Source organism: Daphnia pulicaria, chromosome 6 (assembly GCF_021234035.1).
Source record: "Daphnia pulicaria isolate SC F1-1A chromosome 6, SC_F0-13Bv2, whole genome shotgun sequence".
Taxonomy (NCBI): Eukaryota; Metazoa; Arthropoda; class Branchiopoda; order Diplostraca; family Daphniidae; genus Daphnia; species Daphnia pulicaria.
This window is the reverse complement of record NC_060918.1, coordinates 20,520,237-20,632,744: the sequence shown is the minus strand read 5'-3', so window position 1 is coordinate 20,632,744 and position 112,508 is coordinate 20,520,237. Positions and strand designations below refer to the sequence as shown.

General features: G+C 41.1%; 4 protein-coding genes across 6 annotated transcripts; 1 reads left to right on the top strand and 3 right to left on the bottom strand.

The window, feature by feature from the left end:
- Positions 1–17,854: 17,854 nt before the first annotated feature.
- Positions 17,855–18,481, top strand: LOC124342184. The gene is made up of 3 exons (XM_046795148.1): positions 17,855–17,964; positions 18,064–18,188; positions 18,330–18,481. The coding sequence occupies exons 1-3, from the start codon at positions 17,855–17,857 to the stop codon at positions 18,407–18,409; spliced, it is 315 nt and encodes a 104-aa protein (XP_046651104.1). The 3' UTR covers positions 18,410–18,481.
- Positions 18,482–19,115: 634 nt separating this feature from the next.
- On the bottom strand, positions 19,116–26,334 carry LOC124344591 (guanylate cyclase 32E-like). Its single transcript, XM_046798188.1, has 18 exons — positions 26,214–26,334; positions 24,660–25,025; positions 24,396–24,569; positions 24,183–24,334; positions 23,888–24,070; positions 23,691–23,808; positions 23,360–23,615; positions 23,031–23,271; positions 22,776–22,952; positions 22,485–22,669; positions 21,812–22,364; positions 21,618–21,738; positions 21,350–21,550; positions 21,088–21,271; positions 20,878–21,018; positions 20,431–20,798; positions 20,147–20,337; positions 19,116–20,059 (listed from the first exon to the last, which is right to left on the bottom strand). The coding sequence occupies exons 2-18, from the start codon at positions 24,970–24,972 to the stop codon at positions 19,781–19,783; spliced, it is 3,837 nt and encodes a 1,278-aa protein (XP_046654144.1). The 5' UTR covers positions 24,973–25,025; positions 26,214–26,334; the 3' UTR covers positions 19,116–19,780.
- A 4,542-nt stretch (positions 26,335–30,876) lies between these two features.
- On the bottom strand, positions 30,877–37,967 carry LOC124341833 (endoribonuclease Dicer-like). 2 transcript variants are annotated; one of them, XM_046794784.1, is made up of 21 exons: positions 37,779–37,967; positions 37,573–37,688; positions 37,355–37,504; positions 36,996–37,274; positions 36,868–36,927; positions 36,592–36,803; positions 36,392–36,524; positions 36,204–36,326; positions 36,054–36,135; positions 35,722–35,950; positions 35,353–35,650; positions 34,171–35,286; positions 33,782–34,020; positions 33,591–33,714; positions 33,280–33,522; positions 32,905–33,190; positions 32,204–32,618; positions 31,877–32,100; positions 31,599–31,764; positions 31,435–31,510; positions 30,877–31,348 (listed from the first exon to the last, which is right to left on the bottom strand). In XM_046794784.1, exons 1-21 carry the CDS (start codon positions 37,827–37,829, stop codon positions 31,204–31,206), a joined length of 4,767 nt encoding a protein of 1,588 aa, XP_046650740.1. In that variant the 5' UTR covers positions 37,830–37,967; the 3' UTR covers positions 30,877–31,203. The 2 variants fall into 2 exon arrangements, with proteins under 2 accessions (XP_046650740.1, XP_046650741.1); XM_046794785.1 differs by having other exon boundaries at positions 32,204–32,615.
- A 1,483-nt stretch (positions 37,968–39,450) lies between these two features.
- On the bottom strand, positions 39,451–80,694 carry LOC124341792 (nephrin-like). Of its 2 annotated transcripts, XM_046794734.1 has the most exons (18): positions 80,340–80,694; positions 74,011–75,102; positions 72,582–72,620; positions 71,453–71,588; positions 68,262–68,524; positions 66,305–66,415; positions 64,855–65,070; positions 53,544–53,601; positions 53,270–53,363; positions 49,561–49,714; positions 46,472–46,602; positions 45,846–46,005; positions 42,145–42,447; positions 40,819–41,286; positions 40,395–40,739; positions 40,169–40,326; positions 39,727–40,072; positions 39,451–39,657 (listed from the first exon to the last, which is right to left on the bottom strand). In XM_046794734.1, exons 2-16 carry the CDS (start codon positions 74,480–74,482, stop codon positions 40,247–40,249), a joined length of 3,030 nt encoding a protein of 1,009 aa, XP_046650690.1. In that variant the 5' UTR covers positions 74,483–75,102; positions 80,340–80,694; the 3' UTR covers positions 39,451–39,657; positions 39,727–40,072; positions 40,169–40,246. The 2 variants fall into 2 exon arrangements, with proteins under 2 accessions (XP_046650690.1, XP_046650691.1); XM_046794735.1 differs by lacking the exon at positions 72,582–72,620.
- Positions 80,695–112,508: the final 31,814 nt, after the last annotated feature.

Genomic DNA, 112,508 nt, shown 5'->3' with positions numbered 1-112,508 from the left:
AATCAGTCCTACAGCTTTCAAGACCATAGGAACCAGCCAGCCCGTCCAACATCCCAACCGAAAAGTCGGCCATCGAGCCCGTATCCGGGAAACGGGCAAGCCGGGCCAATGGGGCAGGTCCGGCCATAGGAACAGTAGAAGGCCCCAATTGCTCAATTCGTCCGGCAGTAATCAACGTAGAGGTAGAGAATATTGGAGAGAAGGTGAGCGCCTTGGTCGATCCCGGCGCCACTGTTAATGCCATCCGGCGATCGTTGGTCTCTCACCTCAAGATCGAAGCAACTCAAACACCTCCTCTTCGATTGGCAGATGGAACGGCGTCCAAAGCCCTTGCCGGTGAAATCGTGTTAAATCTCTGCTGGGAAGGGATAAGTGAGACAGTAAAGTTTCTCGTGTTGGAAGACCCGTCTCATCCGATCATCTTGGGGACAAACTGGATGGCTCGAGTTGGAGTGGTTGTCTCCCTATCCGAAGCCGGAGTCATGGAAGCCAAGAAAGGTGGCCTGAAATTGTCAGACCTCAAGAAAAATGCCTTGGAATCAGAGACGACCGATTGGTTGGCGGCTTATATGATGCCGGAAGGAGAAGAATCCTTAGCGAACCAACTGACAGTGAGGAAGGTGACCTTTGTACCCGCCAAGTCTCTGGCATTTATCCAGACGGAGATGAAGACACCGGAAAGAAAGACAATCGGACAAGAAGGCTCGTTTATCGTCAATCGCACGTATTCAGCCCGGCCAGGAAGAGAGTGGATAATCCCCAGCAGCCTGATCACTGAGCAGGAAGCTGGCCTTTTTGTCCCTATTCTAAATCTGGCGTCAAAAGACATCCGGTTCTATGCGGGAGAAGAGCTCGTGGAAACCGAAACAGCGATCGAACTAAAGATGCCGGAATCAACGGAAGAGTCCCTATGCAGTATCACTCAACAAACGAAAAGGAAGCATGGTTCATCAGAGTTCGTCTCCAAACTCGTTGGTGAGATGCCAGAGTAATACGGGCCCATATGGAACAGCTACTCAACAGTTAAGAACATCTCTTTTATCACGAGTCGTCGGGACCACTACGCAGCACCCCGCACTTTGAACATCACATTGACACCGGCGATTCGCGTCCCATCCGATCCGCGCCATACCGAGTCTCCTTGGTGGAAAGAGAATTTATTCAAAATCAAGTGACAGAAATGTTGGAAAACGACGTCATCGTGCCATCTTCGAGCCCGTGGGCGTCCCCGGTTGTAATGATCCCCAAAAAGAACGGCAAAATCCGGTTCTGCATTGACTATAGACGGTTGAACGCCACTACCGTTCGTGACGTCTACCCGCTACCTCGCATTGATGACTTTTTGGATCGTCTTGGCGGAGCGAAAGTGTTTTCAAGTCTCGATCTAAAAAGTGGATATTGGCAAGTTCCAATGAGTTCTGACAGTCGAAAGAAAACCGCGTTTATTACACCTGATGGTTTGTTCGAATGTAAACGGCTTCCTTTTGGCCTCTGCAATGCGCCCGCCACATTCCAAAGAATGATGGACCAAGTCCTATCTGGATTGAAGTGGACTATGTGCCTAGTCTATCTGGACGATTTAGTAATTTATGGAAGCACCTTTGAAGAACATTACGAGCGGCTGGAAGCTGTTCTAATGGCTCTTGACAAGCAGGGTTGTCTCTGAATCCTGAAAAATGTGTATTTGCCGTTAAAGAAATAGCCTGTTTGGGACATCAAGTGACGCCGGAAGGTATTCGTCCGGACCCAAGTAAAATCGCTGCAATCTTAGAATTTTCATCTCCAGCAACCTGCCTACCTCATCTTCGTTTGACAACGCTCCGCAGTTTCCTTGGCATAGTTTCATACTACCGTCGATTCGTGGAACACTTCGCATCGATCGCCACACCGCTTTATCGACTTCTTAAAAAGAAAACTCAGTGGATCTGGGGAAAAGAAGAGGAAACGGCCTTCCAGCAGTTGAAGTCTGTTCTAGTGTCGGCTCCATTGCTAGCCCATCACGAAGCGGGAGGAGATTTAGAATTACACACTGACGCCAGTGGATACGGCCTTGGAGCCGTTTTAATGCAAAAAGTGACGACCGAGTTCCACCCAATTGCGTACCTCAGCCGACGTTTATTTCCTGCTGAAGCAAACTACCATTCGAACGAGCTAGAGTGTCTAGCTTTGGTTTGGGCCTTATCGAAGCTTCGTTACTATCTCTACGGAAGACCATTTCGGGTGAAAACCGACAACAATGTCGTGCGCTGGCTTTGCCAAAAGAAAGAAATCAAAGGGAAGTTTGCTCGTTGGGTGATTGAGATGCAAGAATTCGATTTCTCTATTGAGCATCTGAAAGGAGTCGATAACCGAGTAGCCGACGCCCTGTCACGTCATCCCATAACGGAATCCAACCTCAACACGGAGCCACCCAGTATTTGCAGTCTACGTATGCCCGGCTACTCATCACAAGAAATAGCGCTATGGCAGCAGGGGGATGCATCGATCAAGGACCAAGTCATTCGACTTCAAGGTCTCTTGTCAACCAACCCGGAAACTTCGATCAAAAGTCGATTTCGTCTTAGCAGTGGAATTCTGTATCGAAGGAATACAAAAGAAAACGGAAAAAAGTATCAGCTCGTCGTCCCATCAATTCTTCGCCGAGAGATCCTTCAATCATGTCACGCATCAGCCACAAGTGGAAACTTTGGAGTTCACAAAACGCTAGCCAGGATCACGGAAAGATTTTGGGGGCCAAACATGGTAGTCGATGTCCGAACGTTTGTGGCATCGTGTTACTTTTGCCAAACACACAAACATCCACCAGGAGGAATAATAGGAGAACTACAACCAATTCCGATACCAAAGAAGCCATTCTCATTAATGGGAATCGATCACGTCGGCCCTTTCAAGTTAACCATAAGAGGAAACAGACATATTCTAGTAGCCGTCGACTACTTCAGTAAATGGGTTGTAGCAAAACCAGTTCCCGACACGTCAGCCATTTTCATTCGTGATTTCATCCACCAGGAAATAATCGGTCACCACGGATATCCCGACAGAATCATAAGTGACCGCGGATCCTCCTTAGCCTCTGCTTATTTGGAAGAAGAATTTGCCAACTGGAATATTCGCCATTCTTTCGCCTCAGCGCAGCATCCTCAGTCAAACGGCCAAGTCGAAAAAACGAATGGTACCCTCGTTATGGCCTTTAAGGCCTTCGTCAACACAACACACACCTATTGGGACGAAAAGATAGTAGATGCCGTTATAGCCATCAATACCGCCAAACAAGAAGCCACTGAGGTTACACCATTCGAAGTCGTCTACGGCCGTTCCGCGGAATTGCCTCACGAACGACTGTTTCCCTGGCCCGAATGGGAGATAGAACGCCATCAAGATTTCCTGAAGAGATTTGCTGATTTTCGTACCACAATTCACACAAGATTACAGGAGAAGCAGGTTAAACTGAAAAACAGAACGGACAAAAAGAGACGAAAGCAGCGACTTTATCAACCAGGTGACTTGTTTTTGGTTGCACGGAACATTCGAAAAACTAAACTCACGAAGAAACTCCTACCACGATACAGAGGGCCGTATCAAGTTGTCAAAAAAGTCAGTACTCTGACGTACTTAGTGGAAGAAATTCCAGCCTCAAGAAGAAAACGAATTTGGCGGCGATTTCCAGCTCACGTAAGCCAGCTGAAACCTTTCTTTACTCCGCAAGACCTCATTCGTGACGGTACTAATAGAACACGCGAGAAGGAGACGGCCGTCATCACCCGAAGTGGAAGGCGATCAATCCCACCCGCTAGATTCGTCCCGGGCACCAGTTAAAAATTTATCCCCTATCCTATCAATTTTTGCCCTGTCGCTAATTTGACCTCATTTGCTTGTGTCTTTCCGTTCAATTTTGTCGCCAATGTATCTTCTTTCGGTTTGTGGTTACAAACTCGAGTCAGGAAAGGCCGAGTGTTATGATGCGCAATTCCTGAACGTCCGTAAAAGGCGTAACTCTGGAACGTCAGTAGCTTCAATAATATAAGGTCTTCCTTGTGGTCCATTAGATAGTTCTGTTACAGTCTGGTATTGAGACTGGGTATTCTCTGTTACAGTCTGGTATTGAGACTGGGTATTCTCTGCTACAGTCTGGTATTGAGACTGGGTTTTGGTCTCTCATAAGGGTACGTTTTGTGTCGTCTTATTGTTTAAACTTGTCTTTCTCGTCTTTTGTCCCTGTCTTTTTAAATACAGTTAGTTAAGTTGTGTCGAATAATTCCCCCTTTTAGTTATTTCTCTCCGTTCCGTAACAATACCAGGTGACAGGGTTGAACATTAATTTTTTTTCTGGAACTTTATCCATTTCTTTGGGGGGATTCTGCCAAGGAAAGCCAGCCGAGACCCGCTTACCCTCCCTTAGCTTTATTACATCTTTTCATCAATTTTCTTCAGTTTGATTTCAATTTCGGCATTATGTTGATCCATAAGACGGATATAAGTATAACGCTTTTCATCAGTCAATTTCTGTTTTGATAAATATAAAAAAGATTGAATTATGCCAAATACAAATAGAAACAAATATTTTTCACTAACAGCCCAGCGTTTTATGGCTTCATCCTCCATTTCCTTTGTGAGAATCTTGCCAATATATGATTTATTTGAAACCCACGCTGAAAAACTTCTAAATAAATTGTGATTGCATCTTTTTTTTTGTTCAATAACACGTTTCGTTCAGCTAACAATAAAAGCTAATGGGCGAATTGGTTGGAGTGGGTGTTAAAATTGGTGGTTTTTTTTTAAATACTATTTGAGAAAGAATACATAATTGACAATTAATGAAGCATGTCGAAAATTGTTGATTTAAAAATAAAACTACAATTACTTGTCCACAAGCTCTGGATGATATTTACCCAAATGTGTCTTTAATGACTGTATATGTCCACTAGCTATTTCTTTACTCTGGAATTTTTGAAAACACAGTTTGCAAATAGCACATCCTTTGTTGGGAATGTCAGATTGACCATCAATCGGCACAAAACCAAAATATCGCCACAAAACACTTCTGGGATTTGGATGATCAATAATATGTTTTTTTGTTGCACCTTTGGATAATGCCATTGTTCTATTTGTTAAAGGCAAGGCGAATCGGAAAGCCGCACAGAGAACTAGTGACTCGACACATGCCACAGAACTGCCACAGAACTGCCATGAGAGCAATGAATCTAGCTCCAGGCTATATTGGTGGGCGGAATTGGGATTGATCACACTGCATCCGCCATGTTGTTTGCAAGCATGAGTCGCGCGCGTGTTTTTTTGTCGCCAAAACAACAAGACAAATATTTACCTTTAGTCCGAATTTTGGAGAAATAGGATGAATGTAGTAAAATGAAAAATATGTATGTTGTCTCATACAAACATTTTAGACATTTTGATTTATTGTAGAACATTAGAAATAAAAAATATAACGTAGAATAAAAATCGGCAACTTAGTTCTTAGTTTCTCACACTACTTCAATGGCCTCTCTCCTTTGTTCACCAGTGTGCTTCGGTCGTGCGACAAGTGTACAACGTTCGTTCGTCTAAGGAATTTCGTTCTTTTCTCAAAAACAATATAAACTAAAATAGTGTTTACCGTTAGTCACATGTTATTAAATGTCACCTTCTTGCGAAACGGTAAATCATCAAATTTAAGTGTTTCGATGTGCTGATGTGGAAGAAGTGACGACGTGCGACACTCCATTTCAGCACGTGTGGAAGATCCTCGGTAATGACTGCGGTTAATTTTTAGTTTTTTGCCAAGTGAATATAAAACTGTTGTAAATGGAATGCACAATGGACATGGGATAACATTTTTCATTGCAATTTCTGCGTCTAGTCATTTACGTTCTACAATTCATATCACACGTTTCGGATCATCGACGTAATGTGACTCCCCAAGCCATTGGTGTATCCATTAAAAAGAAAGGAAAAAAAAGATGATTTCGCTTGATGCTGGCATCAATGTTCTGTTTGAAGGAACGTTCTGCTTTGATGTTGTGCGGTAGCTCTCTGTTTATAATTGAAATTTCATGACCTGGGCTACGAAACCACCGGTCAGTATAAAACAGATCGATCGTTATCGACAAAAGACGTTGACGAGAAAAGAAGTTCGACGCTTCGTCGAAATGTCTACGACAACCGTCGCAACTGCCCTCCCCCCCCCCCCGCTCCATATAAATTACGTCGTGATAAAAAAAAGAGGTCCGTATCTGATGGGAACGGTTGTCTAATAGCTCATTGGCGGGTGGATATTGATGAAAATTTCAACGCGTCGAATTTCCCATTTCTCATTTCTTTATTTTTATTTTCTACTATCGTAAGTTATTTGTGAAGAAAAATCAAATCAAATGATAAAAGAAGAAAATATTTACCCCTATCTCTCTTGTTGAGATGAATGATTGAGGTTGCAACTGGTTTGTATCGAAAGTGATGAGAGCGAATTTATACCAACCGCGGGAAAATTTGAAAAATCAAAAAATTCGTTTGGGGATTAGTACAAGCCACCATTAGGCATACTACGATGCGCGTACACTGACGCGTATTAAGCGGGCCCGTGATAACAAAAAGGTGCGCCACCAAAATTAAATTAAAGTCCGTTTAAATTTTTTTGAATGACTTTTGGTGTTTGTGTGTTTATGTTTTCTTTTATGGCTGGGCAACTGGTGATGAAAAGAAATCTATTATATGCGCCAGCTTGATTACAATCTATTATTTTTGTTTATAGGAAATGACAGAACATTTATTGCAAGAAGGACTTATTTGGCGGCAAATCAATGGATTGCCTAATGACTGTTTGACAACTATTATCAATACGAGAAAATGAAACGGTACTGGAAAAGAAATGATTTTTGCTCAACGGATAGTCGTCTACAAAATGTAATTTTCATTTGTAAATCATTAAGTTACTTCAAATGTAAATTAATTAATTAAAATTCTATTACTTAACTAGCTTTGGAATATACAGTCGCGGCTGCAAGTTTGTATACCTTGTGCTCAAATACCCGCCTTTTTACTCTGTATTGGCGGATAGTCTTAGCCTATCGCAAAAAAAAGGGGGTGTTATTTGTTCAAATTTTTCTTTTATTACCCAAACCCCTCTTCCCCTTTTTACTTATCCCTTCCTCTTATAGCATCCATCACTATTTTACCGCGATGCTGAAAATGGTTAAGCAACCTTTTTTAACTTAAATGGCAATCAGGTCACCATTCATCAGTATAAACTGAGAAGTAGTAGCTATCGACATGAATAATAACGTCATTCAGACCCCGCGCTTGAGTGAAGCTGAGAAAGGAATGATAATCGGATATAATTTAAGTGGCTACACCGTTCGCGAAATTTCTCAAATTCTTCGTTGGACGAAAGCAACCGTTTACAAGTGGGTTACTAGATTTAGAAATGAGGGAAATGCTGGCTTGAAAGTGAGGAATCGTAGTGGAAGAATTGTTGCGGCTGGTAATGGAACCACATTTTTTTATTTTGTTTGTTCACTTGATTTGAATTTTCCTTTTTATTAGCTATCATAAGTCCCTTTGACACGACAGAAGAGATAAAAGAAACGGCGGAAGCATTTAATATTTCCATCCGTACTGTGAGAAGCCGTTTAATAGAGGCCGGCCTTCGAGCGAGAACTCCAAGTGTAAAAATTTTTTTGAAGGAAACGCATCGAACAAATCGCTTAAAATTTTTAAGAGAACACATTCATTATAACTTGGATTTTTGGCGTAAAGTAATTTGGTCCGACGAAAAAACGTTCGTGTCTTCCGACCGCCCCCCGCAATACGTAAGAAGAATGGATGGAACTCGGAATGATTCCGCTAATCTTGCGCGCAACCTATGGTCAACCAGAAAATCGGTTAATGTATGGGGCTGTGTAACGTACGACGGCCCAGGAGTGCTACATCGGATTGATGGTAAACTGGAAAGTAGGCAATATCTTGAAATACTAAAAACAAAAATGCGACCGTTCGCCGTCCAAAACTTTCCGCTTCCAGCCGTAGCCGACGATGTTCACGAATTCCGATTTTTCCAGCATGATGGGTAATAAGAAAAGGGTTAAAAAGGAACAAATAATTATAACACTAATACAAAAAATATTTTTTTTCATGTCCCAGTCACAAAGCAAGGATAGTTCAAGACTGGCTAAGAGGAGAGGCTCTAGAGGAGCATCGGATCAAGACTCTTTGGTGGCCGGCGTACAGCCCAGATTTAAATCCTATCGAAAACTTCTGGGGCTTTGTGGTTCGCAATATGGGCCAGATGGAAGTCAACAATGCTGAAGACGTGTATGATTTTTCAATTTTGGGAAGTAATGGAAAACAATCAAGCTTATTGACAAAGTTTGATTGAATCAATGCCAACCAGATTAGCTAGAGTTATTGAGTTAAATGGCGACATGACTGAATATTGAATAAATTCAATGTGAAACGAATGCATACCTTGAAATTTCTTTATTTTGTATGGGGACCTGGACGTAAAGAATGAGTAAGGTTCCTTAACCATTTTCAGCATCGCGGTAAAATAGTAATGGATGCTATATAAGAGGAAGGGATAAGTAAAAAGGGGTAGAGGGGTTTGGGTAATAAAAGAAAAATTTGAACAAATAACACCCCCTTTTCTTTGCAATAGGCTAAGACTATCCGCCAATACAGAGTAAAAGGGCGGGTATTTGGGCACAAGGTATACAAACTTGCAGCCGCGACTGTATGTGAACAACAAATTTAAATTAAACCAAGTAGTTAAGAAAAATCCAGATTTGAGCTATCTGATTCCGAAGTTGACTTTTAGCGTAAAGGAGTATGATTCGATAACTGCATACATGGCGAAAGGCAATGACAATTTTCAAGCCAATGAGCTAAGCAATGTGTCTCCTAATATAAATTGGGGACCAAATTTCAAACATAAGGAAGACTACAACAAACCAAATAACTTTTATAACCTTACTATCAGAAAAAACTAGAAATCATTGAATTTTTCGATTATTCGCGGAATACGAGTGATGAAGTATTGGAACAAATTGCTCTTGGTATGACGAATGAAAAATTAAATTTTGTTGCCAAAGTTGATTTTTTAACATTTTTTCTATTTTCTAGATCTTCTACATTTAACTAGTGACAATGACGATGCAGTCGATCAAGTAATGGAGCTTTCTGAGATACCTTGTAAGGGGACAATGGCCTACAAGTGCTTAAAGGGACAAAACAGCAATGGAATTTGCGAGATGTGTCGGTTTATCTGGAAGAAATGTCATAATTCCATGTTGGGACAAATACTCTTCAGGGAAGAAATTAAGCATTCAACGCAATACCTAGTTGAAACACTTATATGGTAAACATTTCAATTTTTTTAATACTATTTAGATAATCTTAATAAACCAATTGTTACCTCACAGGACAGTACTACCGGAAGTAGGACTAAAAATAATTCTACAATCTGAAGATGCGTTACCACCAATGATTTTGCCAACAGTTGTTGGTCCCATCTGCAAGAAATGCGAAAGAAAAACCTCAAGATTATGGGAAAGCGAAACGGAATGGTCTCAAAGCTGTTATGAAAGGTGCCAGTTGTTGAATTCAGTGAATCCGACAGCAAAATATTTGTATTTTGGTCAAGAACAGAAGAGAGAAAGTTTGACGTTAGTCTTCACTTGCACACGACATTCTACTGAACTACGCCGTCTCTTATCCGAAGCAGATGTTTTCAAAAATCTGGAAGAGTCATTCATAGAGTCACAAAGGTATGAACATTTTTGATTGATGGCGGTGAGAGAGAGAGCGTTCAGATGGTCGCGAGGTATGACGAGTTGGGTACTGGGGATGGGTTGCAGGATATTATAAAAATCTAAAAAATGTTTGGATCGAAAGAAAGAATTCGAGAAAGAGTTCTTCTTCTTTGGGACGTTTGCGCTTTGTGTGTGTTTTCTCTCTTCTCGAAATCATAGACGTATACAAAACTGAAAGGAATAACACACACATCTTATTTACCGATGATGACGGGGTAGCTCTTTTAGTTGTGACTCTGTCGACTCGGCGGAACAGGGGGGGGGAGGGAACGCGCATCACGAATCCAAAACAATAAGAGGGTTGGAAAAGGTTTAAATACCCCAAAATGCACATCTAACCTCCACTCAAAATAGTTTAGAATGGTTGAGGATGAGACGCGGTCCTATCACATAACACACGGTAAGATGTAGACAAGAGAGAGCGCCGCTTCAGAGAGAAAGAGAGTTCGACTCTCTCACACGCCCAGTATGAGACTGTGAGAGATAACCGGTTGGGAATAGTTTTTTGAGCGAAAAAGTTACGATAAAAGATGCGAGTGCCTTTTAGATTTTTCACACAAACCCCCTAAGATTTCTTCTTCTTTTTGAGTTTTTTTTCTTTTATTTGAATCAAAAATTTTTTTGGTTTGTTTAGAAGTGATGGCCCATTTGGTAAAGTAAATCGTCCTGGATATCCAACAAAAATTAAATTTGTAGGAAGATTTAGTGCACAAAGAGCTTGCGCAATGTCTCCAATATCGGAAATGACATCGGTGCCCCCTAATTGTGATATAAAACCACTTAGTTCCTTGCCTGATTACATCATTGGTAACTACTACCCGGGTGATAATGCTGTGATTCTTGTTTCTCAACCTACAAGCTTAACTATCTCCCCTGAATATATGGTAAAATATTACGTCTTGTAAAATTAAAAAGTGATATTAAAGTTGGCATTTGATGCTTTTTTCTTCTTTAGGCAACCTTTTTGAACGGAGTATTTTTGCGTGGCATTCCGGATGAAAGCTTCTACATTTTCTGTCACGGATTACGATCCATGAACAACGTCACACCTAGGTATGAAACTGTCGTCTCTTGTTGTGAGCTGCTAACCGCAATTAAAAGCAACATCACGCCCTGTGCCCTGTGGGCTACGTCCTCAAGTTAACGCATATATTTACGAAATGTTAAAAGGTAATATGGGTTTTTAAAAGTAATTTTCAATTTCATTAAAGTGAATAAATTTTTCCCGTGATTAAAAGGGGTAGAGGAGCGTAATAACCGGCCAACAGCAGGACGAAATATGTCAGATTTGTCAAAGGAAATTATTCCTCACTCACAAGAAAACCGAAAGGTAAGTGTCACGCTGACAATTAATTTGGCTCAATTACTTTAATTTAAAAAAAATTAATTTCAGAAAGATGAGATGGATAACTTTAGAGACGAATTCTGTTCCTTGTTTAGTTGCAAAACCAATCTTGGAACAACATTTGCCTTGAGCTGTGTAACATGCCACCAATGGTACCATGGAAGTTGCGCTGATGTGACGCGCGAAATTGCATATGCAATGGAATTAGAAGGTTTAGAGTGGTCCTGCAATGTATGTTTAGAAATATTAGGATCACCCGTTTAAAAAAAATGACCTTTAACTAAATAACTTGATCCCATGATTTTTCCCCTACAAAGACGGAGTATTAGGGATCACGGATGAGAAAAACTTTCATTAGACACATCTTTTTTCATATCAAATAAGTCTAATCGGCCAGATGTTGTAACAAACACAAAAATATTCCATTTTCCTTGTTATTTGGCAAACCACAGAAATGTTTTTTTTTTTCCCTTTTCGGCCAGATGTAGTAACAAACACAGAAGTATTACATTTTACTTATTATTTGGCAAAGCACAGAAATGTTACTTTTCTTTTTTACTATCAAATTATTCTTTTTTTTAAGTATTTTTTCGCTCCTCCACAGCCCTCATCACCCAGCGATTGGCCCAGGTGCTATTGTGTGTGAATCTACTCTACTAGGCTCTGGACGTAAATGTCTAAGAAGAAAATGTTTAACAACAACAAAAAGGACGTCAGGGTCGAGAGCAGAGCACTCCAGAAACTCCATTAATAAAACGTTTAAGATCTTTTTTTAGTATACATTTTTTTTTGTGTTGCTGATGGAAAGAATTTTCCCTTGGCCGCCCTCAACAACCGACCACCAAAAGTGTTTCGTTCTCTTTCACATGTCGTCGACAATTGAAATGGACTCAGCCAACAAAGTAGTTCATCATCGAGGGAGAAGGAAAGACGGACAGGCGAGAGGGCTCAGACTTGTTTGTATCTATTTTGATTAAGGATTACCACCGAGGATTAACCGATAGCCCGAAAAGTAAAAAGAATGTCCAGAAAAATTCCAGAGCTGTGGAGAACAAGTCCCTTACAACACTCGCGTCTCTTTCAAATGTGTGTGGGGGATATCGGGGTCACGCGATGGCGACTACGTGACTGGCCACGATTGAATCAAAACGGTTCGTACTGATGGGCCTTTATGGACGGAAGTGATATGTTGGTTGTAGAGATGATGATGATGGGCCCGGATGGGGGAGGACAAACATTTAACAAAGACATCACGCTTGATTTTTTCAAATCCCCAAAGTTTCTCGTCAAAACTCAAATAACTCACGCGGACCTGTTTCATATCGACATTCGAATGTGTATAGAGTCTGATAGAGTCCCACCTCCACCACCACCACTAGACAGATGATGGAATAGACGGTGGGGAGAGAGACAGAGAGACGGAATGCTGCCACTCTGTCCAGATTAAAATTGGGGGCCCTGCTGGATGTGTCGACTGTAGAGTCAACCAGAGTGGCAATGGTGGTGGGGGGAGAGAGACGGGCACACAACATCATTCCGTCCTGTCCAGATAGAGAAACGCGTGTGTGTACAATAAAGGTCTCTATAGAGTGTGTAGACTCTCCTTCTCGCTCGACTTGGTGTAGTTACTCTTTTACTACACACAACAACTGTACACGTATAATATATAACCCCCGAGTTTTTCCCAGAGAAAATGAAGAGAGAGAGAGCGGAGGCCCTTGTCTGGCTAATGTCATCGGGGCGGCGGCTGCGGCCACGGACCGGAGGCGCGACCAGAGATGGACGTGATCTTCATCTTGTTCTTATTCTTTCTCTCCCTCGGCTCTCAAGTGGATAGTGGCGGGGTCATCCCTGCCGGCCCCCAAACAATCCACAATAAGCAACATTGAAACAGTCCAACCACTTTTTCAAGTTCTTTTTTTACTCGAGGGAGCAGAGAGAGAGAGTCTATCGAGAAATATAAAAATATAAAATTTGAATGAAAAATAAAAACTTCAAAATGAATTCCAGAGTAAGAAAAAAAATTTCTTTAGAAAAAAGGGCTGATATGTTTAATACTATAAAATGCACAAGCAATAAGGGGCGCGGTGGTTGAAAAACCATCGGCCAGAGTTTGGATTTGATTCCTCTCTTTTTTTGTGGGTGTCGAATTCCCACCAGTTTAACCGACGAGCTCTTCCTTCTTCAAGCCTTGCACGTCCGACTCTATACATCTACATAAAAGAGAGACTTTGAAATGAGGCAAGGGAGAGAGGCAAGAAGTGAGTGAAAGCCGTCCGGTCTACCGGTATTTATGTGTACCAGTATTTACGAGGGGTTGTCAACTCTAATTTTTCTAGAAAATTGTTATTACCACGCACAGTGAAGTAACCAAAAAAGCGCGGTATTCTTGAAAATTTACGTACTGTTCCCTCTCTAACCTTTGTCCACAAATTTCCAATTTCTCTATGTCCATTTCTTATTCTACCCCTGTTCTTACCTTTTTCCCCTTTTCCATTAGAAAAATTGGAAAATTTGGAAAAACTGGAAATATTACAAGATAATACCCCACTTTTTACCACATTTTCTTTCCTTACTCCCTCATTTTTTCGTCGAAAACGTTGTCAGATTTCACTATCAATGTCCGCGCGAAATTTGAATATGGCTACTTTTGTGTTGCCTGAAGATCTTGCATGGAAACTGGGACAGCCGCTAGGTGGCTCTTACGAGTATCCTGTGTAGAACCCCTAGCGGCTGTCCAAGTTTCCATGCAGATACTACTTGCGCTAGTTTTGCTACTGACTCTTTCTTGGTTTTTACCCCTGATCCGCCCCTTTTTCCAGTTTTTCTAATAGAAAAATTGCAAATGTTCCGTGGGTTTTCCAAATATCTCCCCTTTCCTTATTTTTTTTACCTTTCCTAACTTTCCTGCCATTTCTTTTCTCCCAAGTCAAATAATGGCCCTACCCTTTTAACCTTTTTTCAAGTTTTCCTTGGTTTCCAACGTTGGAAACATCCCTCAAAACTATCCAAAAATCCGAGGGGTATTAGAGTTGACAACCCCTTGAGTATTTATGTGTATTTCTTGGTCAAAGATTCCTGCTCATTCAGAAAAGATACGAGTCAAATCTAATCTCCCAGCGTCCACCCACATGCCAAAGTTCAAATAAATCTTACTCAGGGACTCCTGTCCAGTCAAAAAATCATTGATGGACTGCGCCCTTGCTGCTACTGCCATACTGGACTCTCTCTTATCCGCTATATATTTTATGTATCGGCCAAAATGTCAAACGGTCATCATCAAATACTGCGCGTGAGAATGACTCGGGGCGTCGTGGGCGTCCGTTCCGGTTCTTATTTTCATCTTCCGGAAGAAAAGAAAACACAACCCGTTTGGGGGGGGGGGGGGGGTTGTGTGCGGTTTGTGTCGTTTTACTCTGGTCTCCTTCTTTTTTTGGCACTTAATGTCTGCCATATCTCCCGACGGCCAGTTGTGTCATGTGGGTAAGTTGCGGACACCCCCGGCCTTTTCTTCCTTGCTGTAAGTTTGGGCTTCTCTCTCTATATTCTCAGTCACTTGTTTTCACGACAACAGCAGAATATTATAAAACAAAAAACACAATAACTATCGCTGGAGTGGTGTGGGCGAGCACTTTTGACAGTTGATCGAGTCCAGGAGATGTTTCCATTTTGTACAGTCGACATCTTGGGCTGCAGACCCGAATTCTTTGTTGCGAATAACGAAGAAAAGGGCGATGGGTACAGAATGTGAGGATCAAACGACTTGCCGGCTCACCATTCTAGCAGTTTCGACACCGTCGCTTTTTCAATCTCATAAACGTAATAGCAACCGTAGGAAACTGGGAATTTCGTTGAAAAAAAAATTAGACGGAACGAAATTCTTTAGCTTATGCTACGTAAGTGTGTATTGCAGTCTATATGGTCCTCCGCGGGATATCGAACCTACAGTCATGCCTGCAAGTTTCTTTAGCAGGCAAACTGCTCTATATGGTTTTATTTGAAGTTGACGGAAGGTAGGGGAGACTGGAGTAAAACGGGACACCGGGTCAAAAGGGACAGTGGGGGGAAAAATAGTAGATGTTAATAAAACTTTAAAAATTTTTTGTATGTTATGTAAATCTGTATAATCTACTTTGGCATGAAATTTGGTTGATTTTTGTCAATAACTGCATGAGTTATTGACAAAACTAAAAAAACAGTTTTTTTTAAATAAATTTTTGTCTCCGCCATTTTATGTTTATAGAAAGAAATAAACGCTAATGGCATGTAAATTAATAAGTAGCTGATTCATTTCTTGATCGTTTAAAAACAAAAATTAGAATTTTAGATCAATTCATTTAGACAGTATGAACTTTTTAAAAAAAGAGTCGTAATCGGGAAATCGGGACAGCTGTTTTTGCCTAAAATGGGACAGTTACGGACCAATCATCGTACAGCATTTTTAAGAGGCTCGATTTCCTGACCTAGCAACGCAGGATGTCCTACTGCTCCATAAGGGTTTTTGTATATATAAGAAAAAAGGTTCATTAACACAATAATTTAATTGAAACATTTATAAACTCAAAGAGTCTATGCAGATTGCAGTGGAACACTTTTTAAATTTTTTTAAATTTTATTAATGAATTTTAAGGCGAAAAACGGAGGACGTCCCTTACCACCCACCCCAGTGTCCTCACTTACCCCAAAAAATCCTCCCATAAATCTGAGTAAACTTTAAAGGTCTTTTATGGGGAAATGGTTTATTATAAAATTATAAAAAAAATATGGGGGGTACATTACAATAGGGAATACATAAAAAAAATTTTTTAAAGAAATTAAATGATTAGTTGGGGAGATATAGGGGGCAAACGAAAACCGTCCCGTTTTACTCCAGTCTCCCCTATAGCTTAGGAAGCTTACTGTACCTCTCATTTTCGTCAATCTGGTGGGAAAGTTGAAAGACCGAAAGAAAGAGAAGAAGAGAATGGAAAAGCGCAAAATAAATCCAAAGAGGAGGAAAGGTGTGCTTCTTAGTATACCTTCCGCCAACTTAAAATAAACCATATAGAGCAGTTTGCCTGCTAAAGAATCTTGCAGGCATGACTGTATTTACTGTATAGAACGAAAGTTCAAACCCATTTTATAGCCGGCAAAACCTAGAGAACGCATATACAGTTGAGAGTCAAGTTCAAACAGACGCAAATAGATTTATTAACGGCGGCTGACAGTATCCATTCGATCCCATCTCGCAACCGTATTTATTATTTATCATCTCTCTCTCAGATTTCTTCCCAATGTCAGAATCGTATAGGAAAAAGAATCCCCCAACCACCCGATTTCAGATGAATTGATTTAAATTTTTTAAATTGGCGATGTTGTTGTTTGCAGGTTCTGATAACGAAATTGCGTTCGGCCAATTCGGTCGAGACGCAACAATACCGCAAAGGCAGCAAGGCCCTTCTGGTGCTGATCCCGCTCCTTGGACTCACTTACGTCCTGGTCATCGCCGGCCCGACGGAAGGACTCATCGCCATTTATTTCTCACACATTCGAGCTGTCCTACTTTCCACACAGGTATTATACACACACACGTCATATGTCAATTATTTTAACTGTTTACTCTTCCGTGCAATTGTCCCCTCCGGTAAACTTGTGTCGCTGTAACTTTGCCAGCAATATCGAAAGGCACATTCGTTAGTTCGAGCAAATGAGACGGATCATGAATTTCCATAAACGAAAATTTCGTTTTGAAATTTAAATTGCCGGATTGCGTTACTGTTCGGCGGGGGGTATGTGTATGAGCTCAACTGCTGAATGGGAGTTTACCTCCAATTACTCTCTCAAATCTGGAAGTGTTTATTGCTGGTTTCGGCTAAGCTATAAATATGTAAGAAGTCTGCTGTCTTATATTAATAGAGTCGGATAAGAATTTCTATAGTAGCCTAATTCGACCTAAACTTTCTCATTATGCTGTATGTGCAACTCTATTTTTCGGAGATTAGGGGAGCAGCACATTCGATTAAGAGTTGAAAGCGTGCATAAATAAGTTAGCAAACTTATGAAATAATCAACGGATTACTTAGGATTCTTCTGCGCTTTGGGTGGTGTAAGGTACTCTTGGAACTAATCAGCGCTCCTATTTTTACCTGCTTTTGGCTATTCCATCAGTAGCTCACGTCAATCATTTTCAACTTGCTCCTTCTTAATAAATTCTTAATAAATAACTCACTGGTTTAAGTATCGATCGATTGAACCCTCCGCTGCTGCATTACATTTAGATGAGCAAGTCGAAAGTTTGCTTTAATGACAAGCTGCTACTTTCTCCATCGCTTTAAAGTTTCCCATGCGCAAATAGAAAGTGAATCATTAGAATATTTCAGATCTCATTACGTACGTACTTATGAGTCAAGTCGCGCCGCACTCTGCTGTAATCATAGAACTCTCATCTAGTCTTACTTCCGCTGTCACATTTCACTCGATTAATCTGACCAAGTTCATCAATAATAATGATTTGCTCCCGCATAATTTTCAATTCATCTTTGATTGAAAAAATTGACTCGACTAGACTTTTCGTGAGATCCGATCAATAATGTTATTATTGATGTTTCTCAGACTCCAAAATTATTCGCTATACTTATGTTTTCTGATTTAGGGATTCCTGGTGACCCTTTTCTTCTGCTTCCTCAACACGGAAGTGCGCAACAAATTGAGACACAACTGGGCCAGGTGGAAGATGACCAGTCGCTGGCTCGAACATTTCCAGAATCACGGCAGTCGAAGAAATGGCACGGCGACAGACAGCAAGCGCAACTCCAAGGACGGATCTCGAGCTCCATGTAGCAGGTGAGAACAATTCAACAAACCACTTCTATCATCTTAATTTATAGTGACAACAGTCAATTACCTGTCAAAATCTAATTTTGTTTTGCTAATTTAATTTAGGCTTTACAGCTATCCGGATCACAGCAGCAAGCGTGATTCAGCCTTCAGTGAAGTGACGATGGTTGCGCCATTCACTCCCATTTCAGTCCTTCATCTGAACACCTTTGGACCAAGCAGCAGCAGTGGTAAGACTTAAAATACCATCACGGATAAATTGTGGTTATATGCGGAATTCATGTTATAATAAAGCCCGTTCTGTGTCTGTATACCTTGATGTTATGAATTCACGTGAAATCCCTGACAATATTTTTCTAATCTAACGACAGTTGAGGACGAGATTGAGACCCGAACTGAGCGTTATTCATCGTCCAATATTGCCAAAGAATCGAGAAATTCAGTTTGTTAATCGTCAGATGTCTAATATGAGGAAACTTTCGCCAACTATACGGACGGACCGGTTACGTCATCAGGGCGAAAACTTTTTTTTTCTCGCGTAAGTCATAATTCATCATTTATGCCGGTATTACATTTCTAAGTTAACTGAAAAGAAAATAATTTTAAAATAATTAATAATCGAAATCCGTAGGTAAGATTGAAGACGTAATCTGGGTCATCATCAGTACGACCCACCTGGTGGGCGAAATTTCAAACTTATCAACACCTTAATGTATGCCACTCATTACGGACCACGTCAGATGAATGTTTTGAATTGAGGCCCGAATTGAGGAGCAGCCCTCATCCGCAATTTTCATCCCGCCGTTATCACGAAATGGCCCAGTGCTGCAGATCTCTCAAGAAACTCACAAGCGTGATCTTTAGTCGAGCCTCCCAATTTCAACGGCGTTATATATTCGACGCCACTTGACGACTTTCAGCTCGTCAGCAAGCGCCGCTCACGTATCCACTAGATTGCGCAATAAGAGACGTGCAATGTTTATATTTTTCTCTGCATACTATCGACATGGACATCTCTTCGCTTGAAGAGCAATTCCACCCGAGCACGAAACAAACGGCTCTGTCTCTGTGTTTCCCAGCATCCGGTGTTACATAATCCACTTACCAAATTCAATGAACAACTCGAATGTCTATCCTTGTAAAAAATGTTACATAAATTTGCAATAAATTGTGTGTATATTTTGCAAAGAAAGTTATATATAAAGGCTTCAAAAAAATCTCTTTTCCAAGTCCTGCATATGTAGCCTATACTATACGATCGAGCATTATTGATATAATATAAGCTTGGGAGTAATTTATTATTATCCAATGAAATATGTCGCATTGTGAGAAATTGTTGACGACTGACACCACCGAATTTACCAGTTTCCTCATCGTAATTCTTTCGCTCTACATTCTTTCGACATATCCTCTATATATATACTTATTGCTAAAATTCTAAAAAGAAAGGAAATACAAAACTGTCACCGGCAATACAATAAAAGGAGAAACCAAATATTACACCAACAAAAAATTGCACGCACACAAATCGCCACACGCGCTAATATCACAGACTTCCGATTACTGCACATTGGACCCAGCGTATACGGAAAGATGAGAATATCTATCATTTTAATAGCATTAGAATTGTCTGTCCTCTTTAGTCGTGACTAGAATCAAACCTATACATAATTTCCTGCGGCAGTTAATTAGAGAAAATGTCAAACGAGTCAAAAATTTCAACAATAATGCGAACATTGAGGGAGAATTACAAAATTTTATGCAAAAGACGCGCGAATTTTCTGCGTTCTTGCATTTAAAATACCAAAAAACCATTAGAGTATTAATGCCTGCCATCGACGCTAATGTGGACATCATTATTTAGCTCCTGATGGCTCATCACTGTTAGCGATTCGTCAATAGGGTTCAATTCAGAGAGCGTGTGGACTTTGTCCGACAGGTAATGTGGAACTTCATGAGCCGCTGATTGATGGGCGTCGATTGTTGACTGGAGAGTAGACGGCGGCGGTACGTCCATTTCAACTGTAGAAAGACGCCTGGTACGTCTAGTACGCCCCGCCTCTTCACCAACCAGCCAATACGTCATCATTTCACCTTTGCCCTTTAGTAGTTGAAAGAAAAAAAAAAAAAGATATTATTTGATTTGATTAACATTTGCAATTCAGTTGAAGTCGCGAGTGCAACTTACTCGAATGGACGTCATTCCACGCTCTTCAGTGATGAAACCGCCTAACCGATCTAAAAGCTCTTTGGTGGCTCTAGAAATGTGAATGCGGAGAGCTTGACCGGTTGATTCCATCCTGGACGCAGTGTTGACCGTGTCGCCAAAAAGACAATACCTGGGCATTTTTAAGCCGACCACACCGGCAACGCACGGACCTGATCATGCAACCACAATCAATATTTTCGTATTACTTATAATTCGTAAATATACTTGGATTTCACAGCGGGCAGCACCGCTATTATACATACCTGAATGAATTCCAATGCGCAGTTTGAGCGTTTCTCCGGGTCTGTGCCGGATGTGAAAATTGCGGATCTCGGAGAGAAGGTGGAGGGCCAGCGAGGCGATTTCGGCTGCGTGGTGGTCTCGGTTGCGGATGGGCAAACCGCTGGCCACCATGTAAGCGTCGCCGACCGTTTCCACTTTGTAGGCGTCGTAATTCTCCAGGATGGAGTCGAACAAAGTGTAGAGCTCGTTGAGCAGACCGACGACCTGGAGCGGAGTGCTGGCCGCCGACAGCGACGTGAATCCCACGATGTCGCTAAAGTAGATCGTGACCGAATCGAAACTCTCCGCCTTGACAGGCTCTCCTCTTTTCAGCGATTCAACTACCGATCTGATTAATTGCAAAAGATTTAAAAAAAAAATTAATAAATTTAAACTGGCGGAAATTGGTCACGACAAAAAATAATTACTTTGGCAAGACCCGGTGTAAAAGTGCTTCCGTCTTCTTCTTCTCCTCGACAAGTTGATCCGTCCGTTCCTGGACGAGACCTTCCAGGTTATGCGTATACTTCTCGTTCATGGTCATGAAGCTGTCGAAAATGTTGGGCTTCCTGTACAAAAAAAAACATACGAATTGATTATTTGAATTTCCTTTTGGTTTTTATAATAGAGAAACTTACAATCCGGCTTCCATTTCCTTAAGACGGCCACGAATGGATTTGAAATTGGGACGCAATTCTGGCGTTTCTTGCCAGCAGTCCTCCATGCAGCGAATGATGTACTCTTTGCAATCCAACTGCGAAACGGACGGCCTAAAGAATTTGTAGAAAAACCATTCCGGATGGGCGACTCTTTCTATGATTCCTGTCCAGCCAATATGGAATAACTTGGATCAGCAAACTGTTGTTGGAGTCAAAGTAAAATTGTATTTTTTTAAAATACCTTTAGTCGACATGGTGTCCAACAAATCTCCCCAAGGTCCTTGACGGCCAAAGATTTCGTAGAGGATGATGCCAAATGAGAAGACGTCACCTTTCTGGGTTCCTCTAGGCAATGAGTTTGGGTTGCGCAACAGTTCCGGAGCTCTCCACAAAAGCCGTCTATTGTCACACGTCGTTTTCGTTCGAGCTTCGTGACTGGAGGCTGCAATTAAACAAAAATATATTAGTTCCAATTATTACAAATTCTTAATTATCTCAAAATAATTTACCTTTGAGTTCATGCAGACCGAAATCGGTGATTTGCAAAACCCAGCGCGAATCGACCAAACAGTTGGACGATTTCAGATTGCCGTGCGAAACGATTTCACTGTCGTGCAGGAAGGTCATCCCCTGCGAATATAATCAAATAATTTGCAATCATTAGATTAAACAAACGATAATTGAGCTACGACGACGGACATACCTTGATCAAGTCAGTGACAAGAGAGGCGATGAAGAAAGTGTCCAACTTGAAATCCAATTTCAGGACGTCCTCCAAGCTCCCGCGGGCGCAATAGGCCGTCAAGATGGACACGCTCCCGTAGTCGACGGACACTCCCATGAATGAGACGACATTCTCGTGGCGGATGGAAGTCATCTGCTTCAATTCCTTGCACATGTTCTTTGTGAAATTGACGTTCTTCGTCGACGAGATGGCCTTGATGGCCACGACGTTGCCCTTGTAGCTTCCCGTTCGGATGTACAAACGTTTCACGCCCAGGTCGACAGATGGCGAATCTTCCTTGACTCCCCCGGAAGACGACGATCCGGGACCGGCACTGCTGCTGTTGCGCCTGCTGCTTTGCCCACAAAATGCAATGATAGGCCCTCGAGCTCCGTGAGGATCCGAGGTCACCGCCGCCAACGAAGAGGACTGCGGGCAATCGTTGATAATATCCTTGGAATTGGTGATGATGAATTCGCGAATGTCCACCTTCCAGAGCAAGCACGCCAGCTTGTATTCGTAACAGTAGTGTCTATCGTTTGTGGAAGGGACAGCCAAAAAAACCAGAAGGTTATAAGATCAATTAAATTTATTTTATGGGAATCGATAAAATCACTGGGTGTAAAATTTGGATAGAAATCAGGATCCGAACCTGGAAGCGAAGCCGATAGTTGCAATGAGAACAACGCCGGATAAGGTGCAAATGATGAAACTCCGCCAGTCGGGCGTCGCAACTCGGAAACATTTTTCAGACATGAAACCGCAGGGAGATTCGGGAACGGGTGGACCGGATCCGATCCAGTCGACTGGTCGACTTGAGTTCAAATAAAGAAAAACCTATACAGAAAAGCAACGGTATAAAACCATTTAAAAATAAAAATCCAGAATCAAAATAGCTACAAAGTCTCCAAGAAAGAAAAGAAAAAACCCGTGAAAAACTCACGAGGGAATCGTTGGGTGAATGACGAGCGCTGCTGATGTTGTGCTGGAAATACCCAACGGGCTGCATGACGTAGGTGGGCCGTGTTCCTTCATCCGATTTGAAATGGTTTTCCCGGAAAGGCAACATGGATAGAACCGTGTAATTACCCTCAGCATCGCCGTTCGAGTCGATAAACACCTTGCGGGTATAAAAGAAACAAACAGTGTATAAGAAATATGCTGATGGTTAATATAGAAATCTAAATATTTGACTCACGTCGTAACCAAGAACCGATCGATAGCGCCGATTGCGGATGCGTTCCATGACGCTGGTCCCATTGCGCGGATCGAAGCCGTCCGCCAGTGATTCCGTCAACGCCTGGGCGTAGATCGTCACAGCGTCGAAAGCGTGATAAGCGTGCATTGGAACGACGACGTCGTTGGAGATCACTGGACGCCATTTAGCCAAGCAGAAAGGTGGCTGGGACGAGTACTTCATCATTTTGGCCGTCACTTTCCTGTGTGGTGGTGCGTTCAAAATTCCAGAAATGTTTTAAACAACTGGGACGTGTCATGAATATGAAACTGTTTGGAATATGAACTGACTTGAAATCCGGATTGCGCGGATAGGACTCGGTCACTTTTAAAACCGAGCGGAAGGCCTGGATGGCGTCGTCTTCCTTCATGGCCGACAGGTAAGGATCCGGAGCGCTGGTGTACTTGTGGGCGTTATTGCCCTCGGCGTCCAATATGAAATCGTCGATGGAAATGACCATGTAATCGCCGCTTTGCAGCTCTTTGACTCGGTAAAGAGCTTTGACGAAGTGGACCAGGGCCACATGCTGGCCGATAAACAGGTAAACTGTGTAGAAAGCAATAATAAGTCCAATGAGCATCGAGGGCTGCAAATGCCATCGCCGTCAGCAATCCAACTTACTCCGCGTCTGTTGGTAAGAATTTCGAGCGATTTCCTTGATCGCTGTCACTTGAGCGGGCGCGTAATCGTCCAGATAAATGACATCGGTGACGTCAATGTTCTTCTCTCTGGCCGAATTCTTTTGTAAATCATTAAGCGAAATGTTAGCCGTCGAAAAATAAAAAAAAAAAAAAATAGATGATGATATAAATGAATACCTGGATGGCGTCCTTGATTTGAATCCATTCCGTTCTCCTCCCGACGATGATAATGATCTTGTTCCAGCCGAAATTGCCAAGCAGAGCCAAGACTGATTTGGAGATTTTCGAAGAGGGTGGCATTGTGCGAGCGAAAGTGAAATAAGTCTGCGGCATTTCCGACAGTTTCGTTTCTGAGCATTTCTGTGCGAAATCGGCAAGAGGAAAAATAATTCCAAAATAAGCGTTCGGAAATCAGAAGGGAGGAAAACGTTTGATAAAGATTTTAAGATCTAGATTTTTTACACATACGTACATGTGTTATCATGGGCAGATTCCAAGCGGCCGCCACCAACGCTTCGTCAGCACAGTACTGTCCGTCGGGCCCGATGAAGGCGACAGTTGAATTGTTATCCCTCATTTTGGTCATTCGGCGGATCGCCAGGGCCGTTAGTCCGTCGTTCCCAACTTGAATATTGATGATTGTTAATTAACATCTGGTATTAATATGAACAATAATCTCATATACTCGGATTGCCGATGTCGGCCACTACAAATTGAAGTTTCCGTCCCGGTAAAAGATTGGGGTCGTTGTTCACTTCCTCGACGGCCAGCGGGATGGCCCCGAGCGTCATCCTGCTACTCGTATAAGAGCTTAGAAAGCCGATGGTCAACGGCACTTTCGGATCCTTGGCTAAATGGTCTTTTAAATGTTACGATCCGAATAAGGAAGCCAATAAGAATCGAGGTAAACATTTGATGACGAATTCATTCCAACAATCGAAAAACTCACCTGAGGAAATGAGGTAGTTAGACTGGCTGTATCTCTGCGGAGCTGCGAGTGCTGATTTATCGCCAACCGCACTTTTTGATGGGTCGGGCAATCTCAGATCGGTGAGACCGAAGATGCCATCTTCGTTGTTGTTGCAAGAGTCGACTAATTCATTGTTGGGCTTTTCGGGAACAACAATTAAGGGCGAAAATTGGTTTTCGCTGCTGCTGTTGAATTGCAAAGAGGTCGAGGTAGTTTGGCTGTAACTCGTCAACAAGCCAAAGCACGACAAGAAGGCGTTGATCAACATTTGAATCTTTGATGAGAGCACCATCTTCAGTCTCTGATCATTTCCTTTTGGCCAGAGTCTAGATAGTTCAATTGGACCTGTAACAAGTTAGATACAAATAATTGATAGTACTAATCGCTTTCCTTTCCACAAGAACTATGATGGCGAAGAGTGTTTCACTTTTCAGCCAATTCTATAGTCTGATGCCATTTGTAACAATTATGAGCAAGGAAAACGTCCAACCGGTTCTGGGCTAAAAGAGAGGCTTCGCAGCATACCCATTGACCACACGACCAGCTGTCGCTTTTTTCAAAGTGTTAGCTTTTGGCTATACTTCGCATAGATTCCCAGTTTTCCTCTACTATCGACGGCTGGGAAATATCACAAAGTGTGACTTCAGATGTGTGTATAAAAATACTCCAAGTATTAGATGGACCAATGCTCACTCTACACACACACACATTTCGAAACGATTTGGACGAAGACTTTTTCTAAAAGGAAGAAACTCCCTGCTGATCTGCTACTTATTTTTTGCTCGCAATTTATTTTTTCTCACGGTTGATGCTTTCTTTTTTTTTATCAAGTGATGTATAGTTAGTTCCTTGGGTTTTTTTGCGCTTTTATCTGGCTATTGGCAAATTTTTACTCAGAGTTTGATAGTGAGAAAATCTAAAAATAGTCGAATCAAAATAGTTTCCGTTTTCCGTTGGTTATTTTAAATCTAATCCGATCAACAGGCCAACAGCATTTGTTTAATGTGTTTCGCGTTAAACAGAAAAGAAAATCAAAACTTTTCGCAGAAATATATAAAGGCACAAGTTTCTTTTAAAAAAAATTCTTGAAACTGTGACGCAACTTCAGGCACTATTACCAAATAAAGGATAAAAAGGCCCAGCCTAAAAATGCTTCTTCACGCTGAAATTAACTGGCCGTAACGCAAACGTAGCCCTGAAGCAGTTGCTAGGGGGAATGTTGGCCATTACCTGGCGTCTAGAAGGTATCTAGAAGCACAAATAGTCACGTACACTACCTCAACGTTAGCAATGTAATCCTCCGGTGTAAAAACCGTTTTCGAAACACAATGGACAATAGTTCATTGGATATAATCCAAGGTAAACTCGGGTAAACTTAGAGACCCTCAACTGTCTTGCCACAGCAAAGTTTTTGACATTGGCATTCTGTACAATACTTATTGCTATGCGTAACAATTAAAAAATAAATGGTGAAGTATAGATTTCTAATTAAAAAAAAAAGAAAATTAACTAAATTAGTTTATTTTTAATTACCGTAATTTGTTCGTTGTTATATAGTGGGCCGGGCACAGGAGGGCTGGGGGCTGGTCTGAAGATGGGGGAGGATATACGATGGAGACAAGTTTATTTAGTGCGCGACTCGGTAGCGATCCGGTGAGCGTTTGAGAGCCAAGTCTGCCCAACGGCTCGTTATATCTAGCGCTAAAACCGTTTGACTCGCACAGGCTACTGCTACCTATCGTCTCTTTATATCGTTTTTATCATTTGTCTATTTCTTCGTTTTCCGTCCTCTGCCTTCCGTTTACAGTCAAAAGAAGTTCTTAGATATTAAATAGTGGTTATGGTGAGATTGTGGTGGTGTGAGGGGAGAGAAGAAAACAAATGAAGAGGGGACGAATTTAATGACGTCACTAATAACCACTAGTAATACCTTGTCTGCATCCAGTGGCTTTTGTAATCATTAATACTAATTTCCACGGTCTTATCCGTGAATCCACTGCTGTAGCACAAGCAATTTAGCAGCGAATTGAAGGAGACAGAGTTTCCCATGGAAAAGGTCTATAACTCGATATGCCTATCCCAACAGTCCCTTGATGCTTTGCTTTCGTTTGAGCAGTGAATTCATCTTTCCCTTGATTTGAAATGAATTTGTAGATATAACTCCAAGGACGGAAAACCGTTGCGGTTTCCAATAAGGCAATCTTTGCGTTTTCCAGACTAATACAATTGAATTGGTAAATGATGAAACTCTAGAGATAATAATAAAACATTGCGATTGCGAAAGAAATGGCAATGGACTTGGCGTTCAAGACCAGGGTGATCGTTACATTAGTTGCCACTAAAAAAAAAAACCCAGACAGTTGTCAACTGCTGGTACATCGTGTGAAAAAAAATAAGAGCAATTTTTCTACGACTGGACTGTGAACTTCCTTAATCAATGCGAAATAAACAAAGTATTAAAAAACTGCCAAACCACTTGGAACTTTCAGTTTTTCGGTGTAAAACTGCGAATCTCGTTGTACCATTGGTCATTCTTATTAGACAAAGTCAACCGTCAACGAAAAAAAATATTGGCGAATTGCGGTGCGTGGGAGAATGGATAAACTTCGCTACACCGCCCCTTTTCGTTTGTTTCACACGCCAGTAATTGAACCGAAGAGGGGAAAACACAGACGACACAACACGCAAAATGTTGTCTTTTCCCCGGCAGCAATCATTGCAAAAAGGTAAATTAAAAAAAAAAAAAAATCAACCAAAAGAAGACTCGGTAAATGAAATGCAATGCGGAATTTCCTATAGCATTTAATTTTTTTTAAACGTATTATTATTGGAAAATTTATAACTATGGGGGGGGGGGGGGCAGAGCCAAAATAACATCACAGGTGCTTTAAAATAATGGAACAATAAGCGAGTTACTCGAATCTATAACGCCAGCTGCTATCCTAACTGTTTGATTAGCCTATAGGACTCGATAAACAGCTGCTGTAGCGTTACATCGGTTACGATATCGTCCTCAGGAGTAGCAGTTCAAATGGGTCCCACCCACCGCGTGCTGGTGCATATAGTCTGAAGGAAATGACAAATCATAAAAATAAAAAAATAAAACCCACCATGTAATACAAAACAAAAGAAATTTTTTTAAAAATTGAAGTGAACCGTCTCTAGTCTAGACGATTATGGGCGTGTGGATGTCGAATTTTCCAATTAAATACTGAACAGGAACAAGAGCGGTGGACGGCGGTGGATTATTATGATTGCGGAAAAAGCGTGAATCTGCGGATGGCGCGTTGTCATGTAGGATTTCGTCCTTGGGTGCATTACTTGAACTTCAAAAGAAAATGAAAAAGAATAGATAAAAATGTCTGGGGTGTTTCCCCTCGTCCCCATCCCGGCAGATCAATGACAGAGTAATGCCGTGGTCCGTGGAAAGAATAAGCGCTGTGCGCTATACACAACACAATCACGCACGGTCCATAATACCCGAAGCACCGGCTATATATACAGAGCACGAAAGAGAAAAAGGAACCGCGTGGTTGAAGCAAATAAGCACAGCTGGATGGATGCGGATGGCATCAACCGTGAAAGTAAAATGAGGAAAAAACAAAATTGCCATCAGCAGGCTATTACTTAGGAAATTGAAGGCGTTCGAAATACTACAAGGTTCTTAGTCATTCCGAAACTTATTACGGCTGTTTTTTACATATCCGCTGACCTCTCATTTTCAGTGGATGCACATCTATTTTAACAACAACCTATACGGATAGTTGTTGTTGCGCAGTGGGAATTTTGAGAAACCCAAAAGTTTAAAAGTTTCGAGGATCCCGCCTTTTCAATCTACTGGTCATGATGATGTTCATCACGATTCATGGCTATGTATACCGCAACAAAGCGATAACATAGTTATTTGGACTTTTAATGTCCATAATTAATGTGACTACTGAAACTCGTCTGTCTGTCGAGAATTTTTATCGTTTCCAACCGATCGGTCGGTTCAGACATCAACTCTGACGTAATCATCGTTTGTTGAGAATGACACTATTTTATAGATTCAAATGTAAAGCCTAGCTAAAATTTTTCAAGCACTTATGACCAACTGGCAACGTGCGGAGCAGATAATTCATGCGGAACAAAATTTTGTTGTTCAACATTTTTTTCGTTCTTTTATTGTTCCACTTTTGAACGATTGGCGTCGTCGTGAATAGCGCATTTAGGTACAATTTCCTCTTTGCACCACCCCAAATGCGGAAATTTCCTGGAAGAGCTGGAATATATTTATGTACACAACAAAGCGATGAATTACACGATATGTTGTACGTAGAACATCCCGGCCTGTTTTCTATTCGATTTCTGGTTCATTCCAGTTGTATCCAGTTTTTTTTTTTACTTCTCACCCATCAACATTTTTATAAGTCTGGGTTTCTTTTTGTGAGGTAGGTTCTTCCTCTTTCATGGCGGGGAGTTGTCTGGAAAAGGTGAGACTGTCTCAGTGACTATAGTGCGGTTAAGAGTAATAAGTACTTCTTTTGCCTAGCAACCAGAACTGAACTAAAAATCATTTATAAAGAAAAAGATAAGAAAACAAAAATTCGCGCACTCAATAGAACATGAGTAAAAATGGACTTAAATAAAAATAAATTCGTTTCTATAAAAAACCGCTGTCTTGTTATTTCTATTTTCTTTTCTTTTTATAAATCCACTGTATATAGTCTTTTGAGATACGTACGCATTTCGTTTAAACGTTGCTAGCGGTGAAGTGATAATAATAGTCTCTATTGCGATGTTCCCTCCTTTCGTGTCAGTCGCACCTTCGTTAATATTAAGAGTTTTCACATGTACATCGCAAACCCCAAAGCAAGAATAATTACAGCTATTTTCAAAGTGAACTATTCTCGTCTTTTAATTGGTTCACTACTTATAGCATCAAATGAGCAAAAAAAAACTATTACAACTTGAACAGAAAATTGGCAAAATAGATTTTTTTAAAGAGAAAAGAATGCTGTTGCGTCATCAGAGTGGAATGAACTGTTCCGCCTTGATAAATCTAAAGCCCAGTTGGTATAAAGAAAGCTCGTCAAAATGAAAATTGAATTAAATTGTCAACAATGATGACTAAATTTGTTCGGATAATTATTATTTTAATAAATTTTATATGAATTTCGACTCTCTTAAATTCTTATTAGGCTTAACAGTTCAGTCACATATATACATCATGATAAAAACCCTAAGTGAATCAATTCATTCGTCGATTATTTATTCATGATTTAATATATGCCGAACAATAAAAATAAATAAATACAAAAATCCGACCCCAAACGTTTTTGGTAATTGTTTACGTACATCATACACCTTACGGATTCAAGGTTATATGAGGAAAATTTGGTTTTGATTAGCACGATAAATTGGAGCTTTCAAAGCAAAAAGCAATAAAAAGTCTTTCCGTTTTCCTCCTGCTGTCTTTTCTTTATTCTTGTGACTTCAACGAAAAGTTTGTCTTATTCTTCTTCTATACTGTATTAGCAACTGCAGGTGTTGCTTTAGATTTTTTTTCCGGGACTGGACTGTGAATATAATGAGGGTTATTGAAAACTCGACATACCATGTTCAACTTGGTACAACTGGTATCATTAATATATGTCTTATCACTCGCACTTTCCCTCTTTTATAAAGCAAACAATAAGTGTGGGACACTTTTTCCAGCTATTCCTGACATTTTCTGGCTATTTCTGACATTTTCCAGTTATAGCCAGAAATTGTCGCTGGTTGCCTTGGCTTTCTCTTGGTTCTAAAATAATAATTCCGTTTCGGAACAATGAATATCTCCAAGTACGGGTGGATTGGATTAAAATTTAAAAAATGTAGACAGGTGTCTGATTGTGATTGTGATGTTATTTCGTTTGTGAATGTATATTCCCTCCTTGCTGTCGCGCAAGCGCTCAACGATTTGCTGTTGACAAGCTGGACAAAAACTGGTTAACTAAATACCCGCATATATACTAGTTTCCTTTTTTTTAAAATTCCCATGCTGTTTATGGTTGTGTGCAGACAATTTCAAATTTTTGTTTCACCGTCGTATATATTTAATAGTTGGTGCGCAGTTCTCATTTTATTTATTGTGTGCCGTTTTTTTTTTGTACCTTTAGCTTTTTTAAATATACCCACGTCGAAAGTGTAGATTAGAACATGAAAGTGTGTCGATCTGATCAGTGTATTGCGAAGAATTTTCTGTGACGCACACGATACAGAAGATTGGGTTTATGGGCTCATTTCTACTGGAACTCGGAGGGAATTGCGCTGGGCAAGGGCCGGAAATACCGTTCCCGGTAACACGGTACAGGTAGGCTATATAGGCAATGTATACGACGGTAGTTCAACATTCACTATGTATATATATGAAACAATGCTGTGTAATAATGATAATGTTTTTTCGTGCAAGGTGCAACAATAATTAAATTTGGGTCGATACAAACACCTAAAAAATTATTCGACGTGAACTGTTTAAACGACCACTGGCAAAAGACGAGTTTCAAATGCCGAGTTGACTAAGCGCATACTTGGCCGCGGTGTTTTTAGCTATTCGCGAATTCTTTCCGACTCCTTTGTACAATCGACCGTTATTCAGAACCTCAACAGCTATGCAAATACGCCCGTCTGGAAGGCTCTCCAGGGTCCTATATAAGGACACACACACAAAATAAAACGAATAAATTACCTGACATATATTCTTTGTATGTAAATGACTAGATAGATAGCATACTTGAACTGGACCTTCCCCGGATATTTTTCGTAAATCGTTCTAATTGGAGACTTGGGAACTACTCGCGTGCAAGCTTCTACAGAAATAGAAAATTGAGTTCAATCGCATATAGTTTGATATGAACATGTAGGGTAACCGCGGCAGCTGATAATAAATTGTCTTACCGATTTCTTCCCGGATGAGCGGATAGAAAACTCGCCAAACCGCGTCCAGCGACATGTCCGAATCGAGAAACACAGCTCCGACCAGCGATTCAAAAATATCGCCCAGGACTTTGGGAACTTCGACAGCTTCGGCCATCGGGTCATCGTGAGTTCCAATCAGGAAAAACTAGATCGTTCGAAGCGACATCATCCATATAGAAATTGGTCAGCGTTAAAATAAGCTATTAGGTTCTAAATAATAAGACGACACGTCTAGTGAGTTAGACGATTCAACGAACCTCATCGGGCGTTGCGTGATCGCACATTTCCTGTTGCTGAACGAATCGATCGATGGCTTGGTGGACGTCGGGGACCAGGTGTTTCAGATAGCGATGGAATCCATTGCGGACGGCCAGCACGGCGAAGGTGACGTTGTTGACCAGCGCCGATCTCATGTCACTCAGCGCGCCGGGAGTCAATTGAAACAGCCGGCAGTCGTACAGGTATTTAGTAATCAGATAGTCTGCGACGAAACATCAAATGCTCAACATCAAACGGACAATTTAAAGGAAAAATAAAATAAAATAAAATCGCGTAATAATTCAAGGACGCGCTGTCCAACTCACCAAAGACGGCATCGCCCAGAAACTCGAGCCGCTGATAGCAACTTGTCATCCGATTGGGATGATACGAAGCGTGACTGAAGGCTTGCAGCAGATAAAAGCGATTGCCAAAGCGAAAGTTGAGGCTACTCTCCAGGGTCTCGAAGCCGGCGAGATGGTCGTCCAGAAGATGTTGAGCCTGCGGCGAATCGAGCAACAAAGGCTCCGGTGGAGTGCCACCGAAAGAAGAAGAAGAAGAGGAGGAACCTTCGTCGCCACTCGGATCCGGAACGTTGACTCCCATCCAGCGCATCACTTTGAGAGCGCCTTTGATTCCGTGGAGCGTCAGGTACAAGCCGAATAGAGCTTCCACCGAATCCGCTACAGATTTCTTGGATATTCTCTGCCACAGTTTAGCATTCGGTTTTTCGTCGGTCTCCTAAAGTAATTTCAACCGAGAATATTTTATTTTATTAAATAAAATTTAAATGAATTATTTTTTATAATTCAAATAAATAAAAAAAAAATTTAAATAATTTTTTACATAAAAATAATTTTTTTAAATTAAAATAATTTTGTTTAATTTAAATAAATTTGTTTAATAAATCCAATTTAACTATTTTCAAAATTCAATATGATTTTTTGCGATTTCAAATAAATTTTTTTCAAATTTCATTCAAAATTCAAATTAATTTCTTTTACAATCAATTAAATAGAATAGTAACCAATGCCATGCAGTCATCTTCAGTGTTGTTCGGAAAGTAGCAGGGTGGCAACCAATTCTCTTTGGCCACGAATTTGGTGGCCACGACGAATCGCGGAATCGATTTGATTTTGCCCAGTTTGAAAAGATTTCGATTGCACACTTGAAGCATCCGCAGGTGGGTCATCTTGCCCTCGTGAAAGTGGCTGGGCGAGTCGCAATAAACGCGAATGCTGGCCGCCAATTTCAGGAACGAATCGCCGATCACTTCTAAACGTTCCAAATCGTAGCCGGCGTTGGCTACTGACCTATAAACCAAAATCGACAACAATAATTGTCGTTGATGGATTATATTACTTTGTTTGATGTGTGGAGTGGTAAATCAATTATGTCGTACGTGGTTAAGGCTTGCAAAACTTCACCCGGAGAAGGACCCTTTGGGCAATTGTCCATTGGCCCGTCGTCAAAACGAAAGTTATCCGCAAAAGCGGCTGAAGAGTTTTGAGTTGACATTTGCTTTTTATTAAATTTCAGTCCGGCCGATTTCACCGGCGAATTAATTTGGTTAACTTCTGGAATAAATAAATCCACGTTCCAAATGGAAATTTTCAAATCCACATCGTCGTCTTCTCTATTTAACCTGCAATGATATTCAACAGAGGAAATGTCGATCGAAATTGAATTGTAGTTTATGTCATATATCTTTACGTCATATCAGTTTGCATCAGATCGCCTTCATCCATATCATTCTGCTCACTTTTCTCAACAATTTGTGACGGTAGCTGCTGGCATTTGCCATTGGTTTTCATCTGTAGAGGTTCCCATTGAAGATCTAAATAGAAAATTTGATCATATAGAATAGGAGTATTGGCCAAAATACAACTTGGTATTGCACATACTCGGAGGTAAAACAGATAGCCCGAGGCCGGTTTTGGCTTGAATTTCCATCCTCAGCTCGTCGGCCAATAGCAACGAGTTCAAACGATAAAAGATGGACGGAATCCACAGCGCCTGTCTCCACATGGAAGCCGGAAAACGGTGAACTTCACAGAATTCCGGCACGAAGTAGATGCTCCCCTTTGGGAGTGATTTTATTTCGCCGTCGCCGTCGTCCGCCGCTTCTTTGCGGTTAACGTACCTGTGAGAAATGAGAAACAAAAAAATGATCGCGGGAACGGCGGATTGAAACGAGCCGATAAATTGCGTTGCTATACGGAGTATACGCTAGCGGAACATAATATAATAGACAAACTAGTTATTGATACTGAAAGCGATTTTATCTTTTTACTTTGGCGTGAGAAAATTGAACGTTTTGAACGATTCCTTTCTGACTTCCAGGAGCGGCTGGCTCTGATTTGCGATGATTGCGTTATGGCGATGGTGGAAATAGTTGGCGTACGTGGTGTAAGCCGGATTGGGGAACCGGGAAAGTGGAGTCACTTCCGGACGAACGGCATTCACGTAGTAGCAGGAAGATTTCCCTTTGGTTTGGTCGTGGTGAGCGGTGACCACCGCGTCGCCGTACACTTTGAAATAGTCAACGACTTGGCTGCTGCTGGACGACGATGATGGCGGGTGTGGCTGCCAATCGGGGACGGTTGAATCGAGGTGCTCATTCATGAAAGCCACGTCGATTCGATTGTTTGTGATGGGGACGACCAAGTAACTGCCCCGCGACGGATTGTACTGCTCCTCGCCCGGCAGTTGTAGAATCTTTTCGAAGAGAAACTGCTGGAAACGGTGGCAGAGTTTGACGTCGTCGAGAGTCAACCTCAAGAAGCTGTCGACTTCCAGAAATCCGACGTTGATCTGGCCAGCCGGCGAGTACAATCCGAACGGATTGATCGCTGGCAATTTCTGGCTGGACAGGAAACCCATCCGGCGCTGGGCGCGATTGGGGTCGAACTGGTTTTCTGGCTGGGCCGAATCCTTGACCACTTCGTAGGTGAACAAGTAAAGGTAAAAGGGCGAGGCGATTACGCCATCCAAGAGCCGGGCAACTCCTCTGAGGTAGAAGTCGCTTCCTTGTGAATTTTCCAATTGACAATCGAAATCGAAGTCGACATTTTCGTCCGTCTCCAGCACCACACTTTTACTGAGCGGCATCAAATGCTGGTCGTCCAATTCGCCCAGCTGGTGGAGGCGAATGCAGGCCTGCAGAGACACTTCCTGTTTGGCCAGCCGTTTGGAAGGCATGACTCGACCGATCAATTCGTCTCTCAACGGGCAATTGAGCGGCAGCAGTAAAGTGCATCGAAAGTGATCCTGGATGGTCGATCCTAGCCTTCTAAGGTGATTGGTGTGATCCCTGTCCATTTCAGCTAGTCTTCTAGCGCTGATTCGGTTGACCACGTAATAAGGAGCAAGTGGCGCCGATCCATCCGACGGCAAAGTAGCGCAATACCTAAATATTTTACATCAAATTAAATTAAATGAGAGTTATAATCAACATTTTCTGGCTGATTGTTACCAATTTAGTAACGAAATGGAACTCAAAAGAGTGACGCGAGGTCCGTCCGGATAGGGACAATAAGGCGGTATGATTGTTTGCCAGAGTTGTTCCAGTTGTGGATCGCTCGGTTCGTCGTCCGTCACGCTGGACATCATCAGAGATGAAGGGTCCATCAGAGACTGTTCTATAAAGTGGAAGCCGGCCAGCGTGTCGAGAAAAGGGCTCAGCGTCTCTGTCGGCACCATCAAAATGTAAAAAGCGTTGGGCGAACGAGCTCGTCCCTTGGACTGGACGTAGTCGCAAAATGTTTTAATGCCTAGAAATCAATCAGAACGTTATTACTAGATGTAACCCACTATAAATATGATTGATTTTGATTTAACATACCGTCGAAACGGATGACTAGATTGCACGCTCGGACGTCCACACCTTCCTCCAGGACGGAAGTGGCCACTAAAAGATTGCAGGTGCCATCTCGGAATTGGCGAATGATTTTACTCTGGCTCTGATTGAGGTGGTGGTTTTCTTTCATTTTCCCTTTGGGATTTCCCGAAGCCTGGCCCATCGTGAATAGCGGATTCAGATAGGAAAGACCAGGATCACATTGACTAGCCTCCTAAAATAAAATATAAAAATGGTATTTCCCAATTTTTGTTTGACGTCAAGATATTTTAGCTCTCTCACGGATCTACTTAAAATGTTCAAAATTGGTTTTATACTCGAAGTATGTGGTAAAGGACGTTGGCAGAAGACCGGCGTTCGACGAACACAATGCTGCACAGCGGGGTGAATTTTGCCACCCTGAATTAAAGAAATTTCAAATAATGTAACAAACACGCATTAATACTTTGTTTTGGGTATAAACAAACGTGTCAATTTCTCCGGGACTGAACTGACGCAAAATATCCATCAGGCGTGTCACGTGCGGAGTGGTAAAAAGGCGGAGGCGATCGAGTGGACTCAATTGGCCGAAAATAAATCCACAGATTTTCCTAAAATGAAAACGCAAGTTATATTACAGTAGTCAAACGGAAATATCTTTTAACAATTAATTTACCGGATTTCCTCCAACATCACATCCACTATTTTGAAAAATCTGTTGACGAGCTCAGAGTTATTCACGGATTGAAATCCCAGTCGCCGGATCTCTTTGCTAAAGATGGATACGGTGTGATTAGTACCGTACGGACCTTATTACATCAAACAAAATGTAGGTAATAATACAAATTGAGCCCTTGTTCAATGATTATAACTTACCAAATATACTAGTCAAAATTTTGATTTCTCGTAGGATATCAGTCAGTTCACCAGGACAGGGGGAATCGCAATCGAGGTCTCCACGAAGTTCCATCAAACAAGTGTCCAATAATTCTTGAATATGCGATGAGAGCCAGGCCGTCTCACTGTTTCCGGTATTCTCCTGCCAACTGGAATACTCGCAGATGATTTCAATCGGTTTCGTCGAATATCTGTACGGTATCCATTTGATTATAAGAACACAACATATTTCACAAAAACAATTATTGAATTTACCCAGCGATTTTGTGCGGATGTGCAGTGCGAATGATGGAGTTCATGGAGGTCTTTAGCTTGCTAAAATGTTTGTTCAAATTTAAAAAAAAATTAAATATACTGTAGGATGTGGGTGATTGATTGATTACCTGATATTTTTCGTCACGTCTTTGGGTTTGCATTTCTCCAGGAAAAGGGCGGCCGTCAGTCCCAGAACGCGCGGGACACTGCCGGCCCCGTGGCGCTGGCAAAATTCATTCAAAACGATCAGCGAGTGTTTCATGGGCGACTCTTTGACGGCCCTGTGGCATTCGTCGATGACCAAGAGTGCGACCTGGCCGACCGTGATGAAACCGTGATTGACTGCGTTGACGAAGAGCTGGGCCGTCATAACCAAGACATTGTTCTTCTCCAATTCCTTGGCCCATCTGGAATAGGATTCAAATCGTCTGCTGTGTTGCATTTGGCTTTTTAATTGTAAGTTTCGGGGTCTTTGAAATATCCGAACCTGTCGCCCTTCCACAAGTCGACGCCGAGCTCTCCGTAATATTCGCCCACTTCCAGACAGGTGTGCCGGCGGATGTAGGCGGCCTGCTGCTTGGCCAGAATGACGGTGGGCACCAGAAAAACAACACGGCGTCCATCTTGCGCCAACGGCCTGAAACACTTGATCTGTGCAGCAACTTAATCGCATATACAGTAATTGGAAAGATAATACAAACTCACTTGTTGACTTGGGCCGCATAGTCGCGGATAAGTAGGACGGCGATCATTGTTTTGCCCGATCCCGTCGGCAGGTACACGATCGTGTTCTCTCGTCTGGCGTGCTCGTACAGTTCCAGCTACAGATTTGATACACATCAAATGAGCAATTCAAATATCAAAGCTAGATTATATTGTCAACTTGAAAATTATTTGTTTTAGTTTTTTACTTGGTAATTTCTGGGAATCGAATTTTCCTTTGGTTCTTCAATCGGCGACATTTTTCGAATAACCTGTCGACTATATAAGACGTCTGGGTTTTGTGACTGCGAGACTGGACTGCCAGTAATTTCTTCGAGATTTTGCAATTGTTCAACCGACACCCAAGTCAGTCAATAACTGAATAGTTATAGCCGGGTCGAGTAATGTGACTCGGGACTCAAAATGCAATGCATTCTTTTTTTTCCTTTTCGTTTTATCTACAACTTCGCTATCGGATTACTCATCTTGTCCAATACACACCGTATATTTGTGTTTGCTCGCAGCAGAACTGATATGGGTATATTTGATCAACCTCGTATCGTTGTTTATTTTACAATTTACGACATATTATTCTGAGAATATTCTCTCCTTATCGCCATTCTAATTAGTTGAACATAAAAGCCGAGGGTAAGTAAATTGCGCTAATTCTATTCTCACGACTCACGAGATTTTAATCAATTATTTTTAAAAAGAAAAATGAGGTAATGCACGCTGAGGCTAAGGAGTATAAATATTTGCTCGAAAATAATTCATAGAGCACTTTTTGACCAGTCAAAAAAAAGTCACCCGGAACCCGTCACTTACCGTGCACCAGCTGTTCAATTTTATAAATCACGAATCACATTATATTCGTACCCTAATATTATAATGCAATGTAGCGTCGATTCAAGAGGTGAGAATATTAAATTTTACAGTTCTTCTTGTGTCATTGATTTGAAAACATTAACAGGAGGTCTTTGAGTTCAATGTAAAAATTTTTATGTGCGATTCATAGAAGATAATTTTGTATTTTACAGAAATCACAAAAGGGAGTCGGCAGACAAGGAATTGTATCTCTCGCTACACTCTCGGACCCAATATCATACGACCAGCAATCAATCTCTCTGAGACTTGATGAGCATGAACAATTAAAAACTTTTATTATTATTAGGTCATAATTTTATAGGAAACATTTAGTATAGCACGACCAAATTTAAAAATTAAGGTGATTCGTACATAATAACATATTAATATAATTATATAATATAGGATACTCCCACAAATGAATATAATCGAGAAATAATCAAAGAAACAGATAAGATTTTTTTTTTGAAATTATTATTGGCTTGGGGGATTGGTCCTATGCATCACAGATCCTGACGAGTAAGTGACATGAGTGTATATAATACCACGCATGGCAATCATCGGAAATAACGGGGGAAATCTCCAAGAGAGTATTACAACAAATCATAGAGGATCGCTCTTTATAGTACAAGGTATGTATACAGTATACAGTGGGAAAAATCCTCAGCAGCATAACAGGAGCCTCAGTTGCGTTATTATAAGACTATATTCGCTCCCATAAATTGCTCGTACATTAAAAATTGCGCAACTTTAGGCTTGGAGAAGCACAAAAGCCACGATGATCCGATTCAATTGCCTTAATCAAAAGTTAAAAGTTGTTGGGCATGTGTACAGCGTGTTTGTTTTTGCTTCCACGATTTGTGTGTTTATTAGTTAATTGATGTGATAAATCAATCAATAGTCGACCCCCTCCGGGCCCCGGGGATAGGATCTGTAATTTCTAGCTATAGATTTCAGCGCTGCTTTTTGTTAGTTTTCTGTTTTGTTATTTTGCTAAAAGATTGGAAAATGACCAAATAAAAATTACCCGACCGTTTATTGTGGCCTTTGATCTTCAATTTGAAAAAACTCCGTGTGAAAGATGGAATAAACGAGGATTTTCATAAAATGCTACAGCATAACCCCAAAGAAGAAACATCGTTGTCAATGTCATTTTCCGAGACAGATTGGCGTATTACATATTCTTCTAAATGTTGGATGTTGAGCGATTTCATCAGCTGAAAGCTAAAAGGAAAAAAAGGAAAATTAGTATAGGTAAATAAATAATAACGATCAAATGATAAATTCATTCACCTTCACCGACTCAGTGGTTCGCTTGATTATGCCGCAAATGATTTGAATATCTTTTGATTGTTTGTCTGGTTTTCTCGCCAGGTATATTTTAGAGGAGAGATCATTCCTTTTATATTGGCTTGATTTTGAGCTATTGAAAATGTCGCTCGTCGGGCCATTGTTAAGGCTTGTAGGGCACCAGGCTCTTGTCGCTGTTTATTTGTATCAGCCGACGTGAAACATTTTTTGTCGTCCATCAACACTTTTCTTTTGTTCCTTGCACCGGCACATAGTTTCAAACAGCTGGGCTGCGTAGTAGACATCAATTTGCAACCAAAATAAAATTGTTTGAACGATGAACTCTTTCCTGTGTATCAATTAACGAACAAAAAAATTGGATTAAATGATTATGTAAGTTTAATAATTTTAAAAAGAGATAAACTGCAGCATTTCTACTATATACCTGAGTTGATCAAAGAGCGGAAGAACTCGGATCGGGTCTCGCACGCATACAGGATATTATATAAGAGTTGATTGCGCGCTAGATGGATGACGTCTGACTGTTGATCATCAAGTCCAGCGGGTTTGGGGTGACGTGAGGTATCGATATCATCGCCATTCCTTCAAAATAATAATTAGAAATGATGTAACAAATCCAGTTAGTAGTATATCACTTTTAATAAATATACCTTGCGCCTCCTTGGCGATAACGTCGGGATCTTTGGTGCCCAGTTCGATGTATTCCTCGCGCTGGCCGCTGTAGCTGTTCCTGTCGCGATCCTTATTGTCGTCGTTGACGGCCACCTCAGACGGCTGTCCGTTCTGATTGGTGGCCGGTTTCTTCTTGCAGAGTCGAAAGCGCCAGGTGACGATCAGTCCGACAGTCACCAAGACTCCGGCGGTGGCCATCCCAATCAGGAGGCCGACGGTGGACGTCATCTGGAAATTGGAGAAGCTGCCGGCCTGCCTCTCGGCCGGCAGTAATCCCACGACGGCCTTCTGAGTGGCTTCAATCAACACGGTTTCGCTGACGCCTATCAACAGTTGATTCAACAAATGAATTATTAGATAGGCATTATATAAGAGTCTCACTCAATGTCTATTTGGTTTTACCGTGGGCGTTGACGGCCGTCACCTGAAGGAGCGTGCCGACCGGCGGGATGACGGCCGTCCCTCCAACGCTGGCGACGTGATGGCTGCTGTGTCGCCTGGTTGTCTTGTTATTGTTGTTGCTGTTGTTGTAATCAACAGCGACGCTGTTGGCGCTGCTGCCGTTGTTCGACGAGGCCTTCCAGCTGTGCGTCTTGGGAGTCTCGCCCAGCCCGCTGGCAGCCACACTGCTGCTGCCCAGCGACGGCCAGTGAGACACTGACGACGACGACGAGGAGCCGGAACCCAAGTGGAGAGCGAATCTCGGCGAAGAGGAGGTCAAGTTGGCCAGCAGGGTCCGCGTTTTGATGTCGAAGACGTGCATCTTGAAATGCTGCGGGATTCCGCCGTCGTAGCCCTCGGCGCAATCGATCTCGAACGACGACAAGGTCTGATTGGAGATGGAGCAGTTCTTGGGCGGATCGGGAACACCTGCCAAATCATCACCGAAAGACATCAAGAATTATTCATTTAAAAAACATACATCGTGAATATTATAATCTAAATTTTTAGACGGTTCAATCGGGATTCAAACTTTTTTTAAAATTTGATGTTAGGTAGACGTGAGCAGAGATAGATGGAGTTAGTATATGAAGCCAGCGGCCAACTTCTTTTTTTGTCAAAAATGAATATTTAATCATAATAAATAATAACATTGCCATGCTGTTGCCCTCGGAATAAGTTTCCGCTTTTCCGCCAGACACTGTCGTCGCTCACGATTTCGTGCCAAGTGCAAACTGTAGGATAACTAATGTACGTATTATATTATATAAGCTCATTACAGTTTACATATTGTAGTACACGGCACAGCACATCTATAACTAAGTCTCCCCCCTCAACCCACACACGTTTGTTTTCCACCGCCCCAGCAGCAGCAGCGCGGGGGTTTTGACTCGTATTACCGTTATGACGTATACACATTTCCGGTGCGGATGATACATATAAATATAAAAGTAGATATAGATTTACAGGGCCAGTGACACACTTGACTGCTGCCCCACTAACATATCAGCTGATTGCTAGTCACTATAGAATAAACATATCGTTTCTGCTGTATTGGCAAAAACCGGAAATAAAAGAAATAAAAATAAAAAAAGGAAACGATCGACGTCACATCCGCTTGACATTTCGTCGCAATTGGACGGCCGGTTAAACATATGGACGCCCTCGCACGTGGAAGTGCAGCCGGACAGTGCTGGGGCTCTCTTATATATATAGGGAGAATAATCTATAAGAATCTATACTATTCTATAATATCTAATAATCAAATGATTAGTGTAGATACTGTACCGGCTGCATAAAAGTGGAAGACGCACGGCTGCGACTGGGTGCCCAGCGGGTTGGTGGCCCAGCAGAGTAGAGTGCCGAAATCCAGGTGGTTGCGCGGTGTGTAGCGCAAAATGGAGGTGGACCCGTCCTTGGTCCCGCCGGCCCGCTGTCCCGGCGTCAAGTCCAGCAGCTCTCCGGAGCCGTTGAAGGCCCAGCGGAAGCTGGTGGCCGACGGTTTCGACTCGACATGGCATTCCACTTCGCTCGTCAGTCCCTTGGCTCCGCCGTAGGACATTTTCTGCCCCGCCCGGCACACTGGCTTGTCTACATAATTGAATAGAAAACATCTTTCATGATTTACTATGCAACTACTGCGACGTATATATCCAGCTGCGTCGTCCAGCTGCCACGTACACCTTTCTGCCGATGAATCAATGGAATATTTCACCGCAAATAAGCTGTCCATATAGAAACAGACTTGTTTCTGTTTGTTTTACGAAATATACTACATCATTCTGTCACGTAATAACACCAAATGTTAGATGGCCAGCAGCATAAAAGAAGAATAGGCCTGATATACTATTGCTGGTCGGAACAAACAAGAACATTTACCGAATTGATTGTATCGGGCAGATTCAATTTTCACTTGGAACACTAATACAACTACATAGATCGAAGAGTGGAGTGCTTTCTGCATTCCTTTATTTATCAAATCTAATACGTTGTTGATTATGTTTTGAAAAAGCCAGCCGAGTTATTCGTGTGTTGTCCGCCAGGTCCCACATCTAAGAAAAGACCCGCGACCGACATTTCTCACGGGAGAAATCCTTGGGGATGGTCTGGAAAATCTTAAATGTACATGTACTGTTATAAAATATTTCGCCAAAAAACAAAAGTTATAAAAATAAAAGGAAACTGAAGAAACAATGTTCGTTTTAGATATTTTGGGTCACAGGTGCTGTTGACCTGTCCGCTCGGCTAACTCCAACTCGGCAACTGTCGAGTTACATATCGGTTTAATGTCAACAATTCGCCTGGACTGTTTGTTGTCCAACTGGCGCGTTAAATGTATGTACTATAGGAAATGGGGTAAACTTGAGTGACAGCCACCAATACGGAGAGACGGCCAAGCCGGCCAGAATAATGTTCTATATATAAAGTTGAATCCTGAGAGAGAAAGACGAGGCAGAGATAATAGAAGTTGTAAAGAGTTATATACAGGGAAAGGCGACCCAATTTGAGACGAGAGGCGAAGGTTTTATATAGTTTCGCCAATACACACAAAGAGCGGGCGCGGTTGGAGCGCATAGTCAAGACTCCAGACGAGCTCCAGAGAGACGGAGAAGAAAACCAGGAGAGGGACGAGAAGAGAGAGCAAACGATTGTCAAGCACGACACGCGGGACCTGACTGGAGTGCATAGACGAAGAGACGGCGCTGCACGGCGGCCCCATAAAGTCTCTTACATACAAATAAAGCCGTAATAAGAGCGTGACTGGACTCGAGATGAAACAACAGCCATCGCCAAAAATTTTTGCTTCGTTTCGTCCCCTTTCAAAAATGTCTTATTTATTTCTTTCCTATTATTTTCTTATTATTTTTTTTTTTTTTTAAGTTAAGGATGACATTATAAGCAAAAATTATCTTTGGAAATGATTATTTTTTAAGAAATTCTATAATCGTCGCAAAATAAAATCTCAGTTCTTATACCGGTACCCTCTGCTGCGCACAAAGAATAGTGAAAAATAAAAAAAGTGAATCAATAATAGAATCTGTATGGATATACAGCACACTACCGGAATACTCAAAAGAGAAATAATTTAAGTGAAAGTGTGGACGTGGAATAAAAAGATATGTATAGATGCGAGAAAGAAAGAAAAAGAGAGAGAGAACGATATACGCCTACACATGTACTATATAAAACGAGATTGCGGAGGTCGGCGAAAAACAGGTCACGTCAATGAAGCCCGGCTCTATAATATACAACCATAACCACAAAAGAAAAACAAAAAAACAAAAGAACGACGCTTCCGCGCCCACATCATCACTTCTTTATATTTATAGAAAGTAAAAAAAAAAGCGGTTGCAACGATTTGGCAACAGCCACACTATTAGCGAAAATAAAAGAACAAGCGCGGGACTTATATAATAATAAGTCTAGCGTGCTGCGTGCCATATATGGAAGCGTATTAGCGCCTAATAAGTATATGGAGCAAATATATAAAAAGATGCAGCTAGGTATGCAGAAATGGGATTCCACTTTCGCCTAAAACGCGTCGAAACTCTACAGCTGGTTTCGCAGAGGTTGGACGAATCAACAGCGCGCCAGTTTGAATTATGAAAGCATCCAATTAGTAGTTGTTACGCGTGGAAGAAGAGAGCGCTAGATTCAGTCAGTAATTCAAGCACAAAAAAAAACAATTCTGGGGAGGTGATCGAGGTTGATGAACATCACAAGAATTCTTCAGTTGTTCTGTCTGAGAAATATAGAGTACGATAGAGCGGGGTCAAAGAGAACAATTCCAATGAAATTAACAGCGCCGCTGCACTTGCTGGTTTATGTATAATCCACGTTGCTGAGCGTGGAGACCTTATCAAGTAGCTACTCTATAGCCCCGGCCGCGATTGAGTAATGTCGTCGAAAACATGAAAACCAGTTGACAAACGAGAGGACGCATATAGAGGGGCACTAAAGAAAACCTCGTCCCAATGACAATGATGCGCGTGACCCAACTCTTCACTCAACCGAAACAAGTCGATCTCGCATTTCATTCGCCTTTTCCACATATCGACTCCAACAGCGGCCTACATTTCGACGTCGGACTCTCGAGATTGTATTCTAAATGAATCAAATACAAATGATGAAACAAGAGAGAGAGAGCTCCATCTATTGACGTTACTGTATAAGCTGAAAAAAACGTTTGGGGTTTATTAAAGAGCTTCTAATTTTCAAAACGTCGTTATTATTCCCATGTCGATTTCCCGTGAATAGATTAGTTCAGGCATCGTATTATAGTCTTCGCGACAGCATCGGCAAGTTGATGGATTATATATAGAAAAGGGCTGCTGATTAAACGACGAAGATAAGTTCAGCAAGGAAAGATTTTCAACTTTCTACATTTCACGTCATTTAATAGTCAAATTCGTATATCGAAAAAAGAGAAAAAATCAGCCCGCCATAAAGAAGTCACGACGCAATGAACCCAACGATCTTCCATCGAACAATGTCGTCGTCGGCGGACGCAAATCCGACATTTTCATTTTTGAGTGGTTGCTGGGGTTACAAAGTCTCTATTTACCGTTCTCTTCCGTGACATTTTCTATATAGTGATGACTGTACTGTGATGACAACCGAGCAAAATTTAAAATAGATAATCTCCAATCACATGTATATATCAGAGTTCACCGTTATCGATGTTACATATATAGTTACAGCCTCTCTCCCGATCCTCCCAAATGTCACCAGCGTGAAAATTTAAAAAACCCAACTGCGTCGTTTCGATTTCCTAGGTGTCTATAGACTTCTATATACTTGTTATTATGTTTGCGATCATAACGGGGGGAGAAAAAAATAAGAATCGGCTGCCGATGTGTGACGCACAGGTCTCTGGCGCCCAGCGCATTTAATATAGACACGGAAGCGCTGAAAGCGCACATCTATTAAGCAACAGCAGCTGGAAGAAAACAGGTAAATATATATAAGAGAGAGAGAGAAAGACTTACGTGCGACGTTCAGGTGAAATGGCGCACTGGATCCTTCGCCCTCGGCGTTGATGGCGTGACACGTGTAACGACCGGTGGCGCTCCTGGCCACCCGCTGGAGAACCAGACTCGTCTCGCTGATGATGACGCCCGCGCTGACGTTGTGATGTAAAACTTTCGACTGTCGGTGTGAGAGACAGAGAGAGCGAAAAAAAATTAGCAAAACAAGTAAACTTATCGATGTTATATAAGAACAGAAAGCGAAAGTGATGATGCTGGGAATCAATTAGTTATTAGCCCCTCCAAAAGTTATAGCTAATGCACGTGTCGCGATATCATTAGCGGCCAACTTGACTAGCGCTAATTATAAAGAACAGAGAAACAACAGAAAATGCGAGATATTATATAAAATATAATATACGATTTTCACACCAATATTATATAGTTTCCGGTAGTCCTATACTGCCTACAGGGAAGTTTCAATCATTTGATAATGACGTCAATATTTCAATTCGTAGAAATTCAGAAAAATCATGAAATAAAAATCATGAAATAAAATGAAGATGTTGATGGTACATTAGTTATAGTCTACTATATAACGTGTGCAGTGCCAATAACGAATAAGAGGGAAATGTGAAAAGACGGACCTGATGTTTCCAAACGAGGCGGACTCCAGCTGGGCGGGCCGTGACGTGACAGTTGAAGTAGACATCAATCCCCTCGCGGATGTGGTCGCCTTGCAGATTCCGGCCCAGTTCCAGTCGAACGTGAGGGACATCTGTGAGTCAACATCGATCGCCGAACACATACGCCACACACGCCAGCACACCAAAACACAAGAGGACAGCAGCAGCAAGAAAGAAAGAAATACATAAATGAGAACAATGAGAAATACAACAGCGTAGGACGCGCGGTCTATATATAAATAAGTATTCATTCCATCCGATCAAATATCATCATCAACAGTCTGCATTTCGTTTTCAGTTCAATTTTTTTTGGTTTTGTTTGTTTGTTTTTGTTATGGGTATGAGGGGGGACAGCAGCAGATGGCCGAGGTCATAATAAAAAAACAAAAAACAACAACATTGAAATGTAAAAAAAGGATGACAACCAAAGGATGAAACCCCTTAGAGCACGGATGTTGTTCGTAGCCTAATATTATGCTCTATATAACCTCTTTATATATAGCTTTATATATACACCTTGATGCGTTTTCTTTTTGCGAGATCGTGACTCTCGGAGAGGTGAAACAACGTGAATAGTCTTCTTTATAGAGTTTCCCACAGTCTAGACAGTTATTTGGAACCCACATATTTACCGATTGAATTCATGTGGGAAAATATTTGTCGAGAGATATTGTCGATCCTTTTTCAAATTCCCCGCCAGTGCAGCAGCTTATGAAACGCGCTTTCCGCCTTTTTCTTATGTAACCAAGAGAGCGCAATATCCCAGAAACACAACGGGAGTCAATTGGGGGCTCGTGAATCGTTGGGCAACACGCACGCTGTCCCAGCCATATAAATGCGCCATCGTTTACTACATGTACATTCTTTTTTAGCAGGTCTTCAATAAATTGAGCGTTTCAATTTGAATCTTTCGATATCGAATCCTTGATCGAATCACCGAACAATAGTTGCAGGACTTCTTGACGTCTCACACACTTTCAACAGCCAACCACAGCGAGTGAAAAATAATTCCAAGATATTTAAAAAAAAAAAAAAAAAAATAAAATAAAATATTCGCAATCTTCTATGTGATCATAGAAAAAAAAAATTCCCATTTGGCTGTCAAACTTGTGTGTATGTTACCGATCGGTTGAAAGGAGTCGAGAAAATGACATCGCTTCTCAATAGGTATTATTATTATATATAATACTGTATAGTCTAGACCTTTAATCAAGTTGTTCCTTATTATTTCTTCTTTCTTTCGGCCGTTGATGTGTATTTCATCGACTGATGGGCGGCGGCCCTTTTATATATATCTAGAGAAGTGGAGTGCTGAGGAATTGTGACGTTGAGAGTCTGCTGAGACGCGCAAAAGAAATTCCGCTGCTATACACATCAACAAATAGAAAAAAAAGGAGAAACGCGGGAGATTGAAGGACTCAACCTGACAGCAGCAGCCAGCAGCAGCAGCAGCCAACCAAGAGCTAAGCTATATAATAGCACAGGAACAGGGTGGATGCGATGAAAAGCTTTTTACGACGCTCTGTGCAATATCCATTAGTTGAGTTGTTGTTTTTTTTTGCACGTCCGAGAGTTTCTCTCTTCTATACACAGCACGCACACGCAGCCGAATGCTGGGGCTGTATATGCCAGCAGGTGAAACTCCGGCGCAGAGATATCCAACAAGACAACGCAACAACAAGTGAATTAGCTTTGTACTATATTTGGCGTGCTGGGCGAAAGCAGCAGCAACATCTTGTTTTGGCTAAACAAAACCAACAATCGTATAATAAAGAATAGACGGGGAAGGATATATGTTGTATAACAATATATGTTTGGTTTTTTTTCCCCACGTCTCTATTCTTTTCTCCTTTTCTGTCAAAGTTGATTACGGTATATATACGCGTATATATCTCAGCTGGCCAGCGACGAAAACTTTCCGCAGAGAAAAATAAACCCAAAATATAAGGCAAGTCGCATTATACCGGCACTCGTCCAGCGCTGATGTAATATTAATCCTTATTGCTGGTCTATAATATTATATTCGCTTATACCAAGTGAAAATCTCGACGGCATTTATGTCTTATGCAAGACGCATACACCCACATCACAGCATAGGCCTATAGGAAATAGTTTCAGTCGGAAATCTAATGTAACTTGTTGGGAATATCTCCCAAAGTTGCCGATAGCGCACACCGCGACTGAGATAATAATATAAATAAAACCGCTGATGCGGCTTATTCATTTATTATGTACCGAATAAGCCACAGATCGCTTCTAAGTCGACAACATCGCCAGTTGAAAAATAACGGAGTTGTCTTGTTGCTTATAAATTGTATATAAGCGATACGCCGTGGATGTGTGTCTAAATGTCGGCAGTTGAACAGAGCACGCCCAATTATAAGCGTGAAACTTATTACAACAACCATCTAGTATAGATAGTATACGCTGGCGTTGAATTCAATTTAAATTTGCCGCTTGTTTATATAGATGTGTCTGGCGCTCTATAATAAGCTCATTAGTAAATCAATTAGATGGGTCTAATCAACTGAAAACAGATGTTTTGTTTCTAATGGGATTTCAAACGAAAGGAGTGGGGGTGATGATGTAACAACTTTGTGTATTTGGAAATCCATAAGTCCACGCCTGTTTGCTTCTAAATATCTGTTGTACCCTATTTATATTTCGTCCGCGCCCATGAAGAATATATATAACAGAAAGATTGTTTCCTCCCCTTTAAAGTCTTACTAAATCAAAGGCTTAGAGACTGCTGTTCTTTAAGACTTAACTGTCGCGCCCCATCCCAAAAGCCTTCTAACCTCAGGCCTTGAATATTTTTTAAAAAATGTTTCTTTTTTTTTCTTTTGAAAAACAAAAAACAAACAAATTTGTAAATCTTTTTGATCTTTTTTGACGCATACCAACAGCAAATGTGTGCCATCGTGTGGACAAACGGGACTTGAGATAATATAAATACCCCGCCAGCACACAAAACCGGCTTTTTGAACTTTATGACGAATATAAGAATATAAGAATAAGTCGAAAAAAAAGGAAATGAATTGATCACTCACAGTAGACGTCGAGAAGCCAAGTGTCTTCAATTGCAGTGGCAGAGGCCAGACCCAGGGCGGAATTCTCGGCGCGGCAGACAAGTTTTTTACCATCATCCTCGGGGGTCAGTTGGACGGTTAATTGGCTTAGCGTTACATTGCCGCCGTCATATTGCTGCTCCCAAAAACAGAGAAAAATAAGGAAAAAGCAAAAAGCAAACAAATTAGAGTGATATAGTAATATAATAATCCCAGCTCCGTTCAGCTTCAGCATCAATGTGCTATTTCACAATCCCGTACCAAAAAGGATTATTACAATCTCCCCAATTAAGAATTAGACAGCGAGCTCATATCATCTAATAAAGTCATAATCTATCCGTATAATATAAAAAAGGACATTTGTTTCCCGTATTATATAGTATTATTATTATATAGCTTCACATTCCAAAATCTGACTCTTGTATAACTCTTATAATTGACCAGGATCTTCATTTGTACAATACGTCCCGCGCAATTCATTTTCTTCTCTTGATTGTAAATACCTTCCTATAGTCTATATACGCCCAGCCATGTCACTTCGTCGGCTTCATATTAGGCCATCGATCGACTTATATATCCGCGGATTTTCTCCGGAGTCCCACCATTATTAAGAGCTCCTGGAAACCTTATATAGTACATACTATAGCTATTTGTTTCTCTATATCTACACCTACACACTCGCCCACATGATTGATACGATGGCATATAGTCGACGTCTATTACATAATGTGGCGCCAAATAAATACAAAACCCGTTTTAATTTTGCTAACTATCCAGCGATCTTTCTTCGAAAACGCCAATGACGTACATACATGTAATGAAGAGCTTATAGCACAAGCCCTCGTGCAATGTTCGTTATATCGTCTATGGCATTATAGACGTGCGTGACGTTTTATTTAAATCGTTTGGCCATTATTATCATCACCCAATTGAGGGTTGAAAGATGAGCTCTTTCGTGTGACGAATACTTTACACGTATATACATAATAATAATTTCGTGAGGGCAAGTCCACAGAAACTGCGGTTTCAGATCTAGTCAATCATATAGAATGTAGTTGGAAAGCAAAGAAAACGGTAGCGTGTGCTTTTTTAGATATCAAAAGTGCATTCGATGCTGCATGGCACCCAATGATTTTACGTGGACTCATCTGCAAAGATTGTCCAATGTACCTTGTAAAGCTAATTGAGGCTTTCCTTCTTGATCGCACCGCCACTATCTCGTCCGGTGATGAAGAACTTTATACCACTCTCGAAGTAGGTTGCCCCCAAGGGAGCATTTTGTCACCATTCCTTTGGAACATCCTTCTCGAATCTCTATTCCTACTCTCCTTCAATTTTGACTTCATAATCATTGCATATGCCGACGACATTTTGCTATGTGCCACCAGTGTCTTAGCTCACCTAGCAGTCAGCAACCTCCAATTAATGTGCAACTCTGTGGTTGATTGGGGTCTAAACTCTAAACTCTCCTTTAATGCACTCAAAACTGTGTTTATGGTTTTCTCTCGTAAACAATTTGATCGATCTGCTTTCTGCCTTGTCATAAACAACGTTAGCATCCCTCACTCTAGAGAATGTCGCTATATAGGTCTCATAATAGATGAGAAACTGAACTGGCGGGCCCACATTGCTAAAATTTGTACGGAGGCAACCAAAACCTTCAATACTATCAAAAGATGCTTCCGGCTATCCTGGGGCCTCTCACGCTCCAAACTTCTCCTCCTCTACAATGCGGTAATCATTCCAAAAATCTCGTATTGCTGTCCGTGTTGGGTTTCCGCAACCAAATTCTCCTGGTGCAGGAAGAAGTTGCGCAGTTTTCAGCGACCAATTGCTACGAGCATCTGTCGAGCCTTCAAAAGCACGTCTGGTCAGGCGGGCTTCGTTCTGGCTTCGACAACTCCATTAGACCTTAAACTTATTGAAATCACTTGTAATAGGTTCTTGGCGGGTGCTCCAATTCCAGTCTCTTCATCGTCGGTGATCGCAATCCTAGTGGAAAAAGCGAGATCGGCAATGGTCATCGCTAGTCGTCCAGATCCTCCCTCCCTTTCAACAATAAAAGCCACCACAAGAAGATTAATCTTAAATCAATGGAACGAAGAATGGTCCATCTGTACTTCCGGCTGTCTCACTAGAGAATTCTTCCCATCTATCCAATCCGCTCTTACATTGAACAAACTCAACCCCTCTTTTGAAGTTATGCAAGTGCTATCTGGACACTCCTTTCTTTATAAATTTCTACACCAGATCAAAGTTCAATCTTCTCCACTCTGCTCTTGTAACCAGGACGATGAAACAACTCAACATTTCCTTTTCTCATGCATTAAATTTTCACAGCAGCGCGCTGCTCTGATCAAGGCCGTCAACATAACTTCCTTACACTGGCCACCCAATCTAAATGAATTTGTATGCAACACCATACTTTGGAAGGCCTTCGTGACCTTTATCACCCAAACTAAAAGATTGGTCAAGCCATCCAGATAAAAAACTCAGTTCTTTTTATCCCATTTGCAAATTCTTTTCGGCCGTGTCTACTCGTCACAATCTCTGGTACCTCGACCGGGGCTTGCTACTTTGCAGTACCCAGCCTCAGGACGAGAGGTACCAGTAAGATGTTACAGTTCTTAGTCGTTTGAGGCCTTTATTTTTTTTTTCCACTTTTTGCTAATTCTTTTTCTTTTTTCGGCCGTGTCTACTCCACATAATCTCTGGTGCCTCGACCGGGGCTAGACGTACGTTACAGTACTCAGCCTCAGGACGAGAGGTACCAGTCAGATGTTTTTTAGTCGCTCGAGGCCTTTCTACATCTTTATACCCCCTTTCACAGCATTCTATCTTCTCTCTCTTCCTTTATCTTCATAAATCGCCATACATTACCACCCGTCCATTTCGTGCGTTTATTTCATATTCCCTTTCCCATCTCTAGTCCAGTGTTGTATTCGTTATTTTTATACTTTTGACTGTAATATACGGGTAACACTCGCCTTAAGACGAGTAACACACCCTCTAATAATAATAATAATACATAATAATAATGATATAGCCCCTACTCTGTATAAATCTAATCAGAATCTGCTCCCATGTCCAAGTCTCCCATCAAAACAAGAATATATAGAAGCCATATGTAAACTGACGGCTTTACATTTCGCCGGCGAAACTTTATTGGCACGCACACACCACTGCGCTTATAATATTACATGTATAATACGCACGGCCCCCGCAAAACCTAACCCAAAACACTAGACACATATACATGCTGCTGCTGCTGCTGCTTGGCTCGTTCAGCAGCAGCGCAATCCTTTAGATATCCGGACGAGTTGGAAGCGAACATGTCGCACGCTCAATAGCTGTGCATAATGACCGAATAGACGCACGTGCTGTGGCTGGGACGCCACAGCGGAGCGCTCTTATAGTACCTATCGATTTTGGGCGAGGCCAATCGAAAACGGCGCCCCTAATGCGCCCATCTACGGCTGCACTGGTGATGTGCTGTGGCGTAGAGTTCAATACTACTATAGAGACTAGGCTATAGACTCCTGTAGTAAACAGACGATAGATGTATAGACGGCGCGCCCTTCGACTGAGTGAACCCTCAAGTGCGGCGTACAAGATAAGTTGCTTGTAATCTCTTAATAAATGACGCGGGCGCCCCCCTTTTTTCTTATTTTTGCTTTTTATCTTTTTTTACCGTCTCTTGGGAGTGCTTTAGCAGATGGCCGTTTTTCCACCACGTCACCTTAGGAAAAGGCCGCGATCCGGTTGTCTGACAGGTCAACTCGTACCTATATTATCCAGCAATTCAAACATTTGGTTAGTTTTCTTTAGATTTACAGCACAGCAAGGTATAAAAAAGCTTAAGTATATAATAGCCTTTACAGTGGCTTATGAAATGAAAATGTACTAGATAGAAGCTGTTTCTGTACTTTATGTATACTTGATGTAACAAATGAAGATGTTTATACTTTTTGCCCGATGATAGTGGCTGGCGACTGCTCAGTATCCGGACGTCCAGCGGTTTGACTGGCATGAAACGAGACAAATTCAGAATAATTAATAAATTAGTGCGGTTGAAAAAATAAGAGATGGACTATTATATACCAGAATTTCTTGTCTTATTGCATACACCTTCAAATCCGTTTTTATTCTACTATAATATATTACGCCCGGACACACGTCTAATATTTATTTCTTAAAGAAGACTTTATAAATATCACAGGTCGTCTGCTGTTAATGGTTAAACGTCTAAAGTGGACGAAGGGGGATTGCGCACGACATGATCGATGAAATTGTCCAAAGTTGTGTTGAATTGTGTTTTTTTTTTTTAACCGCGTGTATGTAGCTACATACAGCATACGATACATTTTTATGAAATGTTCAAAGGTATTATATTACCCATCGCCTTTTATTATTTTCCCCCGTCCTTATATGCATGTCCCCAAGTATTATTTGCCTTTGACCGAGGCGATTGTAATATATTGCTGTGCGCAGCATGTTATTTTAGACTGAAATATGTCTCCACCTCTCCCAGCACCACCCCCCTCATCCCCCCTTCCAAAATTTCAGTATACAGCAGCACAGCTAGCAGTTAAACATTCAATTAAGAAGGACCTCATTTCGGTCTTGGAATGTCGACTTGGAAATTGTTTGTCCTCTTTTAATCAGGTAAATGGCGCAGCTCGTCCGTGAATATTCAACGGTCATATACACGGTCTGTGCGTTTACACGGACATTGTCGCCCCATATAACATCCTCCGCGTTCCGGTTTTATAAACGTGTATATGCATCCTATAACCGGTATAGCGTACTACTAAATAGTAGATCTCTTATCGTCCTTTCACTCGCTGAATCTTGAAATTTAATAATAATGTACATTTGCGCTTCCTTGTGTCGTGTATTATAGCTGGGAATGCACAAGTATAGCGACAAACAGACAGACGAGCGCGGGAATAAAGAGGAGACAAATTCCAAAATAGAAAAAAATAGAGCAAATAGCCAAATAGATCTAAATATAAGAGCGCATCCATCGTATATTATACATATACGTCTCCGTGAGTGGCGTGAAAGGTATATCGTTTTTTTTTTTTTTTTTTCTTTATTGCAACGTGCCCCGCCCTTTTGATGCATATTGCATTTGCCGCATCGTTTTGATATGGCGCGGGACAGTAATGTTTTAAACACAGCACAACTCTTTTTTATTTTTCTGCGCAGTTCAATTTCTTCGAGGCTAATTCAAATTTGGACTTTTTTTTGTTGTTGTTGTTTTGTTTTTAAAAATTGAGTCACTGAGGATGAAATCAAAACAGGACGCATTTTTGTTCCTGTTTGTCTTTTCTCTTCCACGGCTTCGCAGATTTCCTCAGCGACGTTTAAGGAATGAACTGAACTCCACGTATATTTGATTTCTAAGGTTTCTGCAGCACAAACGTTCAGCTGGATATTGTAAAGAGCTTATAACATACAGAAAATTCCTGGAAAAAATACAAACCCCCCCCCCCCCCCAAAAAAACACAATTTCAAAAAATCCCGCCGGTATTTTTCCGGTTGAATTTGTTGATGGCGATGGGTGCACGTCAAAGGCGAGACGGCAGCCAAGATGTGATTATAATGCATACGACTCTGTACACCCGGACAAAAATGAATCTATTCTATTAACCCGTCCTGTCTTTGCTGTTGAGTACGATGATGAGTGTGTCTCAGGTCGGACGGTCCGCTACAACATCTATGTTATACGTATATCTCCGACAGCATGGCGCGTATAATAGGCTATAACGCACTCTGTTCCCTTTTGTCCGTGTACATGGCGTGCTGGGAAAGCCTTAATAAATGACTGTAGATATATAAAGCGGATAGTCGAGACTATATACATGTACAGTGTTTCAGCGATAGACTTTCATTTCTCTATAATATTCGACAGGAAATTGGATCCATTCTTTTCATCCCTCGGCTTATATATTTATCGATGTTTTCTTTCTCTTTCGAAAAAAGCGCGGTCGATCTAATTATCCTTTTCGCCTGCCAGGATTATTGCATCAGTGTTTATGTGTTTTAAATTTGTTTTGTTTTGTTTTTTGTTTTTTTACCGCGCATTATTTTTTGAAATTTTACAGTACTACACTTACTTTTACCGCTTGATAATGTAATTTATTATTTGATATGGCCCGGGGTGGATAGCAACAAACAACAAACGCGTCGATAGAAAAAGAAAACATACATAGATTTGATCAAGAACATATAGAGAGTGGGAAGCTTTTTTCATTCAAATTTCATATCGTGATTGAATGCTGCCGAGCGCGCGCGTACGCTGGCGCTTTCATGTTGACATTTCCTGTGCGTTTCCGGACACACGACAAAGGAACACGTGGTTTTGGGCGAAAAGAAAAAAAAGGGAGGGAATTTCAAACTCTATTTTTTTCGTATACCGAAAGGTCGAGAACCAATCTATAGGACACCCAATCCAAATTGACAAGGCAGAAAAAAAAAATATTCTAAAATGAAAAGATGATGAAGAAAATGACAAACATTTCAATCGGCGTTTTTTTTTCCTGGCCGTCAGGCAGCAGCAATCTGAGACATGTATAACTTATAATAATAATATGATACTACACAGCATCCGCTTGTGCTATAGATCTAATAAAAAGAAGAGAGACTTAAAATATGTCGTTTCAATTTTTTACAGGGCTCAGCAGTGATGACAGATGGAAAGATAAATCAGAAACACACCGACAGCGCCATATCAACGGCTTATATTTCGATAACAACAGCTATAGGAAGTCATCTATAATAATAGGAAAAAAAGCTTATAATAAATATTAAAGAAATCACGGGTCAATCAGACAGCAGAGAGTCTCGGCAGTCAATATATTGGCTGTCAGAGAGATATCTGTTCCTTATGTTTCCATCGAAGGCGACGTATATACGAGACGGCAGTCAAAAGGAAATGAAGTGCCGCAGACATTAGAGACGCGCGGCGGCGTTATATCACACGAGATCAACTTCCTTCCGCTTCTTTGATGACATTTCCTTTTTCGCATCCTGTTTGCACACACACAGACACACAGACACGCGCGCACCTCTTTATAGATCTGTTGGTTATCCTACGACGAAGTCGTATCAAGAAAAGGATTTAAAAAATGAAAAGTTTCGAGACAGAAAATTCAATATCGTTGCGCTCTGTCTGATATTCCAGAGATCGGCTGTTGATTTCAACAACAACTTAACATAACATTCACTTTGTCCGGATTCTCTGCTGCTGCTGCTGCAAGTTATTTTTCCAAGTAACGGTGGAATTTTTCATTATTTCTCGCTTACATAGGAGAAAAGCTCAGACATATTTAATTATGTTGCGCAGCGCTATTATAGGCCTATTCTTCCGGATGACGCATTTGTCAGATCTATAGTATGTATCGTCGTTTCCCCCCCCCCCATCAATTTTGTTTTCTCTTCCGTATATGATCTTGTCTATATTGCATTCACGAAAGAAGAGGTAAGTTGCCTATGTAACCACTCTGCGCCGCGCTTGGATCGGCTTTTGAATAATGCGCGAAAACTTTCAGCTCGCAAATGGATGCTGCTGCTGATGGCGCTGTGTCGTCTACTCATTATCGAACCAGTTGGCAGGTCCTCTCGTTCTCCAGCAGCACCCGAGTGACGAGCATTTGGCGGATGGCGGCCTTGTCAAGATTCAGCACAGCACAATGAGATGTGCACGCGCGCGGATGAGAAGAGAAGATCGGCCAACTTGGCCCCACGCTCTTTCCGTTTGGATATTCTCCACTCGCTCGTGATGTCGTCGACGTCGTCGTCTCTTCGATCGACTTTGAATTTCGCATCAGCGGATTCACCAATAGCACGGCGGAGGACCAACAAAGTTTTCAAAACTTTGACCAGCATCGATCAGCGTGCACCAGCGCAGCATGTTTTGTACCGGTACTATACATAATAAAATGACTGCCGAATTGTTGGCTTTTATGCCATGAAGCTATAGCGACCGCTGTGTTGTGTTTTCCATTCTCAAACAATGTAGTACTACTATACTACTACTACTACGCGGCATATATTGACTTACGCAATCTTCTTTCCATATTTTGGTTTGTTTTTTGTTTGCCGGCCCATTTTATTTACTACGAACAGTCTAAAGATATATAGCCCCCGCAGCAATATGCGGTAGGCTACATATCTATAAAGATAAAGGAAAAGATGTATATAGAACTAGCACAAAATCTAATCAATAATATCGATCGTTTTTATACCGCGTACGGTTTTCTCTCTCTCCTTTTTATTTTATCAAATAATATGCGCAACTTGACTTTTTGTTTAGCTATTTTTTTTCTATATTTATTCCTTCCTTCTCTTATCTGGTTTTCTTTCTTCCTTTAACACTCAAAGAGTTGCGTTCTCTCCAGCAAGAGCTTCAATTGATCAAACAACAATTCTTGGAATCTCTTCGTCTCCCTCCCAAGAAGCCGCCGATGACGACTGGAAACTTGTTGGTGGTCTTCCCTGACGTGATGAAGGAATATGCATTCAAAAAATGAACTTCAAGATTTGCAAATGGCCATGGCCGAAGCGCAATCGCTGATGGGCTGATGGCCGCTCGATATTGTCTGACCGACGCGAAAGAAAATTGAGGCAATTTGGAAAATTCGATCAAATGATTTACAGAAATGTTCAAGTATAGACATCCTTATATAGACCGAAACCAATTCGAGAGGGTACTGGTGTTGCTGCCGCACCCGCTGGCATAATAATTGGGCACTGGGCTTTTCCTGAAATGCGATAGACATCGTGATGTGCCTATCTACAGACGACTATATTACAGGAGTATACATCATGTAACTACACTACTTCAAATGACTACAAAACAGCTCATCGAGTTATATAATAATAAAGTTGAAAAGTTGGCCTAGTGACCGTGCTGCTGCTGCTGTGCTCTGCGAACTGCATCACACTCAAATTTGTTCTATATACTAACCAAAGTTTGGAATTCATTTTTATTCAGTTTGTTTCGCATTTGCAACAAAAAAAAAAAAAGGAAAGAGAATAAGATCATCCGACAAGGGAATAAGATAATAGCTCCTGTGTGCTATTATACGGAGACACTTTTTCTTTTTTCCTGCGCTCCTTTTTATTCTTTTGTATTTTTTCTAACTCTAGAAGAATCTACACACGTACTATAGACTGGCGATAACAATATTTTAAAAGCAACTTTTTCCTGTACATAGCTGCTCCGAGCTGCTCGACATTGTATTAGATTTGCGATATATAGGCACGCCGAGAGAGAGAGAGAGATAGAGCATCATCGATCGCGGTGAGCCACCCTAAACAGAATCCCCCGCATACTAGATTCTATTATTTTAAAAAAGAAAAAAGAAAGGCGAAAATTGAATTTCTTTCAGTTTTTTTCATATACATAGTCGCCAGCACCACAACATCCAACGGATTTTAATCTTTACGATGCTATGCTATGCGCTCCCCAATCGGTTTCCAGTCGGACGACTGCTGTGCGCGTTGTATAGTAATATTAAACTTTTTCTTTACAGTCAAGATGAAAGATAGAAACTTTTTTGTATTTTTTGACAAGTGTCGTTTAGCCCTTCAGACGGCCTATGGGCAATTCAACGTATAATCGCGCGACACTGTGTAGGCTAACAATTGAAATTGTGTTCAAGATATGCTCGAGATATATACACCCTCTATTTTTTTGGCAAACTTGTTGTTGATATGATGACAATGTTGTAATATCCGTTGGGCATGTACAGTATATAGGCAGTGAGCCAGTGAAGCCCAAACTCATTCAAAAGCAGACAGCAAATATTTGAAAAAAGCGCGCGTCAAAATCTTGTGATTTGAATTGACAACCAGAGTTTCAGTTATTTATATTATTCTTTTTCTTCGGCTTTTTTTTTTCTTATGATCTCATCTCCTCGTCGTCGTCATGGTTCCCGCCCTTATAACATCTACCGCGCCCGTTTTCGTCGCTCATCGCCAGCGTTGACATGTTATCCTTTATATACCCAGCACACACGGTCGATTTTCTCTGTCAACAACCTTCGCTGCAGCGCTTGATGGTTTTGCATGTTCTGTGTGTGTATATAGTTAAGTACTCGCGCGGGAGAGTTGCGGGCGACGCTCTTCTCATCCCGCGGGACGACGTGACCCGTTACGTTTTCGGTACGATCGAATTTCACAGCAGGAATTTCAAGAAGAAGAAGAAGACAAAATTGAGATTGAACTGGTTTGTCGTGTATGTATGCCATTAGCCTATTCCAAATTGAACCCCAAAAGTAAATAGGAATAAGAGAAAACAAAAAATAGGCGAAACAATAATCGCACCCACGTAAGAGAGAGCGAGAGAGAGCGTGAATATAAGTTGTGTATGTGTGTACAGCAGCCAGCACAGCTCCGGGAAATGTGTGTGTAAAGCTTCCCAAGTTGGAAAGTCAGCTTCCATGGTGATTTGATTAGTGCAACGAACCCGCGACGAATCAAATCTCAGCTATACACACAGCACAGAGCAAAGCAGTTGCATCTCTCGTTATTGTCTGCGTTGATTGATCACACACGATATAGAATCTCCACTATATATATGTAGGCTACTACTCCGGTTTCCCCTCACCACCCATTTCTACCTTTTTGGCTCAGACAAGTTTGGCTTTGCTTAGATGCCATTAAAAAAGAACGTGTTGTGTGCTGGTATAGTCATATAGTCCCGAACTTTATATGTTTGCCATATTCTGAGAGTCGGCATGGTGCTGGTGACAAGTTCACCGAGTAGGAGGAGAGAGAGAGTGGCCCTTGATTGCAATTCCGTGAAAAATCAAACGTCAATTGGTATATAATATAAACCTCAACCCAAAGGGAGGAATTTATTTTTTCTTTGGTGGTGGATAAAGTAGATGGAAAGGTGATTTTGGCTCCCGTGGATAAACTTTTCTTCAAAGACCCTCAGCAGCAGCAGCTGCGGTTGGAGGGGGGAAAAATAGACTCGGGGGGATTTATATTATCGGCTGGGTGAAAAGTTATTAGTTATTAGCCAGCCAATTTATATATAGGCGCGGAATCAATCAAAATTCAAATCAAGAATTCCTGCGCGTTATAGAGCAGTCGAGTGTGTGTCGATTTGCATTTCGAATGTCGACGAGTTTGGCGTCTCAACGAGTCGACGAAAGAAATTGACAGAAGGATATGACGACTCTATTTCCAGTTTCTGCATAACAATGAGACTATATAAGAGAGCCGAGCTCTTTCTTTTTATTCTCATAGCTCGTTGATCTTTTTTGGCGACGAAGAAAACCCCCCGGGCAGCAAAAAGTTGATGAGATAGTCGTGAGAACTCCCATAACTTTCTTCAACAGTCTTACGTATACATTAGACTGTATATTAGCTGCTTCCGTCTAATAAAAAGTTAATCTCTTCTGAGATCAAGCTATATCTACAAATCTATAGAAATGAATAATACAGTTTAGTGTTGTTTGCCTGCCTACAGAGACAACACGTACTACGCCAACGCATATAAATATAGGTCAACGGGGTCTTCCCCCCTCCGTCGTCTTTGGAAGATGCTGTGCAGCACGAATGCAAATTCCACCTTTTCCCGAAACCGAAACAAACTGAATTGATAATGTATTGTGCGGGAGAGATGTCGTCAGCTGCCGATAACTATTATAGAGACCGAGCTGTGTGTATATAGGTATATACGAATGGCACTCTACCTATACACCTATAGGCCTACAGGGGATCAAATATTTCTTTTCTATACTCCATGACTCACGACTTTTCATCGATTTCATTTTGAAGTATTTAAAAAATAGTGTCTCTTTCGCGGTTATTTGGTTATACCTACACACCATTGGTGCCTCGGTCGAATTCACGGAAATTTCATATTATATAACTCATGAACCGCCATATAATTTGGTTTTTCTCCTCCGCCTCCTTATTAAATTAAATTAAATTTTCCTGATTGCCAATCATTTTTTTTTCGGAAACTGTTTCGGCATTGATTGTATAGTCAGTCAAGAGTTCACACGCTTGTATATATTCCGTACCTGCAGAACGGAATAACAGATGGAGTGGGCGCAGTCCCGAGCCTGTATCCTAGTGATAATGTTCTATATATATATGCTCATTTTTTTTAATGATTATATCATGTCATCGGTTGCTGGTCTTTTTTGTGTGTGCGATGAGCCTCTTGCGCTTCGCTCCCAGCATTGTGCCGTGTAATGTGGTGAGTTCTTATTATATAAGGAGAGAGCCGAGCCGAGCCGTCGTATATAGAACTGTTTATGACATTGTGCGCTGTGTGTGTTTATTATATATGTGTGGGTGGGCGTTGACGAGTGGCGTTAATGGGAGAGGCAACGATAATTACGAAACGAAGAGAGAGAGACCACGGAGACGCTTGATTGGCTTCACGGCAGCCCAGCCAACGCACACATCTCCCGCTGTATTATCAATCGCTCAATAGATTACATACAGTCGCTCTTTTTTTTATTATTTTTCCCTCTGCGGCCTGTGGAGAGGTCCCAGGACGAGCAGGAGCACAGATGAAAGAAGACGCAACAACTCTAATGAGACTAGACAGCAGCATCTTTGGCTTTTCTCTTCATTCCACTCGTCGTCGCCGTCATTGCTGCTGCTGTTGATGGCCTCCAGTTATTAGTGAACCAGTAAGTCTATACTAGATCTAGTATTAGAGCTCTGTCTGGATTTGTTTTTGTTTAAGACATTTTGATGGAGGCGATCAATGAGCGCAAAAAGAATAAAAGAGAAAGAAAGAAAAACGAAGGCGTCGTATAAAACAAACGCCCTCGTCCGTCGCTTTTGGCCTTTCACTTGAAGAGAAGAGCTTAATCCCGGGCCGAGCTGTTGTTGCTGTTGTTGTTGCCGTTGTTGCGTCTATCTCCCAAGAAATTACGAGCGCCACTCTCATCTATACAAATCCCCTGCCCACAGCAGCAGCAGCCTGAACAGTTAATTCTCTTATAGTCTGCTACGTTATAACCTTATCAGCCTCTTTTTGTTTTGTTTTGTTTTGTTTTGTTATATTATTAGATATAGTATAATCGCCATTACTTTTAGCGGGTTAGCCGAGAAGAGTTCATCGATAATTTGCCGACTTTGGGGGTTGTCCGCTGGGTCTGCTGGATATATGCCTTGCGGCCAAAGTGAAAAAAACTTTATCCTCTATAGACTCCCAGAGGAGCCATCGTCTATAACTGACTTGATAATAATGTCCGCCCAGAGAATTCTACATCAGACTGTATATGGTCCCCACTTGCGTTTTTGCGCCATTAATTTATCCCCATTTTGAGAGCCCGGCGGCCCCAATATATACCGTATAAGATCATACGACGACCGGCTGGAAAATATCTAACAACAACACAGACCCCAAAAAGTATATGATATAAAAACGCACTCAAAGATCTCGATCATTTCCCGCAAGAATTGAAAGCCATTTTCCTGTACATATAAATTCTATATCCGTATTCCCGCGTTGGGCGCCAACCGGACGTACTAACATGTACCGGGTTGATTACATGTCGGTGTATTATATACCTCATCGCTTTGCTTTCTTTTGTTTTCTTCTTATATTCTTTCTCACGTTTAGATATCATCCAGGAGGGAAATAACCCGGGGCAGTTGTTCCGGTTGTATTTTTGCTATGGCGGACGACGATGATGTGTGCCCACTTCATCAACATTATTACACAAGACGATGTACACCAAATTTATCTGTACAATAACGGTAGAGAGCTGGATCTAGAATTTCTTTTCTATGTTTGTAGAGCTTTTATTATATGTTTCGACGTCTTACATATTCGTCCCGTTGAGCCTTTCATGTTTGGCTCTCCGTATATGTACATTCACCTATTATATACAGGACATTATATGGATTGAAATTCGGACTCTACGACCATCGGAGCCCATTTCAACTAACAAAGTTGCCTTCAATACCGAAAAGCTTTCCAGCGTATATACGTTGGATGATCAATGACAAAAGTTGGCAGAGTTTCTCTCTTGCCAAAAGGTATTTTTTTTCCTCCCTTTTTTGATTGTGTGTAACGTTTGATCTTCCGGCGCTGGAGTGCTGGTCTGCAAAACTTATACGGAATAAAAAAAAGCCTAGAAAATGTTGGAGCTCATCTTATACAGTCGTGGCTGAAAGTTTGTATACCTTGTGCTCAAATATACGCCTTTTTACTCTGTATTGGCGGGTAGTGTGAGCCTATCACAAGAGAAAGGGGTTGTTATTTGTGCGCATTTTTCCTTGTTAACCCAATCCCCTTTACCCCCTCTTTACTTAACTCTACCTCTTAACATCACTAACTATTTTACCGTGATGCGGCAGACGGTTAAGCAACCCTTTTACCTGGCGCAAAATGAATAGAGAATAAGGCTGATAGACAAATTCTATTAATTGCCACTATTCTGTCACCCCACCGTTTAATTCTAGAACTCTTGCTAATCAAGCGTTCGTAAATTTCATTTTGCGTTCCGTAAAAGGGTTGCTTAACCGTCTCCCGTTTCGCGCTAAAATAGTTAGTGATGTTAAAGGGTAGAGTTAAGAAAAGAGGGGGGTAGAGGGGTTTGGGTTAACAAGGAAAAATGCGCACAAATAACAACCCCTTTCTCTTGTGATAGGCTCACACTACCCGCCAATACAGAGTAAAAAGGCGTATATTTGAGCACAAGGTATACAAACTTTCAGCCACGACTGTATATATCTTATTGTCCTTTTATTATTTTATTTTTTTCTCCGGCAAAGTATTATGTCATTGTCATGGGCCCAAAAAATAAAATAAAAATAAAATATTAAAGCTGGAAAACATTTTCCTGAGCACGGAGTATTTAGAGCGCAGCAAGGAAAAGAGTAGTACGCTACATTTTCCCTGGGGCTTGTCGACTGCAGTTTGAATTGAAAAGGATAAATCTCAAGACGGGCCCGCGAAATCGTGTTTGCAAAAGACTCGACGTCACTGGAGGAGAAAAGCCGCGCCACTTCTTTGATCTTTCTTTCGCCCTTTTTAGCCTTTTCATCTTCGCTTGAAACGATCGGGTTTATATATACATACATATTACACATGTAGTATAGGGCGGAGTGAATTAGAAACAAAAGGCACACGTGTACACCGCACAAAGCCCAGCCGAGTTTAGATCTATCCATCTTTTGAACTATACAATTCAAATTTTCCCGCCGAAAAAAGAAATTCGAATTTGAAAGATTTTGCTGATAGAAATATAGATGATTTTGATTAGATAATAAATAACTACTCACGATTGAGTTCGATTTCGACGGTTTTGGTCAGCGGCTGCTGGGTGAAGAGACTGTTGGAGGCCTGACAGGAGACCTTTGAGCGCAAGTCGTTGCGACTGAGCCGCTCCAGCTGGAGGACGTTGCTGGCCACACCTTGATCCGAATACTGGCGCACTTCGACGTGACGGTCGATCATTCTCCCCTCTTGCCACCACGTCACTTCCGGCATCGGGTTACCTAACAGAAGTCAAACAAAAAGAGACAAAATAGAATCAACTCCTTTTTCTTATTCCTTCATTCGTTTTGTTAGCCCTTCACCCCGCAGGGCTTGTATAAGTAAATTATGTCCCAGTGGCACAAGTGATGTGCGTGCTGCTCAATAGGCTTAGCGGGAGGAGATTGAGGATCGTATGAGCTGCTGGCCTTGTTGGATGGCCACAATCGACTGAAATCGATATGCACAGCTCACTGTGTCGACTTGGCGTAATTTGTTTCTCGACAAAAAGTGGTGGGGTGCAGCAATCGAGAGATCACGCAAATGATCCTATAATCGATGGCCATCGCCAGATTACAATCATTGGTCATTGGATAGGAAAAAAGTAACTGCAGGCCCCCCCCTGACAACGCTGTGTGTATAACGGTTGCTTCGCATTTCTTATCTGGAATAATCAAAGAGAATCGGTTGCTGTCGAAGAGGTTGGTTGAATCTCTCCACGACGTCGATCGTTGAATATCTGTGACCGGCAACGACGTCCAAATACTTACGATAGTCCTTCTGTGTGTTGCTGTTGTCTCGAACAAGCTTACAATAATAAAGTAAGGTCGGGAGCAAAGCCTATTTCCTTATATGTTTGACAAGGTTTCTCTTATTCTATATTTATTTTTTTCCATCTCTCTCTTATTCTTTATATATAGCCCATAGCCTATACACATGTCCCATCGCTATTTTCTTTTTCTTTTTGTGTGTGCATATCAATTTGATTCGATTTCGTTCGCCAGAATGAAACAGCCAGCCAGGCATAGCAAAGAGTTCTAGTGCCTGATGGGCCTGTATTTTTAGAGAGTATAGTATAGATCCATCCCGCACGAGTCTGTATCTATATATATATATAGAATAAGTAAATATATATAAAGCCCCCACTGATGTGTATCTCTATTTTGTTGGGCTAGATGAAGAGACGGATATTATAACCAAGCCGGGCAGTGAGGCATATGCTGGAAAGCATCAACAACTTTAAAAGGTTTTTCTTAGACTTCTTCTTCTTCAGAGATTGGATCAAATTCTTTTAAAAGACTTGGCTGGAGGGATGTACACTTTATATATTATTCTTTTCAGTTTCTCGATATAATAATTTAGGGACGAACCGGAGTTTTATTATCTAAATAAAATCTATTCACTTTGGGGTGTTGTTGAAACAACTTGGAAAAACAATCTAATTAAATTCTGTGAATTGTTTTTGTTTTTTTTTACCTCCGGTGACAATGCAGACAAGAATCAGCGTCGCTCCTTCGTCGAACGGACCGATAACGTCGCCCACCTCCATGCCTTTTTCGTTTGTGATTTTCATCTGCTTCGGTGGCACTATAATATATACATAACATGTTTAAAAAGAAATAAATAATCAAACAATTTATAAAAGGAGTAACAATTCAGTCAAACGAGTGAAATAAAGATTATAGACTTTGAGAAAGACCCGCAAAAGAAAATTGAAAAAAGAAAGAAATGACGCAGCATATAGACAGAAATAAAGAAACATAATCAGAGAAATCAAAGTTATAGAGTTGCCATGGCGAACGAATAAAGTGCTGAGCTGATAACGAGACCCCTTGGCATTTACTACAGCGTCGTGTGTATATATAGATGTGAGAGAGAGACATGTAGTTGTCACTTTGGAAAGTTCAGATTGGGGTCAAGCCTAATACAGTCGGAGCAGGTGAATCAGCACGTCAGCAGTGTCAATATAATACCAAGAAAAAAGAAAATGCGCAAATGTCTGGATGGGACTTTATTATGTAATGCCGGGAATGTATAGCGACAGTCGGTGTTGTATTAGCTGCTGCTGCTTGAAACGTTCTTGTATTTCGATTAGCTGAAGGCATATAAGATTATAATAGAAGAAAGCGGATGATAACGAGTGCCATTGTTGACCGGCAGCAGCAGCAGAAGATTTTTTGATTGCTCGAGGCCAGCGTCAGTATATTGAGGCTGATAATCAAATTGGATTTCTTGTTTCTTCTTATACTATTATTCTGCTGACGTATTTATATAAGACTGTCCGGCGATTGTTCACCTATTTTATCTTTGCCTGCTGGATCCGGCCGCTCCCATCTTCACTTTGCCCGTTTTATATGTCCATCTGGTCGATATAGTTGCGGACAGACTGACATTTCATTGAGATCAATAATTAGATACGTGAACGGGTGCTATATACATTGCCCGGGGAGAGATATATCTGCACCGGGGCCAAGACAAGACTTAATCACGAATTCCTCGGAATAGGAATATAATGGCAATACGAACAGTCGGTATATGTAGTACAATAAAGCACGTTCATCAGCAATAGACGTGATGCAATTGCAAGGTCCAAATGAGAGAGCCTTGCTGTTGGCTGCTGCTTTCGGCTGTCTATATCCGGCGCACAATATATAACCCGCATCATCTCGAGTGAATTTACTAATACATGGCAGCCTCACAGCGATAGATAGATCTGGCGATTGATTATTTGATTGATATTGTTGGACGTGATTCGATCGATCCCGCATACACAGGAATGTCGAATCTCTCGTATAACGTACAATACTGATTTATACTTTTTTCCCCCTCTATCCCTGCTACTGTTGGCACAATAGTCGATCAGCCATCTCCGACTGCACGTGGATCATCAGATTTCATCGACCTGTGTGTTTAGGTCTATATAATACTGCCTTAAATCTGATGTCATCGAATATTCAATTGGGCCGGTGTTGCATAAGTTATATAGCTCAGCGTATCAAAACTTGTCGAAATAAATTTGGCCATTTTCCCGTCTACATATTATAGATATACATCCGGGGTTGTAATATTATTTGTTGGCTGCCCATTGTACACATATAATAGCAGTCGGATAAATCAGACTTTTATCTACAGCGTATCTTATGTGCTTGATCGATCCATCACCGCTCGTGACCGGCAACAAGACCTTGTAGACATTTGAACGCAACTGATGTCCGACCGCAAAGTGTGAAAGAAAAAGAGATGGGCATCATAGACTCTGCGATTGTCTTTCAAAGACTGGCCATCATCCGCACGCGTCGGTAATAATCTGATGGATCGACCGAGACTTCCGAAAAGTACATAGGAGCCCCCCAGCAAAAAACACAATGGGAATATATAAAAGATAAGACATGTAAGAAATATAAAACATAAGACATAAGACGTCATCGCTCACCGACGACGGTGAGATTGACGCGGCTGTTGCGGGTCGGCGATCGCTTGAAATCGACGCGGCATCGGTAGAGTCCGGCGTCGGCTTCGTGGACGTTGTCGATCGTCAAGCCTCCGCCTCCTACGCCTCCTCCGCCTCCGGTCAAAGACGATCTGTTATTTGGCTGCTGATGAGGCAGCAGTTTGCTGAAGAAGGCCCGCTTGCCCAGCACGTTCTCGTCCGACCAGTGGCGGGGCCTTTGGGCGTACTTATCTCGGGCGTCGTACCTGCCAAACGGATGAATATATCAAACAATGCGCATATATCCATCAATTTCATTCTTAATATCTTCTTGGCCAACCACAGAAAGAATATAAAACCGCGCGAAAATTTGAAAAAAAAAACTTATTTGATAAATTATTTGATTGGCTTCGTCGGATGGACAAAAAAGGACGAAAGTCCGAAGCACTGCTGGAAAAACATAAGCAGCATAAAGGTATATAGAAACTGCAACTATACATATAACAACGGAGAAACACAAAACACTGAGCTCTGCGCAGCTGGTGGAGGTCGGACAAAAAAGTTGGAGCGATCACGCGATCCGATCATTTTCTGTGGAAAACACAGAGAGAGAGAAAGGGAAACCTATGGAGAATTCATGGTCAAACAGACGACAAATCACGATTGAAGCTAAAAGGAAAATATATAAAGGACACACACACACACAGCACACACCGAACACAAAGGACTTGAAATCATCTTCCCTTTATATAGAGCATCAGGATATATCTCGCCGGTAACCTGTGTTTTCGGTCTAGCAATGTACCGTACTGCGTCGCACACTTTCGATCGACATCGAAAATATAAAGATATAACAGCCCAGCACACAAGGGAAAAAAGGTATAGCTCTCCTATAGAGCTGCTGCTGTGGACGCCAAAGTTTCATTCCGCCAGCTCTCCCATTCTATATACATGGGAAGTCTTGATTGATCGGTTGGTATACATCTACGAGTGGTACGCACAGCACAGCAGCAGCAATGGTGGAATGAATAACAGATCAGCTCAGCTAGCGCCAGTCCGTCAAGGGAGAATCTAACGGGTTGTAGTTTGACATAAGATGCTTTTGGCAATGAGATTTTCTAGGATTCCGTTGATATATGTAGTATGTACATGTGCTGGGATATATCGCCGCGGAGAATGTCGGTCAATCGCTTGTCGTGGAATTGACTAAGTAGACGCGCAATCAGACTGTACATCAGGAATAACGCGCGCGGACATACCAGAACAGCACCATGTGCTGGGACGCCGAATGCTGATGCTGGCCCAGCACAGTTCCCTGCTGCATGCATTATATTATTTGCCCGCGCTATTATTTGCCGCCATTGGGTACGCGCGTGTTATTCAATTCGGCTACCAATTGCTGGGCGATGGCTTATAACACAACAAGGAAATCAGAGCTTGTATTGTCTAATCATTAGAGATAGGGTATAGACCCAATGCCCTATTGTCGTTCCAGTCAGCCAGATGAAGACTATCTGTAGCGTTGGGTATAAATTTGTGTGCGCTGGTGTCGACCCTTTTGTTCTGGCCAGTCTGGCGGAGGGGGAAAAATAAAAAGAAAAGAACGGCGCGTGAACGTGAGCGAGCGCAGGAGATTGTGAATGACAGAGAGAAACCAAAACCAACACAAAAGAGCTCTTCTTTGATTATTCGACGTGTACCTCAAGCCCTCGAGGTAAAAAACAAAAAAAGAGCAAAACGTGAAAATGAAGGGGGTCCGCGCGGGGTTGCCGGGCTAATATACGTCGAAAATATGACACAAAAGAATCACGACCCAGATAATATATTAATACAAAGACAGCAGGAGAAACTTTTTTTTCTTCTTTGGGTTTTTAAAAATTTCTTTGAACTTCATCTCACATTTTCCAAACTGCTGCCGGCTCTATTTATAATATAATAGACTCTGCCTTTGGAAATCTACCTTTTATTGCTAGGTTTGAATGGCGAAGAATGTACAACGCAGCAGCAGAGAGTTAAAAAATAAAACAAAATAAAATAAACGACGGAAAACTTTTATATAGAACTGGTGGAATGATATCCGCTCCGTTCGCCAAAAGTGGTTAATAGTCATTTTTATGTGCTAACAAACTTTTCCGGTAACATACTATATACTAGAACATATATATATCCCCTGAAGTATAGAACTATACTCTATCTCTCTCTTCTCTCTCTCAAGTATGTGTACAGTGTAATGTGTGCTCATCGTTCGTTGCACTATACATCTACTTAAAACGAGGCCAGAGCCGGCCAGAGCTGCCGGCTCGAGCATCTTTTATCGTTAAAAGTCTCTCTCTACACTAAATAGCTATACTGCTGCTGTGTGTTTCTTGGCCTTCTAATAAAACCAACCGCGCAAATCTTTCGTCCTCTCGGAAACTAAATTTTTTTTCGCTTGTTGGCTTCTGGTAAAAAAAAATTAAAAAAATAAATGGTTTCAGTCTGTTGGCCGGCAGTGTGTGTAGAACACGGAACGCTGCCAACGGTGCAGTTGACCCCTATATGCATATATATACATCTCGTTATGTTATGTATAGCATGTACTTCTATTACTCTCTAGTTATTTTTTTTGTAGGAAATGTATAATATGGGGCAGCTAGACGCGGGACACGAATACAAGTGTATAAGGGGTCTAATGCATCAGGAGAGAGTACGGAACGGTGTGTGCGATGTGCAGGATAAATAACAGCCGACCGGTCCAATTACACGTACAAACAAGAAAAGGTGCACATTCAGCCAACAATAGACAGGCTATACTATGATGATATGATGATGATGGTGATGGCGCTCGGTCGTTACAAATAGCATCAAAACAGCCAGCGGATTTCTCAGCTGGCGATGAGTCGTGAGAGAAGTCGTGACGATAATAACTATGCAGCAGGAAATATAGTATATTAGTATGGTATTGGGGCGGGGATAAATACGCTAGACGGACGCGCGGGATATTTCGCCCGGCACTCGTGCTGGCAGGGCAGCACATATCGATCCTATTATACACGTATACTACACTAAATAACAAAGCCATTGTTGACATAGCAACAAATATGCGGAGCGTCAAAAAGCAGCGCACGTTGAACCGGAACAAAATATGAAATGCATTCAATTTCATCAGCAATGATGATGAACTTTAAAAAAATAATAATAATTTGGCGACTTACGTGTAAATGGACTGACTGGATCCGTCCTTGTAGAATAGGACGAGACTGGCCTGGTCATCCTCGTCGTCTGTCGGCGTGACGTCGCACGGGAGATTCGTTTTCCCCTTGACGACGCTAACGACGTGTTGCAGTGGTCCTGTGTACATCAGCAGCGGACAAGAAAAAGAAAAAAAGAAAATGAGAAGCAATTTTTTTGTTTGAGGGACGAATCAATGTCATCCCCATTGTGTAACACGAACTTGAACAATAATCAAAAGAACGACGACAGATAGACGTACTATATACTGTGAAACATCAATACAAATAAATGAAACAAACCAAAATCAATTTGAAAAAAAATGCGACCCGAAATGTTTTGTTTTTTAATTTTGTGTAATGGCCATCGCGTTTCTTCGCTTTGGGTCCCGCGGTCGACCTTATATTCCCTTCAATTGCGTCGAAAAGAAAAGTCAACGCCCCATTGAAAAATATGCCTCTCCCTCCCCACTTTGCAACATGTACAGACCTCCCAGTAGCAGTCCCGCCATCGATAGTCAGGTATAGGTATATAATAATCAGCAAGCACGAAATAGAAATGATAACGCAGCTGCGCATAATTCAAGAATGCCAGCGCAACAGTGATGGCTTTGATAGGAAACGCCATACATTCCCCCAGACATGGACACACAATCAAACTATAGGCAATCAACGGATATCCCATCTATATTATGTATTAGCGTCTACACACGGCGAGTGATAGACCCAACTGACTTGGATTACCCTGTGGGCGTTCGAAAATATCTTACATCATTCTTTGAATAGCCTATAACAGAAAAAGAAAGAAAAACACATTCGTGAGAGATAAGCGTGTGCACATTCAACAAAAGGAAATGATGATATGCGACATATAACAGATTCGAATGCGCATGCTGGAACATCGCAGTTTCTTGTGTTGCTTGTTGACACATTTGGTCGTGCGTGGTGTATAAGGCAGGTAGGGCTGTATAGTATCTAATAATAATACGTGCGCGGATCGTGCTCTTGATTGGATTGGATTCGTCGATCCGTCTCTAATAATATTATTTACGGAAACCAGCATCAGCAGCATCCATGGTCTTATAATATATCTAACAATCATCAGTCGCCTTACCTGGCGGTTGAACGCTGTCTGCGCCGTGGGCTCCGTTCCCTTTGATATACGTATTTGATATACAACATATTATAAATCCCGCGCGTTTGTTTGTTTGTTTTTTTAAAAAAAAAAAGTTAGTGATTTGCGTTAACAAAGGCGCAGCATGATTGGAAAAGACGTAGTATATATAGTAGACATGATCAGCGAAATGTAGATATAGAATAGATATTATTTATATACTATACAATAAAAGACGGCAGAGCAGCAGCAGACGGCACGAGAATTGACTTTCTTATCTCTTTTTGGGGGGGCTCGTCGGTACTTGAGACGCGCATGTATTTGAAACCTTTTTGTACAGTGAGCACACAAGGAGAGTTGTTTTTTTCTCCTTCTCTCTGCTGGGGTGTGTTATACTTGGACGTATAAAAGGTAATAGAGAAACTCAGACCCCCCATATGCCAGCCCGCTGTGCTGCTGTGTGTTAGGTTTGACGTGAATGCAACGAAGCAAGCCGAGTCACTCTGTAGATGACGTCATTTCCAAAAGCCCATTGTTAAAGACAGCATTAAGGTAAGTTAAAACTTCAAAGGAAAAGAAGAGGAGGGGGGGACAACAGAGAGAAGAAAAAGAGCCGAGCTCCTAGCGCAGCAGCACAGCACACACGGCCATTTTATCAATGCGATTTCCATCTTGGGTATTTTTATTTTTCTTGTTTTTCTAAAGAGACGATGAGAATCCTGAGATGTCTGATAAGATAAGCCCCACGAGCTTTCTAATTGATAACTGTCGATAGCTGTTGAATGACTCGGTAGATTTATATCGCGGGAAGAATGGATAAAACGAAATAAAACAAAAGTTTCAAAAATTTAAATTTGGCGCTCTTTTTTCCCCGATCGATTTGAAAACGAAATGCGACAAAGAAATAGGGTGGGGGAGACAATTTGAGGATTTCATCCGGTTACCAGGCCGTTGTGTGCGCGGCGTTGAAAATGTGTCGACCACCGAAATAAAATTTCCGTGTCTACCCGTCGCCCCCGCATAATTCTTTCTGGAAATTGCATTTCTGATTCAGTTAACTATTCTAGAAAATTTGAATTTCTGTGTGGCAGGCAGATAGAGAGGAGGGGGGGGGGGAGAATAAGGATCTATCCTATCTATACGCATATAAATGGACCTTCGTTTTAGCCCATTTCCATGATTCGAATTTTACGCAACTTTTGGAAGGCAAAAGGGGAAAAAAGTGAGAGAAAAGATTAAGACGTAATAATTATTAGGCGGAAGATGAATAATTGAACGTGAGTTGCCGCCGTCGTTTGATTCGAACCGACTAAAATAAAACGCGAGAAATACACGGACACAGCAGAGTTTTATTTAGAGTCTGCTGGAGATGAGAGAAACCTAATACATCTATTCCCTTTCTTATAAAATGTTAAAAATAGAAACTTACCATCTTCATCGTCCGTGTCGGAAAGCTCACGATCGTGAGCGTGACACGGTCGACAGGCCGCCAGCGCCAAGAGCAAAAGGGTCAGGACGTTGTGAAGGATCTGCCGTCGCCGTCGTCGCGGCTTGGCTGTTCCTGCTGCTGTTGCTGGCGGGCACCACCCGACGTCGTTGCTGATTCTTCTCCTTCCCGCATCACTTTCGGCTTCTGTTTCTCCGGTCCTGGCTCTTGTCGACTGCCTTGTTGCCCCAGGCCTTGATCCTCCCATCCTGCTGGCGGCGACGGCACTCGTCCCGCGGGAGTAGTTGCAGCGACGGCAGGCCGAGAAGACACAGGCGACGTCACGGGCGACGACGACGACGCCGTTACGTCCCACTCGGCTCTGCCCGTCCGACATCAGCATCTTTTCGACTCTTGAGCTCCTGCTGCTGCTGCTGCTGCCATTAACGACGGCCGTCGTCATGGGGATTTCCATCGCTCTCGCTCACAACTTCTCAGCTATACACCCCCTCTATACTGCTGTATATATCCGTCCGTCTAGTATTCCTCTTGTGACGGGATCGGCTTTGTCCTCTTGCGTGTCACTGTCGCTCCCCTTTTCCGTCGTCCCTTCACGGGCCTCTTCCGCCGGCCGGCGGTTGCCAAAGTAACCCAACTCTCCGCGCCCAAAGAGGAGAACCCAACAGAGTCTATATGTTATTATAGGACCACACAGCACAGCAGCCGAACACTCACGGTCACTTCACTTGCTGGTGGACAGAGAATAAATGCAATAGGCTTAATAGATGCTGCTGTGTGGCGGAGCAACTTTCACAAAAGGTTTTTCTTTTTCTTTCTTTTCTTTCAAGGGTTCACTGGTTTTTTTATTTATTTATTTTCTCGGAGCCGGAAGTCCGCACACGCTCGGCTCCTTGGTTCATGCACGCACGCTCCCGTCTACAAGAGGTGGGTCGCGCTTATCCGGCCCGCTTCTATTCCATCAGTAGAGACGGACGACGAGCGGCGACAGATCGATGGAATTGACATCCGGGCCAGTTTGATGTCGCGATACTCTTCTTCTCTATACTGTTGATGGTTCTCGCTGGTGGGAGGATTCTAAATAACAAATGAAAGAGGATTTGTAATAAAATGCGATAGATATAAAAGTCAATATCATCGAGCGGAAACTATCGTCCCGTATAGATTGATGGACTCTATATTATGCGTCTCTATATTATAATATTCATAACAGGCTCTGCGCAAAAAGAAATTGAGCGACGTGACAATCGACACGCTCGCGTCATATCTTGTCGAGCAGAGCCAGTGCGTGACTTGATTGAAATTGGGCGAAAGGAGGAGAGAGGTCCACCTTTTTTACTTCCCCCGTCGCCTATAGAGTATAGTAATACAGCTGGCGCCCGACACCCATCCGCACATCAGCCTATCGACATTGTGTCAAATGTGCGCATTCCCGCAAAAAAGAAAAGAAGGAAAACAAAAAACAAAAAAGGCCTCGAAAGGGATCGACATTGTGTGTTGAAAGATTGATGAAGGGCCGTGAGAGTGAAAGGCAACTACACGAAACGTCTATAGGGAGAAATCGACTAGATACGCAGGGCTGTAGATGCCTATATAACAGCGCACAAACGTCTATAGGGAGAAATCGACTAGATACGCAGGGCTGTAGATGCCTATATAACAGCGCACAAGGAGCTATAGGAGCAACGAGGTTATACGGGCCGTTATCCATAATGGATCCGTTTGCTGACATGCAAGGAAAAAGGGAAACCGCAACGCCATCAGCAGCGACCGACCCTCATCCCCCCGTGACAATCGACAGCCGACCGAGCGAAAGGCGAAAGGGCGACCTATTGAATTATCCACGATAGCGACTGGCGGTTGGCCGAAAAGCCCAAAGATATATGTGATGTGTTGTCCGTGAATGACAAGAGTCCGCAGATCTCTCGACTACGCGTCAAAGAACGGCCGGGCAACAGTTCCAGCAGTCGAGTAATAAATAAGGGTTCGTCATTCACACAAATGACGTGAATAACATCTTTTCAAAACAAAATACAAGGTCCATTTCTGCTGAGCTTTGGAAATGTGCAATTCATTTTGCGTATAGTTTTTCCTAGAAATTGACATTGGCCGCCCAAGTTGTAAACCGTATATAGTGACCCACGGGCCACGGTATAGATATAAGCCCCCCCGCTATTTATTATGTAAGAAAAGGACGACAGGTCGGCTGGGAGCCATTGTGTGTGTATAGGTATATAAACAATATCTATGACTTCATATAGATTATGGACAATGACGCGCGTCTACACAAAAAAGAGAAGAAGAAGAAGCCACCCATCAAAATCAAAAGACACAATATTACCGTACAATACGACATTTCCGCCGAGATATATCGCCATGACGATGAACCGAAAGATTACGTGTGTCTACCATTTATACAGCACACTGGAGCGAATAGTTCTATACACGAAGACAAACTGTCTGTGCTGCTGCTTGGTGATGGGCTTGCGGATGGAACAAGCTGACTGCATATAGCAGCGGGACTGAGGCGCCACACACAGCACAACTGCCAGCTGTCGCGCCGCCCACCCGGGCCAACTTTATTACCCGAAGCGTCTATATAATGCCACACAGTCTGTCTAAATACCCGAGCTTTCTCTCTCTCTCTCTTCTTTCCGAGCTATGTAATACGCAAAAGTGTAGATAAATCTTTAAGACACTCCTTTTGGCATTCGCCCTGCGTCACAATAACAGCTATATATACAGCGCACACTTCTCAACGTATGTGTAGAGGGAATAAAATCGCGCCGAGAGCCAATCGGATCTCGATTGACGACTTGTACAAAAGCCGAAGCCGCCGTGCGCGCTCCTTCATGCATTGCCAGGTCATCAGGGCCAAAGAGTGCTCGGCGCGGAATATCAACTTGGCGGTGAATAGCGCATGAAGTGCAAGAACTTTTTCCACCCTATACACACACACACACTCAGATGGACGGCAATGCGATAGACTTGTTATAATATTATACAGCTCTCGTACGAAATAAATGATAGACTATTCCAGCGAACAAAAAAGACTGATGATGTACAAGGATTTTCTCATCATCTCCTCTTGCCATTTAATGAAATGGTTTTTTGATATACCAGTCCCGCAAAAAAAAAACGAGATGATGTGGTCGCCATCAGTTTTTGACGACATTTGTGACGTGCCTGGTCGCGCTAATATTGTCGTAAAAGAAAGAAAGAAAGAAAAAAAGGCTATAAAAGGAAGGAAACATATAAATGCCAGGAACCAACAGCAGTGTCTGAAACGAGCTGTAGCTATAAAGCATTGACATCGTCCACTTCCAGCTGAAGAAATATAAAAGAGAGAGAATAAGGCCAACACTTAATCTAATATTAACCGGCTGCAACAGCGAAAACATAAGACACACGCAGGAGCGATACATTTAGGCTAGATAGAGATGTGACTATATAGACCACGACTTCTAGGCCTATAATCAATACCGCACGATGGACTTTGGGGGTGATCCTGACGAGACTAAGACGTAAAAAAAAAAAAACGATTTGTAGACTGTATAGATATCGTCGGGATTTTCAGGGGTGCGCCGTTCATATCGACCACATGCATTGGCTAAAATATACTTATTAAATTATCCCGCCCAATCGGTTGATTGAACTAAGTTTCGCTTATCATTTTCAAAATGACGATGGTATATTAAAAAATTTGAAAAATCCAGAAAATATAAGAATGAAATGTTCGGAAATGTTGTAGATCTGATTGGCTATTTGGTTTTTCCCATCTATTGTGCAGTGAAACGGCTTCGTCATTGAAGCAATCAACACGCTGGTTCACGCCGCCGTTAACTTTATACATAAATATATAGTGTACACCAACTCCCGAACGAACCCGCCAAGACAATAGCCTTTAGACACACAAACAATGCTATGCCACAACGCCCCTCCCAGTTATACACTTCACCCCGCCGTGTTACAAATAAAAGAATAACAACAACACCCAAGGACCACCCGCGTCGTATCCCACCTCGGAATCGATCTGATGTGCATGTAGAGAGAGAATAAATAAACACTGCTGGAGATTCTCGTTAACTTATGTATGTATACTCGACTGTGATGACCGTTAAGGACTTGATGGTCTGCACAGATTTCGTCATCTGCTTGCACTGTCGATATATAGGTGCTGGTGGAGTGCGTTATATAGTCATAGGTGATATAGTAATGCGCAATATCTTTTCGGAACAGAAGAAGAAGAATTATAAGAGACGACTGACTGTAACGATATCGCTCGTCGATTTCTAATGGAGCAGCTGCGTGACCGACTCGACGCGATCGACATTTTCTGGGGTTTCCTGCGCTCCTTTGCATACGTACACATTATACAGCATAGCATATATATATATGCGAAGATCGTGCTCGTTCCTCATTTTTAAGTGGGTCGTATTGATTTAAATAATTGGCTCCCTTCACCACTCGACCGAAATGAAAGAAAATCCCAGGCAACGCGCGCGCGACTAATACACAAATGCGCTTGCCAGAAAAAATTCAGATTTTCTTTTCTTTTCCCGATAAAAACTGACAAACTTAATTTACGAGTTACGACCGGAAAAAAAAAATCGTCGCTCTCTCGACTGCCGCTTTAATTAAATTGTGCGGAGCACAAAGACTCGGCGATAAAAATGGCAACAAAAATTCAACTTCGACTGTGTCGGTAATAATCCAAGTTTGGTGTGGGCCGCAAAACTCTCCAATTCAAATTTATACCAAGGTGATATAAGAATTGGGACCGACCCTTCATCACTATACCACGCAAACACGTTCCGCGAACACAGCAGAGAGGGAATGATATAGCCTATACATACTATATATAATATGCCGGAGCAGCACGAACCTAGCACGAATTGAAAACCCATTATTGCTTTATTTGAAATATCCTTGTATGGCAAATCAAATCACGACCGGGAGTTCCAGCACGTTATTATATGCTAGACGTAAATGCATATCTCGTATAGATAATATAACTCGCTGGCAAACGATACGCACCTCCCCCGTTTTGCACACGGGAGATGATGATGAGAAAGGCGGATTATATATGCGTGAGGATGTAGTATATATACATAGACCAGCGATCCGGCGAACAGGTATATATATACGTATATTAGCCTGTATAGATATAGACAGGGGCGTTTGAAAAAAAGTGCTGGGTCTCTCGACTTGCGAGGAAGATATGACGAACATTTTTGCACGTCTTGTTATATATTTATTTTCTGCGTCTTAATTCTGTCTACATTGTATATACTCGGAAAACTCTCATCTCTCAAATGGAGTACCTATATGGAGTCCCCTTCTCTGCAAATTATAATATGTAGGCGTGGAACAGAATGGATGATTGTCGTTAACAAGGCAGCTTTTTCTTTTTAAATGCTGGCGACTAGGGACGGGATGTCTAACAAACTTTCAAACAGCACGGTAGAGTAACGATGATGACGTATTGTAGTCGTTCCAGAGAAAAATTGTGCAACATCTTCAATTTGATTGAGCCGAAATAGACTAAATCCTCTTTCCTTGTCCTTATTTTCTTGTTTGGCTTTCACGCGTGCTCTTCAGAGTCAAACGTTGTCGAATGGATTTTAAAATAAAAAGTCAAGGACTTGGTTCTAGGTACCCCCCAAATGAAAAGAGCTAATGGAATAGTCGGAACAAGAAAGATCAATGTCATGTCAAAATACATATAACGTTGAAATAGGAAAACGTCCGCCGGCCCTTGCCGCTCTGTTTCTCCTATTAGTATATTTACAAGTAAGTTTGTGCTCCATACAGCTCATTCTAAGAAATAAGACTCAATATTAACTGTGGGCTTCAGCTACATGTATGCAGTTAAATTACAACTGAGGAGAAACTCGGCCTAACGTTCTGAACGTTGAACATTCTCATTGTCATCTCGGCATAAGTCATTTACTCATTTGGTACATACTCTCTGGACAGTGCGCAAAAGCGCTTCTCTATTTGTGTTGCAAAAGCCATGGATGTACTAGTTATTCTAGTTGATAAAATGATATTTTTTTTTGGCTGTTGCGGCAATTAGCCACCTTGTAAATAGGCCTAGTATAGCACTTAATGGTTAAACTATAGCTCGGACTTTCGACAGGAATAGAACGACAATTAAGGGAGCTTTGAACAACCGCGCTGAGAGGAGTTCTTGAATCTTTGATGTCTCCAATTTCGGTATTAAAAAAACGGAAAAGTCGCGGACATGCACGTAGACACAGCCTCCCCAGAGTACTGCATATCAACTCGCAAGGAAAAGATCGACCACTTACCTAACCGACGCTCGCTGGCTGGTTGGTATTCAACAAAACGAAACACTCGACAACCTGCACAACCAAACCGCAATACGTTGCGCTGTTCCAGATCGGATTTCTCTCCTCTCCTCGACGACGTTGATGGTTTGGCGCTACTGCCTTTTGGTTGCGTGCTAAATGTCAGAAATCGACACCACTGAAATCCAATAGGAAACACGATTGTCTTCGCTAAAAATGCGCCCCAACGTCTAACGTTTCTACAGCAGTACGGCAGCGTGAAGGTTAGTGTACAATAGTATAGACCTACGGGTAACAAGACGGAAGCGCTTGACTCGACTCGACGGAAGTCTGCGCGGCACTGAGACTTTTACACGAGGATTCGTTGACTTGGCCCTTCCTCTTTTCCCGCTCGACATCCTCAGGTGTGTCGACGACGCAACGTGCACGGCCAGGCGGCGGACAGACGAACTATTTCGACGTATTTCCATCACGAAGATTGTCTTCATCGTGAAAGGTTTATCTACTATAATTGCCCAAAAAATAGACCCCTATTTATAACACGAAGTTTGGACTTTGGAGTTGATCTGGAACAATTCTCCACAGTTAAGACGATTATATTTTTCATTTGTTTAAGTTTAATTGACTTGTGGATAAGATATTTGTAACCAGTTTGAATGAATATTAGTCTCTCTTCAAGTTCTGATCATTAAAAAAATCAGGGTTTTTTTCTTCTTTTATCCAGCATTGGCGTCACCTGCTGGAGAGTCTTCGTCTTCTTGGCTCACCTATCTCGCTCCATCGACACTTGAGAGAGAAGAGAAAAGAATACAAATGCGGGTGTCTACAGTTTAGTATATGGGGGTCTGCGAGATGAGACTGATAGTGCGTGAATGCTAAGCAGAAAAAGGCAACAAAGACGTGACCAAATAAAGAAGAATTTCATATAGTACCAATGGTCTGCCTCTTTTGTACATAGGTTTTCATTCAAAGGACGCAATGTTGGGAGCATAAAACAGGAACAAATCAAGCTGACATTACATTCCATCTGATTTGGAATCAATAGAGAAATAGCGAGAAATAGATTGATTTACGGTGACGTTAGGCTATAGGTTCGTCTCTTTTGTAGGCTATCCCTCGGTTGCGAATCCGGTGGGTATACTATTTTAATGTGATACATTATGTAGCTGTGTAGAAAGGAATATCAATGAACGTGTAGACTGTCTAAAAATCGGATAAAAAAGGCTCAAAAACTTTTAGTTTTACTCAGGAACTTCATATGAATCTTTTCCGCTCCCTCAAGCTCCTTGTGAATGATAGCCGAAGTTGATGATTTTCCATTGGAGCAATAAGTAAGGAACTCTTGGCTATATAAAACCCCTTGGCGACTTCGATATTTGTATTTCATTGTAAGTCATATCAGTGTAACGTAGGCCGTAGGGTAAATTTGTAAGTTTTGGAGACTGGAGTAACGCGGGACAGTTTTCTTTTTTCTATAATTTCTCCCAATTTAATCACCATATTTTTTTTTTACATTTTTATATATTTCACATTTAATGGTAGCCCCCATTTTTTTATTTAGGGGACAGTGGGGTGATCTGGCGTTCGGGTCGGTAGGCTCAATTGATTTCTTGATGGGTTAGAATTGCAATAAAATATTCAAAAAATCAGGAGAAGTAGATGTTAGTAATGCGCATCTTAAAACCAAATTTCATGGTAGTACGACGAACGGTTGAGGAATGAAAAATAAAAAGAATTTGTCGTCTTAAAATTGGGTCGCCCTACTTTGACTTTCGAATCAAGGGTTTGGCTTTCCCGATTACTTTAAAATTATAAAAAAATATGGAAAATACTCTACGTTATCTCCTCTTTAAGCCTGTTTAGTTTGCTTTATATTTACAATAGTTTAAATAAGAGATATTCAATAATATACTAGGACCCCTATGTTGGGGGCGCATCGGCCACACAGTGTCTGGGCTTTTTGGCTTAGGCTACATAAAATTAAATATACATAAAATATGATACCAGAAAAATCATTTGTGTTCGACTTTTTCCGTGTTTTTAGTCAAATACCATACTTTTTTAAGCTTTTTAATTGGTATTCCGTTGGTGGGTTTCATTATTGGGTTTTTTTTTTTAAACTTTAAGTTTCTACTGTCAGTCAACGGTTTTTCCGTAAGAAATACAGGGGCCGAGACACCCCGGCGTTGTGAGCAAGTGACCCCGTATCTGGGGCGGGTTTGCTCTTTTTTTTTTTTTTTTTTTTTTTAAATCGGCAATAACCTAGTCTTAATTTATTTAGATCAGATTGAAAAAATCACCATTTAAAGCAGGAAGGATTCTCTTTCTTTTAAGATTTTAAGAATGGGATCTAAAAAAAAAAGTGAGCCAGTCGCCCCACTCTCCCCTAATTTTAGAGTAAACCGTTTACCCGTAGGAGACGGCTAAAGTGCCCGTCTCAACTGTAGTAAAATTTGCTGTCCCAAATTTCTCAAAACCTATTTTTTTTAAATGTCCATATTTCCTAAAATAATGGATCTAAAATTCCAATTTTATTTGTAAACGATAAAGAAATGAATAAAGTTTCTATCCATGTAAATATAGTATGCATTTTTTTTGTATTTTCCCCATAAAACCTTATATGGCGGCGAACAATTACACAAGCGAAAAGCCGTTTTTTATTTTTCAAAAACTCCTACAGTTATTGACAAAAACACTCCAAAGTTCAACCCCCATTAGATAACATGTTTTTACAGGTTACACTAAAAAAAATTTTAAATTAAATAATATTTTCTATTTTTCCCCTCACTGTCCCTCTGTTTCCCGGTGTCCCGGCATACTCCAGTCTCCCCTACGGTTACTTTTGATGAGTTGATTTTTCAAAAGAATCTATCGTTCCTTCAATATTTTCCTGCTTTTCTCTGTATAACGTGTGGCATCATCTATTATAGTTTCGCGAGGATTCTCGGGGAGGATTCTCGATCAAAGGATTTCCTCCCCCTTTGCCACCCCCATATCCTAAGGCGATGCCGTGAGTAGGGACAGGCCATGCGACATATTTTTAGGGTGATCCAATATTTCAAAACGATGAATTTACTTATTACTTATTATAAATTATTATTATTACTTTTTGGAAATTAAAAATTAGAAAAATGAAGACTACTTTTTTATCTTTCTGATTAAAAAAAAAACCTCGTACGAGCGATCTATTTATTTTCTAAAAACTCGCGCGAGATAGGCCTAACGGTGTCTCGCGCGGGTTAAAACTCCTTTTTTGGACCGGGGTGATCCAATACCTGGCGTGGGTACTGTAACTCTAATTACAAAGTAAGAGCTAAAAAAAATAAAAATTTAATATACGCGCCAGTAATTTTTTGTTTCGAAAAACGCCATTTTTGGCCTTTTTTCGTGAATAACTTTTTTTTTCTCTTCTGATTTTTATTTTAAGCGTATCTAGTGTCAAGGGAGAGGTTCTTTTAGAAGAAGAAACAGTTGCCACCCGTTTCGGCACTTGTTTTGGCACTTTGATATTTGGTGGTTTCGGCACCAATTTTTTCCGTTTCGGCACTGCGATTGTCTTTTTCAGCACCGCCACCAGAGGTGGTTCTAAGTATTGGTATTTCGGTGGATGTTTTCTTAGCCACTTTTGTCCGTTTCGGCACTATTTTTGTCTGTTTCTGCACCGTCCCCAAAATTCGTAAACAATAAATTCTACTAGGTGTCCTGTATATCGATGTGTGTATCGTGTATGTCGATATATTGTGAAATTTTGCCCACTTTGTTCTTAGACGCTTTATTATCAAGTGCTATATACATTTCTCACACCTTAGATTATTTATTCATAAAGTTTATTTGCTCATTATCATGGACAGACCCACTAGATTGAGGAAACAAGCCGGTTTGCAGATTTGAGGTTATTTGTGATTCTGGGCGGGTTTTGCGAGGCAGAAGTAGACGTGGTGGATTTGATGGAGGAGTTGATGTTGAGGTTAGTGGTGATTCTGGGCGGGTTGTGCGAGGCAGAGGTAGACGTGGTGGACGTGGGCTGGCTGTTCATAATCAACCGATTCGGCCAAATGCATTGGCAATTCAAGATCAAACAAGTAATAGAATTGAGTTACATTCTTGATTCGTTTTGTTAAAATCAAATTTGGCTTAGGTCCATTAACTTTAAATGAACTGACACCAGGCTCTCTTTGAGTTAGAGACAGAATAGAAATTAAGTAAATTAAGGGTTCCAAAAAAAGAAATACAAAGAGAACACTGTGTTCACCAAAAAATATTCAACATTTCACCAAACCCAAAATGAATGCAAAAAATAAACAATTCAATATTTAAATACTATTGCTAAAAAAATTGAGCGATAACACTCTAAAAAAAATCCCGGTGCCACCCGGGAGTAACACTAAGAAAAAACAGTTGAGTGATAACACTCTCCAAAAAAAACTCCCGGTGCCACCCGGGAGTAACAACAATAAAAAAAAAATTTAGTGATAACACTCTCTCAGTAACAAACCACAAAACAAAATGATGATGAGGATGTAAATTTATTCTAAACACACACAAAGTTCCACCGGAATCGACACACACACACACACATTTGACAAAAAAAAATCCGCCGGCAGCTTACACCAACACACACACACAAAATTCCACCGGAATCGACACACACACACACACATTTAACGAAAAAAAAAATCCGCTGGCAGCTTACACTTACTAAGCTTACTTACAAAGATTTTTTAATAAACGAGGAGATTTTAAATACAAATCGTCAATTCTTTAGAGAATTAGTGATAACGAAATTGCATCTTCTCTACGCCTTCGTTAATCCTAAAATTTGGGTCAGGGTAAGTCTGAGTGAAGTTAAGTGTTTTTCTCTATAAAAAGATGAGATTCGTTATATTTGTCGTTTGATTATCGCTTGAGTGTCGGTGAGTGTATTCAATTATTCAAACGCGGGATCATTAATACACACATTTTGCTCTGGTTTGGCGGAATCCTGTTTCGGATGTAAACTGCATCGGCAGCAGCTTCTGCCCAGAGACAGAGTGGGGCTTTGTTGGAATACATCGTACATCTTGCCATCTCCATAATTGTCCGATTAGACCTTTATGCCTTGCCATTTTGTTCTGGTGTACACATACAGCTGGTTTCATGTCGTATATTTATTTCAAGAATCCATTTTTTTTCGTCTGAAATTTTAAATTGAGTTCACTATCAGTTTTTAAATTCTGAGCGGGATAGCAAGTTTGGTTCTTGACGAATGCGTAGAGTCTTGATGTGATTGAGAACCTCTGTCTTTGTTTTCATGAAATAAACAATGATCCAGCCAATTGCTTCGTCTTTGAAAAGCAGCCTGTATCTCACATCTCCAAGGGAAGTAAAAGGCATTGGTTCGCGTACGTCACCGCAGACTCTTCCACCAATACGGTCAGATCTTGGTGATGCAGACAGTTTAAACGGTGTTCTGTGCATCTTTCCTCTTGCACCGTCGCCAGAGACGCAGAAGCTAGGTGTGTGGACCGGTCCCCAAGTTTAGACCTTCGGCGAGTTTCATTGTAAACATTCTTTTGATGTACTAGTCTTCGTTGCCATGTTTTAAGTGTGATCACCTTTTGAGCTACGTTGGCAAAATCTTCCACAACTTGCGATCTTGTATTCAGGTAATACATGGTTTTGGAAACTCTTTCTTCAGTTAGTATCAGTCAAGTCTTTTTTACCTCTGTAATGATTGGAACGGTTTCTCTGCCATGAAAAGACAAGTTCATTCCTCCAATTCCAGATACTGATCAAGTTCCTGGTTTAATAGCTTCATAATAAATAAGGAGTTGCCCTTAATTGATTGGCCATACTTCTGACGGCAAAGCGTTGGGAGGCAGCGAAAACTTCACCCATCTAATCTTCTTGATCTCCATCCTGTTCCTCTCTGTCTTTTGCATTAAAGGCAGTATACGACGATGATGAATTACACACTCTTGAAGTGTTGATTAGCTAGTTTTATGGCCTTCACCAATTTTCTACATTCTCTTGCTTCGTGTGTGTTGACTTCCCAATAGACGCATTTACATGTTTTCATGTTGTTATCAGTATTGGCACCGAAGTAGGAACATGAGGATTGGTGTTCTCTTTGGTCACTCACTCTGCCATTCTTCACACCTCTTATGCTCTGATATCCTCCAACTCTGTGCCCAGTTTTTCTTGGTCGTTGTGAAATTCATTTTTGTTGTGTTTGGAAGATAAAGAAAGTTACAGGTAAAGTTGTTTATACATAATGGTTGCCACCTGTTTCGGCACTTTTTTTCGGCACTTCGATTTCGTCGTTTTCGGCACTGTTTTTGTCGTTTTCGGCACTGTGTTTGTCAATTTCGGCACCGCCGCCACATTTAGTTCCAGGCGTCATGTTTTTGGGAGGGTTGCCAGGCGTGTGCGTTTTTCCGTTTCGGCACTATATTTTTCCGTTTCGGCACTATGTTTTTCCGTTTCGGCACCATGTTTTTCCGTTTCGGCACTATTGTATTTATTGTATTTATTATTAGATTTATTTATTGAATTTTAATAAAATTTTGTCAAAATTTTAACACCCCAAATTGGAGTGCTGATGCTTTAAACCACTCAACTAACTAGTTATTTCAATCTGATAAAGTTGGTTAGACTAGCGATGACTCCGGGATGTTAGTTTTCGGATTCTGTTCCAGTTTTAGTTTCCGTTTCGGCATCGTCGCAAAATTTGTATTCCACCAGGTGTCGTGTAAACACAAATAAACACACACCGTGCCAACCTTACACCAACGCCTACTGAAATAACTGCCCATCAGCTCGCTATCTCCCTGTTGCCGAATGGTTCCCAGCCCCTACCCCTTCCCATCCCCGACTTTTCATAGGAAAAGTTCCACATTCCATGGAAAAGTTCCACATTCCATGGTATACCATGGAATGTGGAACTTTCTGAAGGAACTTACGACCCTCTGGCTATGAAAAGTAGGGGATGGGAAGGGGTAGGGGCTGGGAACCATTCGGCAACAGGGAGATAGCGAGCTGTTGGGCCGTTATTTCAGTAGGCCATGCCTTACACACACCACATTAAAAAAAAAATAAGAAAGCAGAACGGCACACCCTAGAAGGCTCTACCCCCCAAAAAGCTATTATCTAAAACCAGTCAGAGCGCCCCTAGCGGCCTGACGGTGCAATAGCGCGGCTAGTAAATTGACATGAATAAATCGAGTGATTTAATCACATGATTATTGTCCAAAAAACTTCCATACGGGTGGCACAGAATTGGTGCCGAAACGGTGAAATTTGGTGCCGAAACAAACAATAGTTTTTCATGTTCGAGGACGTATGGTTTGCATGGGGTGCCGAAACGGTTGAAGTTGGTGCCGAAACGATCGAAATTGGTGCCGAAACGGTCAAATTTGGTGCCGAAATGGACAATATTTTTTCATAATCGAGGAAGTGTGGTTTGCATGGGGTGCCGAAAACGACGAAATCGAAGTGCCGAAAAAAAGTGCCGAAACTGGTGGACACCTACATAATAAATGATCTTTCTGTCTTTCTGACCTGAAGCATTTAATGCATTGTTGTTGCTGGTTGTTGGTTGATAACATGCAATTATTTCTTCTTCCCCAATTAAATGCATAGTCATGTTGGCCATGGTTTTCTCCAATTCTTCATTATCGGAACGTCCCTCCATCTCGCTCTTAATTCCTTAGTAGTAGTCAGCATTAGAACCCAAAAGCTGGGACGTGAACCAATGTCAACTTTTGGGCTATTAAATTTGTGTTTAATTCCTTCTCAACAACACGAAAGCCTTGCTTAATTCCTTCTTGGTTGCAGATTAACTGATTGTTTCCAACACCCACGTCCGGCATTCCCATCTGGTAAACTACTGAAAATTCAAAGTTTATTCAAAGATTTCAATAACAACCTTTGGCTATCAATCAGACAATTTCACAACGAATTGTCAAAAAATTCAAAAAATTCTTTACCTTGACAATTTATAACCGAATTACTTTAACCAGACAAATAACTGAAGTGTTTCTCGTTCATTTTTGATACATTTTAGGAGTATATTGCTACTACCACAGTTAGCAAGTGGCCGAATATGTGTTTTTTGATCCATCCAGTAGCGAAGTCAGTTCCGCCGACAATTCATTAGAAAGCGAAAAAGGCGAAATATCAGTTATCAGGTTGATAAAAGAAGAAAAAAAAACAGGTTACTTATAGGTTGTAACCTCCTACTCAGAACGTGACTTTTGCATGGAGACATTTCTGTCCCCCTTTCCACTTTTAACATGATGTTTCATTATACTTAAACATTGAAGAGTTTAGAAGTGAGATATGTTATCATAGGGGCCAGAATCTCTTTCATTAGCTGAAATTATGCTTATTTAAATTCACTGCGTTATCTTTCTGGAAAACAAATCTTTGTTTTTATTTATTGAAGAATATGACACCAAGGATTCGAGAAAAAACAAGAACTGGAAAGGGAACCTCAGTTGAGTAGTGGATTTCACACTATTCCAGGATATTTGAAAGTTTATAGTGGTCTCATTGTATTATTTTGCAGGAGACACCAAGCGAACTACATGGTTCGCTTCAGAATTTAAGCAATTAATCCACGGTTTACGTTTTTATCTGGTCGTTTAAAAGAAGTCCTGGGTGCTTTTTTTCACTCATGGTAAACATTTGTTTAAGATTTCAAAGACTTGATTACTGCTAGTATACACTGAGAGAAAATCAAAGACAAAAGATAATACCAGATATGAAACGTTCTGCATTTTACAAAATGGGGATGGTCAACCGAACTGGAAAAACTTCAACCGTAGTCTGGACTGTGGTTCAACTTTGGGTAAAGATCGAGCTTAATTTGTTTGAGATCAATCTTCGTTAAAATTTTGGTAAACCATATAAAATATACGTTGAGCTGAACCATAAAGACTAGGTTGATGATAAAATGTTGGCTGAGCTCTATTTTCGGTTGAGATTGAGCTGAAAATTTTACGATGAAACGCACACTTAGACTAAACAAAAAAACAAAACAAAATAGAAAATTGAAATGGTCTAACGAAATGTTAAAATACACTATTACGAAACTATGTAACTAAACGCTGTCTAGTCTAGGAAAATTGACAATCAACCATAATCTTTTATGATGACACTAAACTAACAATGGTTTACCCCGAGTGATTAGCACTTACTCCTTCATAAGACGAAACCGCTCGAAGCTATACCGAATCGAGGTCAATAAGTGGAAAATAAAATATTTGAAACTTATACTAGAAGTGAGGTATAACTGGTCTTCCATTGTCTTCCGTTCCCGAAATTTTTTTTTGTCACACAGAAATGATTCTTATGTCAAATCAAGTAAGGAATTTTCTCTAAAGAAGGGAATTCTTGTGTGTTGAAGGGAATTTCGTTAATGAGGGGTCTTTGTATTGATTTATCAAAAATACAATAGGTAAAGACTGCAAACGGTTTTGGGGATCTCTATCCACAAAACCGTTTGATCACCTTTTCGACGAAATACCCAACGCTACCGACATTTTTTTCCTATACAAATATGCAAAGTGTCTTCTAACTTGTGTGTAGAGAGAAATTTCGTTAGCGAGGGTACATTGCCAAAATTTCATCAATTCTCCTGCAAGTCTGATGAAACATTTTCGATGTAATTTTACGGGATTAGAAGTGATTTGATGTGAAGTAAATTCAAACATTGAAATATCTTCTATCCTCGAAAAAAGGGAAACACAGTTTTGGGAAAAATAGCAACCGCTAAAACATGACATAATTGACACTCAGTTGATCAAATGATTATGGAGAAGAAAAGTAAAAAATACACGGAGTTGGCCGGCCATGTACCCCCTCACTCTTTCTCTCTCGTATCAGAGCAACCTGAGCAATGAGGCAGACAAAAATGGCAAACAACTACTTTAAATGGATGATGTCGAAGCCATTAAGGTAATACGAAATACACGGACGCTTTCGGTGATTATCCAGACATCCAGTTTACGACAGATTTTTATGGGTTTTGAAGATGGGACTCCGTGGACGGATGGATATTAGGGTTCCTTCACTCGTAATTATCCTTCCACCATTTATCACGCGTTGTGCACCTGTAAAATGGGCAAGGAAGGAGATTCCACGGTTGTCGTTAATCTTACACTGAAAAATTAAGGAATTGAAGGATCGCGGCTGGTCGACTGCTCCCTCATTCCCAAAATTTCATTTGGCAGCACCAACGCTCCAGCAATGAGTTCAATCTCTATTTCTTTAATAATTTCAAATTGGAGGATCAATTTTAAGTTTACTGATTATAATTGAAGAGAAGGTGTCAGATTTGATTAAAATGTTTTAGCTACAAAAACCAGGGATGACGACATAAAGGCAAAAAAAAAAAAGACGCAAAAAATGCAATATACAAAACGCAAAACTTTTTTTAATCTTATTTAAAATCTTATGTACCCTGTAACGGGTGGATTCCTAAATTAATAGACGAAGCACAGAGCAGGAGACGATTTGTTTGCATTCAAACTAAGATGGACGGTACATCAGTAACAGTGTAAGCGTTAAGTCCTCCTGAGTCTCAGATAGACTTTGCGTTGGTTAACGACAGTCATTGTTAGATAAGAATTTAGACCTTCATGTATTTACCATGTGTTGTTTAGAAAGTGTGGATAGCAACCGTCACAACCCTTCTCAGTCATTAGTAATGTAATGCACTGATTACAGTGACAGGACGAGACGTGTGGAAGCAGCTAAAGGATGTATTCCAGTGTATTAAACGGAGGGGAGCACAGGAAAAAGAGTGCCAGACCCGTGAGAATGAAAAGGGAGAAAGAGTCCGGTAATGACACTGTGATGCAGGTCTACCCAACTTTTTGACGTGCTTAACTCAGGTCATTGCGATTCTGACTAATGTCACTATGAGTTGGTCTCCAAGGAGTCATTAAGTAAGGCAATGCGCAATTTGCCCTCACAATATACCTCAGAGATAAGTGTAGAATATATCCGATAAGTTAGTAGCAATCTTTCCTCTTTCTGAAACTAAAAAATCGACCTATACATTTCTATAGCCATGAAATGCTGCCTGATGGTGTTCTTCTCGTGAAAACATTTAAAACATAGCTTGTCTAGTTGGTGTCCTCAGTTTCTAACTTCTCAGCCAAATTTTTACAATTGTATACTGTCTTTCAAGAGTCTTAAATCTAGAAGTAAAACTTTAGCATTGTTCCAGGTAAATTTCTAAATTGAGAAAATTGAATAAAAATATCGAAATTTTAAGATTTTGTAAATTAACATTTTAGGTGTTTTGTTTTCAACAGACCTTGGACAGCCATTTGCATAATCTCCTTTGAACCACGTAACGAAATGTTAACAGGATAGTCGTATTTGGAGAGCAACAATTGAAAAAAACTAACAAGATAGCCCAAGATTGGTTTCATCAGTAACTGAAACGTTGTGAAGATGTTGAAATGGGTAGCATTGTTGATGAATCAACATTAGATGGAAGATCGGATAACCCGATGGAGAAAGCATCAAAATATTGCTTCCAATTCTTTGTCATCAGATTCCAGAAACAAAACCAAATGCATCTATATGTTAATATATTGATGTTGTTCTCTCGATGCAATTTCCCTGTTTGAAGATGATATAGTCGAGAACATAATTGACATGCACCGTTGGCTATCCATCTCCAAGAGAAAACTACGGGCAGCCCGGCTCTATCTCCCGGATATGCACGACAATCTATTTTGAGTTGATTGCCAAGTTTCCACTCGTCGATTGAACTACACCTGCGAATGTCGACATTTATTTCACGCAAGGTAGGGAAAATTTCGATTTTTTTCTAGTAGTAGTAGTGGCTCCTACAATTTAGAAGAAAAACAATATTTAGACTGGAAGAATCTAACTATTATCTCATTCCCCCAAATGTAATTTAGTAAATTTACCTTGTGGAAGTGTGATTATATGGTCGAGTTCAACTACTGCACCTTTGGCTATACATCGCCAAAATAAAAACAGGGGCAGCCCTGCTCTCTTTCGGTTCAGCACGTTAATATATTTCGAGTTGATTACCCAGTCTAACACGACGAGGTAACTGTGTCACTCTTGACTCCACCACCTGTCAAAATACCAACATTCATGTCACGCAAGGTAGGAAACATTTTGATTATTACCTAGTATGGTGGCTGGCAACAGTTTTCCAATAAGACAAATATCAGTATCGCCTCTGATAGGAGAGGAATTTTCAGTTGACTGGCAGCAACTATTGTTATTTTTAGAACAGAATTGAACTAAATTAGCGTAAAAAAGTGTAAAGTCGGTAATTTTCCAAAATCTGGAATAAGGCTTTGAGTCGATCATAGCAGAAATAGTGTCGTTATCCCTTTCGCTGCAAGCTCCCTTCCTTGACACATGTCATGGATCCCCCTTTAGTTAGTCACAGTGTGCTAATGGTCAATTATTAGTAATTATAATAAATTGTGGAATAGGCATGATTATTCGCCGGTTTCCGGTTGCTCATCCCTTCTTCACCTTTCTTTGAATCCTCGTTTAGTTCATGTAAGTGTGAACGTATTCACGAGAATGACCTTTCTTAAGTTTCCCACCTGACATCTTTTATACCTGGAAAAGTTTGGCTACAATAAGCCAATAAGCATCCTTAAAGGTAGGGCACGATCAAAACTTCAGCTATTTTTCAATCTTTGTATTGGTGGTCAATAACAGTTAATCACTGTTAAATCAGGAGGAAGTATTGAATAGCAAGTCAAAACACATCAATTTGTTGAGCTAGAACCAAATTTATCTTTGCTCTCAAGTTCCTTCTCAGCGTTTTGTTTTACTATCTGTTATTTTTTATTCAATGGGAGAGCAACATTTGTAACTTTGGGCATGCCAAAAATTGTATTGCTCATCATTTTAATGAGAAATTCAGAAATTCAATTAATAAATAATAGTAATAATAATACTTAATAGGATACACAGCTAGTAAAGAAATATTTTGTCAGTTTTCTTGATTGAGGTAGTTTTTGTTGATTCAATCTCCATCACCAGAAATCTTGAAACTTTCTTCTAAAAATTTATCGACTGGACACTGAACGTAATTTTGATCTTTGACAGACAAATAGGCCTACTTAAGCATCGTCTCCAGTAGCTTTTCCTCGCCTGTCAGTGCAGGGTAAAATATGACGGGTCTTTTTACCATTCGTGGAGCACCAATTTATTTTTTTTTAAATTTGATTTGTAATTAGTAGTGGCTGGCAACAGTTTCTCAGTAAGACAAATATCAAGATCATTATTATCTGATAGGAGATTCATTTTCAAATTTCTGGATGAAAGTTGTTGGGATAGAGGAAAGTGGGGTTTTTATTATTTTAGCATTAAATACTTGTGTAATTAGAGAAATGTTCGGGAATCTCATAGTTTATAAAATTCTGCGTCTTCTATACTGAAATTCTAAATATATGATTAACCCTTGTTTACTCAGGAAAATTAAATAAGAAGTGTTTTTGACATTTGCAGCAGATCTGCAAAACTAGAATTTCATACTTGTTAGTTTTTTTCACTAGTCCGTTTGCGTAGTCGGGCAATTTAAATAGAGTAATATTTGAAATATATCTGAATACCATCATTAATATTACCCATGTTTTTGTTTACATCTAAGCATTAAGCACAAGAAATTTCCCCAATCTTAATTACAATTTTTCGTCTAAACAACATTCTTTAATCCATTTCAAACAATGAAGCAGATATGGATATTGCAAATTATCGTATTAAATCACAAAAAATTAAACTAAACATTACAATATTTATTAACTATGAAATAGTTTTTTCATAATTCTATGAATAAAAACAGGTTTTAGGAGAGGTGAAATGGGACCGATAAACCAGATAGATTAGACTGAATAGCGAGATAGCGCAACTCAGCACCCGCAACTCGTCTATGGTGAGTTGCCCTTTATTAACACGAATTTTAGTTCTTAAAAAATCTAACCAGCCTGTTTTAAATAAAGTAAGTAAATTAAATTGTAATTTTTTTAAACAAAAAACATAAATCCAATATTTTCATTTCTTCGAGGTTATCGATGTCATATAGGAGTCTATTTTGACTTGGCAACGTCACTCCCATCTCATTTTGAAACTTGGCAACATATCGCACCTTATACATACACAACATATCTTTATCATCATCTGAAAGAACTATTTAACTAAGAGATGGTAGCCGGAATGCGCATTAGTGTAACAAATGATAACTATCAAAGTGCGCATTAGCCTCCGTGTTTTTTTTAGCAAAGCCTTCCGTAGTATGATTGTAAACTACATTGACAGAAAATGTAAGCAAAGGAAGAATATGTATTGAGAAATGGGGAAACCAAATGGAGCCAAATAAGTAAGAGAGAGAGAGATAAGGGAGAAAAAATATTTGATGGGAACAGTGAGTCGTCTCTTTAATCTGAAGTAGAAGTGCTTCAACTGCTGTAGGTGAAGCTAAGACTAACAAAAAAAATTAAAAAAAAATGAACGGGAAAAGGGAAGAGAAACCGAGTTAATGACATGTAAAGGTGATGGGACGAGACATACATAAAGTTGCACAGATTGCCACGAGAAGATGCAATGTTGAAAATTGGTGGGGGTATACGGTATGGAAAACGAAAGTAAAAGAAATGTTACACAAATTTCTAAATAACTGTTACGGCCGACAGCTTTCGCATACGGAGTCCGACACCCACTTAAGCTGCAAATGTGCGCCGAGGTTGGCGAACTGTTGTTTGAGCCTATAATGAACTAGGTTTGTGCTGAATGAAAAAAATGCTACCGAAAGCGTACTATTGTTACCCAATCACTTGTAACTCTTCCTCTTCGACTGGTTCATATTCATGTACGCCGCAAGGCAAGGGATCATCCTGGCGGTAAGTGTTTTTCTCGTGACAACCACGGTGGCATCCTTATCAGCATCGTCCACCTTCACCACCGTGTTAACCTGCGCCACCACGGTCAACTTTGTTTGTGACAAGACACAAAGACAAGCCACCGAAGCCGCTTCCAAAGTTTTCTCCGAATGCAAAGCTTCAATCACCTCACATACAGAGTTATTAGATGGGGCATCGTCTAAGTCGGCTGTCCCGGTAGACACAGTTTTCGAGTCTGCCGTCGTGGTAGCATCAGACTTCAAGTCCGCAGATAGCGCTATTTTATCCTCCAAAGATTCTGTTTCGGGGAATGTTTCTGCTTCGGAATCCCCCTCGTCCATGTTCGCCGCCTTACAGTACTATGCGGTTACTTTTTGGATAGGGAACTCTCTGTCTCATGAAGAATAACCTTCCGAACATAGATGCGTTCTCGTAACTGGAACCATTCAGCTCCTAACGTCGCCGACATACCTTTAAAACCCTCTTTATCCATTCATAGGTAAACAAGGATGACCAATAAAAAAGCCTACCAGATCGTAGCCTTACTATCTCCTTCAACAGGTCCCGCAACAGAGGGCCATTGTCGAAATGGGTTAAGGTTTCCCTTGCAAGCATCCCAATGGCATCATGTAGTCCACACTAAATATATACGTTTACGCAAAATAGCATAATTGGAAAATACGGAAAAAATGTAATGAAAACAATTGCGTTATTGCTTTTTGCTCACCAGAAAAATGTTTAGTGCGTAGTAGATCACAAACGCACCACAATCTAGAGTTCCCGGGCTTTGCCTCGGCACACTGGCAACGATGACAGCAACGTTTTCGTCGGGGTATCACCCTGCGACGCCACCATGTTTGAGAAAAGCCTGCTGCACGTATTTCTTGAGTATGGCAACAACATTTATACGTTCCTCTATTGCCGATGTAGCGGAGTCGAAAACAACCATCGACAAACTACCGATAACGTAACAGCGTCACCAGGAAGAAAATATCGAAACACCACATACAATAACAAAAACTTAAATAGATTGGCTCTTAATCAATCAATTTTCCTGATCTACCTACCATTCACCGAAGTTTGTGTGGAGAACTACAAGAATCCAATGGTCACAAAAACAGACAGGAATGAGAACGTTTTTAAAATCCCCCCAAAAAGGTCCTTTAGTGCCCGTGGTCATATCAATGTTGGGTAACACAGGCCCCAGGTTGGCACTAGAAAATATGCTGTAAGCAAAAAATCATGAAATGTAATGCAATACTAGTTAGAACTGTAGTGCTCTAGTCAAATGGTACCTTTTCACTTTCTTAAAGAAAAACGACGAGCAAACGAAAGTTTGCCCAAAATCCTTGTTGTGATAGTAGCAGCCTGCGAAAGCCAAGAAGTAATCGACAAGACTGTGACACCACAATCAATTATAGGGAATACAAAACAAAAAAAAACATGTTGGATAACTTGTAACACCGCAAAGCTTCAAACAAGATACGCACCTGTTGTTAAACCGTTATCTGCCCTCAAGCAAGCGGACATCAGTTTCAAACAGAGCTGGAAGATTCTCCGATGTGTTGGCTGGAATAACAGGAATGAAAGATTGGGTAGGTTCCCCGTCGGCTGGACCATCCCACTTTAATTCCAGAGCGGCAGAAGATCCACTACTAACAGCACCCGTAACCCCCACTACGGTGTGAGTGTTACCTGGTTTGAAATGTATAGTACTTGTGGGAGCGTTTGTTCTGGTGAAATCATTTAATAAATTTGAAAAAAACCATAGAGTTATTCATCAATGTACATTAGACTGACCTCCAAAGTAAGCTATCACCTGCATTGGTGTTCTGAGTGTCGCCGGTAACACTGGTATCTGGCTGACTGCCTTTATAAATAATTTAAATAAAAACAATTGGCGTAAGAAAATAATGTTGATGTTCTTTCAATGTCTTGTTTTCTAGGTGGAAATTCTGACACACTGATGATCGCCTGTGTAAGTCCAGCATCATCATCCAGCATGGGATCTTTTAAGTCCACTTCATCATTTTCAGTTTTTGACAACAGATCGTAAACTTTCTTCTTGTAGAACTAAAAACAAAAAAAATTCAGTTCTGGCAAATCAAAAGAAAATATTAAAACATCTCACGTCTAGGAATGACACATTGATTTGAAAAGAAAGGCTTCCATCTTCAGTCATATTTTCAAACAATTCAGAAACAGCTCGTTGAACAATTCCACTGTTCTGAGACAAATTTGTAATCGAAGCACTTTCTGTGTCTGCAGTTCCCATTGAAAAGGTCTTTCCAGAGCCCGTTTGGCCATAGGCAAAAATAGCAACATTGTAACCTTTTAAAATTTTCCCCACAATACTTTTTGCAGCAATGTCATACACTTGGCTTTTGCTTTCATCTGGGACAAACACATAATCGTATGTGATTCTGAAAGCTTCATTTGGACGTTGGATGTTCACTTGTGGTTGGTGGCTGGCTGTATTGGGGAATCAGCAATACTTGCGACAGACGATTTCGTCATTGATTTTTTCCGCAAATTAAAAATAGGACAAAGCGTGGCGAACCTAAAATTGCAGTTGCATTAAGCCATACCCACGCAAAATTGATGGAATTCTTCGTGGCTGACATCTACAATACCAAAATTCATTTCCTCCGAACAGTTTGATCCGCTGCTGACTACGCAGTAAAACGCTCCTGGGAAGACAAAGACAATTTGTTCCGCTGTTTGAGTAATTTTACGAAATGGTATCGGTGGGTTGGCCACTTTTAACACATTTGGCAGCATTAAACGGTTGTGTCTAAAAAAAAGAATAATGAAAAAAAAGGACAATCAGGCACTAATCACAACTAAGTTGAGAACAAAACAATCATAGGCACAACACATACTTAGCAATAGTGCGAAACATGCAAGGAATATGTCGCAAAAGCCCGCAAACGTTCACCACATGGTCGGGGCCGACCATCAGATTAACAAAAAAAAAATTCCGCAAAATAAATTACCTTACAGCATGAGGACAACTTAAATAGGCCTCTGGATACAACTTTTTGAAAAGTTTTATCAATGCAGGAACATCCTTTTCCGCAACCATGTGCCCAACAAAAAAAAAACCACCGATCAGCAAGACCAAACCATTCCACAGTTTGTTCCTTTTCCAGTCCCCACCCCTTTTTACCAGCACCTCAACATGAACTTGAAAGAAATACGTACACGACCCACTTCCTGGGCGCTCACCACCGTAGATAACTGACTGTTAGCAATCGCAATCTACAAGAACACCACCAAGAACTGTATGCCTGTCCCATCAGTAGACGAAGCGCGTTGATGCCCGGAAATTTCATGTGCGAATTACAAAGGTAGGGCTAAAAAATTCTTCTCAACGACGGCAACAACCTAGAGATAGAAAACAGACTACATATCACAAAAGCCAAAAGTTATACAACAGATATCCAAAGAACACTTACCATGGACAGCCACCTTGGGGAAATGGAGAAGCTTCCAGGTACTCTATATGAACAGGAGACACCTTGCACTCGCTACCCGGTTGAATTGCACTTAACAATTTCAACATGGCAGACCAAAATGGGTTTTGTAAGCCATAGGGTGCATGGCCAACTGTCATTGAAGAATCCTTCTCGCATTGGTGGTAAAAGCTGTCGTACGATGTGTCCGCAAGGTTAGCAACAAACATCTCAAAAACGCCTTCGCCACGTGAGCGTACTCCTGCTTCTGCGGCGTCACCATCGTTATCGACATGACGTTGCTCACCCGTGACCGTTGCTGACTCTTGCCTGACGGAACGACAAGAATCCCCCCATAGTAGGGCGAATAGACACCAACAGCGTCACTCAAAAGCGTCTCGAAATCCAAAAACTGTGCTTTCGATGGTGACAATATGACTGCATTGTCTGGTTTACATGGAGAATTTAGAAAAAGGTGGGTGAATGTTGGATTCAATATACCTTGTGTGTGTATTGTTCAATTTCCTTGTAGTAGATCGCTAGAATTTACACAATTTTCTTTCCAACCAAAAATGACGTCAAAGTTTCTTCTATTCACTAAACTTTACTTCTTTTGGCAAAACAGAAAAGAATTCCACTGCCAGCCTGCTTCCCAAATGCCACAAAAACAAAGTGATGAGTTTTTTCTTACTTAATACACTATCGATTTTTAAAAAAAACTACCTCCTGCACTGGTAAAATTTGTGGTGTCACACCTAAAACGAAATATACACAAACAAACACAGAGTTTAAAAGTTTGTGCAAGTTCGTTAGGTATATAGTTTAAAAATTGTCTAAACGATGAGAAGTTGGCTTTGCAGCCTTATTAATGTTTCTGAATCTTTTATTGGCAAAAAGAGAAATAAAAAAATGTTGGTGATTGCTGGATGCTCGACTGGTTTGGGTTTTAAAACTCAATACGGAAACTATGACTTTTGGATGTGCCGCTATGATATGCGAACTATATGGATTTCAGTTTTACAATTCAATTTCAATGTTAAATAGTTTTCGCAAAGTATACCAGGTATAGTTAGTTATCTAAAAATCAATTAGTAAGCAATTAACTTTTATTTTCTTTTAATTTAGAAAATTAATGAACATGTGCAGATCTGTTTTGAAAAGTTCGCGCTTGCAAGTGCAATAGATGCATTTTGTAGAAAACAAATAGAAATTAATGAAATGAAAGAAAAAAACAAAATTGCAGAGAGGATTCTAAGTATAAGTTTAATTAAAATGATCAGAATTCAATTATTTATAACAATTTGTATTACAGAAGAAATAACAGCATTAAAGCCAGATGGTTTTCATTCAAATGGGCAGGTTGTACATTACAGAATGTATGAAGAACCAGAGAAAGCTTACGAAAAGCGTCTCTGTGAATTCTTTGAAAGTACATTCTACGATCACCAAAAATTCTAGCAAATTTGCGCTTGATGTCAACCGCTTGATGTACCTCTCCAAGAAGTAGAGGCTTCGTGAAGATTTCGGCTATTTGGTCTTGAGAATTGACATACCGGGCATGAATCACCCCACTCTCCTGTGCTCGTTTGACAAACCGGAGTCGGATGTCAATGTGTTTCATTTTTCTGTGTAGCTCAGGGTTGTGCGCGCACCGGATGGCACCTTGGTTATCGAACAAAAGCGGGATCGGTTCCTGTCCTCTTCTCTGGATCTCCTTAAGGAGTGACCTAATCCATGTGGCTTCTTTAGCTGCTTCACTCCGTTGTAGACAGTGAGGTGCATTCTTGTTTGCGGCTAAACCAGGAGATTGATCCGCTGCTGCATAGGAATACGCATCCAGATGTTGAGGTCCTGTCTTCTAGGTCCCCTCCGTAGTCAGCATCCGTATAGCCCGTCACCTCCGTATAGGTGGCTTTCTCTTGGGAGTAGAGGATGTCGTAGGTTCGTGTACCAGCCTATGTAGGTTCGAGTACCTATGTATCAGATGATTCTTTTTACCGCCTTCCAGTGTTGTATCCAGGGGTTTTGACTGAACTTAGCCACCTGGCCCACGGCATAGGAGATGTCGGGCCTTGTAGTTGTGGATAGGTATAGTAGCGCACCTACTGCCTCCTTGTATGGAATATTTTTCATTTCTTCCTTTTCTTTTTGTTGTTGTGGTAACATGGTTGACGTGAGTGGGCAGGCCTGGTTTGGCCGGCGTTCCAACGGGGTTGCATCATTCCATCTTGACCTTTTTTAGTATGACGTCTACGAAGTCGAAGTCTCGAAGTCGGGTTGTGAGATACTCAACTTTCCTTTTTCTGTGTCTCGGCTGATCGCCATTTCTAGGAAGCGTCCTGCGGGTAGGGTACGGATCTCAAATTTTTTTCTGAGGTGGTCAGAGAACTTCTTCACGATTTCTTTGGACGAGCCGCAGATGAAACCATCATCAACGAAGAAAAGTTCTGCTACCCATACCTCCCCTTGAAGACGGTAGTACACACACTGGTCCTCTTCCGATCTGATTAGTCCGTATTGCAAGATAGCGACGTTCAATTCAGTGTTCCAGACCCGTGGGGCCTGTTTTAGCCCATAGAGGCTTTTTATTAGGCGGCAGACTTCCTTCTCACGTCCTGGTACAATGAAACCTTCCGGCTGGTGCATGTAGATCTCCTCTTCCAGTGGTCCATACAGGAAAGCCGTCTTCACATCTATTTGCAGTATTTCTAGGTTTTCTGCGGCAGCCATAGCGGAATGTTGGTAGTCTCACTACTAGGGAGAAAGTCTGGTCACAGTCGAGTCCAGGTATTTGCGAGCATCCTAGCGCTACCGGGAGCGCCTTGTACCTCTCATCAACCCCTTCGTAGCCCTGTTTGATGTCAAATACTCACTTGCACTTTATTGCTGTAAGGTTGGGGGGGGGGGGGAGTGGGGCAAGTTCCCATGTTCCGTTCTTGATTAAGGATGAGTATTCGTCTTTGATTGCTGTCTTCCACATTGCTGCATCTGGCGATGAAAGAGCTTGGCGGTAGGTAAATTCTTGTTTGCCATAGACCTGCGTTGCAGAAGAGAATGATTGAAGAGGATTTAGGAAAAATGCAACATGGACCTTTACCTTCGTTGATGGGCCAACAGCTTCATTTCCACCTGTTAGCATGATCGCTGGATACCCGCGGAATTGTCTTATCTTATCGGTTGGTATTGGCGTTCTTCTTGCTTGATGGATTCTCTCCGATCGACGGACCCCGCCCAGAGCTAGATCAAAGCCATAGAACAGTTCATCAATTTGTTCGTCTTGATCTGGATCAACACCACAGGGCGGTTCATCACTCTGCTCGTCCTGGTGATAGTTCCCCTCTCCTTGAGTTGGTGTAGTTTTATCCTCCTGAGGTTGATCTATAGGCCGAACTTCCTCTTCTTCTTGGTGGACAGGCTGCTCAGCTAGCGGTGCCACTTCATCTCGGTCCATCCGATTAGCTCCCGTTCCAATCTGCTTGTGATCGTCAGCTATCGGGAGAGTTGAATAATAGTCCTTCTCTTCAGTAGCTGTTTGGCTTTCAGATAACTCCATTATGGACTGCTCCTCGAACGTGATATCCCTACTAATCGCCAGCTTTCTTTCTCTTGGATCCCATATCTGATAGCCTGATGTTGATCCTTCGACGTATCCATCCATCATGGCTTCTACTGCCTTTGGGTTTAGCTTCTTTCTCTTCTCGTCAGGAACATGGATGAATACTGGACAGCCAAAGACCTTCAAGTGGGATATGCCCGGTCTTCTCTTGAACCAGAGCTCAAATGGAGTTATGTTGTTGACGCTTGATACTGTCCGGTTCTTTATGTATGCCGCACATTGCATTGCTAGGCCCCACAGCTCCATGGGTACCTTTCTTCCATACATTTTGCTCCTGGCCGACTCGACGATCGCCCGGTTTGCTCACTCGGCTACTCCATTCAGTTGGGGAGTGTACGGCGGGGAAACTTGATGATTGATCCCGGTACTTGCCAACCAGTATTTGAACTCATTTCCTCTGTATTCTCCTCCTCCGTCCGACCTTAAGATTTTTAGCTGTTGGAAAAGAAAATAAGAAGAGGCATGTGGTACTAGGAAACAAAAGATCTTGCCTTCTCGCCCGTCTCGCACCTTGCCTTCTCACCCTGTTTAGGTACACCCCGTCACACCCCGTGATGAATTCTGCATCTTTTGGTACTAAGAAAAAGATTTTAGCTTGATTTTTAGTTTTTTTTTGTATATTTTTGAAAACGCCGTATTTAACACGGCGCATATGAGGGAAAACGAGGTGTACCTAATAAAGTGAACGATACCGTAGCACAAAAAGGGTTAATCCTACAACAACTTTGTGTGCGTAAAAAATGTAGATCATCATTAGATCTACTCAGGAAAAAAAGAAAAAAATCTATCCCAAGCCGTTCGGGTAGTATTTGCACTTTTTCTAAGACACGTAGTGCCATAAGAATGCACTGAAAAAAGGGGGGTGTACCTAATAGCTTGGTGGGTACTGTACTGTGATTGTTTATTGAAGGTGCATTTCTATCATTTTGCACGTACCCAAGTGAAAGATAAATTTGTTTACTTACTTGTATAATTTAAGGCTATATCACAAAAACAGGAATAATACCCGTTCTTCTAATATAAATTCAATGCCTGAGTGAAAGTCTTCTCAGAACAAAGCAAAATTTACAAATCTTAAATGAAATCTTGTGAACAATAAACAATTACGTGCCAGGAACAGGATGTGGAAAGTATTTTAGTTAAAAGGAGAACCGAACTCAAACTATAAGTGCACCGTTTGAGAATCGGCGTCTTATCCGTCTCACCTACCCGTTCCACGAATTTTTTTTTGTCCGTTGTTGTACCTTCCCCCCCCCACCCACGCCGGGTTGTCGCCCCCTCATAAGCGCACGTTTTCTCTGTTTAACAGAGAAAATGTGCGCGGAGTGGAAATGGGGGGAGGGGGGAGGGGAAGAAGAAAACTACAAACACGGGCAAAACAATTAAAACTGTTTTCAATTCACAATTGACTACATTCAATATGACGCAAAAAATCTGAAAATAAAGAATGTTGTTAAGCTAGTATACTTCTTTTTTTCAGAGTTTTCCGCGTCTTTCTAGCTCTACCCGTTCCTTCAGTTTACCACCCCCTTAAAGTACCCTAGTTTGCATATAGCTCTACGGAGCATTCCCAAACTTAGGGCTCGAGTTAAAAGTGACCCTGCCCTTGATAGAAAAAATCTTTAAAAAAATCAGCGTAATGCTACCCTTAATGGCAACGACCCAAAAAAAAATCGTCGCTTGATTTTTGGGAACGCCGAGAAAAACGCCTTTCTTCATAAGGTTCTCTCGCGCGTTCCCAAACTTTAGGTAGGTACTGTAATTAGACCCACCAATAAGGTACGGATTGCAGCAAATGTCACAAAAGTTCATTTCTTTTTTAACTTAAAAAACATTTATATAATGGAAAATGAGAGGGTTCTTACTCTATACTTTCGCAGACTTAGCCTTGACGTTTTTTTTCCCTTTTTTTCGTCGGTCTCATCAGAAATTTTCAAATTCTTCTTTATGGGTTTGTCTTGTTCGTTCACTGGCTTTTTGGCTTTTTCTTTTGATCCGGACGGTGTAGGTGAGGTGTACCGCGAGGTTTGGGGTAGATCACGGGGAAGATCGGTTGGTATAGGTGGGCATAGATCAGTGCATGGTTCACAGATCCACATTAGTTTATCTTTGTCGATCACTTTCACGTTATCCTTGGAAAACCCTAATTCTTGATCTTCACAATTCTTGATCCTCTAACATTATTCAAAATGGAGCTTTCCATATTAGAGAACTTGAAAGCTCTCATGACTGTCGAGAGCGGTGTTGGAAAAACAAGATTGGCGATTCGTTCGGCTTAAAACAGGTTCAGTGGATGGTCCTACTGCTGTTGTGGATTTAAAAAAACAAATAAATCTTCATAAATGGAAACATATTACAGTTGACTATATGGGAGAAAGCCGGAAATAAGACATTTAAAACCATGGCCTCTAATTTTTACATAAACGCGACTGTGTGCGTCTGTGTTGTTAACATTGCAAACTATCCATATATTGCTGCACCAGTTAGTTTCTTTTTTAGATATTTCAAATCCCTTTATTGTTAAAGGAGATAATATTCAAAATTGTTGGTAGTTCAGACCACAACTCTCCAAGATACCAATACTGAAACAGCGTTCCGTTGCCGTCAACGAATGCTAATTAAAATACGTAAGGTGTGTACAGATGTACAATGATTGAAAGTAGCAGAGGAGTGGTGCTGGGCCAGTTTATGGCAAAAGGATATTTGCTATCGCTGTTCAAACAGGATTCGACAGTTTGGGGCCAACAAACACTAATTGGAAAAATTTATTTTTACTTTTCTATGAAGTAGCAATAGAAAAAGGCATGTCGCCCAAAAACCTTTTCCGGAATATGTAGTCGATAAGGATGCAACGCTCTTTCCAAAAGGAGACAATTTTTGCTGAGTTTTCATGTCTAAAAATTAATTGATTTAATATTTTACATTTATAAACCATGACTAATTTTCTTTTGGTATTAACTTTTCCAGGTATCTTCCCAATTTATAAGATACCTATTTGAAAGATCCTACATCACAGATGTCTGGTGTGAACTCCTCCCAACTGATTGGGCCGACACAAAGTTACACAGGCATTCATGTTGAAAACCTTAATTTGGCTTTTTGCATGAAGGTAAACTAAAATACTGGATCATGTTAGTATTTTTTAAATTTCCAAACAATTTCTTTTATTTCTAAACATACTTTTTTTTACTTACACATTTTTTTCAGTATTCCTGCTCGGTATAGAAAACGTTTATTCAAACTACCTCAAAAGCTGTACCCGGAAGACTATAATGAAAAGGTGAATGGGGGAGAATGTTACCACTTCGAATGGTGAGTAACTTTATTTATAAATTACTGTTCTTGCCTAAAGTGATTTCAGTGATTTTAAATAATCATTTTCCTCTGCAGTCATAAGAGTTTCTTGGTGATGCCACAAGTCCTTAGGGTGGCTTACCCAACTATCCCGTTCAATTGCATCAAAAAAGAGGTGGGCCAATATGTCGCGACATTCCCAGGTGCCTACCACATGGTAGTTAACAATGGTCCGAATTGCGCGGAAGCAAATAATGTATGTTTACCTGAGTGGGAAAATTACTCCAACTTGCCCGAATGGTATATTTTTAATATATATACATAGTTATATTACATTTGTTGTAGTATGCATATGTTTCTGTTTATCCACAGTTAATGTCAAAAAGAGATGCGACATGTTCGAGAAGAATTCAATTTGCCGGTGGTAACTTCTTCAGCTCCTATTGGTACGTATATGGTTTCACGTGGTATTTACAGCTTTTAAAAATAATGCATTTTTTTTCTTTTAGATGACGAAAGTGACAGTTCTGGAAGCGAATTTCATTGAAATTATCTCAGACCAGAACTCTCTAAGATACAAATACTGAAACAGCGTCTGCGTTGCCGTATTGAATGCTACCGACGGAAATATGCACTCAACTTCCATGCAGCCTGAACCTGTTTCCACACAGCAAAACAGAAATGTTCCAAACATACCGGTAATTTCGAAATTTTAAAATTAAGAAAACTAGTAGTGATTTTCTCGCAGACGGCGACTTCCGTCATACGGTTTTATAGTCTCAGTGATAAGGTGACGTTCGCTCATCTATTAGCGTGCTCATAGCTTCTGTGGTCAGTGTGGACCCTAAATCACATGGAAAAGAAAAAAAGACAGAACATTTGTTGAGTTTGCCGTTGATGCTAAAACTAGTAAGAAAGAAACATCAACAATAGGCCGTGTGTAATTCAAATGTCACAAATCCCCACCATATTTGGCAAATCTCAAAAAGACAAGGTACCATAACTATATTTAAGTTAAAAAAATTATTTAAAATTTTTTTTTAAATTTCTAGGACAAAATGATTGATTACAAAGCTGCCAAAATGATTGGTCTTTAATTTCTTTTTCAACTTTATTTTCTTAACCAAATATTTTTATTCCAATTCTTTGTCGTTTCTAAGTTTTAGTTTTTTCAAAATAAATAAGTTTTCTAAAAGTCTCAAATTCTTGTTCAAGTAATAAAGACACTTTTCCAATAACAATTTCTTACAAATAATAAATACCCCTAGCCTCCACCTTGTCTAGATTCACAAACATCAATCAAGTAATTCGAACATCAAAACAAGATCGCACCGTAGCAATTCCAACCCTCTTAACTAATATAAATAAAATAAAACCATAGTGGACCCCTATTTAGAATAACAAATCGCCGGTGCGTGAGGCCTTCATCCTAGAAGGCCAGTGACTGCATGCAGGTTTGCAGTCAATCCCCTACAAAATTCCAATATCAATAAAGTGCGAAATATGTAAGACATCGTATTAGTCGAAACTTTCCGTGACTATTGCAATTAAACCCGTCATGAAAGAACGGGTAATGACACTTCGGTCACCGCTTACATGTCCTGCCTTTTTCCGGCGCAAAACAATTTCTTGAGAGCGATTTTATTTCAGGGAATAAAATGTAAAAATATTTCAGAGATTATGTGTCAGGGATGCTTTGATTAAGTTATCTCCATTCGTGTTTTACTTTAAAACAATTTCAAATATGCATGCATTTCTTAGTATACCATAATATTCTTTATTATATTGATTATTATATTCGCTCTTGTACATTAAGTTCATTAAGTATTCAATAATATTATATTCAATAATAAATTAAATTCGTTAAATTTTCCTCAAAATTGACACATGGTAAAATAATAATGCGTTTGAAAGAATTAAGAAGAAATAAAGATGAAAAATTAAGAAACTGATTTTTGAATATATATATGCCTTGTGTATTTTGTAAGAATGTGAATAGGAGACGAAAAAAGTAAATTGTTTGGAGAAGTAAGCACAAACTTCCACAATCTAAAACAACTACTTGCTGATGATGCCCACTCCCACCATCTTACCCGCGATACACAAATTTTTAAGATACAATTTAGCAAGATGAAGGGATGTGAAATTGTCTCGAAAGATATCACCGGAAAATTTCCGGCATTCTGGCCTATTTCTTGTTCAGCCTTTGTTGATAAAGAGATTCGAGAAAAAAAGGAAAATTAAAAATTGTAGTCAGGAATTATCCTGTCAAAGGAATATATTGGGACATTCTTGTCAGCCGGGAAACCATAGAGCATAAAGTTTTTGTCAATAACTAAGTCACTACAGTAAAGCTTAATTGTAATTCAAAAATTCGTTCGACTTCAACTGTGTGTTGACCTTGTCTATTTTAGCTCTTTACAGCAGACGATAATTAAATTTTTGTCTTCTTGGTCTGGTGTACGCCCTTTAATCCTCAGATCTTTTCTAGCTCTGTTACAGTTCAGTCATGCCGTCTAGCTCTAGTGCGTCTGAAGGTTCCGAAAGTGATTCGAGTAGTGGTAACGTAAAGCGTACAAGGAAAACGCCCCCAGTCGCACCAGTCGCACGTAGGGAAATCGCTAACGAGTTACCTGATGACCCAGCCGTTGCTGGGCCAGCCAACCCCGGGGAAGAAAATCCAGGGGCGGAACCAGGAGATCCAGACGCTACTAGACAAGACGAGTATAGTTTCGAGTTATCGAGAAGAAAATCGAAGAAGTTAAGGAAGTTGATGTTCGAAGGAGTTAGTTCGGCCGAAGCCAAAGTTTTGAGGAATAGATTTACTCCGATTTTTCGTAAGAAATCAGTAAAACTACAGATCCCCGAGCTAGATGAAGCCATGTATAGACGATTAAAATCTCTTAAAAACTCTACAGCCTCGAAGGCTTTAATTGACCCTCAGGAAAGATCTCTTTCAGCTTTACAGTATAAGATTATTGACATTGCTCGTCCATTACTATTCCTTTGGGAGAACAAGCAAGCAGATTCGGCTAGTCGGGAGGCAGTTCGTACGGCCTTAAATTTATGGGGAGGCCTGTTTAATGATGTGACAGATCGCCGTAGAGCAAACATCTTAAAGCAGACCAGTCCTTCATTCACTACTCTCCTCTCAGAACCTGACAAATTTGACGAGGAGGAATCGACCTCTCTTTTTGGTTCACATTTCATTCAAGAGATGGTTAAGGCAGCAAATGACGAAGCAGCCCTGAATTCTATTGGCCGCATGAGCGGGCCCTCAAATCGATCTAGCAATGGTAGATCATTCCGTGGTGGCCAACACGGGAACTACGTGGGCAATGGCAGCACGTCCAACTTCCAGAGCCGTCAGCCGGGCTCATCCATCCCTTCCCAGAGGGGAGCACAGTCATCGAGAGGCTTCAACAATCAATTCAACAACCGCGGAAGGTATGATGTCGTTCCTTTTAACTCATTAAAGATAGAGAAAGAGAGCGAGCCTATTGTAGCCGGTAGACTAAGAAATTTTGCGGGATGTTGGGGCCAATTTACTAAAGACCCATGGATTCTTGAGGTTGTCTCTGATGGTTTGAAGCTAGACTTAATTGAGAGACCTGTACAAGTAATTGAACCGTGTAATATGTCATTCGTGGAATCTCAGACAATTTTGTGCAACGAGGAGATAGCTAACTTACTGAAAAAAGGGGCGGTATCGGAGGTGGCGAACCCAGTGTTTATTAGTAGTCTCTTTGTGATTCCGAAGAAATCTGGTGGGTTTAGGCCAGTCATTAATTTAAAAGGGTTAAATCAGTACGTCACTCATCATCACTTCAAGATGGAAGGTCTTTCCTTTTTGAAACATCTTGTCCAACCGGGTGACTGGCTGGCGAAACTAGATTTAAAAGATGCCTATTTTACGGTGCCGATGCACCTTTCAGACCAAGAATTGTTACAGTTTAGATGGCAGGGAAAAGTTTATCAATTTAACTGTCTACCCTTTGGACTTTCATCGGCCCCGTGGGCCTTTACTAAGTTACTAAAACCTTTGGTGGCCTTTTTTCGGGAAAGAGGGATCAGACTAGTGATCTACTTAGACGACATTTTAATACTAGGGTCATCCAAGGAGAAATTGACAGAGGACGTCGGCCTCGTCAGATCAGTTTTAGAGTCAGTGGGATTTATTGTAAACGAAGAAAAATCGAGTTGTGAGCCCTCCCAAAATATTGAATTCCTAGGATTGATTGTCGACACAATCGCGATGTCCCTGTCGCTTCCCCAACCCAAAGTAAAATCAGTAATTACCTCTTGTAGAAAACTCATTTCTCAATCAAAGCCCTCGTTGAGGGAAATTGCTAGCGTGATGGGGAATTTTTCGTGGGCGATACCAGCGGTGCCTTTTGCTAGAGCCCACTACCGCAATTTGCAAAGGCTTTATAACGACCGTTTAAAGCACACGGCGGATCTTGATACCAAAGTGAGCCTTTCAGAAGATGCCATCACAGACCTTCGTTGGTGGATCGCTCATTTACCTAGCGTCAATGGTAAATCTTTAACCACGGCCGAACCTTCACTCATTATTTGCTCCGACGCTTCTTTACTAGGGTGGGGCGCAGTTTGTAATAATGTGACGTCGAATGGCCCCTGGTCATTCGAGGATAGCAAGCGACACATAAACGAATTAGAGTTACAGGCCGCATTTAATGCGCTTCAGGCATTTACCCATTCGTTGAAAAATATAGCCGTTTTGCTCATGATGGACAACACGACGGCGGTGGCATACGTGAATAAGGCGGGGGGCACAAGGTCTAAAGAGATGTGTAAATTGGCAACAGAAATGGCTTCGTGGTGCGAGTCGAAGGGGATTTTTCTTCAAGCCGCTTACCTTCCGGGATCTCTAAATTCCATTGCAGACATGGAGTCGAGACGCAGCCACGATGCGAGCGATTGGCAACTGGCAAAGACGGCCTTCAGGGCCATATCGGAGAAATGGCCGATCAACATAGACCTCTTTGCAACATCTTGGAACGCACAGACACCGAAATTTGCCAGCTGGTTCCCACAGCCCGGGGCATCCCTGAACGATGCGCTGTCATTCAGTTGGGTGGGGTTGAAAGGTTACGCGTTTCCCCCATTTTTCCTGATAAAGAATTGCCTCTCCAAAATCAGGAGGGAGAAGTCGGAAATAATTCTTGTTTGCCCGTACTGGCCCAGCCAGCCTTGGTTCCCAGTCCTTCTAGAGCTGGCATCGTCAACCCCGGCCATCTTCAGGCCATCGGAGAACCTGCTACTGTCGTCGCTGGGCGACCCACACCCACTCTGCATGAAGCCGACTTTCCTTCTGACCGCCTGGAAGTTGTCAGGAGACGTTTCGAAGGGAAAAATCTTCCGGAATCAGTTATTAAGCTACTATTGGCAGCCAACCAGAAGACCACACACATTGCTTACAAGTCCGCCTGGCGCTCTTGGCGTAATTGGTGTATGGGACAAAGTATCAATTCCGTGTCAATTAATATAAATAGTATCCTAAAATTTTTATCGGACGCGTTCGAATCTGGGAAAGCGTACAGCACAATTAATGTTTATCGCTCAATGTTGTCCGGCACGTACGACCAAATTGAAGGTTTTGATATAGGTTGCCATCCCCTCGTTCTAAAACTGATGAAAGGAATTTTCAACAGTAATCCCCCGAAGCCCAAATATTCTAACACGTGGGACTTGAATATAGTGCTGGATTATTTTAAAACGACCTCAAGCGAAGATCTCGGCCTGCTCCCACTAGCCTGCAAACTAGTTACTCTTCTATCATTTGCCACTATGCTTAGAGTCTCAGAATTGGCATCCATCGATAGGAAGTCGGTAATATTTTCGGACAACTCAGTTAATTTCTCTCTTTGCAAACCAAGGAAATCCCAAAGAGCTGGGCCGCTTAGGTCACTGACCGTGAAAAAACTGGAGGATCAATCAATCGATCCGGTCCACTGTTTAGGCCTCTATGTTCATGCAACAGACACCCTGAGAAGCGAAGTTAACGAGCACCGGCTGTTCATCGGCTCGGTGAAACCGCACAAACCCGTTACCGGGTCAACGATAGCTAGGTGGATTAAAAAACAACTGGAAGAAGCGGGGGTAGATACATCCACCTTTTCAGCGCACTCAACGAGAGGCGCGGCAGCGTCCAAAGCAGCTACGCTTGGCGTGCCCATCCAATCAATATTAAGCGCAGCAGACTGGGCCTCTGAGTCCACCTTTTCAAGATTCTATCGTCGAGAAGTTGCAGAACCTACAGTAGCTGAGTTAATAATGGCGGGAGCTCCGAGTTAGGCTCAAGATGTTAGGTGCTTTAAAATCACAGTTGAAGTCGAACGAATTTTTGAATTACAATTAAAAATTGTTCGAGTGAGCGCGAAGCGCGAATGAGGAACAATTTGGATTGTATAAGAAAATAAGGAGACTTCAACTGTCTCAAAAACCCGCATGCCTACCCACCCTATTTAATAATCTTCTTGTCATTTGTTTACACAGATTTTATCAGAATCGCGGTGGCTTCAGAGGCGCCCACTAAGGAGGCACAGTAACCATCGCAAAGATCTGAGGATTAAAGGGCGTACACCAGACCAAGAAGACAAAAATTTAATTATCGTCTGCTGTAAAGAGCTAAAATAGACAAGGTCAACACACAGTTGAAGTCTCCTTATTTTCTTATACAATCCAAATTGTTCCTCATTCGCGCTTCGCGCTCACTCGAACAATTTTTAATTTCAAAAGTAGTCTGGCAGATTTTAAATAAGGAGTTTCATAAAAATATTCAAATTAGCTAGATTTATATTTTTGGAGCACAGATGACACAGACGCTAAACAGAAATTGACGTGGAAAATAAGAAAGTACAGAGCTACTATGCAACATTGCCAAATTTTC

Bases quoted from the DNA above. Each gene is read 5' to 3' on its own strand.
- LOC124342184 (XM_046795148.1), top strand. From the start codon at position 17,855: ATGACCAGTCGCTGGCTCGAACATTTCCAGAATCACGGCAGTCGAAGA. The intron at 17,965-18,063 runs GTGAGAACAATT...AATTTAATTTAG, and splicing joins TCTCGAGCTCCATGTAGCAG to GCTTTACAGCTATCCGGATC. The intron at 18,189-18,329 runs GTAAGACTTAAA...ATCTAACGACAG, and splicing joins TGGACCAAGCAGCAGCAGTG to TTGAGGACGAGATTGAGACC.
- LOC124344591 (XM_046798188.1), bottom strand. From the start codon at position 24,972: ATGGTGCTCTCATCAAAGATTCAAATGTTGATCAACGCCTTCTTGTCG. The intron at 24,335-24,395 runs GTATATGAGATT...TCAATATTCAAG, and splicing joins GGCCGACATCGGCAATCCGA to TTGGGAACGACGGACTAACG. The intron at 23,272-23,359 runs GTCAGTTCATAT...ACCACCACACAG, and splicing joins CCGCGCAATCCGGATTTCAA to GAAAGTGACGGCCAAAATGA.
- LOC124341833 (XM_046794784.1), bottom strand. From the start codon at position 37,829: ATGTCGCCGATTGAAGAACCAAAGGAAAATTCGATTCCCAGAAATTAC. The intron at 36,804-36,867 runs GTAAATTCAATA...GATACCGTACAG, and splicing joins CATCCGCACAAAATCGCTGG to ATATTCGACGAAACCGATTG. The intron at 36,327-36,391 runs GTAAATTAATTG...TTTTCATTTTAG, and splicing joins GTGATGTTGGAGGAAATCCG to GAAAATCTGTGGATTTATTT.
- LOC124341792 (XM_046794734.1), bottom strand. From the start codon at position 74,482: ATGGAAATCCCCATGACGACGGCCGTCGTTAATGGCAGCAGCAGCAGC. The intron at 46,603-49,560 runs GTGAGTGATCAA...GTTGACTCACAG, and splicing joins TTGGCTTCTCGACGTCTACT to ATGTCCCTCACGTTCGACTG. The intron at 40,327-40,394 runs GTATATTTATTA...ATTATTTTGAAG, and splicing joins TATCGCCAAGGAGGCGCAAG to GAATGGCGATGATATCGATA.